General features: G+C 45.5%; 3 protein-coding genes across 6 annotated transcripts; 2 read left to right on the top strand and 1 right to left on the bottom strand.

The window, feature by feature from the left end:
* The first annotated feature begins 54,214 nt into the window (after window positions 1-54,214).
* On the top strand, window positions 54,215-99,061 carry Fbxo10 (F-box protein 10). Its single transcript, XM_051187714.1, has 11 exons — window positions 54,215-54,348; window positions 71,964-72,554; window positions 74,992-75,825; window positions 85,355-85,504; window positions 88,880-89,016; window positions 91,054-91,124; window positions 92,957-93,109; window positions 93,921-94,190; window positions 95,268-95,581; window positions 96,544-96,725; window positions 98,227-99,061. The coding sequence occupies exons 2-11, from the start codon at window positions 71,970-71,972 to the stop codon at window positions 98,399-98,401; spliced, it is 2,871 nt and encodes a 956-aa protein (XP_051043671.1). The 5' UTR covers window positions 54,215-54,348; window positions 71,964-71,969; the 3' UTR covers window positions 98,402-99,061.
* A 1,621-nt stretch (window positions 99,062-100,682) lies between these two features.
* On the bottom strand, window positions 100,683-111,077 carry Polr1e (RNA polymerase I subunit E). Its single transcript, XM_051187713.1, has 12 exons — window positions 110,915-111,077; window positions 110,357-110,460; window positions 108,853-108,929; window positions 107,835-107,920; window positions 106,709-106,767; window positions 105,822-105,966; window positions 105,236-105,343; window positions 104,579-104,675; window positions 103,494-103,627; window positions 102,280-102,361; window positions 101,538-101,669; window positions 100,683-101,011 (listed from the first exon to the last, which is right to left on the bottom strand). Exons 1-12 carry the CDS (start codon window positions 111,033-111,035, stop codon window positions 100,852-100,854), a joined length of 1,305 nt encoding a protein of 434 aa, XP_051043670.1. The 5' UTR covers window positions 111,036-111,077; the 3' UTR covers window positions 100,683-100,851.
* Window positions 111,078-118,968: 7,891 nt separating this feature from the next.
* Zbtb5 (zinc finger and BTB domain containing 5) lies at window positions 118,969-143,486 on the top strand. 4 transcript variants are annotated; one of them, XM_051187710.1, is made up of 4 exons: window positions 119,069-119,106; window positions 120,237-120,288; window positions 139,324-141,920; window positions 142,801-143,486. In XM_051187710.1, exon 3 carries the CDS (start codon window positions 139,328-139,330, stop codon window positions 141,338-141,340), a length of 2,013 nt encoding a protein of 670 aa, XP_051043667.1. In that variant the 5' UTR covers window positions 119,069-119,106; window positions 120,237-120,288; window positions 139,324-139,327; the 3' UTR covers window positions 141,341-141,920; window positions 142,801-143,486. The 4 variants fall into 4 exon arrangements, with proteins under 4 accessions (XP_051043669.1, XP_051043667.1, XP_051043666.1 ...); XM_051187709.1 differs by lacking the exon at window positions 119,069-119,106 and adding an exon at window positions 119,451-119,707; XM_051187708.1 differs by lacking the exon at window positions 119,069-119,106 and having other exon boundaries at window positions 120,125-120,288; window positions 142,801-142,911; window positions 143,090-143,486.
* Window positions 143,487-143,721: the final 235 nt, after the last annotated feature.

Below are 143,721 nucleotides of genomic sequence, written 5' to 3'. Positions count from 1 at the left end.
GGCTAAGGCCATGGAAATAGGAACATTATTCTCTCCATGAGAGAGAGAGCAAGGAAGGTACAGGACTTCCCTCATATGGCTTCCAACAGGGAGATCTCTGCCTGCATCCCACCCAACAAACATCTCCACACCAGAGACACAAAATCACTGGTGTTAGGGACGGAACAGCCTGTCTGCCAGTCCCTGAGGATCAAACCAGGGAAAGAAAGCAATCACAGTTCAAGGGCTACTGAGTCGGTCTGCACATGGCATTTAGAGATTTCAAACTGCAAGGAAAGGCTTGTCATCTCCTCCAAATCAGTGTCTGTCCATGTTGTAGGATCTGATCTGAAGGGAACCAGATGTTTCTGGGTAAGGAATCCGAAATTCAGACCTCGGGTATTTGTCAAAGCTACTAACCAGGTATCACTCCAGAACACGGAGCCCTTTGATGAGTCCGATTAAAGACTTCCCCATTTTGGTCCAGAAGACTGTATTGTTGAAAGGTAGAGAGTTTAAGCATGTAAACCATTCAAAGTGGCAGTGGTGCCAACTGCCTTTATTCCCAGCACTTGGGAGGCAGAGGCAGGTCGATCTCTGTGAGTTTGAGGACAGCCTGATCTACTGAGTGAGTTCTAGGACAGGCTCCAAAGCTACAGAGAACCCTGTTTAAAAAATAATAATAATAAATAAATACCTGAAGTGTATACTGAATAAACAAGATAATGAATACTAAATGGACTGCATAGGATCTGTGTATTTGACAATTTTGCATAACTATTTGACTATTTTACACATTTGCCCTTGGGAAAAAAGCTCTCTTCGGGGGAAAATAGTGCTACATACATAAGCATTTTTAAACTAGATATGCTGAAGCTGAAAAAGGTCTGGAAGGGGTTTCTGAAGGGCGAGTATATTTGTGCAGCTTTGAAACATCCTGTTTCTTTCTCATTTCCTATCAGTTGCTCCCATCCTCTCCTTGCATCCAATTTTGTTTAATGGGGCTACTGCAATGTATTTATTTTTGAGTGATTGAATTTAGAAAGACATTCATCTAACACACAATTGCTGCTGCTAGCTGAATGGCTGAATCATAGCAGGGATGACGACACTAATCTGGGGACAGCTGTTTCTTATCATCTCGCACATAGAGAAAGCTCAGGCCAGGCTGGTGCTCCTACCTTGGGTGCCGGAGAGAGCTGGCAGGCTCTGAAGCAGAAGTTGGATGTGAGGGTGCACATCTGAAATCCTAGCTCTAGCACTTGGGAAGTGGATTTAGGAGGATCGGGAATTCAAGGGCAGCTATGTAGTGAGCTGTAGTGAGATCCAGGAGACCCTGTCAAGACAGGAGCATAAGGAAACAAACTCCGCTGGACAGGAGGCAGCTGACGAAAGTTCCATGAGGGACTACACTTGGATTTTCAGAGTGCTCTGTGATGGGTGAGGGTTGTTAGGGATGAGGATGCTTGAGATAATCTAATTATGTGATCACTTGATAAGGACATCGGAAGCATTTGGGCAGGCCATTAACCTTTTGCTGAGTTCCCACGTCTGCTGTCATTATCTAGCTATTTAAGAACAATGTGGGCAACACTAGTGCACATTTGCATGGCACCTTATGGCTAACCACGGGCTTCCACACATTCCATCTCAAGATAATTAAGCAGCCACCCACATGCCCAGAGCCCACAGCCTGCTATGATTTGCCTCTGTCCCCCGCTTCGCTTCGCGTGTTAAGAGTGTTAGGAGCTGGAGCCGTAAGGAGCAGATGAATGTCCTCATTGTGAGTTTTCCTGAGAGCAGCGCCAAACTGTTATGAATGCGGATCCCCTGTGTGCTTTCCTCTTTCACACATTCCTGCCCACTCCCTGCTGCCACCGTGTGCCGCCTCACACAGTGACACAGCCGCTCGACAGAGGCAAGCCCTCAAGCTTGGATTTCCCAACTTCCAGAATTGTAAGAAAAATTTACTTTCTTTATGAATTGCCAAGTTTATGATGTCTTGTCACAGCAACACAAACAGCTCGAAGACGGTCAAACTGAGTATGGCACCCAAGGAGCTGAGGATTCCCTTCCTAAAACAGCCTTTGCTGTCTTCAAGCAGGAGCTTCCTCCCAGGCTCTAGAAATCCCTACAGCCCACACTCAGCTGATCCTCTACCAGGGTCTGTACTTTCTGTATTTTAGGGCTTGAAGGTGCTGCCCTCGTCAGCCTCCAGCAGGAGCCCAAAACTGCTCTGAATTCTGGGAGTGTCAGCCCATCCCCCTCACTGGCTGGGTTGCAGCCATGCTCTTTCCTGGTAAGTTCAGAGCAGGAGTCAGAGCAGTCCCCTGGGCCTCAGTCCCCTGGGCCTCAGTCGCCAGGTCACACAGCTCAGACTCCCAGTGGCCCTGGGAGTGATGTGGGCTTATGTATGTGCCTTACATGTTGGGATCAGGAGTGGCCCTTGGCACACTAGCTGCTGTCTCCAAGAAATCCTCTTTTGACCTTTGGCATAATCAGGGTACATAGTGAGAGGGCTCAGTGGGTAAAGGCACTTGCTTGGGGAGTCTGGTGACCCGCATCTAATCCCTAGAACCTACATGAAAGTGAAAGGAACAACCAAATCCACAAAGTTGTTCTCTGACCTCCATGACATGTGTGTTCCTGTGTGCGTGGACACATACACACACACAGGCACACACACATGTACAAACACAGACATGGACAGACATGCAGACACACACAGACACATGGACACGAACACAGACACAGACACACACACACACACACAGATGCATGAACATGGGCATAGACAGATACACACACACACGCACACACACACACACACACACACACACACGCACACTTTTTAAAAGTCAGCCCTTATTTAGTGAATGAGGTGAAGGTCTGACCTAATTCAGGCTTTCTCCGTCTCCTACCTCTTTTCATCTTCCTGACACCAAACAGTACACATGTTCCTTCTCTCTCCACTTTTCCTCTGCACGAATTTCTGGCTATCATTTTAGACCTATGTGGGAAAGGGCTTGCAGTTATTTCAAAATAGCAAAATAGATAAAAAGCAAACTGAAAAGAAAAAAATCTACATTGATAACAAATAATGAAAATGTTGGATGTCAGTTTGTCTTAAAAGCATAGGGGTTTTATTTGTTTGTTTCATATGATGCATGGAAACAAGTCCTTTGAGAAACAGTTTCTTCAAAGTGCTGTGGCAAACACACTCTAAAATACTAAAGGAGAGGAAGCGGTGTAGATTGTACTTCCGGTACACAGGCCTGGTGTAGGAAAGAGATGAGGAGAGCAGGGGCTAGTAGCCGGCCGATTTCATTATCACCAAGATCACAGCATTCCTATGCCATACTGCTGCACAGCGGATATGGTTTTTTCTATTTTGAAAAATATTTACTTAGTTTGAATAAATTGATTGGAAATAAAGATGAAGTTCCAAAACATAGCTTAGAAATGGCAGGAACAAACACAACACAGGACTCAGATTTCCTTGCATTAGTCACAAAGCATGTGGCCGGAGAACTTCAAAATCAATTAAACTTCTTTGAAGAAATGGTAATAAGCAGCAGTTATTGATACATCACAGCTAACCTATAATACAAATTTCTTGACATGCATTTCCTGAGTGAACCCAATGATCATTTTCAAAACAAGGAGTTTTGGCAATCAAATGGCTTCTAAGTGACTGCTTTTGTTTTACTTTTAAAAAATTCAAAACATTGATGTAGTAAGACAGAATTGCTTTGAGCAGAATCTCTCACAGAGCCAGAATTCAGTTTCGGCAAGGCTGGCCAGTGAGTGCTTAGGTCTGCCTGCCTCTGCTCTCCAATGCTGGGGTCACAGGCACAAGCAGCCACGTCTGGCTTTTACTTGGGTGCTGGGGATTTAAACTCAGCTCCTCAGGCGTGCACACCAAGTGATCACCCCCCCCCCCACTTCCCCATCAGGGTTTCTCTGTGTAGCTCTGTAGACCAGGCTGGCCTTGACCTCACAGAGGTCCACCTGCCTCTGCCTCCCGAGTGCTGGGAGTAAAGGCGTGCACCTCCACCGCCCAGAAACACAGCAGTGATCTTATCCACTGCCCCTCATCCTGTTTTTATTTTTGAGGCGGTCTTGCTTTGAAGCCCTGATTGGTTTGATACTCACAGCAATCCTCATGCCTCAGCGTCCCACTTGCTGTGATTATAGATACACTCTTGAGAATTTCTGAATTTTCTGTAACATTTAAATTCAATCATACGGAGAGGATGCAATAACACCAGTGATTGAAAGGAATACCAGGTGCTCTGAGAGCTCCACCAGACAACTGGAACATCGAACAGACTTCCTCAAGTATCATGTAACAGTTGCCTACTTACAGAGCCCTTAAATAATTACCTCAGGCTGGGCGTTGGTGGTGCACGCCTTTAGTCCCAGCACTCGGGAGGCAGAGGCAGGCAGATCTCTGTGAGTTCAAGACCAGTCTGGTCTACAGAAAGAGTGCCAGGACAGCCAGAGCTGCTACACAGAGAAACCATATCTCGAAAAAACAAACAACAAAAACTACCTCAGGTATTTTTTTTTTAAATAACCTTGATAACCAATAGCTGTCAATTATGTAGGGGTCATGCCCAGCATTGGATTGAGGTATTTGTGGAATGTGTTACTTAACTCTCACAGCAGTCCCTGTAAAGAGTGTACTGTCTGTTCCCCTTCTACATGTGCGAGCCTCCTTGACAGGACCTCTGCCTTCGCCTGTGCCTGGGACTGCCACACTGATAACATGCTTGGCTCTTGGGGATGCCAGAGCCACTGCTGCTTCCACGGCCTGCATGCTCTGATCTGGAAGCATAGAGGGACTGTCACGCTGCCACTGTGACACTTTGTGCATAAATGGAGGGGAATAGAATTGCAGCCTCATCTGGAAGCCTTTGTGGCCATTTGCCCTGCCGCAAGTGAAAGTCCCCACAATCACAATGGCCCTCTGTTTCCGCTGCCAGCTGTCTCCTGAGGAATGTGTCACAGCACCAATTCTAGATGTGGGGGATGAGAGTGACAAGTGGACCCAGGAGTACCAGACCTTCCCCCTCCTTACTATATAGCAAGCAAACACCTTCAGTCTACCAAGCCAATCCACCGAGGCAACATGGCAGGCCCCACGTGTGAAAACAAGCACTGGCTTGTTTTCAGTTTGTGCTCCTCCATCCATGCAGGAACACATTTCTCCTCTCCCACAAACATGTGCTGAGCACCTACCTGTTCTGCCCCATGGACCAGGTATAGGGATACAACGGGGATGAAGTTTTGGTCCTGCCCTCAAGGATCTTCACTCAGGTAGATAAATCAGAAAAACAAACATGTAATTAGCTTTTCCCAGGAGTTCCAGCTACTCAGACGGCTAAGGCAGGAGAATCAGTTGATCCCAGAAGTTCAAGCCAATCTGGACAACATATAGACACCTTGCTTATAAACACATACATCCATAAGCACTTGATAGCAGTCCTGGGGTATGAGTAACACAATGGAGGCAAGGAAAAGAGGGAACACAAGTTACAGGATGAGTGAGGTACCAGGGAACATTTGCCGGAGAAAAATGAAATCTTCCCAAGTCTTCCCTGTTTGAAATAAATTTTACCCCCACTCCAACCTGAATTGTAATCCACTTTGGATCTCTCCGTAGAACCCTGGGGGCATCGTAGTTTGAATTAGTCACCTTGGGCTAGGTTTATCTCCCATTGCATAGCATACGTAAGTACTGTGCTGGGCCGAGCTATGTGAGAGGAAAATGGCAAAGCCAATCCCAGACCCAGAAATAAAGCTGTTCCACAGGAGGGGTGGATGAATGGTGCAGTGGAGGATGCTGCAGGCACAGACACAGCCTTCAGAGGAGGCAGGCGCATGTGGGATGCTCAGTGGAAGAGAGGCATTGCAGATGAGCTTCGAGCAAGGTTTCTGAGGAGTATGGGGTCCACGGTATGACAGGTCTCAAGGAAAGCCTGCACAGATTTATTTGGGTAGATAATGGGGTTTTTGAAGTTGGTAATACATCTACATTTACTGTGTAGGCCATGGTAGCAGCAAGTGGGAGAAGTATGTGCCCAGCTCTGTTTCTCATGGACTGTGACTGGGAAACACAACAAGGAGAGTAGTAAGGGGTCGTCTCAGTGGTCCGGGTGGAAGGGGATGCCCCTCCCTCACCCTGCTGTGAAAAGCAGCAGTAGGGTTGCTTCTTCTGGGTCTTGCAATATCCAGTCCTCTTTCCTGCCTGGGTTTCATACGTGTTTGTGGAAAATGAAACCACATTAAAGAATCACTTTCACAGGATGAATTTATGCTTTGCAGGTGTTTTATTCTTACTGTTTGACCCTTGTCACCTAAGCCACCCAAGTGCAAGGCACAGGACATCCCTGCCCAAGCCCATCATTATCTGTCATTATGTGACTCCTTAGAATAGTGCTCGATTATCTCATGTGCCATTTTAATTGGTCTGCAGCTGTCTGTACTGACAGACTTGGTTTCCTTCCTGGAGTCGGCTGGGGCTGCCCCACCCTGTCCTGCTGGCTCCGTCATCTGGAGCATCACCCACAGGCTGTGCAGATTCCACAGCATGCTGAGCTCCAAGGTGTGCAAAGAATGGGCCCTCCTGGGAAGCTCTAAAGACGGAGGTCTTCGGGAGCCCACTAGGCACCAACGGCCCAGTGAACTCATGCTCTCTCCAGGCAAGCACTTCTACGTAGAACTGGAAGAAAGCATAAACTATTGGGGCTGCCTAAGTGCAACCAAGAGTCCTGGGTGAGGTCTGATGTTTATATCAGGTGTGTGTGTGTGTGTGTGTGTGTGTGTGTGTGTGTGTGTGTAAGAGGACAACTTCTGGGAGTTGGTTCTCTCTTTCTGCTATGAACTGAACTCAGACAGGCTTGGCAGAAGGTAACCTTACCTATCTATCTTTTAGTTAAGGTGGGGCTGGCAAGATGACTCAGTAGGCAAAAGGGCTTGGTATGCAACCCAAGTTCAATCTTCAGAGTTTACGATGGCAGGAGAGAGCCAACTCCCAAAAGTTACCCTTACACACACACACCTACACACACAATAATAAAAAACATTAAAAAAATAGTCAAGATAATGCATTTGGCAAGTGATCCACCTCAGAAAAGGAGCTTAAAATTAGGGAGTTAAAGAAGATACAATGGCTCCTGAATCCAATCAAGTGCTTAGATTGGATTGAAAAAACACGACTTCAATTTAATCAAGATAATGGCTAATTTTTCTGTGCATTTCCTATGTACAGACAGCACTGCACATTTTCTAAGCACTGTCCTTATATTGGTTAACTGGTCTAATCCTCACAGTAGCCCTGGAAGTCAGGTCCGGTCATTACCCCATGTTACATACAGGTAATCCTTCCTGTATCTCACTGTAGGCTGGTGGTGGTGTCTGCATTTGAACCCAGGTGGTCTGGCTGCCACACTACGAAACACAGCCCTCTCCTACCTTCTGAGTTCAGAGTGCCTTGTGCTGTCCTCACTCCCCATCAGGACTGGACAGTTTGAGTTCTTCCTGTAAGTGACCTGGGGTGACCTGTGAAAATGGTTCACTACTCTCTTGATCCAGAGAACTCTATAAAGTCATAAATGCATGCAAATGAAGAGGTTCACATCTTCATGTTCATTTTAAGGACATGTCTGAAACTGCCCAGGCCATCCAGGCTACCTGAAAAGCCACTGAGTATCTGAACACTGCCACTTTAAAAGTCCACATTGTGCTATTCTTGAAGTCTAATGGTGGAGTTAGAAGGAATTCCCAGGCTGGACAGTGGGACTGACCACAAAAAGTGCCGATCTGGTGAGCATGCGTGAGGATGCAGAGGCTGATGCCGATTCTCCAGCCACTCCACATCTCCAGGTGAGCCAAGCACCCAAGACGCACGCCTGAACTTAAGATGTATAGTCAGGTTAACCCATGCATGTGCTCTCCCACCTTACTGAGACAACCTCACTGAAAACAAACTGCCCCTAAAGGGCAGGGCTGCATGGAAGCAAACCATGTCCCAAGGGAAATGCAGAACAAAAAAATGTTGACACCAGAATAAATCTAGCATAACAAAATGCAAATAAAAAGGAAAAAGTTCAAATTATGACATCTCTTTTTCTTATAGACTGAAGTTATTGGGGTCAGCATAGAACAGTGACATTATCTTCAGTTTTTTTGATTTTATTGTTTTCCAAAACAGAGCTGCCTTGAATAACCCAGTCCCATCACATATCAGTGACCATGTTATACTACTGAACAGCTTAGGATTTCAATTAGAGTAAGAAATCCCTAAGCTTGTTGCAGGCAAAATGAGGTTCCTAGTCCTGCATCTGTGCAGTGTGGGTATTCAGTAACGACCCATGTCTGTGCTGTTTGGGGGAAAGCAACAGAAGATGTTCTGATTTATCCATAAGTGATTAGTGAGCAAGATCTCTGGGTTTGAGAGCCACTCAGCCTTAGCTTCGCCATAACTTACTTTAGGACAATAAAACTCTGTCTGTCTGTCTCTGTCTCTCTGTGTATGTGTCTGTCTCCTCTGTCTCTGCCTCTCTGTTTCTGCTTCTCTCTCTCTCTCTCTCTCTCTCTCTCTCTCTCTCTCTCTCTCTCTCTCTCTCTCTCTCTCTGAAATAGGGTCTCTTTATGTGGCCCAGGCTGGCCTTAAACACCTCCCCTGTGCTGTTATTATGCCGAGTACCTCCTCACATGGCCACCCCACCCCCAGCTGTAGTCTCACAGATGGGACAGATGCTCCAGTCTAGGATTTGGTTCTTGTTCCTACTGTGTCTGGCCTCTGTTGCCCTCTGAATCTGTTTTTTTTTTTTTTGGGGGGGGGAAACAGGAATAGGACTGCACCCTGTTAACTAAACCCTAGTCTCTGTCACAATTTTCATGCCAAGTTTCATCATTTTATGCTTGTGCTTGTCATTCCCATGGCCAAATTCAATGAGTGTCATACTTTCAATTAGAGGAATTAACAAATAGACAAACAGACACACCCCCATCCCCCACCCCAGCTGTGTGTCAGCATATGTCAGTAATCCCAGCACTCAGGACCCTGAAGCACGAAGATCTTGAGTTTGAGGCCAGCCTATACTAGTAAGAACCTGCCTCAAAAGCTAATAAATAACCAGGTGTGGTGGCATGCACCCTTAACACCAGCACTTGGAAGGCAGAGACAGGTGGCTCTCTGAGAGTCTGAGGATAAAATAACTGGCATGAATGCTTTAATTACAAAGGAATGGGTGAATGGAATGGGATGTGATCAGCTAATGTTACCAAAATTCTGACAGTGTTAAGTAAGACTGTCTGCCTAAGCCACCTGGGGCTCAGAGGGGCCTAGAATCTCCAGGCTGTAAAGTGTTAGCATCAATGAGCGATTCTGAAAGAGTTAGAAATGAGATTGTCCTCTGAGAGTTAAACTAGGGCATCAATACAGAATGGATTAGAGCAGAGATCGGCTAAGTCTCCTTAAAGATGCAGTAGTTCTTAGACTGAAAAAACTTGGTGAAGTAGGGAAGCCTCATCAGAAGGTGGCTGATTAGCCATGAGAGCATGAGGTCAGAGAGGCCATGTGTGGCTCAGCAGATCCCACGACAGAGTGGCTGAGTTCTGAAGTTGTGAAGATGGTAGCTGAGTGATTCTGAGATGCGTATCTTCCCATTACAGGGTTGGAAGCCAGGTGCCTCGAAACATTCTTTCAATGTTTTCCCCATTTTAGTCCAAACTTACCAAGCAAAGTAATTATAGTTCTGATTCTCAAACTATGGCTTTAGATCCACCTACAGGACACAAGCACATGAGCCAGTGGATGTGGGTGTCCTTCCCCAGTTGAATTTCTTACTTGGCAAGCTGACAGATGATTAGAGGAGTGTTCGTGTGGCCTGGAATGCCTCATCTCAAGACTGGAACATTTGATATCTTTGGCAATCCAAATTTTCTTTTCCTTTGGGGAGCTGCTGTCTAGGTTATAGACAGTGACATTGGAAACTTAGCCCAAAAGCCAGAGTCTGGTCCTGTGATGTCATTGAAGTCATTGAAGTAATATCCCACAGTGAAGCTTTTGAGGAATCATTCCAACTGATGTTTTCCTGGGGTCATTCAGTCCTTATCATCATCCACACTACTCTTCGGAGTACACAGCGAAAGAAATGAACTTGCCCCCCCCCCATGCAATTCAGGGATTCCTCTCCTAGGAATTCCAGCACACCCTCCCAAATGCGGTCTTCCCATTCTCCTCTACACACACTCTGAATTCTGAACTTGGTTTCTTTGGTATGCTGCTCATCTATGCCCACAATAACTCTCTCCCCTCCCTCCATAGCCTTGCACACCAAATGCCATGTCCAACTCAAAGCTAGGACGGGTGGCCACATATCCATTTCAATAATTGCTGTCCCATCTCACAAGTTTCTCACCTTCTGTCCATCTCCTGTTCACTTGCTGTCGTAGTTTGCTATGACAAACGCCATGGCCAAAAGCATGTTGGGAAGGAAAGGGTTTATTTCAGCGTGGGCCCACACTCCATCACTGAGGGAAGCCAGGGCAGATGTGAGGCAGGAGCTGATGCAGAGGCAATGGAGGGGTGCCACCTCCCACAATGTAATAGCTCCTTCTCCATCAATTAGCAATCAAAACACGCCCCCCACCCACACACAGAGACTTGCCCTACAGGTCAATCTGATGGAGACATTTTTCTCATTTGAGGTTCTACATTCCCAGATAACTCAAGCTTGTATCAGGTTGACAAAACAAAAACAACAACAATAACAAAAAACCCAGCCAGCACTTGCGTTTTCTATCTTGTTTAAGCACTGCTATAAGGACATAGTCCCCAAGAATTGTCAAAAATAAAAGTCCCTGTTCTGTTCTGAACATTCTTCCTTTATAGGAAAATCTTCCTGGAAAGTCAGATTCATCCATTCTTTCATTTATTTATTCAGTCCCTTAACAGTTATTTCCTGAATGCTTGCATGTGCTAAGAAATGAGATCCGACAGCAGAAAGGACTGGCAGAGCCTCTTCCTTCATGCAGCTTGCAGCCTAGTAGGAAGTCAGTCACCAAAGAAACCATAAAGTACAGCTATGAGAGTGTCTGTCACTATGCATAGCACTGTGAGATGATGGAGGAGGCCTTCCCAGGACCAAAACCCAGAGGAGTAAGTCCAGAGAGAGCGGGGAGTTGGTGAACGAGTGTGAGCTTCCAGTGGGCTGTATCACTGAGGTCACTCAGTACAGGGAATACGTTTACAAATCCTTCCTCTGACTGTTTTATAGTCCAGGCAGACCACTCCATATACACTAACAGTTCTCAAAGTAGGATACAGTTTGCTATATTTCAGCTTTCTTAGTCAGAGTTACATTCCTATTAGACCATATAGCCTATTTGTTTCAAGTTAGTGTCCTAATGTCATTCTCAAAGAGAACTTAACATCATGTTTTAGGAATTCTTGCCTACCATATGTGAGACACAAAAATCTTTGTCTTGTTAATTGCTGTATTCCTAGTGCTTCATGGATGCCACATGGTAGATGCTTAGTGTACACTCACCGGATGGATGGATGTAGGATGAAAGCATGTAGGATGGACAGATGTAGAACAGATGGATGGAATTTATCGTCTCAGACAGGAGAACTCAAAAGCATAGAACTAGCCTAGGTCACATTTAGATTCCTCTGTCACTTAGGACAATGCCCTACACACAGTAAATACTCAGTCAGTGCCAGTGGGTTGCATTATCTGCCAGCATCCTTCCTGCGCTTGGGCTAACGACTGCCTCCGCACTGCTTCTGGCTTCTTCCTCAGCATTTTCCGCCCCGATCTAGCCCTCTGACACTAGTAACAGTAGCTAGGTTTTTTGGAGCCACATATACACAGAACAGCATGCTAGCGTGGGCTCAAGCATTTTTAAATACTTTGAAGTACTCCTCACATACTTCAATGGAAGACACACCCCATATAACTTTGTAAGGTATTATAAACTCCCTCTAGGAGTCACTGTACAAGCAGGTTCTCTCTCTCTCAGTCAGGAACCCAGGCTGGAACTGGCAATGATAACAATAATTACTATTTACTTCACAATTAATTACACTTTACCTGTTGATCCACATAACACAACTGGGATGTAGGTGAGGGTTTCCTGGCCTACAAATGGTGGAAGGAAGAACAGAGAAGATCCTAAGGGTCTATGTATGTCTGTCACAAATGCTGTGACCCAAGCTGAGGGGAGAAGTAGTGTCATGAAGTCTCAGTACCCCAAGAGCCAAGGCCCAGGGAGACACATGTGCAGTCACCCTGGCCCTTCTTGGCTGAGTGAATCACTTGGGTCCAACCTCATTAGAACCAGAAACATGAAACACCGCATCTTCTAGGACTGGGTGGGGGGGTCATGGGAGAAGGGGATGCAGCTCAGACACAAGGTGTACAAGGCGTCAACTCTGCACTAAGCACTGTATACTGACTATGTCAAAAACTATTCCCAGGCCAGGTGGTGGTGGTGCATGGATTTAATCCCAGCACTCTCGAGGCAGAGGTAGGAGGACCTCTGTGAGTTCAAGACCAGCCTGGTCTACAAGAGCTAGTTTCAGGACAGCCTCCAACCCACAGAGAAACCCTGTCTTGAAAAAAAAAAAAAAAAACAAAATGACAACAACAAAAAACAAAACAAAACAAACAAACAACCTATTCCCAGGACAGAAACCATGGATTTTACTGTAGTGGTATTTGCCCCCAGTCTCCTTAGAATGGGTGCACTTGACTCATAAAGAGTCTACCAAAGTAAGTGCATGGATTTTTCTCTCATAGGTTTCATTTTTATTGTAAATACACAAGACATTTCCAGTGATTTTTCTTGCAAACCTTTTCTTTACATTGGATTTTCAAGTGTAAGGCTTTCTCCAAACATTGATTTTGGTCTGTGTTCTCTCTCCCTCTCTCCCTCTACCCATCCCCCGTGAGTCTGTGAGTGTGCGTGTGTATGCTTGAGACAATGTTTATGTAGCCCAGGCTAAGCCACCATTTGTTACATAGCCCAGGCTGGCATCATCAGGTGTTCTGTCTACCTCAACCTCCCCAGTGCTGGGATTATAGATGTGAGCCACCAGGCTTGGCCAAGAAGATTCTAGTCACTTGATAACTTGGTGACATTCACATATGGACTTCTCCCAGAAAAAAACACAGGGTCAAGACAGAGAAAGGGTAAAGGTGCTTGCCTGACACCCTGAATTTGGTGTCTGGAATCCGCATAGTGGAAAGAGAATCAACCCCAGCAAGTTGTCCTCTGACCTCCACACACATGAATTTTAAAAGAAAACAAACTCATATATAAGCAAACGATTGCATACGATTTCAGGGTCTGTGAACCTAAAGCTAAAACTTCTAACTTCTCACATACGTTATTGATAGGAATGAAAATTGGTACAAAGGCTACAGAGGAAAAGTTGGTATCGTCGATATTACAAGCACACACATCCTTTGACCTGTACTTTTAGAACATTACCCTCAAATATATTTTCACATTGGCAAATAGGTTTCCCATGAGGACAACTACTGCAACACTATTATAGAAAAGGATGGAGGACTTACTGCCTCTCAATAGAGGACTTGCCAAGTAAATTTTAGTACCCACAGACTGAATTTTTTTAAATAAATTTCTTTTTTAAAATAAAGTTTTAATTTTTTTTTTTTTTTTGTGTGTGTGTGTGTGTGTGTGTGCATCTGTGTCCTGATGTAGGTGCTGGAAGCTGAACCCATGTCCTTTGGAAGAACACAACTTACCCTTAACCTCTGAGTCATCTCTTCAGCTCCAATGAATCTTTTTTAAAAAATTAAAAAAGTAAAGACTAGAGAGGTGGATAAGTGGGTAAGAGAAGTTGCTGCTCTTGTGAAGGACCCAGGTACAATTCCCAACATCCCAAAGGGATCTGATGGCCTCTTCTGTCCTCTGCAGACAGCAGACATGCAAGCAGTCAAAACATTCATACTCATCAAACAAAAATAAACTTTTTTAAAAAAATGAAAAGGTTACACATTTATCGTTATGACATAACATCTAAAATGTAAAATGAACTAAAAAGTGAGAGAGGGCAGTATTAACAGTATGCCACCTTTTATTAGCAGGTGGGTAGGACTGGGGATTCAAATGACGTAGCTGATGTAGAAAGTAGATACATCAAACTGATTTTTTGGGTAACTTCATACACAAGTATACTGTACCTACATCATTTCTACCCCTCCTTCTCCTCCCACCAATCCCTTCCTCCTTTTCCCTTCCTTCCCAGACTCATGGCATCTTCTATAACTATTATCTCTCTCTCTCTCCCTCTCCCTCTTGAGAAAAGCATAATTCTGCCAGGTGGCAAGATGACCGCAGGTGACATTTATCTGTAGGCTTGCTGCCTTCGATCTCTGCTTAACTTGTTCAAAAGAGGCAGCAGCTGTAGAATGCAGAAGCCTAAGGCATAGGAAACCCTCTGCTCAAGGCTGGCTCCTCTTTGGGTTTTAGCCACAGCCAGACACATGCCATACTAAGGAAATTTTTCCTTTATTCCTCTCTAAGTATGCAGAGTGATTTCTCACTGGGAAGGCATGCTAATTCGAGAGCAATACTGGCCATATATGTTAAATCTAAGTTCTGTAATTGAAGCTTCAGGGGTTGTGCCTTGCGTTGCCATTTAGTATTTGTGTAAAATCAAGAGAGTCTCACATCCTTCTTTTATTCAGTCATTCAACAAGGCGAGTGTTCTTATATGCTCACTGCTACGTACTAAATGCTACTCTGGCCACAAGGGATACCATGGTAAGAAATAAAACAAAATCCCTGTCCAGGCAGCTCACCAATTCTACTAGAGGGAAGCAGACAATTAATAAGAAAAATATATGATGTGTCTGGTGGTAATAAGTATCAGGGAACTGGGAACAGCAAACTGGAAACCAAATCAGGCATCTGGGTGGTCCATTCTAGGAAAGTGACATTGGAATTAGGACTTGGGGGTGGGGGTTGGGGAGGACTAGTTCAAACCCTGTGGCTATGGGAGTAGAAACAGAGATCCAAGCAGAGTGACAGAGAGAAAACAGGTGACAATTCTGGGACAGGAGCAGACTTGGCTTTCCCAAGGAAATGTCAGGCCAGAGTTGATGGAGCCGATGGGCGAGACGAGCGAGCTGAAAACTGCGACTTTCCTCTGAGTCAAATAAAAGCCCCAGAAGGTCCGGAACTTTCATTTTAACAAAATTCCCTGCTACCATGATGAGGATGGATGTGGAAGGCACAAGGTAGAAGGGAGTTGCTGCTGCCCATCAGGTAAGGGACAGAGGTTGGCTAGAGGGTAGGAGCTGGGTGGAGGTGGGAGGCGTGGAGAGCTGTCAGAGTGTGGATATAGTTTGACAAGATGTGCTGACCACGTTGGAGATGGAACATAAGGGAAAACGCTGAGTCAAAAATGACTCTGAGGATTTGGACCTCAGTGGCTTGAGGGCAAGAATTGCCATACCTGGCGTGAAGAAGTTTGAAGGGGTGTGGGTTTGTTGGAGGCAGGAGAATGAGAAAAGAAATCATGGGAGTCAAGTTTGGGGTCATTTGGTATTTACATTTACTCCTCCCCCCTCTGTGTGTGTGTGTGTGTGTGTGTGTGTGTGTGTGTGTGTGTGTGTGTGTATACAAGCATCCCACATGCCAGGGCACTCACATAGATCTCAAAGGACAATTAGCAGCCATACATTCTTTCCTTCCACTATGTGGGTCCTAGGGATTGAACTCAGGTCATCATCAACTTGGCAGTAAGTGCCTTTATCTGCTGAGCCATCTCACTGACCCACGTTTGGGGCACTTCAAGCTTGTAATGTCCAAATGAATGTATACAGACATTGCGTAGACAATTGGGTGTTTGGCCAGAAGTTCTGGTGTAAGGTTGAGGTGTAATAATACTCATCTATAATAATACATAATACCCATGTCATAAGAATTATGGGAGAATTAAGAGAATGACTAGAAAGCTGTCAGGGCAGGCAAGGCCTGAAAATAAAGATGCCTAAAGTGGATTTTAGTTGTTTGCTGTCACTACTATAGAGTTATGGATCTACTACTTGCCCTGAGGTTTGGGCTAGATTGGTTTTGTTTTCCTGCTGTCATTTCCAGGGAATGACTTGTAAAAGAAAGCAGGAGCTGGGTCATGGCAGCATCTGCATGACTGGTTTTCAGGTACAAATAACATGTGGAAGGGTTTGCATACAACTGCAGTCTTCACAGTGAAGTTATACCCAGCTTCCTAAACAAACAGTGTGGAAGGAACTTCACTGACCCAGAAACTACCCACATTTTGGTGAGGGGTGGAGATGAAAATTGAGACCATTCATTAAGGAAAAACTGAATACCAACAAGGACCCTGGGGGAAGATATTCCCATTGGCCTTTGTGACACAGGAGGTTGTAAAGAAATAAAGCCTGGGAACCCACTATCCTGTCTAGATTTCAATCACTAGAAATGTTATCGCAGGCCACAGATTTATCTGGCTCCTTCTAAAGCTGATTCACAAAGGCCATGACCTGGGTTGCCCTGAGATGGCAAGCTTCTTGGAGGAACTCGCCTTGAAGATGCATGTTCTTGCTCTCTTATTTTAATTTCTTCACTGCTCTTTAACTGTTCATGTTGGAAAGATAGACAAAAGCTGGGGTTTTTATTATTATTATTATTATTATTATTATATAATTTAAGATCTTTGAAGCCAACAGATGTTTTAACATCACAACCTACAGCACAGGGTTCTTATTTTTATACCTCTTTGAATTCTAACCATAAATCCATGAGCGTGTAATTCTCTTCTATGTCTGCGGCAGGCCTGGTGCTAAATCATTGTCTCCTAATAATCCTGTTGTCTGTATCTATAGCTGAAGGAAAAGGAGCAGAATCGGTACAAACAATGCAAAATGTAACAAGCAGATGACGTTTCAGGTTAGATCCCAGGCCATGACTGGTGAATCAGCACACAGAACAGACTAGTGAGGGGACAGAGAGCGACTAAATCAGACAAGGAAAAGGTTTTCTTCCCAGAATCCTTGTTGTCTTCCACTTTAAAGGATGCTGTGTAAACGGAGCTGAGTTCTGCTAACGAGGAGACCGCTGCTTAACTGAAAACCACAGGAACCAGTCTCAATCCTTTTCCCTGATTCTTGAGTCTAATGAGTTCTACACCACATTCTGATGGTGGCTCCCTGCGAAAAAGCCTTCAGCCTTTCCCCCAGGAGGCAGAAGAGGAGGACACCTGAAGAAGTAGACTTTAGGGCCCAAGAGCCCAGCAGGATATATGAGAGAATTTAGGGTCCCCAAGATCTATGGTTCCCTACGGGACGCCACTCCAGCTTCTTCTGACTGTGTCCCACAACTCCAGTCAAAGAAGGACTAAAAGATTCAAGAACTGAGCATCCTAAATTGAGCCAATAAAGCCAAGCTGATGACAGAAACAATGGTTTGTACCTTATCTCTGTTGAGTTGATTTTAAGTATGTTTTAATTCTGTTTCCATACATGCTGAGGTAGGAAAGGACAGGGCCCCATTTGTATGCAGGCATGGTGGTTGCTGTGGAAGAAACTAGGAAGCACTTAGACCCCTGAATCTCTTTTAAATTTTAGAACCTGCCAGGAAAAGGCAGGTGTTTCTGTCATTCATAGGCAGTATCACAAGTATCCTTGTTCCAGAATGTCCCTCCAATGGACCTGAAGATTCTCCACGCCATCTCTAGGTTTCAATTAGTGGTCAATGAGATAAACATTTAAAAGTTCACTGAATGCAATAATGTGACCTAGAATTAGTCTGCTCATACAAACCAGGGGAGAGGTACTAAGGACATTTGCAGAGTCCTATGGCTAGGTGGCCCTTGTCACATCAGAGTGGGGAGTAGGACACAGGATAGGCTCTATCCAGTTCTGTGCTTGTGCTCAATGCTCAATGCTCAGTGCATGGTCTGCTGTAGAGTGAGCTTCCAGAGTGTGCTGTATAATGACCAAGTTGCTTCCTTGTTCCCTTGGCTCAGGGTTCTTAAGTGCCCATGTTTTCCCTCTCCTTTCTAGTGACCTGAGGGAAATACTGCCCATGACCCTCCATCATACTAGGTTTCTGCTGCCAGCCCTTAGAGGACCTGGATAGCAATCTGTATCTCCCTAGTGTGCTGCAGAGCCCAACAGATCCTACCGTAACTCCAGGTGGTATGTCAGGGTCCAGGTTGAATTCACTGGGTTCTGTTCAGCTTTGGAACATTCAATGAGACCTCTTGCCTTCCAGCCTCAGGCTGTGTGCTAGAGACACAGATTTTGAGTCATACTCAATCTTGAAAGGTTATGACTACATCTAGGTATAGTGATGGGTTATGAGAGGTCTCCAATTGAACCACTTAGCCTATATCCTAGTTCTACAAGGTACCCCTGATTGTCCTCATGTGAACATTTAACCTTTCTATATCTGAGTTTTCCACTTGTGAATACTTCAAGAGTATCATAGTGATCCCTATAGGCAATGATTTTAAAACATAGAATTCTCAATTATAGTAACTATTGGTATTTGCATATTTTGGCTCCTCTTTCTAGAACCTCAAGATTACTCCATTTTCTTTCGCTCTTGGTTCTAGCTGTTTTCTCCCCCTGCTTCCCCCCACCCAGGGACTTTTTATTTTGCTTCTAGCCCATATCAGTGTTGGTCCTCTAAGAAGGACATTTGGTTGCCCCAACATTTGACTGATGCCTTTTCTACTAGAATTCAAATTCAAAACCTTCAAGATAGTAGGCAAGTGACTCACATGAATCATTGTGTAACTGTTTTTCTAAGGAACACCAGATCTGAAAGGAGTCGCCCTAAGCCAGGAAACTTTAGACCTTCGTGTTGCCAGTTCTTTCAAAACTATGGACATTCAGATGCCAGGGAACAGAAAGAATCTTCCCAGAATTGTTAGCCCATGACACTGTATCTATGTTGTCTCAGAGTCTTAACTAACTGGTTATGACACAGTCACACAGTTAAGCAGATCCTCTCTCATTTCTTTGTGAGACAGAATATCACTATGTAACCCAGCCTGGCCTGGGACTTGCTATTACTCCACCTTGGCCTCAAACTCACAATTTTCCTGACACCTTATCAAGTTCCGAGATCATAGTCATATGCCACTATGCTGAGCTATAAATATTTACTTTTCTGTGTACTTCCCAAGAAACCTTTAATGTACTTGTCAAAGTCATTACTACCATCCTTAAAAAACTTAGAACCACAGGCTGAAGCTGCTCCAGTCCTGGATCCAAAGGTGTGAATAGAAATACCTGCACATCCATGTTTATCATGGCTCTATTAACCACAGTCAAGCTATGTGGTCAGCCCACTTACCAGGCAAAGGGTAAAAAGAAGTGTAGCACACACACAGGCACACACACACAGACACACACACACACACACACACACATGCATGTACACAAGTTGGTCTTTTAGGTAACCATGAAAAAGAATGAATGTCTTTGGAAGAAAATGGTCAGAACTGAGAAACATGATGTTAAGTGAAATAAACCATCCTCAGGAAGATACATACTCTGCAACTCTACATTTTCTCTCCTTAGAGTAAAAAAGAAAACACATGGAAGGAGAACATGGACTGTTAGCAAAGGGAAGAAACTCAGCGGGAGGCAGGAGACAGAACTAGAGAGAATGGGGGGATGGATATGATCAAAATAGTGTATAACATAAAAATGAAATCCATTATTTCGCACAGTCAATACACACAAATAAAATAATAATTAAGATCCATTTTTAAAGCCACTTGTAACCAATGATCATGTAAATTTCAAAATAAATGACCTTTTTAAAAAATTCTAAATTTTTTAGAATTCTAAATTTCTATGACTCGGTTGGTCATATCTCAAGCTACAACTAGCCACAGTTGACTATTTCAACAGTTCAACTGAATAACACCCAGCCGTGTTCCAGAAGGTACACTGAATCAACTTCAATATGCAACTGGACAATTTCAGCATTCAAAGTAAATCCTTAAAATCCTCAGCTGATACACATATGAGCCTTCCCACACATGATTGTTACAGTATGTGCCACACACCTGCCCACTCCAGTCCCACTCCAGTGCTTTTCAAACAGATTCCAGTTATATTAAGACACCACGGTGAATGGAGAGCAGCTGTCCCCAGAGCTCCCTACTTCCAGAGTGCCTAGCATTGTTTCTTGTTGCTGAAGACATCTGCCAACCTGGAGCCAATGGTTCAGTTGCCACAGGCTCTCAAGACAAAAGCACTTACTTGCTTGCTCCCACGGCTGTCCACAGACTTCACACCGATCACCAAGTGTAAATCCTGGAAGGAACTTCAGAGACTGCCCAATCCAGCCCTTCATTTTACAGACACAGACACTGGAACCCACAGGAGGTGGACACTTAGCCAAGGTCACTCAGCTCATTGACTCAAGGGCTGAGGATAAAATTGCCCAACTGGAGATTCACCTCTTGTGTGTCATTCTTCTCCCAACCCGTTCTTCTGCTTTCCACCCCCGTTGGCTTTCAAACACTTGACACATTAGTCCACACCCTCCTGGGATGTGCCAGCAGCCTGCCAGTCTCACCTGGAGTGAACAATCCCAGTTGACCTGGGGCTCTTCACCCGCAAAGGGAATGAGTGTGTAAGTGTAAATAGATGTTGTGGTCCATCCATCACTGCGTGTCTGCTTAGTCTGTCTGTCATGTTGACAAGCAAGCAGTGACTACACATTGTTTATGACCCCTGAGACTTTTCAGTTCTTCTCCCCTGTAATTTCCAGCAAGCTTACAAGGAAAACTTCGGTATTGCCCCCCTCCATCATTTTACATAACAGCAAACATTTACTTAGGAGACACTGGGCACTTACCATTTGCTAAGCACTATGCTGGCTTTGGTGACATAACAATGACAGGGTGCTTTCTTATTGAGACAGGATTAGGCATGGGTCTCACAGACATAGAGAAACCATCACAGATAAGCATACTAAGCATACGGGAAGGCAGTCTTCCTTCCCTTCCCCTTCCCCCTCCTCTTCCTCCCCCCATCGCCTCTGCTTCTTGCTTCTGTTTCTTGTGCTTTTCCCTTTTAAGGTATTTCTAAAGACAGGGTCTCATTATGTACCCCTGCATGGCCTTGAACTCATACCTGCTTCTGCCTTCTAAGTACTGCTTCGGTTAAAGGAGTGTGCCACCATGCCAGGCATACATCTTAGACATATATATATGGCAAAGCCATGAAAGCAGGTCAGAGAATCCTGTATATCCTTCAATTTGGTTTCCTCAATTTTCCTTTTTTCCTAATTTTTATAAAATTTTTTAATTTCTCTCTCTCTCTCTCTGTGTGTGTGTGTGTGTGTGTGTGTGTGTGTGTGTGTGCGTGTGTGTGTGTGTGTGTGTGTGTGTGTAAGGAGGTTAGAGGACAATTTCGGGGCTCTATTTCTCCTTCCATCATGAGGGTCCCAGGGATCTAACCCATTAGGTCATTACCTGCTGAGCTATCTTGCCAGCCCTGAAGTATTTTACATAGGACACTGACATTACAAAAACTGTATTTAGAAATACCATGTAGACTCCAGGGTGGGAATGCACTAGCAGGGATAATATAGACAATTGACTGGAGGATAGACTCAGCAAAATCCACAGCAGAAGGAATAGAAAGAATATAATGACTTGTGAACAAACTAAGGAGGTATAATTGATAGGAAACAGAGGTTAGTTAAAGAGCCTAAGGGTAGGGGATGAATCAAAGTTAACCCAGATTCCTGGCTCTAGGACTGAGTAGCAGTGGTAGTTATTAGTCTATATGGCTGTGGTTTGAATGTGCCCTGTCCCCCAAATTCATGTTTGAAAAAAATTTAGTCCCTGGAGCAACAGTGGGATGTGGGGCACAACAGGAACAGGAAGTGTTTGGGGTGTGACAACTTTGCTCTTGTGAATGAATGAATGCCATTAGAAACATGACTTTCAGGAGGAACCTCTCTCTGGCCTCCCTGCCCCTCAGTGTGAGCATGCAGCAAGCCCACCCCGCTAGATGCCAGTGCTTTGATCTTGAGCTTCTGTCCAAGACAGGATAAAGACCTGTTCTTCATAAACCACGCAGTTTCAGACATTCTGGAGTAGCAGCCCTAAGTAGGCTAAGGTGGAAGGGAAGATGATTGTTGGTTCCACATTGAAAAGGTGATGTGTGAAGTACTTGTAGGCCAGCAGACAGGACAGAATAGTCAAGTCATCAGATGAGCCAGGTATGATGATATTCCCATACGTTTCAAACACTCGGGAGGTAGAGGCAGGAGGAACAGGAGTTAAAGATAGCCTGCCTACATGAGATCCTTACCCAAAATAAATCAATTGAAAATATTAGTTGTATATGCAGGTCTGTGTTTCTGGGAAGAAATGAGCTAAAGTCGTGTGGTAAAATCACTACCCTGGGGATGGCTGTTGAAGCCAGACTAGACTGCATACTCGTGCAGAGAGGAGGATCCAAGAAAGGACCTAAAAAAAAAAAGCACTGTCATTGAAGAAATGGCTAGAAGGACCTATGTAGAAAAAGGCTGCAGAGCATGGGGAAGGTTGATAAGATCAGAGAATGTGGCATCCCCATGTAAGCAGAAGAATGCTTTTAGGAAATCGTTGTGTAGCCAGTGGTGCCTAATGCCAAAGACAAGCTGAGGGCTTCAAAAGTCCAAGCCTTTTCTGAGAACGGATGGAACTGCAAATCCAATCTGTCTTTTTGGATCACAGACTGAATAGAAAGCAAAGCCTTGAGGCTATTGGCATCTGTTATTCCTTCAAATTTACTGTGAACTAGAGGACAGTGATATGATACATGGGACTGGAAAAATGATAATAAATATTGTTGTTGTAAAAACAATTCTTGTTCCATTTGGAGTGTGACTGAGCCATGATTTTCCTTACTGAAAAAGTATTTATTGGTAGTAGTATCATTTATTAAGGGTCCACTGTAGTCAAGCACTTTAAAGACATTATTTTATCCACTTTGAGTGGATATCATGGTCCTCTATTACAGATGAAAAAACAAGAGCGTAGGAAGTCTCATATCTGACACAAGCTTTCAGCTTCACAGAGCAACTAGAATGGAAACCCAGCCTTTACTCAAGAGTCTGCCCTTCCACTGAGGTGACACCCTGCCTCTGCATTCATAGATTGAAGATCAAGACTAGAATGGGTGGTCAGAGAATTCCATCTATCATGGGGAGCATCAAGGACTAAAGAGATGGATACCCAGGCACACACTTCTTGTTTCAGGACCATTGCTGGGTAGGAAAGGAGAGTTTCTGGCTTTGAATTCCAGAGTCCCAAGTAAGTCCCTTTGAGTCTGTTTGTGCATGTGCACCAGTGTATGTATGTGAGCGTGTAGATCCAGACAGCTCAGAGTATACGGGTTTATTGTCGTTAGATTGAAAAGTTAAGGTTGTAGACTAGAGGCATGACTCTTCTAGAGGACCTGGGTTTACTTCCCAGTATGGTGGCTTACAACTACCTGGAATGCCATTCCAGGGGATCTGATGGCTTCTTTTGACCTCAAAGAGAATCAGGTACACAGTGAGTACACAGACAGACATGCAAGCAAAACACCAAAATACCTATACAAATGAACAAAAAGTTTAAAAAGGAAAAGCTAAGGTTGTGCATAAGGGAAAATTTTAAAAAATCTACAAGGATTTTTGCAAAATGTAGTTTATCCCGGAGGCAGCATGTTTTAAGGAAGATTCCAGCCATGAGGGAAGATGGGGCAATTTCTGGCAGATGGTTAGGCGGATATAACTGGGGCTACCGGGTGGATAGTGTGGAAAGACATACAGAATGTCCCAGAGAGTTGGGGAGTCCTCAGAACTGGAAGTGCTCACACAGAGGCAGGGGTGCTCAAGTCAGTAGACAAGCACCAAAGCCAGCTTACACTGTGTTCCCGATCTGAACCTGGAAGTGAGGCTTCACATGTTAGGCCTGGCCTTTGTATATGGAGCAACTGAACCCTGACGTGCTGGGGAGGGGGAGCATTTGCACCTTTAGGATGACACGTGTGGTGATATTTTGTTTGGGCTCTAACAAATAATAAAGTTTGCCTGGAGATCAGAGTGCAGAGCTAGCCACACTAGTTAGCCATAGAGGCCAGGCAGTGGCAGCACACACCTTTAATCCCAGCACTTGGGAGACAGAGGAAGACAGATCTCTGTTAGTTCAAGACCAGCCTGGGCTACATGAAATTGATCCAATCCAAAAAAGAAACAGAGCCGAGTGGTGATGGCTCACACTTCAGTCCCACGGAGGTGGAGACAGGAAGGGATATGGCTGGGCAGAGGGAGGAGCATAAGGCTGGCTGAGACAGGAGCTCAGATCATTCAGTCTGAGGATTCAGTAGAGGTAAGAACCAGTGGCTGGCTGCTCTGCTTCTCTGATCTTTCAGCATTCACCCCTATATCTGACTCTGGGTGTTTATTATTAAGACCAATTAGAATTCATGCTACAGGTGTGTCTTTTCTAAGACGAAACAAATGGTGTTTGCCTTTCATAAGATTCATGTGTCATGCTCTAAACAACAGAGGCAGAGTGTGGGAATGGAAATTTGGGGAAACTCTGAAAGGGTTACAACCAATATACCAACAGCGGTTGTAGGATTATGGGATATCACTGTCTTTCTTCCTTAATTCCATATTGTTATAAAACAAAGATGAGGGGCTGGGGAGGCCACTCAGTGGTCAAGAATACTTGCTGTTCTTTTTTCTTCAAGACTGGATCTCACTATGTAGTTCTGGCTGTCCTGGGACCAGGCTGGCCTTAAACTCACAGAGATCCACTTGATTCTGCCTCCTAAATGCTGAGATTAAAGGTGTGCACCACCACACCTGGTGACTTAGTACTCATATAGAGGCCCTAACACCCACGTGTGGCTTGACAACCACCCAAAATTTTCAGTTCCAGCCCTCTTCTAGTGTCTGAGAACACAAGGCATGCATGTGGTACACATACATGCATGCACATTTGCCAAACACTCATACACATAAAATAAGAATAAATATATCTTCAAAATAAATATGTCTTTTTATTTAAAAATGAGTGATAAAAACATCATATGGGTTTTATATAATTATATTGTTATAGATGAATAAAAGCAATGAAATTTAAAGATTGTAGTTTAAATTGTCTTCATTTGATTTTTATGTGTATAGGTGTTTTGCCTGCACCACAAACATGCAGTGTGTATACATACAAGCATGCATACAAAGAGTAGAATCCTCTAAAACTGGAGTTACAGGTGATTACCAGCCATCATGTGGGTTCTGGGAATTGAACCAGGGTTTTCTGGACGAGCAGTCAGTGCTCTTAACCACTTAGTCATCTCTGTGACCTGACCTAAACCACGAGAGGGCCACCTAAACTCACTCCCCCTCAAGTCCGCACCTGTGACCACGCCCGTTTGGTACAAGTGCCTGAGGAGTGGCTATCTCACTACAAAGCCCTGCCCAGATGTTCAGCTGGTCACCTGGCCCCACTCCTCCCATTCCAGGCACCATCCCTCAGAAAGCCCACCAAGGGTCAGCTCCTCCCTTGGAGCTGCTCAAGACCACAAACACCTGCAGGTATTTAAGACCTGGTTGCTAATCCTGCCATGTGCTCTCTCTACTGCCTTCCCAAGAGTCACCTGGGAGTTACTTTGCTCTGTTTATTAAATCGCATCTTATTAATTCTGTTTAATTTGGCTTATTGCATCGGCAGAGGATACCAAATAACCGGGGATCCAATACTTGTCAATAAACACATGCCCTCAATGATCAGAGGACTTGAGAATGACCAAATGCACTCCTTACACTTGAGGTATAAGGCTTCCAGGCTTCTTGGAAGGGGACCATATGCTTATAAATCATTCAGATGGTAAAGGCCTCACTATCAAAACCAGAGCAGAGTATTTATTCTATAAAGAGGACACTGGTGAGGTGAAGTTTATCAAAACTGTCTTCACTCTTTGAGGTCCAAAGGGCCCCTTCCTGGAGGTGTAAACCTCTCACCAGGCAGTAATTCCTGGAAGTATGATGCTTATCTATTGGTGAGGATATGAACATCTATCACAGAGTAATCTTCTAGTTGCTGTTGTTGGATACAGGGTCTCATTGCACAGTGCCAGCTGGCCAGGTACCCACTATACAGAGGAGGCTGTCAGATCCCCCAGCTCTTGCCTGCCTCCTGAGGAGCACCATCACACCTGAGCAGAGAAACCCCTAAACATCCTTTATTATGCTTGCATGCTTGCTTGCTTGTTTGTTGTTGAAGGCACCGTACAGCGGTCTTTCCATCGTGTGGGACCCGGGTCATCAGGCTTGGTGGTAAACACCTTTACCTGCTGAGCCATCTTGCTGACCCCACATGGCACTCTTTGAAAGTCCAAGCCTTCTTCCTTGTCCTGGATTCTGTTGCATGCATTTTGAGACCTGAGTAGACTTCAAAGTCAAGATTATTTTTATGATTTTTATTTTGGTTTTCTTTAGTATGGGGGCCTCATAGCTCAGGATAGCCTTTAATTTATTGTGTAGTAGAGGATGGACTTGAACTCCTAATCTTCTTTCTTCCAGCTTCTAACACTAGGAGTAAAGGAATGCCCCCACCACTCCCAGAAAATGTCCAGGGAGTGCTAGGATGCACTCCTCCCCTGAGGGATGAGGAAGGACGGGAACATAGTGGAATAATAACTCAGTCCAGGTCAGCTGCCATCATGGGTGTGGGAATGTGGAAAGTGCTACCCTCAGCCTGCTGGGGTAAACCCTGTCTCTTCAAAGATGGAAAGAGCCCCCATTCCTTCTGTGCTTATCTCTTGGGGAGAACTGTCGATGAAAGTACTCAAACCAGCAGGAAATGATGGGAGGAAATGCAAAACTAGAGATCAGAGACCCACCTAGCTCTGTCTTTCCTTAACCAGCCCCTCTCTGGACCCCAGTTTCCCTGTATGATACAGAAGTTGAACTGTTCAGTACCCAAAGTCTATAGTTTTCTATAGATCACAAAGCACAGGCTCACTGAGATTTTATATTGTGTTAGTTCTTCAATCAAGAATTATCAGTGACTCTCTGGCCATGCACATATAAATTCCTCCTCAGTGATGGAAATTAAAACACTTAATTTTCTTACAATTTGGTTGTACACTCCAAACACTTACATGAGAGCTGTCTGGGAAATTGAGTCAAAGGAAATGGCTCCTAAATCCCTCCTGGGATCTAAATGGAAAACAAGACAGGCTATGACATCAGCTGCTATTTCCTCTGTGACCAAACTAAAGAACACAAATATCAATATTAAATTATGTATGCATACTTCTTTATTTTTGTGTCTCAGTGCACATCACTGTAAATCCTCTGCTCTTAGCCTTTAGTTCATTATATAGAAAGACCAGGAAATATGGTGAGCTTGGAATTGTAGCATTTTAGAGTTAGCAGTGACTTCAAAGATGAGACTCAAAGCATTCAGCATCCAGGTGAAGAAAAAATAATGAGGAGTCGAAGATATGAAATGACTCCATCCAATACTTGACTTCTGGAGGCATTATATTTTTTTAATTTGCCTCACTTAAACCCACTGTGATTGGATGACACCATCACACCACACACACACACACACACACACACACACACACACACACACACCCTGTTTCTACAAGTGTTCTCCTAGACAATCAGAGGGGCCATACAAAGGGGAAAGACCAAGTTCACCAGGTTGGGCAATCCCCCTAGACCTGATCCAGACTAGTAAATTGGGCTGCAGGAGTCAATTGCTACCTCCTGGTCACTCTATGAATTGCACTGCCCCAGGGCTGAAGAGGTGCCTAAGAAGTCAACAGCACCACCTGGGCTTTTGCAGAGGACCCAAGTTCAATTCCTAGCACCCTCAAGGAGGCCCACAACCATCTGTAACTGCAGTTCCTAAAGAATTGACACCTTCTTCTGACCTCCTTGGGCACCAGGCACACACATGATGCACAGACATCCATGCAAGTAAAACGTTCATAAAATAAAAGTAAATAAATCTAAGGCAGTCATATCTCTATAAGTTCAAGGCCAGCCTGGTCTACAGAGTAAATTCAAAAGACGGCCAGGGTTGCTAACACAGAGAAACCCTGTCTTGAACACCCCCCCCCAACCCAATAAATTACATTGCCTTTTAGCAGGCCAGATATTTACCACATGGACATAAACAGGTGTCTCTTTAATTTAACAATCCAAGAGTTTAAAAAAAAAACTACAATTATTTTTCATTAAGCATAGTTTTTGGCTAATTTAATCCCTTCTGTGATGTTCCCACTCAAAAAGATCTCAGTGTAGGAAAAACAAAGTATTTCCACATCTAAATGCTGTCTAAATTACTAGAATTATGTAATTATTTCCTTCCCAATCTATTTTGCCCCACTTTTCAGATGGATGAGATCAGATTATTGATTTTTGTTTCTTTGTTTTGTTTGTGTTTTTGTTCTTAGAAACAGGGCTTCTCTGTGTAGCCCTGGCTGTCCTGGAACTCACTTTGTAGACCAGGCTGACCTGACATCAGAGATCCACTTGCCTCTGCCTCCCACGTGCTGAGATTAAAGGTGTGAGCCACCATGTGTGGCAAATCTGCTTATTGTTACATTCTTTTCTACTTCAGAGAATATACATCCTGGCTATTTTGTTATCTGTTTTAGTTTGGTTTTATTGATGTGGTAAACACCATGACCAAAAGCAACTTGGGAAAGAAACAATTTATTTCAGTTCACAGCTATAGTCATCACAAAGGGAAGCCAGGGTGGGAATTCAACCCAGGAACCTGGAGGTGGGGACTGAAACAAAGGGCTTGGAAGAATGCTGCTTGCTGGTTCATTCAGCAGGCCTTTTAATATAACCTAGGATCAATTGCTAAGGAATATTCCTGCTCATAGTGGGTTGGGCCCTCCCACATCAATCATTAATCAAGAAAATGCCCCCACGGCCAATTTGATGGAGACATTTTCTCATTCGAAGTTCCTTCTTCCCAGATGACCCAAGCTAGTGTCAACTTGACAAAAATCTAGCCAACACACTATCTGACCACAAGTGATGATATTTCATCATTCATGCACTCCAAACTATTCTGTCCTCAGTGACACAATTAGAATTCAAAATGCAGATTGTCAGAACTGGAGGGAACTTTAGGGCATCTAACCACATGCCTTCCCTTTGCTACCAAAAAAGTGAGGTTGCAACAAAACAGAACTTGTTCCTGATTATGTAGGCAGTGGGAGGCCTTGTTGAACATGATCTTTGAGGGCTTGGCTGGAGTTCTTCCTTGGGAGTAGTCCCTCCCATACCAGAGCTGCTTCTGCTAGTCCACTGTATGAATTATAGATGCAAATGTTCACTAAAACTTGAATAAGCAGATGAGAATCTTTTCTCCCTAAACCCAGGGCCTTACATGCTGTCAATCAGGAAGGTAGATAGTTATGTTAACACTATCAATTACCCTCATAGTAAATGATTGTTCTTATTTAACCCCAAATTTGTTGTTGCTATGCAGTGTGCCTTCAAGAAAAGATAATCTGGCATTGAGTTAAGTGAAAAATCCAGCTGTCTGATTTCAGGTCTGAGAACTCAAACAGTGCACTTGGTTTCCTCTCATCTGAACAATGTTAATCAGATTGAATTTGGTTTACACTTGTGGTATTCCAAGGTCTGCATCAGAATATGTAAGGGTCAGCTGGGCGTTGGTGGTGCACATCTTTAATCCCAGCATTTGGGAGGCAGAGGCAGGTGGATCTCTGTGAGTTCCAGGCCAGCCTGGTCAACCGAGCGAGTTCCAGGATAGGCTCCAAAGCAATACAGAGAAACCCTGTCTGGGGTTGGGGGAGAGAATATGTAAGGGTCAGCTAACTCCAAAAAGGAGGATATGGAAATGATTCAGGAAATGTTAAAACCTCAGTCTAATAGGTATGAAACGCACTAGCTGAGGATGGTGACCTTGAACTCTTTTTTGTTTGTTTGTGGGGGGCTGTTGTTTATCTTGGAGTTTTTTGTTTTTTGGGACAGCCTATTTAGCCCAGATTGTCATTGTAATGACTTTGTAACCCAGGCTGACTGCAAACTTGCAGTTACTCTTCTGCCTGTCTCCTGAGGGCTGGAATTAAAGGCGTGAGACACCTTCCTGAATCTAGACCTTTCCACCACCTGCTTCACAGTTGGTTTTTGTCATCTTGACACAAATTAGAGTTCCCTGGGAAGAGAAAACCTCAATTGAGGAATGACCCCCACCAGATCCGCTTGTTGGTGGGTTTGTGAGGGGCATCGTCATGACTACTAATTGACGGAGGGCTTAGCCCACTGTGGACAGTGCCATCCCGCAGGTGGTCCCCAGTTGTATAAGAAAGCTGGGGAGGCCAGGGCAAGCAAGTCCATAAGAGGAGCATCCCTCCTTGGTCTCTGTTTCTAGGTTCCAGCTTCAGTTCCTGCCTTGGCTTTCCTGGATAATAGACTGTAACAGTTTAGGTGAAATAAACCCTTTCCTCCCCAAGTTGCTTTGATGGTGTTTATTATTACAGAAAACAAACTAACAGCCATCACACGAGGTTTATGCGATATTAGGACTGGAACCCAGGGATTCATGCATGCTAAGTAAATCCTTTGGCAAATGAGCTACATTTGCAACTAAGTTTTTTCAGGCTGCTGTGTTTTAATTCTCAAATCTAGGAAATGAAGATTATAATGTGCAATCGACGAAGTACTGTGTTTGGTACTCCATAAATGCTAGCTATTATTATTTATGGTGGTACATATTCACACGCCTCCCTACTGGACAGCATAAAACAACTTTACAGGTAGCACTCCCAGTTCCAGCCCCGCGGTCCACTACCTAAGAAACAGCCAGGATTCACCAAGGTTCCGAGATTTGAGACTTCGGCCGCCCCCTTCAGGTCTCCTTGCTTCAGAGGCACACCGGCTGGATGAGGATTGGCCCTCGCAGGTTCCCGTCAAACGACGGAAATGAGGGTGGGACAGGAAGTAGAGTCTGGCTGAGTTCGGGTGAAAGGCGGCCACTGAAGGAGATCAGTGTGCAGCTCCTGCAAGCCTTGGAGAAAGAGCTGCAATGTTCCGGATCGAGGGTCTCGCACCGAAGCTAGATCCCGAGGAGATGAAGCGGAAGATGCGCGAGGATGTGATCTCCTCCATTCGGAACTTCCTTATTTACGTGGCCCTGCTGCGAGTCAGTGAGTGTCCTTCGGGTTATGGCCATGAGGCCACGCGTCCACCCCAGCCCTGCTTGCGGTCATGGGGCCTTGACTTGAGCATCCTAGGGAGAGTGGGAGCATGCATGCCCAGGGCGGCCTAACTGCGTGCCCTCTAGGGGTCTGCCGGTCGTAAGAACGTGCCAAGTGCACGTGGTGGCCGGGGAAGCGTGGTTAAGTCACCTTTGCTCGCCCAACGCTTGTGTTTAAGGACCTTCAGGTGTTATCCCGTGAATAATACTCTGGTTCGGCCAACCTAGAAACGGTCCCTGGGAGGTGGCTGACCCAAGGTCATTTGGAGATTCACACATCTCGAATCCCGAGTTCTCAACTCGGTACCGGGCACTTTCCTTCGGTGCTTGCCTTTGAAATCCGAAAAGGTTTTCTTTCGTTGTGTTTATCTGTACAGAGGCTGAAGTAAATAGTTGGTTTTCCTTTTTCTGAAAGATGAGAAGAGAAAGGCGTCTGTAGAGCTACTGAGATTTCAACACTGACAAAAAGTTAATTTCCTTACTTGGTCTTTGTTCCCTTTGCGAATGAGAGCTTGAGTTCAAGGGGCACACCAGGGTCAAAGGCACACTGACAAATCAGAAAGTAGATGGTTAACTGGGTTAAGGCACTTGCCGCCAAGTTGGATCCACATTTGGTGGCAGGAGAGAACCAAGTGATTGTTTTCTGACCTCTACATCTGCACCAAGGTTTGCACGAATGTGTGCACACACCACAGAATACACACAAAATAAATAGCAAAGTGCTTTTGGGGTGGGGGTTCTGACAGGGTTTCTCCCTGTATCCCTGGCTGCCCTGAAACTAGCTCTGTAGACCAGGCTGTCCTTGAACTCACAGAGATCCACCTGTCTCTGCTGGAACTAAAGGCATGCACCACCACCTGGCCTAACTTTTTTTTTTTAAACAATTAGTTCTCTAATATAACAGAATTGACTGACTCTCTCGCTTTCAATACAACAGCCTTCTCATTGTTCTGTGTTTGTTTGCATATAGTTGTCTGATCTGCAGGTAGAGGCAGGAGAGGTTCAAGTAATTGAGAAACATACCATCATTTTAGAGTTGAGCCTGGAATTCCCTGAGGTGGAGGTCTCATTCATTCAGGGCTGTATTCTCTCTGTTGCTGGCCTCTCCAGAAGAGGGCGTCTTGGAGAGCAGAAATACCCATCTGGCAGCCTGTTGACACTGCTTTACCTTTTCCACCCTCTTAAACTTTTCATATAGGAGAGCTGCTGAGAAAATATTAGCTTAGTGATCTTTGCCTTTGATGTGCACCAGTTTATCACTCTTCAGAGATTTTTATTTGTCTGCTGGTCTTGTTTGTGAGCCACATGCCTGCATGCATCTGCACAATCCAGTAGGGGGCATTGGAACCCCTGGAATTAGAGTTAAACAGGCAAATGTAATCTGCCAGGTATGGATGCTGGGATCTGAATTTAGGTCCTCCTGATTGACAGCTGACAGACTTAACTGCTGGGCTATCTTTCCATTCTATTAAAATGTCACTTAGAATCCCAGACATCTCTTTGTACACCATTTATCAAACAGCACAGTAACTGGTATGATCTGAAGGGCATAAGTGACAGGTAGAATCTGAGAAACAGTGGGTGTCGACTCATCCAGGGCTTTCCCTGCCCTGTTCTTTCGATTGTTTACCCAGTATTGAGAATTGAACCAAATACCCATTTGTTTCCTCTAGACTTTTGTTCTGTTTAGGTTAAAATAAATCCCCAGAGCTAGAGATACACCTTGGTGAAGTGCTTGCCTGGCCTGTGCAAGGACCTGGGTTCAACTCCCCGCACTGTAAGATAAGTCAGAGGTCCCCACAGTAAAGGAGTTATTTATAGCATGGAGGAAAGATACCGTAGTGGAAGGGTGTCACTGGAACGGGCTGCTTTGCCTAGCAGTGAATCCCCTTGGTATGTTGTACTGTCAGAGGCTCCATCACCATTTGGGAGTTGTTGCCAAAATCATATTTCATAAGAATATAATTCTGCAGGATAGCCTGTGGACTCAAAACCTAATTTGAGGTTTTTCTTTCAGCTCCATATATCTTAAAGAAGTTGGACAGCATATGAAGATTGGAAATCACAGGGATGCATGGCATGAAGAACCTGGTGACAGTTTCTCCTCCTGTCTGCAGATGAATTGGCTCAGAAAGGTGTAAGACTGATTAAATGGACATAAAAACTCTACTTGTTAAGAACAAGTCTGGCCTTGGGAACTGACCTTCACCTTCATAGCTGAAATATAAAACTATTTGGGAAGTGCGAAAAGATGTCCTGTGGTCTAGTGTGCCCTTGGGCCTGTGATAGCCACCTCTGTGAGTGTTGATGGAATTGTAAAGTTGTCAAACTCTAAGGGGCTTATGTTTGAAATGGTACTGTTTTGGCAGTCATTTCTGTTTACAACTTCTGTTGAAAGTGTATTTGTGAAGAGTCTGTTTGATGGAAGTCAGCATACACCCACAGTGACATTTAAGCACAAGACCGTCAGTCTATATTTTTAATAAACCTTCTGATGAAAAGCTTGGGTTTTTGGGTTTTTTGTTCTACTTTTTGCTGGTGATGGCCATCCCTGGTGAGATTGCTGTAACACTGCAACTATTGCTCCTGTAGCGATTCTTTGCCAAGGTCTTAACTGACTGCAGCTTACTGTGTGATGCTGAAAATACAAGCACCATGAACAGTGGGAAAATGCTTCATTTTAAAATCAAATAGTTCTCTAGGTTTGTTGGCTAAAGGAGGCAATGTTCCAAAGCCCACCTTTTTAACATATGTGTTTTTTTAAGAGTGTTTTTATTTTGTATATGTGTGACTGCCTGCATGTATATACATGTACCTTGTGGGTTCCTGGTGCCCATGAAGGCCAGAAGAGAACACTGGATTCCTTAGAACTGGAGTTACAGGTGGTTATGAACTGCCATGCAGGTGTTGGGCATTAGGCAAGATCAGCAAGACTCTGAACTGCTGAGCCATCTCTACCAGTGTGTCTACTGTGGTTGCTGCCGCCATAATTTGTTTTATTGCCCACTTGCTGTTGCTGGGTATATTGCCAGGACTTGGGTTTTTTCATTCTTTACACCCATTGTGCATGTTTGTCACCAAGTCTCCCTGTGTGCAACCTACTGTGATTTTGGTTAGACTGATGGTTTTCTTTTCCTACACATTTTCCTTTTAACCTCAGGTTTAGTTAGTGAACTTTCACTAAATGAACTAATCTTTCACCAGGTACCAAGACTGTTGGCATCGTTTGGTTTGATTAGGCAATGCGTCCTCTCATCTTCCCCACGGAGTCTTCCGGAGCTTTTGCTTCTCTGACTGTGTGTGGCTGTAACTTGGGAACAACCTTTTCCTCTCCCCTGTTGGGTCTCTTGCTTGCTAATGTCTGCTTTCATGGAGCCGTGACTGATGACATAGGAAGTAAACATTTTTAGACCTTTCTGACTGGATAATTGCTTTTTTTCTAGTCGCATCTTTTATTCTTTCCTGAATGTAGAGTTCTGGCTTGGAACCTTTATACTTCAGGATTTTAAGGCACTGAGACATTGGCTGTGGGTTTGAGTTTGCTAAAGAAATCTGAAGACATTTTGACTCCTGGTCTTTCTTCGAAGCCTAATTTTTCTCTCTGAGAAACAAGGATCTGTTGTCCTAGCCTTTCATTCCACTGTGGCACACTCTAACATGTGTATTTAATTCACTGCTGGGCACTTGATCAGCTGTTAAAACTTGAAACATACCATCCATTAGTTCTCATAAATTTTGTGGTTTGTTGGTTTTTTTGTTTTGTGTTTTTTGAGACAGGGTTTCTCTTTGTAGAATAACATACAACCTTTGTGTTTTCTTTTTGCTTCATAGACTTGTCTAAAGTCTGTTTTTCTTCATGTTAGACACTTCACTTTTGTTTGAGACTGAGTGGGTGGGGCTTGATGACCTTAGGCCCTTCCTAAGGGTGATCTTTTATGGTATGTAATTGGAATGAAGGTCTGTGTCCATACTTTAGGTATTTTATATTAAGCTGGTCATTTCTAAGAGAACATTCTTCTGATCTTGTACGTGAAGAATGAAGGCCTCGCTAGGATTCTGGGAGTCAAGTGACATGGGAGAGCTTCGGTGAGGCCCAGGACAGAGAGAGATGGCCATCTTGTAGAGGTTGCTTAGCCCTGTAGAGATGCAGACCACATCTGAGAGCTTAGACCTTCCCTGGCTAGTTCTCACTTTTGTAACTACTATTTCCCGAGGCTTGGGATTTCTGTACTGTGGGATTCTTTTTGCTTTGCTTCTCCTACTGCTGTCTTTTTGCTTTTCATCTAACAACTTTTTCTACTTTGTCTCATCTTCTATCCTTTAACAGTTTAACCTTAAACTGGGCAAAAACCTTTACTGTTATCTAATGGAATTTCAGGAGAGAGTGGACATATTATAGTCGTGTTCAGCCCACCATCTTTACCCAGACAGCATATATGTTTTTAGCCCTATTATTTGGTGTTGTATGCAGTAACTTACATCCACTCCTTAGTTGCAAGTGTGCAGTTTGTACACCATGGTTGTGAACACTGCCCCAAAGAGAAGTAGATTTGACTTTGGGCCCTGGCCCCAGTGCTTAAGACACATGTCTTTGAGTAGCTGAACCTCTGAATTCATTTTCAATTGTGGAATTGGGGTAATAGAGTGCCTGTCAAGGGGAATAACTGGCACTATTACTTTGCACTTGGTAAATTGATGGTTAGTCTAAGTTTCATTTGCGTTTGCAGATGTGATGAGGTAGCATGCCAATCCTGATGTAGTCAGACTTCAGAATTACCAGGCAAGTGTGATGGCACCTACCTATAAGCCCAGCTGGAAGGATTTTGGTTTGAGGCCAACCCAGGCTGCTTGAAAACAACAAATCACTTAAATTCATTACCAAACATTACCAAAAAAGTAACTTTGACCAGTCAGTATCTTTTAACAAAAAGTTTAGGATCAAGTTTCAGTGTGGTATTTAAACAACTTGCCAAGTCTTAGGGGACTTTTTAATATTTGTGTGCTTTTCCTAAAGAAAAGTATAGTTGCTACTGGAGATTCTAGTGTATGTTCAGGCTAAAATAAAATGTGATGGGGCCAGGTGGTGGTTGTTCACACCTTTAATCCCAGCACTTGGGAGGGTAGGTGGATTTTTGAGTTCAAGGCCAGCCTGGTCTACAGAGCAAGTTCCAGGGCAGTCAGGGAAACCCTGTCTTGAAGAAAAAAAAAACAAAAAAGATGTTAGTTGTTGGTATTTATAAACAGAACCTTGCTACTGCATGGTCCTGAAGTACCTTGATCTTTGAGTTTTGCTACCTGTTATACAATTCTGTGCCCAGCCTGTTAGTAGCTTTTTTAATTCTGGCTATACCTATTAGGAGTATTCAGTGCTTGGAATAGACAGTTCTGAAATAATATATTAAAAAATGTTTAGGGGCTGGAGCAATAGCTCAGCATTGACTGTTCTTACAGGGGACCCAGGCTCAATTCTCAGCCCCACATGGTGGGTGTCTCAACCTTCTGTAACTCCGGTCTAGAAGTTACACTCTAATGGACACAAGGCATACATGTGATGCACTGACAGACATGCAGACAAAACACGAATAAAATAAGTAATTAAAAAATAGACTATGTACATAGTTGGAGTACGGAAAGAATCTCAGCAGATTTACATTGTGTAAACTTGAAGTTGTGGCCATTGGGGGAAATGAGGAACAGAAATTTTAATTCCTTCTAATTAAAAAGGGAACAGGACTTCTGCAGCTAAATTAATGCTCTTAATTGCTAACAGTGCAACATTAAGAAAGCACTTGCAGCTGGGCATTGGTGGCTCACGCCTTTTAATCCCAGCACTCAGGAGGCAGAGGAAGGTGGATCTCTGTGAGTGAATTCGAGGCCAGCCTGGTCTACAGAGCTAGTTCCAAGACAGCCTCCAAGAAAGAAAGAAAGAAAAAGAAAGCACGTGCATTGCCCTTTGTGGATACTGTTGGAACAGCAATAGCTTTGCAGCTGGTACATTCAGTTGTTCTTAAGATGGCAAACTTGAGCTTATGTATGGAGTGAAAGAAAGGTGCAGCTTTTTAAACTATTTGCTTGATTCAGAAACCAGCTGACTTCATGAACTCGGCATACAGCTCAAGCCATCAAAAAGCCCCACACGTCAGGACTGGCTAGCTTGGCTTTGGGTAGAATGGTTTCAGACCTTCGGGTCTGCACGGGCCAAGCCAGCAGCTGTGACATGAAAGCAGTCAGACTGTTCAAATGAGGCAGCATGGCTGTGTCCGAGTCACATTTCACAGATGCAGATAGCTGGCACCCAACTAAAGTAAAAGCATGTCCCTAAGTCACAGAGCTGTGACACTAAAGAGAAGCCATTTAGGAATGGTTAATGGATAAAGACACTCGCTGCCAAGACTGACAGACAGCCTGAGTTCAATCCCTGGAAATGTATGATGGACAAGAGAACCGATTGCCACAGTTGTCCTCTGACCACCACACCTGTGCCATGGTACGCACAAACATACATGCAAATACACAAAGATATGAATAAGTAATTAATGTGAAAAACATTTTAATTGTATGAGCCTGTGCACATGAGTGCAGTGGCCCTAAAGGCTGGAAGTGATGGATCACTTGCAGCTGTAGTTTTTAGACAGCTATAAACTGCTTAATGTGGGTGCTGGTAACTAAACTCAGGTCCTCTGTATATGCTCTCTCCATCCAGCCCCAAGTCTAATGCATTTTTACAAGATGAGCTATTTACTCTCTTGGTGGTTATATAAGGAAAATTATTTGTTTTGGAGCCTGGCCTTTCAAAACTCCAGATGAGCTGGTTCTATATACCAGGCACTGGGCAGGAGATGGGCATGTTGGGCAGAGGCCACCCTTTGAGATCTGTCATCCACCCATAGAAGGGTAGGTATCTTCGACACCTAAGCTTGCTGGAGGCTCTAAATAAGCTTCCCTGATAAAACGGCACCAATACAGCCCTGAAGTTGGTTGGGATTATGTTAGGGGAAAGGTTAGGAAAGGCATGGTCAGTAAAGGTTTGTACAGGCGAAGGTCAGAGTTGCCCACCTCAGGGCAACTGCACGTAAAGTGAGGACTGAAGTTGAAAGAGAACAAAGGGATCCATGAGTAGAACATACCCTGGTTCGGGTGTGCCCCTGGGAAGGAAAGGCACTAAGGAAATCAGGTTGTGGCTTAAGTATCTGGATTGATGCAACTGAAGTAAGTGGAAGATAATGGGTTCATTTTTATGCCAAAATCAGAAGTGTCCATGAGTTGGAGATAACTGTCTTAGGGTTGCTATTGCTGGGATGAAACACCATGACCAAAAACAACTTGGGAGGAAAGGATTTGTCTGGCTTATAGATCCTGAATCACAGATCACTAAGGGAAGCCAGGGCAGGAACTCAAACCAGGTGGGAACTCAGAGGCAGGAGCTGATGATGCAGAGGTCACACCAGAGTACTGCTTACTGGCTTGCTCAACCTGCTTCCTGTAGAACACTGTTTCTCAACCTGTGGGTCACAGCCCCCTTGGGGGACAAATAACCCTTTCACAGGAATTGCCTAAGACCATCGGAAAACAGACATTTACAGCAGTAAAATTACAGTTATGAAGTAGCAATGAAAATAATTTTATAGTTGGAGTCACCACAACATGAGGAATTGCATTAGGAAGGTCAAGAAACGCTGCTTTAGAACATTCCCATGCCTGTGAAATCTTTAATCCTGTCACTCGGGAGGCAGAGGCAGGTTGATCTCTGTGAGTTCAAGACCAGCCTGGTCTACAAGAGCTAGTTTCAGGACAGCCTCCAAAGCCACAAGAGAAACCCTCTCTCAAAAAACAAAACAAAACATCCCCATTCACAGGTTAATTTAAGTTATAAGAGCTAGTTGGGAATAAACCTAAGCTAAGGCCAAGCTTTCATAATTAATAAGAAGGCTCCATGTCATTATTCGGGGCATGCAACAGATGATAAAGATAGTGAAGCAAAGGTTTTGGAACTGTGGTAGAATCTCAAAATTATCATTTTTATTGGCTCTTTCCAAATTGGCTCAAATCCAAATAACATTTTATTTTACATGCATTTAATTGTTTTTTGAGGCTGGTCTTATGTATCCTAGGTTGGTCCCAAACCCACTCTATAATCAAGGAAGATGATCTTGAACTTCAGATACCCCTGTTTCTTCTACCTCTCAAGTGCTAGGATTACTGGCATATGCTACTATACCTTGATTTTGCAGTGCAGCAGCTAGAACCTAGGACTTCACAAATCCTAAGCAAGCACTTTACAAACTGAGCTACAGCCCCAGTCCTAGTATATTTTAAACATTCATGTTTCTTTGTTGAAAAAGACCTCTATTACAAATGTACCTTTGCCGTGCCCTACATAGCAGATCTTTTGATCGTGTCCTATGAATAGGAAATAGGCATCAGAAGCCATACATCTGCAAATCAAAGAATACATACTCAGAGGGAGCTGGAAGGATGATTATATCCTGGTACACTGGGTGGTAAGCTCTGTGAGCTTAATAAGGAAAACAGCACCTGTACTGTTACATAAGTTTCAGACGTCATGTGCTGAGGTGCCTTCCAGAACAAACCACACACTAACGTCACCTGGGAAGCTTTTAACAAAGGCCTATCAAGGCAGAATCAATTGTGGTGGAGACCAGAAATCTGTTTCTCATAAGCATTCAGGTGATCTGGTTGGCTCAGGATCTGCTCTGGATAACTGATAATTTTATATTAACTTAAGATCTTTTCCAGTTATAAAATTACACAACTGTTTGGATATAAGCAAAAGGAAGAACTGAGTAGTTGTAGATTTCATTAGTAAAATTGTAGCATGAAGGACTACTGGGTAGGGCTGTACACACCTCTAATCCCAGTGTAAGGTGGGCAGAGGGAGGCTGCTGGAGGGTTCTGTATGTTTGAGGTCAGCCTGGGCTGCCTAGCAAAACAAAATAAAAGGGTCCTCTGCCCTGCAGAGGCTTCAGGATTAGCCATCTGGCCACAGATGTGTGGGGTGATTAGTACTGGAGGACTGGAAACCAGGCTTCTAGAGAGAAGACTGAGGGATTGATTGCAAGTGCTCAGCTCACAGACCTATCTCAGGTGCTCGAGAAGTTGGGATTTTGTTGTTTTTCTGTTCAGGCAGGGTCTTTCTACCTAGTCCTGTCTGTCCTGAAATTCACCATGTTTGAGGCTGACCTCAAACTCACAAAGATCCACCTACCACTGCCTCCTGAATGCTGGGATTAAAGGGGACCGGCGGCCATGCTTGGCTGAGAAGCTGTTTGTTTTTAATTACATCTCTTTATCGTGTATGTGGGCACACTGAGTGCAAACACTTGTGGAGGTGAGAGGACCATTTTATGGAGCTGAACTCAGAACCTCGGGATGTCAGCAAGCTGGCTTGCAGGCTCCCAAGAGCTGTTTTGGATGGGGTGTTCTTTTCAAAGAATAATTATCCCAGAAGGCAGAGTAGGAACACCTCACTGAAGATGAGAAGGAGGATGCCTTCTTGAATCCACAGCTGTGACCAAGACAGATTGGGTTAGGGTGGGAGCCTTTCACTTGAAATTATGTGGATACTCTTTGGGAGATAGCTAAATAGCAGTAAAAACATTTGCTGCTATTGTATAAAGAAACTGCTTTATACAAGTTCTGTTCCACATTTCTCTGTTTCAGTCCCTTAACAAAGGGACTGAATTAAAGGGGGAAAATACTGACTTTGTGTTTGCATCAAAAGGTAGGAGGATGCCCGAGAACTCAGCCATTGTCTTAGTTAGGGTTTCTATTGCTATGAAGAGACACCATAACCACAACTCTTATGAAGGAAAATATTTAACTGGGGCTGGCTTACAGTTTCAGAGGTTCATTATCCTCATGGCAGGAAGCAGGGCAGCATGAAGGCACACGTAGTGCTGGGGAAGGAGCCAAGAATTCTGATCAGAATCTGGATCAGCAGGCAGCAGGAAGAGAGAGGGAGACAGTGAGTCTGGCTTGAGCACCTGAAACCTCAGAGCCCACTCCCAGTGACACACTTCCTCCAACAAGGCCACACCTCCTAAAGTGCCCCTCCCTATGAGCTCTTGGGGGCCATATTCATTCAAACCACTACAGCCAAGGTCTCTGACCTTAAGAGGCTTACAGGACTGGAGAGATGGCTCAGTGGTCAGCAGCACTTACTGTTCTTGCAGAGGACCCACGTGTGGTTCCCAGATCTTACTTAGTTGCTCACAAACCAATTACTTCAGTCCAGGGGATGACATTCTCTTCTGGCTACAGGCGCCTGTATGCGTGGGTTGCACATCAATTCACATGGGCATATACACAGATAACTTTTTAAAAATGAGAAAGACATGCCAAGCTTTTAATCCTAGCACTTGGGAGGCAGAGGCATGTAGGTGTATCTCTGTGAGTTCAAGGCTACATAGGAAGACACTGTCTCAGAAAACATAGAAAAAAGAGGGGGGGAGAGAAAGAAATGTTTTATGGAATCCAGCAGACATTATATCATGGCCCCATCATTTAGTTTCTGATTACCTCATTATGTAAATCCCTGTGAGAACCAAGTGTGAGTAGTTGGGAGAAGACAGAACCTCTTTGGTTGGGGAAGCAGAGAAGGCTCTGTTCAGAACACACAGCAAGTGGGGACCATTAGCACTTTGCCAGAGAGAGACTGGAGAGTGTCTGAGAAAGCCCAGGTGGAGGTGTCTGAGGAGGGCAGCGTAGCTGAGAACTGTTGAGCAGAAGAGCAAGAAGCCCTCAAGGCCTTCAAAATGTGCTGATCTCTGTTTTCATGCTTCACGCTCAAATGGATTCCGTGTTGACATCTGCTGGCCTGTGTGTGCACTGCAATTCTAGATCCCACCGTCCAAGAATCCACAGTAAACCACCACCAAGCTGGCACCACCAGATCCGCCGCCTCTGCCTCCTGAGTGCTGGTGTTATAGGCGTGCGCCACCACTGCCTGACTCACCCACCATTCTATTAAAGACTGATGATAAATTTGAAAGGAAACAGTCCTTCAGGCCAGTGAGATGGCTCGGGAGTGAAGGCACTTGCCGCCAGCCTGATGGCCGGGACTGAACTTCCAGGGCGTAATGGTGCAAGGAGAGAACTGACTTCCAGTAGCTGTCTCTGACTGCTACACACACATCATAGCGCGCACACACACCCACACATACAAACACACGAACAAACATGAAAAGGGAAACAAAGTGAAAAACAACACACTTTTCTCCCACCCTGCTTTGTGGCCCTCCTGGAGTCTAAGCAGTTGCTGCATCCATGTTTCAGGATTCTAAGTATGCGTGTACGGTGCCAGTTGTCTACATTAGTACTAATCCACAAAAAGCACAGAAGCCACATGTAAATGGTGCATACTTGCTACTGAAGCATTAGAACATTACAAATGCATTCACACACTTAGTCTTTTTTCTAAGAATGTATGTGCAGAGGCTGGAGATATGGCTCCGTGGTCAATAGTACTTTCTGCTCTTGCAATGGACCAGAGTTCAGATCCTAGCACCCACATTGGATGGCCCACAACCATTTTGACAACTACTTCTGGCCTCCAGAACACCTACATACACAGACACATAAATAAAATCTTTTATTTTTTTTTTTTAATAGATGTTTCCCTGGGCATTGTTGGCACACACCTTTATTCCCAGCACTTGGGAGGCAGAGGCAGGTGGATCTCTGTGAGTTTGAGGCTAGCCTGGTCTACAGAGCTAGTTCCAGGACAGGCTCCAAAGCAATACAGAGAAACCCTGTGTCAAAAATCAAAAACAAAACAAATGTTTTTACCACATGCATGTGTGTTTGTGCACGTGTGAATACAGGCTTGAAGTTAAAGTCAGATGCCTTCTTCAGTTGCTGTCTACCTCATATGCTGAGGTAGAGTCTCACTCCACCTGGCACTAGTGTTCAGTTCTGCTAGCCAGCTTGCTCAGGAGAATCTGCACTTGTGGGCAGCAAGTGCTTCACCCTCCAGATACATGCTCCTAACCCATCTTTTATTTTGACATAATATTCTTAAAATTGTCTCTTGAGAAATAAAACATGAACTAGAGAGATGGCTCAGTGGTTAACAGTGCTTACTGCTCTTGCAGAGGACCCCGGTTTGTTTCCACACACCCATTCACAACCAATCTAACTCCAGTTCCAGGGAACCAGTGCCCTCTTCTGGTCTCCACAGGCAACTGCATATGTGCACATACCCACATACAGACGCATTCACACACCCATAATTAAAACAATAAACCTTTAGAAATAAAACATGCAAGTCCTGGCAAGGTTGCACACACATTTAATCCCAGCACTCAGGAGGCAGACACAGGTAGATCTCTGTGATTCAAGATGAGCCCTGTCGGTATAACAAGTTCCAGGCCACTCAGGGCTACTTGATGAAACCCTGTCTCAAACAAACTAAATAAATCAAGCAGACTCCTGAGCCGGGTTGTAGCTCAGTAGCTGAGAGTTTGTCTGGTGTGCCCAGTCCCTGTTTGAACCTCGGCACCACAGAAAGGAAACGCAGCTATTTCATTCTGCTAAGGCTGAAGACAGGCCTTAAGATGCCTGCTAGTTCACCTTTTCTCAGTTGGATTAGTAATTTTCATTTCCATTCATGTCTTTAAAGACCAAATGAAATAAGAGGTTTACATAGAAGAGGGCTGAGGAGATGAGTTTCTGCTGGACTAGAGAACCTGAGCTCAGATCTCCTGCATGAGTGGTGGCTGAGAGTCTATAATATAGTATTGGAAAGACTGAGACAGGAGGATGCCAAGAGTTCAATGGCCAGCTACTCTAACATGAACAGTGAGCTCCAGGCACAGCCTTGCCATGTCTCAGACAATAAAGGGGGAGGGCACGTTGGCCAGGGAGGCAGGTGCAGACTTTCACCTCTGTCTCCTCTCCTCCAAAACTAATCCCCAGTCTCAACCCCCAGCTCTGCAGCGGACTACCTGCCGTGGCCTCCCCTCACTCTCTGCCCCCAGTCCCAGGGAGCTAAGCAGATCCTGGTGGAACACCCTGCTTTTCCTCAGTCCTGTGGACCCCTGAATCCCTACCCCAGCCCAGCACTATTCCTGTGTCAGCTTTCAATACACAGACACACATTTTATTTGGAATTCCAGTGACCACACCTATCAGGACCCCAGAAAGATTTCCCACTAGGCAGCACACAACCACCACACTCTCCTAAGAACCAGAGAGGACAACAGAAACCAAGGAACAACACATGGACCCAACAAAGACCAGACCAGATATCAGCACTCAGAACTACAGTCTTCCCTACCCCAGATGCCAGACATCATTGTAAAACACAATAACAGCCAGGGCATTGTGTTTCCACTAGAGCCCAGCAGCCCTGCCACAGCAGGCCCGGGGTATCTCAGCATAGCCAAAGCACAAGACAAAGACCATAAAACAGTCTCTATGACTATGACAGAGCTCCTTAAAGAGGAAATGAGTGAATCCCTTAAAACACAGACAAACGTTGGAAGAAAATAAGTAAAACCATCCAAGACCTGAAAGTGGAAACAGAATCAATAAAGAAAGTCAGACTGAGGGAAATCTGGAAATGAAAAATTTAGGAACTTGAGTAGGAACCTGAGGCAAGCCTCGCCAACAAAATATAAGAGATAGAAAAGAGAACTCAGCCACTAAAGACAGGACAGAAGAAATGGATACATTAGTCAAAGAAAAGTTAAATCTAAAATCCTGACACAAAGCATCCAGGAAATCTGGGATGCTATAAGAATACCAATTCTAAAATAATAGGAATAGAGGAAGGAATAGAAACCCAGGTTTAAAGACACAGAAAATACTGTCAAAAAAATTATAGGAGAAAATTTCCCAAAATAAAGGAGATGCCTATCAAGCTACAAGAAACATATAGAACACCAAATAGATTGGACCAGAAAAGAAAATCCCCTTGGCATATAATAATCAAAACACCATTGAACAAAGAATATTAACAGCATAACAGTAACATATAAAGGTAGAGCTATTAGAATTACATTAGACTTTTCAATGGAAACTCTAAGAGACCAGAGATGCCAGCCTAGACTACTATACTCAGCAATAAAAAACAAATTTAAGAACTATCTATCTACAAATCCAGCCCTACAAAAGATGCTAGAAGGAAAGCTCAAACCTAAAGAGGTTAACTACATTCAAGAAAACACAGGGATAAATAATCCCAGACCTAACCAGCAAATCAAAAGGGGGAAGACACACCCACATACATTCACAGTCACAAATCAACAAAATAGTAACAGGAATCAACAACCATTGTTCATAGGTATCTCTCAACATCAATGGCCTCAATTCCCCAATAAAAAGAATGAAAATTAGATGGGTGATGGTGGCACACACCTTTAATCATAGCACTCAGAGGCAGAGGTGGGTGGACCTCTGAGTTTGAGGCCAACCTGGTCTACACAGCAAGTCCCAAGACAGCCAGGGCTACACAGAGAAACCCTGTCTCAGAAAAACAAAATCAAAAGACAAGAAAACAAAGACAGAGACTAACAGAATAGATGAAAAAAACAGGATCAATCCTTCTGCTGCATTCAAGAGACACACCTTAACATCAAGGATAGACATCACCTCAGGATAAAAGTATGGAAAAAGATATTCCAAGTAAATAAACATAAGGTATTGGTTGCTTATAACCATTTTGATATCTGACAAAGTAGACTTCAAACCAAAATTAATCAGAAGAGGTAGGGAAGGACACTACATATTCATTAAAGGAAAAATCCAAGAGGACAGTGCGATTCTTAACATCTGCACACCAAACACAAATGCCCCCAAGTTCATAAAAGAAACACTACTACAGCTTGTATCACATATTGACCCTTAAACACTGATATCCTACTATCATCAGTAGACAGGTCATCCAGACAAAAACAGAAATGCTGGAGCTAACTGACGTTACAAATCAAATGAACCTAATAGATATTTACAGAACATCTTACCCAAACATGAAAGAATAGACCTTCTTCTCAGCACCTCATGGAACTTTCTCCAAAACTGACTACATATTCAGACACAAAGCAAATACGATAAAATCAAAATAACACCCTGCTTTCTATCTGATCCCATGGTTTAAAGCTGGATATCATCAACAGCAGAAACAACAGAAAGTGTGCAAACTCATGGAAACTGAACAACTCACTTCTGGATGAAAAATGGACCAAGACAGAAATTAAGGAAGAAATTAATGTGCTGGGTAGTTTTATATAAACCTGACACAAGTAAAGTTACCTGAAAGGAGAGAACTTCAATTGAGGAAATGCCTCCATAAAATCTGGTTGTAAGACATTTTCTTAATTAGAGATTGATGGGCCCAGCCCATTGTGGGTAGGGCCATCCATGGGCTAGTGGTTCTGGGTTCTACAAGAAAGCAGGCTGAGCAAGCCAGTAAGCAGCACCCCTCTGTGGCCTCTGCATCAGCTTCTGCCTCCAGGTTCCTGCCCTGTTTGAGTTCCTCCCCTGACTTCCTTCAATGATGAACAGCAATGTGGACTTGTAAGCCAAATGAAACCCTTCCTCGCCCAAGTTGGGTTAAGGTACTTAATCACAGCAATAGTAACCATAACTAAGACAATTAAAGACTTCCTAGAAGTGAATGAAAATGAATATACAACATACCCAAAACTAGGGGACACAATGAAGGCAGTTCTAAGAGGCATTAAGTGCCTACACAAAAAATAAATAAAATAAAATAAAATATTGGAGAGATCTCCTACTAACAACTTAACAACCATGCTTGAAAACTCTAGAACAAGAAGAAACTACACCTAAGAGGAGAAGACATCAAGAAATAATCAAGTTCAGGGTTTAAATCAATAAAATAGAAACAAACAACATAAATAATCAATGATACAAAGAGCTGGTTCTTTGAGAAAAAACAGTATTATTGACACACCCTTATCCAGAGTAGCTAAAAGGCAGACAGAGAAGATATGGCTTAACAGAATCAGAAATGAAAAGGGTGACATAATAACGACACTGAGGAAATCCAGAGAATCATAAGGACACACATTAAAATCCATACTCCACCAAATTGGAAAATCTAAAAGAAATGGATAACTTTCTCAATAACATTCCACTTGCCAAAGTTAAATCCAGATGAGATAAGCAATATAAAAAGACCTATAACCCCTAGAGAAATAGAAATAGTCATTAAAAGTCTCCTAACCAAAAAAGCCCATGGCCAGACAGTTTTAGTGCAGAATTCTACAAGACTTTCAAAGAAAAGTTAATGTCAATACTCCTCAAATTATTCCACCAAATAGAAAAAAGAGTATTACCCAATTAATTTCCCAAGACCACAGTTACCCTGATACCAACACCACATAAAAACCCAACAAAGAAAAAGAATTACAGACCAATTTCCCTTATGAACATAGATGCAAAAACACTCAATAAAATACTTGCAAACCAAATCCAAGACTACATAAAAAAGATCATCCACCATGATCAAGTTAGGCCTCATCCCAGAGATGGTGGGATGGTTGGACATACATAAATTGGTAAATGTGATCCACCATATAACCAAACTGAAAGACAAAACCACACAATCATTTCATGAGATGTAGAAAAGACCTTTGATGAAATCCAACACACCCAGATGATAAAAGTCCTGGGGAGATTTGGGATACTAAAGACATGCATCAACAAAGGCAGTTTACAGCAAGCCCATAGCCAATATCAACTTGAATGGAGAGAAACTTAAAGCAACTCTACCAAAATCAGTAGCATGACAAGATTATCTACTCTCTTCATATCTTCAATATCATACTTTAAGTCTTAGCAAAAGCAATAAGACAACTGAAGATGATCAGTAAGGGTACAAATTGGGAAAGAAGAAGTCAGACTATCTTTATTTGTATATGATATAATAGTATGCATAAGTGACCCTAAAATTTCCACTGGGAAGCTCCCACAGCTGATAAACACTTTCAGCAAAGTAGCTGGATGTAAAATTAACTCAGAAAACTCAGTAGCCCTCTGTTATACAATTGATAAATGAACTGAGAAAGGAATCAGGGAAACAACACCTTTCACAATAGCTTCAAATAATACAAAATATCTTGGGATAACTCTAAACAGCAAGTGAAAGACTTGTATGATAAAAATTTCTAGTCATGGGGCTGGAGAGATGGTTCAGAGGTTAAGAACACTGACTGTTCTTGCAGAGATCTTGTGTTCAATTCCGAGCAACCATCTATATTGAGATCTGGTGCCACCTTCTAGCCTGTAGGCATACATAATAATAAATATTTATTTTAAATTCTAGTCATTAAAGAAAGACAATGAAGAAAATATCAGAAGATGGAACGATCTCCTATGCTCATGGGTAGGTAGGACTAATACAGTAATAATGGCAATCTTACCAAAAGCAATCTACAGATTCAATGCAATCTTCATCAAAATTCCAACACAATTCTTTGTGTATTTTGAAAGAAGAATTTTCAGCTTAATATAGGAACACAAAAAACTCAGGATAGCTAAAAACAATCCTGAATAATAAAAGAATTGCTGGAGGTATCACTATCCCTGATTTCAAGTTGTACTACAGAGTTGAAGGCCCAAATCCACACATCTATGGACACCTGATGTTTGATAAAGAAGCCAAAAAAAAAAAAAAAAAAAAAAAAAGACACACTGGCAAAAAGACAGTATCTTCAACAAATGGTGCTGGTCAAATTGGATGGCTGCATGTAGAAACCTCCAAATAAATCTGTACTTATCACCCTGTACAAAACTCAACTCCAAGTAGATCAAAGACCAGCCAGGCACTGGTAGTGTACCCCTTTATTTCCAGCACTTGGGAGGCAGAGGCAGACCGATCTCTGTGAATTCAAGGCCAGCCTGGTCTACAGAGTGAGTTCCAGGACAGGCTCTAAAGCAATACACAAAAACCCTGTCTCGAAAAACAAACCAAAAGAGAGGGGAGGGGAAGATGGAGAGGGAGAGGGAGAGAGAGAAAGGAAGAAAGACCTCAACATAAAATCAGATACACTGAAGCTGATAGAGAAAGGGGTGGCTGTGCACACCTTTAATCCCAGCACCTGGGAGGCAGAGGCAGGTGGATTTCAATCTACCTCAAGTTCCTGCTACACCATTCTTGGGTATATGCCCAAAGGACACTTTATCATGTCACAAGGACACTTGTTCAACCATGTTCATTGATATTCTATTCATAACAGCCAGAAATTAGAAACAGCCATGGAAACACAGAGGGTAGGTATACAGTAAGGGATGAAATGTGATAGATCTCCCTAGGCAAGGGAAATGGAATAGATATCTATGAACAGTGTGGGGGGGGTGGCTGGAATGGGAGGATCGAGTGGTGATGGGAAGAGAAGGGAAATAAGGGGAGAGACAGCTAAAATCAAGGCCCATTTGAGTGGCAATATGAAAACCCAATACAGTAGAAGTGACCTAAAATATATGCATATATGAAGGCAATATAAATGAAATTGTCAAATAATGGGGAGACAGAGTCCCAGCTGGCCAACTCTTGCCACCAATGAAGCTTTGAGTATTAAGTTTGGATTACATCTAATTGAATTGTTGGTCAAAGGGGCTCATGGGAATCTCCAAACAACCCAGGATGTTGCCAAGACTATAGGTTGCTCATTATAAACTGGCAGAAAGGCCCCATGGCTGAAGACAACACCTACACAACTCATTGAACATGGAAAACTACTTTGCATGCTACCAAAAGAGAAATGTAAACACCAAGCCAACTACAGACCCTTTATCTACAATGGTGTTCTGCCTGCAAGATACGCTAGGGCAATAGTGGCACAAAGCTTGTGGGAGAAACTAACCAATAGCTGGCTTGACTTAAGACCCACTTTACAGATGGAGGTCACACCTGACATTGCTTGACCAAGAACCAGAGACCAGATAGCCCAGGGACCTTAGGTAAAACCAAATACTACTGGTGTTTTTAAAAAATGTAGTGATAAAATGACTCCTAATGATATTCTGCTGTACTTATAGATCAGTGCCAGTGCCTTGCTCAGCTACCAGAGAAGCTTCCATCGGCAGCAGAAGGGAACAGATACAGAGACCCACACACAGACATTATTCAAGTGTGAGAAACCTTAGAACACTCAGCCTAAATAGGATGTGTACACTAAATCCCTCCCCTCGGGCTCAGGGAATCCTTAGAAGATGTGGAGAGAGTGTAAAAGCCAGAGGGTATGCACCAAGAAAACAAGGCCCTTTAAACATACATGATCAAAGCTGGTATGAACTCAGAGACGAGGCAGCATGCACAGAGCCTGCACAGGTCCACACCGCGTCCTCTGTGTATATACTACGGCCTCCAGTTCAGTGTTTTTATGGGATCCCTGAGTGTGAGAACAAGAGGGTCTCTGATTCTTTTTTCTTTTTGTTTGTTTGTCCAAGTCTGATGTGCTAGCTTTTGTTTCATCTTATATTTTATTTTGTTATATTTTATTATTACCCCTTAGGGGAAAAGGCCTGCTTTTTTTTTTCCCTAATGAGAGACAAAAGGGAGTAGGTCTGGATGGCATGGGAAATGGGGAGGAACTGGGAGGAACAGGGAGAGGGGAAACTGTAATCGGGATATATTGCATAACGATGTATTTTCAACAAAAGGGGGGAAAGGTGGAGAGCAATAGAGAAAGATGCTCAGTGGTGACCTCTGCCCCCACCCATGCACAAGCAAAAACATGCACATATACCACATGGAGAGAAAGAAAAAAAGAAGAAAATCATACAGCAGATGCATAATATTTCTGCCTTTGAAATTGGATGTTCTACTGACAACCGCCTCCTCATGCAGCTACTCAAAATGTTTATTTTCAGCTTCCATAAAAATTCAGTTAAGAAACTGATACAGAGACACCAATACATAATGTAAATATTGTGGATTGTTGGAACATGGAGATATGAATGTGGTGAGAACACTAGAATCTGGAGTTCACAGCCCTGGGTAACAGCTTCAGCGCTTTAATATAAATTATGTGAGCATGAATTTTTAGTTGCAAACATCAAAATCCAATTTGGCAGTCGTAAGGAAAATATTTCATTAAAAAGATAAAAGGAGTTTCAGGATCACTAGAGGATGGTCTGCTGGGAGACCAGGCAACTGGAACATCTCTTGTTTGTCTGTTGACCATTAGGTGTCACCACTTACCCTGAGGGATGCAAGTTCACAGCTTTCACCTGATGATGCTCTACTTGAAGTTGCTGACAATGTTCCAGAGATGTTGTTATATAGCATGTAGGTCTCAATTCTGTAGGGGAAATATTTATTTGTAAAATTAGAATCACATAGAAAGACAGAGAAAGCATCTAGAGCCTTCACTTCCGTAACAAAGCACACGGTTTGCTTCTCAACAAGCCCATCAGTGATGATCCCCAAATGTAGGAAGAAAGTTGAGATCTGCAGGCAGCCAAGAAAGATGGCAGCTGCTGTGTTTTTGGAAAAATGACTCTGCCTGAATCTAATCTTTCTGTAAAGAAAAGGTTCACGTGGCTGAGGACCATTTGCCATCGATAGGAATTATGTGCCAGGCTGCTAAGATGAGCAAGCCCACTGTAGTCAAATGAAGGAGAGAAGTCAACCGACAGTAGGGAAAACATTGCACACATAGTGGGATGGAAGCCTGGACCAGACAGAGCAGGGCAGGAAAACAGGAGCAACCAACTGCTGACAAATGCTGTTCTGCACCAACATACATGCAGCCAAAGCACCCATACACCTAAAATGAAAATGAATGCATCTTTTTGATTCACCACTATTTTGACATAAAAATCCCTCACGTGGCATGTGACACCTGTAGCACTAATGAACAGGACAGACAGCATGCTGTGGTAGGCAGCCACCACCATTCTCCTTTGCAAGTCCCAACTCCTTTACAGAAATGCCAAAACAAACAGTAATGTTTGATGTCACAAATCCAGGAACTCGGGATTTTAATTGCTTATTGAAATTCATATCCAGCCTGCTGGTTTCATACAATGGAGTACTTCTCAAAGGGTTAGACATGTGACTGGTTTACCAGTCATCAAAAGCAAGCAACATCACCAAGTTTTTTGTAGTATGTGCTCATCCTGTTTTTCTCTGGACTTGACCCAACCGTGGCCTTTCCACTAGATCTGTGGGCTTGGTGTACATTTCAGTCTTTCCATCTTTTTAGGCCTAGGTGTTTGGTTTGGGTTTTAAACAAAGGAGCAGTGGAGGGCTGAGGTACAGGAGAAGGGGAGAACACTTGCCCAGCATGTGCATGACCCTGAATTTGTTCCAACCACTACATAAAACAAAAACAAATAAAAACCCCTACAGTTACACGGGTAATGTGGGCCTCACCCCTTCATGCCTAATTCATCATATAGTAGTAATAGATGGAATGTATTTTAACACTTTTTTTTTTTTTTTTGGTAGAACCACAGGGGTCTGGTGTAGAAACTTCTCAACATTCTTGGTGAGTCAGGTTTCTGCACTTACAGTCTCTTCTATAATTCAGAGGTCTGAGTCCAGGTGCTTAAAAAAAAAATCTTAAAATTATTTTATGTGTATGTGTGCTTTCTCCATGTATGTTTGTGTATCAAGTGTGCCTGGTACCCCAGGAGACCAGCAGAGGATGCCAGATCCCCTGGAACTCGAGTTGTAGTGAGCAGCCAGCCGTATGAGTGCTGAGAATCAAACCTGGGTCTTCTGCAAAAGCAGCCAGTGCTGTCAACAGCTGGATCATCTCTCCTGCCCTCACCCCTGCCCCACATCCATTCTTGAAAATCAATGACCTTGATGCTAATAGGCATCACAAACTTAAGAAGTTCACAAATGAGTTATTGTTCCCGTTTCTACAAATAGCACCTCCTGGACTTGTGGTAGATGGCTAAGTAGATGATTGAATTCCCCCTAGTTTTTCCACAACAACCCAAATCTGACTCTACTACAAAACCGTCTCAAATCTGTGTGTCCCCATATCCACTACAGTACTTCAGCCCAACAATCTCTTCTCTTTTCACTAGAATAGCAGTGTCCAAACACCCACATTCTCCACCCCTTCAATGGCCTCCGCGTACATACAGGGAAACCTTATAGAATACTGCTGACCTCTAATACCCTTTGATCTAAGACTGGCCTGGGGTGGGGTGGGTGCACGTGGCTGGAGAGGCAGCTTGTGGTTAGGAGGTGAATTCCTCTTGCAAAGGATCCATTTGGTGGCTCACAACTATCTGTATTCCAGTTCCAGCGGATCCAACTCTCCTGGTTTCCAGTGGCCCCCGTAAGCACAGGGTGCGCATGAATTCAGGTGCACACTCATACACATAAAAGTTTTTTTTTTTTTAAAGAAAATCTTTTTTTTTGTTGTTTAAAAAAAAAAAACCCACAACACTTTGTTTCTCTAAGGAGTGATCTTGCCTCCCTTGGCTCATGAGCTTTCTCACACAGGCTTTCCCTGCCCCTTTTCCGTATGAATTCTCTCATCAAGTCCCTCAGGTCCTGGTTTTAAACCAGTGCCCCTTTCAGGTACTGCACATACTTTTAAATACATATGGACTTAAATAGCGGTCTGTGTTTACCATTTCTACCATAGAATGGATTTCAGAACAGGGGCCATCACAGCTTTGTTCTCTTGGATCCATAACTAGTAGTGGAGCAACAACATCGTGCATTGCTCTACCAAGAGCTTTCCAAACAACCAAGCCAGGGTCAGTCTGCTCAGCCGCTTAACCTATGTGCTCATCCGCACAGAGTCCATGGGACTGTTAGGCTAATGGTGCAGAAAGGATCCGCGTTGACCCCTGGGATCCTCCTGCAGTTATCGCCCACGGATGCTATTCCTGCCCCTTCAGAGGCCACGCTCGCCCTTCGCGGAGCCCCGCTGGCTCCGCCTCGCCTCCAGTCTCGGGGCAGCGCGCTCACAGCCGAGCGCCACCCCCGCGTCACGTGACAGCCGTCGGGGGCGGAGCTCGCGGCGAAGTCGGTCCTCCTGACTGCGCGCCGCAGTCCTCGGGCAGCCCTGCGGCTTCCAGGGTGTCGCGGCCGCGGCCCCGCAGCGCGGCTCCCAGAGGTAAGAGCGCGGCTTCCTCCACGCGCCCCGGAGGCCTCCCGGGAACCCGCCGATGCTCCAGGCCACCGGCCTCTCGGGCCAAACCTGTGGCTGTGGCGCGGGGACCCGGCCTGAGGCAGTGCGGGGGATGTGGGGGTGGGCTTGGCCGCCGGAGCTCCGGGAGAGCCTTGCCTTGATCCCCTCCATCCTTCCCCGGGACCACCGCGGTCGCCTTCAGCCAGGGTTTTGAGAGAAAATGAATTCTCCTTGCGGTTTGCAGTCTTCACCTGGGATGCCGGAGCGAGTGTGCAGTCGGGCACCCAGTAGGTCTGGTTTTAGCAAATCGCGGAGACTCGGTTTCTAAAATCTTTGAAGGAAGAGGGATAACCGCTGCGCGGCCTCCCTCCTGCACCGAAGAACTGATGGCAAAGCCATCTGATGAGCCAGAACTCTGGAGTTGGTTTTTAGTTCCACCACTAGCCAGGCAACCTTGAGCCACGTCGATGGCGCTTCCGTTAAAAGTAGAAATGAATACTTCGGCCATAGGTTGCTGTGAGGATTAAGCGTGAAGAGATGAACACAGTGTGGGCCAGAGGGCTCCTTAGAGAGTGCTCTCGGCATGAGCATTATTAAAATAGCAAGCTAGCAAGGACTCCAAGAGAGACGTTTTTCGTTCAGTAAGCGTACCGTCCACTGTGTATGGGATCCTGAAAACAGTGCCGGTTTTGGCTGTCGAACCCTCTCCCCTTACCCAGGCCCCCTTTGCCTTCTGTTTCATATTGGCATGTGAACCTGTTGTTCCTACCGAATGAGTCAAGCAGGATGGGAACGCTAATTTACTTGAGCAGATGGGTATCAGATTCCCTCTGAGGGGAAAGCAAACTGCCAGGCATGTGCTCCCACCAAAAAAAAAAAAAAAAAAAAAAAAAAAAAAGCACAGTAGAGTGATTGACTGTCTACTGGAAGATGCCTAGGAACCCATGTAATCCAGCTGTCTCCTGCACATAAAGAAATGAGCCAGAATGAGGCCAGGACTTTGATTTTGTTCACACTTCAACACTGTTGGCACTGGGTAGTAGAAAGAATGCTTGTGTTTTCCCATGTTCGTTTATTCTGGCTACATGTTTGTACATTGACAAGGAGCTGGATGGAGATAAAGCTATGAACCAGACAATGGTGTCTGGTCCGTGAAGCTGTTTCTATAGCTGACTATGTTAGTTTGAGGTTATATAAAAGTCTATCTTTTTCACTGTGTGTGTGTGTGTGTGTGTGTGTGTGTGTGTGTGTGTGTGTGTGTGTGTGTGTGTTCGTGTCCCTCTGCTGGGTCTCAGTCTGCTTTAGGATAACAATAAGTTCCTGCTCCCAGGGAGCTTGCCTCACAGCCGCTGGCCCCAGGGGACCTGCACTCAAGAGAGGCTTGAATTGTTTCATGAACCTTGTCAGGTCTCCAGGCCTGGTGGAAGCTTGGTGAGATTTAGAAACTGGAGAAAATGGTACTTTGTTGAAGCTTTTAGGGAAGGATTTCCTCAGGCCTAGAGTCCCTGCATTTCTTTGTTTCTGTGGTTGCTGGCCTCTTATTGTTTTTAGCTATCTAAAGAGAGCAGCCTTTGGCGTAGTGCCTTCATTTGGTTTCCATGGTTATCAGGGGAATTACATTTTCATGATAGCACCAGTAGCTACTGAGCTGTGTGGCCCAACCACCAGTCACACACCCACCAGGCCTGCTTTCTGGTTTTGTTTTTCAGTTAGTGCAGACATCGTCTCCCTTTTCTTTTTCTCCCTCCTTTCATCCTTCCCTTCAGTGGTGGCAGTGTGAAAAGGGATGGCAGACCTTGGGCTGGGAGATCGTAGAACCCTTTTCTGGCCCACGCCATTGATGATGATGCAATGCTGTGGCATAGGCCTGCATTGGCAGGTGTAAGGGGCAGGTCCATGGCCCTCTGGAAAGGTGTAAATGGCGAACCAGCTTGAGCTCTCATAGACAGTGCCCTGGGCAACAAAGAACACCTCACTTGCTTTTCAAAAGAGATGAGAAAGAAACATGTTCCTTTAATGGGCCCCAGTCACAGAGGAGCATTAGGTAGCACAGCATTTTGTTGCTTGAGTTTGCCTTAATGGATGAGCCTTCTCCTCTTGAGTCACTTATCATGTGCTTTGTGTGAACAGGCTTCTGCCTTTCCCTGTTAGCTTGATTTGTTTCCCCACTCACCTGACATGATGGGATTGTAAACATAAAGAGGCTAGAGAAACACTTGTTTGGGATCCATCTATTTCAGCTTAGATGTTTGACCTGTGTGTGTCATCTCTCAAGTTGGGCACTAATGCCCAACATTATTTTTCCAAGTACCCTCCCAAGTCTTCCAGAACCCTCATTAGTAAGGATTCTGAGCTGTATAGAGGCTTCTGTAGCCCAAAGAGGTCCTCTCAGAGGAGAGAGAACAGTGAGTGGTGCACCCAGATTGTTATCTGACAGCTACGTGGTGTCACTCTGGAAGACTTGCCCTGCACAGTTCAGGGATTGGTGACTGCTGCTCAGTGCCCTTTAGGGACCAGCTCCATGCCAGCAAGATCCCCTGCTTGGATCTGAGGTTGCAGCTTTTTTTTTAGTTCACACTCATGTGCTTAGTTAGCATTGTCTTCCCCGAAGCTCCACTTGTTGGGCCTTGCCTTAAGCCTGCTGCTTTGCTGGCTTCTAGCCTGGAGTCACCGTAGATCACTGAGAGTCTCCTCATTTCAAGCCTTTTATCCGAATTTAAGGGCTGTGTCTTCCTTCCTCCCCTACTTTCCTTCCTTCCTTCTTCCTTCCCCTGAGCTTAACCCAAGTCCCTTTGGTAAACTGGTTCCACCTTGTCAACCGGGTCTTACTTAAGCAAGTTCTTCCCTAAGATTCTCAGGGACAGATTTCAAGAAGATGCCACTGTATGACTTTGGGTACCTCTTCAGCCTTGTTTTCCCAAGTATAAGAGGGGTGGGCCCTTGGCAAAGCATACATTTGTTCCAAGGTGACTGAAGTCCTAAGAGATTAGGCAATTGCAAATATCCCTTAATAAGCTGGGGGTGATGCATGCTTGCAGTCCCAACACTCTGTAAGTATAGGTGTAAGTATAGGCAGGAAGATCAAGAGTTTAGGTCCACCTAGGCTACATGAGACTTTATTAAAGGAAAATAGGCTCTACTGAGATCACATTGTCTGCATCTTTTGCTTTGCTTCTTTTGCTCTGTGTATCACTTGGCATGCATCCATGTGGTAGCCTCATGTCTGTCGCTAACAGTATGCACTGGTGTGAATAGGTCACAGTAAGTTCAGTCAGCACTGGGTGGACAGTGGATTGCCAAAAACATTCTCAGACATATTCTCTATCTTTTAGATTGTATTTACTCATTTGTTTCTTTAGTGGCGGGAGGCATGTGCAAGTTGGTTTCATTGTGTGGGTTCCCAAAATGGAACTCAGATCATCAGTCATGCCTCCTGAGCTTTCTCTCTGGCCCTCCTCAGGCATATTCTGTTGTGCATCTGAACAAACTTCTTTAGGTTACATTCATCTAAATAGAATTGCTGTGTTAATTGTGGTAGCATGTCCTCCCCTGTCCCACATTACACACCTTGATTGGTTTGCTTTTTGATACAAGATCTTCCTGTGTAGTTCAAACTATCCTGGAACTCAATATGTAACCAAGACTGCAATTCTCATGCCTTGTACCTGTAGCCAGAATCTACAAGTATGAGCTACTATGCCCAGCTTCTGAATTTCTGTCTTAGTAGCATTTTGTGAGTTCTACTTCAAGTTCTTGGAGAATCTTGCCTCGGTCAACTTATTTAACTATTTTTGTATGTATACTATCTCTTGAGGCTTTAACTTGCTTTCCTTGGTTATTGCTGATATTGAGCACTTCTTTCCCCAGTTACTAGGATAGCATCTTTGTGAAATACTCAAGTCATAAGTCTTGTTTTTTTAGTGTGGCTCCAGGTCAGCAGGATTGGCAGGTACTTTATAAGTTAGACACACACTAGATTCACATACAGATGAAAGCGTGCAGTGCTTGTCTTTCTAGGTCTGGGTTGCCTCACTTAGTATAATTTTTCCAGGCTCATCCATATACTATAGGTACCATGTTTTTGTTATTGATGGACATCAAGATAGGACATTCCATGTCCTATCTATTGTCGACAGAATAGCAGTGAACATGGATGAGCAGATATTTCTGTAGTAGGGTATAGAGTTCTTTGGGCATGTCTGGGAACGGTATAGCTGGGTCATGTGGTAGGTATAGTTCTAGCTCTTTGAGGAACTCCACATTGATTTTCATAGTGGCTGTACCACTTTACTTCCCCAACAACAGTGAATGAGGGTTTCTCTCCCCATACATCCTTGCTAATACCCTGGGTTCTACTGTGTACCCCTAAGATGACCGAGAATTTGCTATGTAGGCCAGGCTGGTCTTGAAATAACAGAGGTCTACCTGCCTCTGCCTCTCAAATGCTCAGATTAAAGGCAAAAGCCACCATGTGTGCTCAGTTGTCATTGTCATCACCACCATCTTCTCTTTTCTTTCTATTACATTCAGTGTGTGAGTGTGTGCATGTGCGTGGTGTGTGTGTGTGTGTGTGTGTGTGCGCGCGCGCGTGTAGGTCAGAAGACAATTTTCAGGAGAGGGTTCTCGCCTTCCACCTGTGGGTTCTGAGGATAGAATTCAGGTTGTCAGATTTAATGGCAACTTCCCTCACCTTCTCAGCCATTTTGCTGACCCTTGTATTTCTTCTTTTGAGAAATCTTTATTTAGTTTTTTTTTTTAATTGGGTAGTGTTTTCTTAATGTCTAATTTTTCTGAGTTCATTGTATAATCTAGATACCAATTCAGTGTCTGATGTGTATGACAGAGATTTTCTTCCCACATTCTGTAGGCTGCCTCTCAGTTGATTAACAATTTCCTCTACAGTGTAGAAAGAAGCCTTTTAATTTCATGAGGTCCCTCATGTTGATTGTTGGCCACTGGGGCCCCATTTAGACAACCTTTACCTAAGAAGCATATCGTCAAGTAGACTCCCTACTCTCCTTGTGAATTTTCAGAGTTTCAGGTCTAACATTGAGATTTTGACCCATTCAGACTTTTGTGCAGGGTGACAGATAAGAACCAACTTTCTCCACAAGACTCAAAGAACATCTCAGAAGAGTTTGGAGAGGACCAGGGTGAAACAGTGTATTCTGGATATGACAGGGCTGATGTATACATGGACCCACAACAGCTCTGTTACCTGAAAAGATCAGTCTAGTCAATATTGCAGCATTGCTTGGGAAGGGCTCCAATCCCACACCTTTAGCTGTGGAGCTAGTCACAGTTGATGGCTTCTAGGGGAGGGTAAGTCAGTTTTCTTTTAAAAAGTAGCCTTGAAGCCAGGCTGTTGTGGCAGGCACCTTTTATCCCAGCACTGGGGAGACAGAGGCAGATGGATTTCTGAGTTCAGGGCCAGCCTAGTTTACAGAGCAAGTTCCAAGATAGCCAGGGCTACACAGAGAAACCCTGTCTTGTAAAACTGAAGAAGGAGGAGGAGGAAGCCGCCACCTCTGATAGTTTAACCAGTGAACTGTTCCACACCCATGCATGTATGGAAAACACTAATATCAGACTCCCAAGTGCTGGGACTTGGCGTTTTTGAAAAGAGGACACGGAGTTAGGTGGATGTTAGAAGACTTATCTGGAAGGAGTGGGGTATGAACACGGTCAAATACATTTGTCTTAGTTACTGTTTTGTTGCTATGAAGAGACATCATGACCCAGACAAATTACAGAAGAGAGACTTTAGTTGAGGCATTACCTGTCAGAGGGTCATGATCATCACGGTGAATACATAGTGGTAGGCAGACATGGTGCTGGAGAGGCAGCTGAGAACTCAAATCTCATCTGCAATGCAGCAGAAGGAGAAACAGACACAGGGAAAATGACACACTGGGCCTGGTGTGGCTGGCATGGGCTTTTGAAACCTCAAGCCCATCCCCAGTGGCACACTTCTTCCAACATGAGTCTTTGGGGGCCATTCCCATTCACACCACCACAACACTATATACATGTATTAAATTCTCAAAGAACTAATAAAAATATTAAAAGAAAAAATCTCAGGCTAGTGAGATGGGTGAGCAGGTAAAGGAGCTCGCTACCAAGCCAGCCTAACACCCAGTCCAATCCCTAGGATGTACGTGGTGGAAGGAAAGATCTGACTCCCACAAATTGCTCTCCAGCCCCCACATATATGCTATGACAGATGCCTTCCTCCAAAGTAAAGCAAATAAACGTGTTTTAAAAAGGAAGATCTCTTTGTCTCTCTGAATCCCTGTCTTGCTTGTTCTGCTTTAGCTACATTCTTCAGTCCCTCGGGTGATCTCTCCTGAGTTTCTCCCCTTCCTGAGGGGCATGGATATTTTGTCTACTTTGGGTCAAATCTCTATTCCATGTGGTACCTTGCCCTGGCTAAGTCTCCATGAGTGACAGCCCATCAGGCTAAATGGCCTGAACACAGATCTAAGAATGAGAACATGCTAGGCCTGTAATCTCAGCTGCTCGAGAGGCTAAAGGAGAGGCCCACAAGTTCAAGGCCTGCCTGGGCAGCAGAGTGAGCTCAAGAGCAGTCTTGGCAATTTAGTAAGACCTTGTCTCAAAAGAAAGGGGGCTGGGGAGATAGCCTAGCATACACAAGGTCATTGCCAGTACCAAAAAATAAATGTATAAAAATGAGGGACATACATTCATGTATAGTAGAAAGTTTGAGGCCAGCCTAGGCAAGACAGCAGGGTCCTTTGTAGAGAAACAAAAGTAAAAGGCTTAGTAATGTATGTAACTCAGCAGTAGCAAGCTTCCTTAGTGTGCACAAGGCTGTGGGTTCAATCCCTAATGCCACCAAAAAAAAAAAAAAAAAAAAAAAAAAAAAATGTACATAGAGTAAAAGAAGAGTGTGGAGCAAGTCTGGCTACTTGTGGCTTCTGTGAATCCAAACTCTCCACCGTGTTCTGGAAAGCCCCAGCATAAGGTCCTTAAGTTCTTACTATTCACTCCCTTAGTTGTACTTGCAAAAGAAAAAACAGTTTGATATGCAGTACTTGGGGGCCATACCTCTCCCCCCCACCAGTGAATTTCTGCTGCTGAGGCTGTTATAACTATCCTTTTGTGAATAAGAGAACTTACTCTCTTTGCCATTTGATGACCAGGACCCAGGAACCTCTTTACCTCAGAATAAAGAATTATTGGTGCTGGAGAAATGACTCAGTATTGAGAGCTCTTACTGCTCCGAGGACCTGAGTTCTGTTGCTCCAAAGGATCCAGCGCCCTCTTCTGACCTCTTCAGGCATCTTCTCTCAAGTGCACATACTTAACAGAGAGACAGACAATTAAAATAAAATTCTGAAAGAAAAAGACCCTTGGCATCTTCTCTCAAGTGCACATACTTAACAGAGAGACAGACATGTAATTAAAATAAAATTCTAAAAAAAAACAAAAACAAAAACAAAAATAAACCAAAAACCCTTGGCAACCATTGCTAGTGAGCAGCTGATTGTAGGCCAGGGAGGTAGATAATCAATGCTATTTCCTCTGCACTTCAGACATTTTAATTTCTTCCTAAGATGCTGAGAAAGTGGCTCAAAACGCAGTGAAGAAATAGAAGGGATGTGATTTTGGAAAACATCACAGGAAAGGAAATCCATGTGTCAGGCTCAATGTCACTACTTCCCAGACATCTTTCATCCACCTAACAAGTCCCTGAGGTCATATTACCTCAGTTTTATATCCGAGGAAGGACAGCCGGAGACCAGTCTGACTCCATTGAATGTTTACTGCCACCAGTAAAGTAGCAATCACTTAGTGTGGAAATCGCCTCAAGCTGAGAGTGATTACAGAGAAGTGGCTGGAGCAGTTTGTGGCTGGTTGGGAGGCAGAAGGTGACTATCTGACCATGTGTAAGTGGTTGGACCCTACTTGCCCTGCAGGTAAGGTGCCCTGGGTTTTTGGAGAGTTTTGATTTGAAATTCTAAGTCTTTAGGCTTCCTAGCAAAATGCTCTCAGTCCAAACTAGACATTTTGTGATGCTCAATAATAATTTCAGGACCACTGCCTCAACGAGATGATGGGACAGACTTAGTAGACTTCCTAGGGGAGGCCTTATCCTCTCCAAGGAGCAGTTGGGAGGGGGGGTTGGAGGGAAATGGGGGAAACAGGAGGAGAGGAGGGAGGGGGAACTGGGACTGGAATGTAAAATATTATTAATAAAAGTGAAAAAATAATTGCAGGGCCAACTTCACCTTTTTTGTGGTCTGTGGGTATATGTATACATCTGTGATGCATGGTCAAGGGTTCTGTGCCATTACTAGCCATGACACCCAACATTGTAAGCAGGGACCTTGGGCAGATGGCTGTACTCCAGAGACTTTGAACTTAGTCCAGGTTAGGAATCCATCCAGATATATGACTGCCAGAGACTGGGGATGAGATTTGCCGTGCAGTTTGTGTTGTGAGTGACGCAGTACCTGAATAAAGCAAGCCCTCAAAATGTCTTCCTGGTGGGTGTGGTTATCCACACCCAGCACTCAGGGAGGCAGAGGCAGCTGGATCTCTTGAATTAGAGGCTAGCCTGGTCTGTATATTGACTTTTCAGGCCAAGCAAGGGGGGACTGTCCCTTAAAAACAAAACAAGAATAAACAAAAACCCCAAACACATGCTTCCTTGTCCTTTCAGGTTTGTTTATTATGTTTGTGAGAATCAGGATTGAGGACCAGTTGAAAGGATGCCCTGATGCATCTTCCTTCCTACATGAACCTCAGTGAACAGGTCCTGGGCTGACAGAGAAGGGTAAAGGGAGTCCCTGTGTGGCCTGAAGCACTCAGAGCTCCTGACTTTAGTGAGTGCAGTGTTCTGAAATACAGCATCTGATTTCAGTGCTGAAAATACCATCCGTTAGACTGAAGAGAACTGAGGCTTGAAGAAACGATGGAGTGCCCAGCTGAGACATTTGCTGCCCTCGGAATTTTAAGGTTTTTTTTTTTTTTTTTTTTTTTCTTATTTCCAAAGTCTGTGGATGTGAGTGAGACAGGCCTGTGTGCGGGCTTTTTTGTGGCTCATATTTTATTTTGTATTTCTTTAGAACAGATTTGAACTAAAATCCACAAAGGTGGGGACATCTCCTTTGATTTGGGGCTTTAAATCATTAACCTATTACAGTTGTTGCATTGCACAGTTTGTTCTTATTTAAACTGGTGCTTTGTATGCCTCACAGTGTGGGTGGAAAGATCTTGTTTTCCCTCCACATGGACACTAAAGGCTTGAATTGCCTAGATCCTTTGTCCTTACTGATTTTTAAAACCAAATCTAATCTCCCACCACTTGGAAACTAAGATGCCCTTCTGTAAGTAGGCAGCAATTGTTTTTTTTTTTTTTTTTGTTTGTTTGTTTTTTTTTTTTTTTTTTTTTTTTTTTGAGACACTAAGTCTTGTCTATAGTCCAGACTGGCTTCAGACTCACTGTCCTCCTGTTTGCTACCACCCAAATGCTGGTATCGCAAGTGTATGCACCCTGATGGGCCATTTTTGTCATTATCTGATCATAGGACATGAAAGCAGAGTTCAATCACTGGCCTGAAGGTCAGCCAATGAGGGGGAGGAAGAGCCCAAGCTAGAATGTGAAGGAGTCATAGAACCTTCTGTGCAGGACTCAAGGCAGCTCCCCAAATTAACTAATAGCTCTGGTTGAGGTATCCTGGGAACCAGCTGGCTTTTCTGGCTGACTCTGGAACTATATCAGTCTAACAACGGCTTCCCCTACAGGCTTTTACTGACACCTAGTTTCTCTACAAATGTTCTTCCAATTCTCAACAGGTTGCCTTACTCCTGTTCACATTTCAGGTACTCAGCTTGCTTGCCACCCTGATCCTCTCTCTAGCAGTGACTTGGGCAAGTACCTTGTCATTTGAGTTCTCTCAGGCTGAGTTCCTTCATAGATCTCTACAATGAAGACAGTACTCCCTCAGTCAGTGTTTCTCAAGCTTACAGTCCACACAGGTCCCTTGGTGGCCTTGTTAAAAAGATGGCTCAGCAGTTATGAGTACTTGCTGCTCTTGGTTGGGAGTGGTGGGGCATGCCTATGGTGGGGCCAGGACTCAGGAGGCTGAGGCATGTGGGTCTCTGAATTTAAGGTCAGCCTGAACTGTAGAGTGAGTGCCAGTTTGGAGACAGAAAAGCCCTGTCTTGAAAAATAAAAACTTAAATAATAAAGTCCTTGCTGCTCTTGCAGAGTCTGAGAGTTGGTTCCCCGAACTACACTCCAGGAGATCTGACACCCTCTTCTGGCCTCTGCAGACACCTTCAGTCATGAGACATATTTTTATACAAACACATACACACATACATAGATAAATACAAATCTTTTTTTAAAAAGCCACATCTGACCGAGTACATATATGGTGACATCAGAGACAAACCTCTAGATCCTGAGAATGCTGTTTTGAATTGTATCACTTCGAAGAGGTATGAAGAGAAAAAGATGAAATAATGCATTGGGAAAAATAACATTCTTTTTGAGACAGGTTGTTGCTTGGACATATCTTAGGTTGGCCTGGACCCACTGATCCCAGTCAGCCTTCTCCTGATGGGATTTCAGGTGTGTCTGTCATTCCAGCAGGTTTTTATTCTCTCAAAAAGGGTTTTCCTTCTCTCAAGACACCGAGTGCTCTTCCATTCATTCTGTGTTTTGGTTTGGTTTTGTGATGGATGGATTGTTTTGGTTAGAAGGTATAGTAGGGTTTCTTGTTATTTTATTTTGGGGGAGAGATTGGTAGATGAATCTTTATCTTCTGTGTGGTAGAGGAGCGCCTCTTATCTCTTCCCTACTGAATCATGCAGCCTACCACAGGCTTAGGTTTTATTTCCCTGTTAGACAGGTATCTATGTGGAGTATTTGAAGTCTCAGCAATGTCAGTTCAGTAACTATTTATTCATTCAGTGTTAAGTATCCACCGTGGGCAGAGTTCCAGACAGATCACACACAGTAATACAGGGTCCCTGCCCTTCAGGAGCTTACAGTTCACTCAGGAGAGATAAGAGTCTGTCAGTCTAGGTGGGCACTCTGAGGTAAGGAACTGAAATATCCCAGATTCTGAGGCCCAGATTGACAAGAAGCCATGGGAAGACAGACAGCAAAACCAAAGAGCGAGCCTTCTGTCGAGCACTTTGCATGGGGAGAGTACTACAGTGCTCAATGTCCACTTTCTCCTCTAGAGTCCTGTTGCATGTCCTGTATCTGCTGTACTGGCTGAGGTCACCAGACTTTCCTCTGCCTTTATTCTGTCACTAGAATGTCATCTCACACCAGGCCTCTATTCAAGGACTTCCCAGAGACCATCCCAGACAGCCTGTCTAAAATAGCCCCTAGCAGTTCACGTGAACACACACAACTCCTGCTCCATTTCTCTGTAGTGTTTGTGTTAACATTTGCTTAATTTCTTGCCTATCTTTGAGGATAGGGACTTTGTCTTCTTTGTTGCTTTTCAGTACTTGGAACAGTGCCTGGCTCACAGTGGATAATCAAGCATTTGTTAACCAAACATCACTTTTTTTTTTTTTTAGAAGTTGTCAAAATCTGTACTCTGTGGCAGAAAACAGAAAAGCCATCTGGTGAGAGGTATTTTTCTTGGTTCAGAGGTGAGGAAGTGTGCTCAGAGAGGTTCAAGGACCTGCTCAGAGCCACAGTCCTGGGAAGCAGAAGTGTATACTTGCTGAGAGCCAAGTCTTGTGGGCTTTATCTCCTAGGAGGAGGCCTCTGCCCCTCTTCCTGAGGCTGGGTATTCCAAGTGGCTGGAGGCATGTGGCTGTCTCCAGTGGGAAGGTGGAAGAGACCACAGAAACCCTGAACTCACCTCTTAGGAACATGTTAGATATAGAGGTATTGGGAGCCTGCCTCGGGTCTCCTTTCCCTGGACATTGTTTTTCCAGTTCTTACAGACGTCACGCTACAAGTACACAGGCCCTAGGGACTGTTGTTGCTGTTTAATTCCATGCTCAGAGGCCCCAGTGGCAAAAAGGAAAGGCAGAACTTGTAGAACACACTTTTTAAAAAGTGTTACCTAGTTAGAGAAATCCCTCTGCTGCCTGGCTCCCTGTGGACTAATGTGAAGACGGCATACATAAAGCCAAATAGAACATCAGGGAAGTGACAGTGGATGCAAGGAGATCTCTGTGGGAGCTTCAAAGGGTTTCTGAAGGAAGAAGTGTTGGCCTTGGCCTCATTCTAGACTCAGACCCCTGGACCTGGGGACACAAGTGAATCTGAAGGAAGGATAGAAAGTGGCTGCCTCTTGAGAGAGCAGCAGCTGGACTGTTGCCTCAAACCCAAAACCCTGGAGGGTTCTGTGTGAGATGTGGTCTTTGTTTTCCATTGCTATAACACAATATTTGAGCACAGCTGATTTAAAGGAAAAAAAGCAAGATGTTTATTTAGCTTCTGTCCAAGAGCATGGACACATGGGATGTGCCTGTTCCTAGGTACTTGAGAGGCTGAAACAAGAGGATCAGTTGAGCCCAATAGCTATTCTTGTATAACATAGCAAGACTCTACCTTAAAAAATGAAACCTAACAGCACAGTTCCAGCATCTGCTCTAGGAAAGGTCTCTTTTTCCACATTAAAATGACAGAGGCCATTGCATGCCAAGATGGCTAGTGAATTGTCGCTAATGCCATCATGGGCATCCTACTCTAAGAACCTCATCTAATGGTAATTGGCTCCCAAAGGCACCACTGACATGACTTTGGAGATTAAGTTTCTAGCACATAGATTGTATTGAGACATACTCAAATCATTACAGATGCCTTTGCCCAAAATTTCCCAGATAAGCCCACAATCTGAGGGGAAGACATTACCATTTAATATTTGCAAAGTTGTGAGTTCCTGCCTTCATTATTGCAATTACCTCTTCTTGATCTCCTTAAACTACAACTCCACTCAGGTCATGCCCCTCCTGAGAAACCTGTGCTAGAGTTGCAGATGCTGAGTCTGTCACTCAAGGTCTCTGCCGATGTGGACTGTGTAAGAGTGTAGAACCTGAGTGGCTCCAGGGGGACAGAAGTAAGACCAGCTGAGGAAGGAACTAAGAGCTAGACACCTGCTCAGCTTTGAGAAGGTCTCTGAGGTCCCTGTGGAGCATCCATGGAATGGGCAATCTCAGGGTTTCCAGAGGCTTTGCCATGTGCCTTCAGAGCAGCCATTGTCAACCCATGGGTCTCCACACTTTGGCAGTCCTCTGTCTCCAAAGACATTTGCATTTTGATTCATAGCAGTAGCAAAATTACAGTTCTGAAGCAGCAATGAAAGATTTTATAGTTAGAGGTCACCACAGCATGAGGAACTGTAGTAAAGTGTCACAGCGTTAGGAAGGCTGAGAACCACTAATCTACAGCTTCACCTGCTCTGGAACTGGAAAGGACTGGGTTTTCCTATAGCAACAGACTGACCCCCATGGTCTTAGCACCTCCACTCAAAGAGAGGCAGAGTCCCACGTGTAGACCAGGACCAGGACTGAGAGCCGCCCCCTCCTACTCCTGAGTTGGAGAGTAAAGTCACATGCCACCACTTCAGGGTTTTTCCGCTCTGATTCCTTATTCACATTATCAATGGAAGAATTTCTGTGTAGAAATTTCTAGATCCATCTCATTATGCATGGAAGGGGGTCCTCAAAGCTTCGTTTATATGGTAAATTTATATCTGGTTGAGGAAACAATTATTCACCTGAAAATTAGGGTGGAGACTTGACGGAGATTCACCTCTACCTATTGACTTAGTTATAACTAGTGTAGTAAGCTTGTGTTTTGTGCTCAGTTTTAGATGGGTTTTGCTGTAACTGAATCTTTGAGTCTTTGTAACTGAATTGGGGTCTAGGGCGACCTTTCTTAACAGGCTGCTATCATAATGATGAGAAACCCACAAGGTACAGAAATTGGCATGCTGGGTGCTATAGTGTATCACATGGGCCACATGATGAGTTGTCTGGGTCACACACTTTTATAGTAAACTAGGTTGAAGCTGTACTTAGCATGAGCAGTGGCTGTAATCTGGGCAGTTGTGATGTGGATGTTTTTTAACATCTCTCATAGGAATGGGATGTTAGCGATAGATCCCAGAAGGACCTTCCTGGACAGATGTGGCAGGCTATCTAAATTAGGATTAAGCTCTCACTCTGGAGCACCTGCCGGTTTTCTTTTGTAGAAGTAAAGGACTCAGTGGATAAGGCATCTTGGGAAGTGCACTCCTAACATGCAGTGCCCCCTGAAAGAACAGTACGTGGTTAACTCAGGAGAACCAGTAAGAGAAAGTGGGGCACCGAGACAAGGAAGACAGAGGTGTACAAAGTAGGCCAAGGCCCCAAGGGATTATCGAAAGATACTCTCTAGATACAGCAACTGGTCCTGATTCAGATGATCCCAGGCTCTTGGAGATGTTTAGATGATGAATAATTGCATATTTCCAACAAGAAATTTATGGAGATGTGATAGTTCTGATGCTTTCAAATTGAAGTCACAAATAACAAAGAAAAGTGAAGTGAGAAGCAGCTAGTAGAGTCTTGAAATGAGCATTTCTTTATAGGGAGAGAGAAAACAAAGACACAAAGACAAATGGCATGGCAGGGGACCTGTTAAGTGGGAGGAGACTGAGTCTGAGCTAGGAAGCAAAATTGTGCTGTGTGGGTGTCAGAGCTAGGCAGGAGAAATGAAAAAGTGTGATCCCAGGGATCGAGGCAAGAGTCCTGCCTGGGCAGTTTAATGAGACCCTCTCTCAAAATGAAAAACAGAAAGGATGAGGATTAAAGCTCAATGGTAGAGCACTCGCCTGGCATGTGTGAGGCCCTGAGCTTGATCCCTGACATCAGAGAGAAAGAGAGAGAGCAAAGTGTACTAGCTTTTGGTATTAATAACAGAAATTGGATGTGGTCAGCTTATGTCAAAAGGAAAATATTTACTCAGAACTGTGTAGACTATGGAAGTCCAGCCCAATATTAGCAACTAGGCTAATAATAACTTTTCTGTGATACTTTGGCAAAGAACATGGCTGTACTACTAGGATGGCCCAATAAGCTCCTCTTATATGTTTAATGGCTTTTCTGATCCCAAGTTCTGAAGTCTTCCACATTCCTCCAAAAACCAACATGGTCAGGTCTGTCACAACAGTAGTACCAACTTCTGTATCAGCTGCTTTTCTCTTGCTGTAGTAAGGCACCATGGCCAAGGCAACTGATAGAAGAAAGGGTTTATTTGAGCTGTGTTGCAGAGGTTAGAGTCTGTCACTACCATGGTGTGTAATCAGGCAGGCAACGGGGCATGGACAGCTGACAAATGGCAGCTTGGAGTACATGCAGGATACAGAAAGGGTGAACTCAAAGGGACATGAATCTGTAAACTCTCAAGCTCACCTCTAGTGACACACCTTTAAATCTTCCCTAAACAGTGCTACCAATGCAAGACCAAGCATTTAAACATCTGAGCCTTTGGGGCCCTTTCTTATTCAGACTACCAGATTCTACTCCCTGGCCCCCATAGGATTAAAACCATATCAAAATACAAAGTACATTCAGTCCAGCTTCAAACATTCCGTAGCCTTTCAGTCTCAACACCTTTTAAAAAGTCTAAAGTCTCTTCTGAGACTCAGGGCAATCTCTTAACTGTAACTCCCTGTAGGATCAAATTACATACTTCGGGCATACAATGGCACCTAATATAAGTGACCATTCCAAAAGGGAGGAAAGGGAGTAAGCACAGTGAGGAAATACTGGCCCAAAGCAAGACTGATGCCCAGCAGGATAAACTCTGAATCCTATAGCTGCGTGTCTGATGTCAAAGGGCTTAGATGGCTCCAGCCCTCCTGCTTTGCTGCCTGCAACAGTACCACAAGTTTTTTTCACAAGGCGGGGGGGGGGGGGGGGGGGGGGGGGACGACGACTCTGGTTTCCAGAAGTTCTGGGATCATAGCGTGCCTGACCAAAGCCAGTAGATACTAACCTCATGGCAGGATAAATGAAAACAGTCTATAATAGTAACTTTTCTTATCATTCTGACCAAATACCTGACAAAAACAATCTAAAAGAATTACTTATTTTGGCTCATGGTTTCAGAGTTAACAGTTGCTTTTAACTATATGTTGTTGGGGGCTGGAGAAATCGCTCATTGGTTAAGAGTACTGGCTGCTCTTCTAGAGGTCCGGAGTTCAATTCCCAGCAACCACATGGTGTGACACAACCATCTGTACCCATCATATCAGTCCCTCTTTTGGTATACATGAAGTCAGCTCACTCATATACATAAAATAAATTAATAAATATTTTTAAAATCTATATGTGGTTAGGCAGAATATCAAAACAGAGTAAGTGGTAGAACAGGGGTTTATTTCTTTGTTTGTTTTGAGATAGAGTCTCATTATGTAGCTCTGTTTGTCCTAGAACTCTCTGTAGACCAGACTGACCTCAGAGATCCACCTGCCTCTGCTTCCAAGTGCTGGAATTAAAGACATGTGCCACTATACCTGGCTTATTGAATGGGGTTGTTTGTTTGCTTTGTTTTGTTTTGTTTTGAGTTTTTGTTGTTGTTGTTTTGGTTTGGTTTGGTTTTTGGTTCTTCAAGACAGGGTTTCTCTGTCTATCAATCCTGGCTGTCCTGGAACTCACTTTGTAGACCACGCTAGCCTTGAACTCAGTGAGATCCACCTGCCTCTGCCTCTCATGTGCTGGGATTAAAGACATATGCCACCACCACTTGGCTTAGACCAGGTTTTTAAGAAGATATTTATTTTTATGTGTAAGTCTGTATGTGTACATGTTCTTTTTGTTTTTAAGATTTATTTATTATGTATACAGTGTTCTGCCTGCATGTATGCCTGTGGGCCAGAAAAGGATACCAGATGTCATTATGGATGGTTTTGAGCCACCATGTGGTTGTTGGATATTGAACTCAGAACCTCTGGAAGAGCAGCCAATGCTCTTAACCACTGAGGCATCTCTCCAGCTCCTATATATGTTCTTGTATGCTATGTGAGTGCAGGTACCTGTGGGAGCCAGAAGAAGGTGTAGAATCCCCCTGGGGCTGGGATAACAGTGGTTGTCAGCCATTTGATGTGGATTTTGGAATCTGAACTCAGATCCTCTGCAAGATCAGTAAGTGCTTTTAACCACCAAGCCATCTCTCCAGCCTAGAGACATATGGAAGCAGAGAAAAGAGTATTACAGGAAGAGATCAGGGCAAGATACAGCTCCAAGGACATGCTGCCAGGTCCGGCTTCCTGTGGCTTGGCCCTGCCTTTCACTGCTTCTGATATGCCATCATAGAATGAATCTGTCAAGGCTGACATGTTGATTAGGCCAGAGTCCTCCTGGCCTTATCTCTGGAGCTGCATCAGACTCACCCAGACATGTGCTTCACTAATCACTTAGTTGTTTCTTCATCTAACCAAATTAACAATCAAACTTAGCCATTACAGATGCTTCTTGAGGAAATGGACCTTTCTGATTGGCTGTTCCTTGTTCACTTGTTCACCCCTGGGGTCAGGAGGTGTTATTTTTTGAAAAAGGAAACAGTAAAAGGGGAGTAGATAAAATCCTCTTTTGTGTCTTTCTCCCAGGTGACCATGGAAACGGGTGGCCTCCCCCTGGAGCTGTGGCGTGTGATCTTAGCCTACCTGCATCTGCCTGACCTGGGCCGCTGCAGCCTGGTTTGCAGGGCCTGGTATGAGCTGATCCTCAGCCTTGACAGTACCCGCTGGCGGCAGCTGTGTCTGGGCTGCACCGAGTGCCGCCACCCCAACTGGCCCAACCAGCCGGATGTGGAGCCTGAGTCCTGGAGGGAGGCCTTCAAGCAGCACTACCTTGCCTCCAAGACCTGGACCAAGAATGCGCTGGACTTGGAGTCCTCCATCTGCTTCTCTCTGTTCCGCAGGAAGAGGGAGCGCCGTACCTTGAGTGTTGGGCCAGGCCGTGAGTTTGACAGCTTGGGCAGTGCCTTAGCCATGGCCAGCCTCTATGATCGAATCGTGCTATTCCCAGGTGTGTACGAGGAGCAAGGTGAAATCATCCTGAAGGTGCCAGTGGAGATCGTGGGCCAAGGGAAGTTGGGTGAGGTGGCCCTGCTTGCCAGCATTGACCAGCACTGCTCAACCACACGCGTGTGCAATCTTGTCTTCATGCCAGCCTGGTTCTCACCAATCATGTATAAGGTGGGTGCACATTGGATGCCATCCAGTCCCGTCCCCACAACCTTGGCCTCATTAGTGCATTTCCCTTTTGGGTTAGGGTTGAGAGTTTAGTGGTTAATTCCTAAGCACATAGTCATGAGAATTGAACTAGTTGAAAAGTAGGCACATGGGTCAGTATAGTACAGGATTATACTTTGTACCTTACTTCCTTCAAAGCCACGTCAGGAATGAGAGGTGGGCTAAGGACAAAAATATTATGCTCCTTCTATTCCTAACCAGATCAGCTAGAGCACCAGGTTGAGCAGTGAGGTGGCAAAGTGTGTAGCAGCATGGTGACAGGACATTGGCTGCTGACAGCAGCATGTCCAGAGAAGGGCAGTGTCTCTCAGCACCTGCACCCTCATCCTCGCTGGAGAGGCTGCTTCCCAAGGGCCCCTGGAGGGAAAGTTGGGAAATACTGTGCCTTTCATTAGCACAGAACAGTCATGTTCTAAACACAGCACATGCACAGGAGATGGTGGTCCTGCGGAAAAGCAGGGAGCCTGTGCATTGGCTAGAAAGGGGCCTGTCACGGCCAGGTTTGTCTCAGTTGTAATGATCAGCACCTCACTGGTCATTTGTGATGCTCAGTATGCACCAGGCATGTGCTTTACAGACAGACCTCACTTCCTCCTCCCCACAGCCCTGGCTTTATAGATGAGAGAAACTGGGGCCCAACAACAGCAGCACAACCACAGTTTCAGGCGTATAGGCAGAGCTTGGATCAAAGCCTTATTAATAGTCAAGACTACCTCCCATCTAACCAGACATCTGTGGTGATCTGTAGTTGTGGAATAAGCTGTGGTTTCCTTGGGCCGGTGACGGGTGTTAACAAAAGTCAGATGCTAGTAAGTTTTCCAGGAGGGTAATTAGCTATAGCTCCTCGGGAGACAGGCTCCTTGCAGGCTTCTTACAGCCTTCTGGTTAGTGCTGGGTCCCAGATTGTCTTTCAACTGAAAAGGCAGGGGGCTGAGATGTCTGTGGCACTGACCACGCCCATTGGGGGGTGGAGCCATGGAGCCTTCCACAGGAGTGACCTGTGGAAGGAGGTCAGAGGGGGCCAGGAAAGGCGCTCTCTTTCTGGCGTGACTCGGACAGGAGAGGATCGGGTTGAATTTCCTGGTGTTCATCTGTCTAGGTTGTAAGTTATTTCTCCCTGAATAAACATCTATTCGGCCTATTTGTTTATCCTGATCCTTATTTAACCGCGTTATCTGGTGTCAGAAGTGCGGATTTACCTGGGTTTCACCCAGGTGGGCAGAAGCCGCTCCCCCACCTTCCCCAACGGGCAGGGTTTAACCAGGTGGACTCACCACAGCTTTGGGACATTTGCCTCTTCCTTGCCGCAAAGGAGATCTTTGCCGCTAAAGCAGACCTGAGAAGGCACTCACCGTTGCCTGAAAACTGAAAAGGCTAGGACAATTTCACAGAAGTGTTCAGTGATTTCTTAAGAGACCTCCAACACTGACTGCATTTCCAGGAAACTGAGAGGACCAAGTAGGGAAGAAGGCTTCAGTGGCAGCAGGGACAGCCATGGAGCCTATGGAAGCCCCAAGAACACCTGGGGTCAGGGAAGTTACCTCCTCCAAAAACTCTCAAGGCTGTCATTGATAGAGGATGTTTTTAATTGCTTAAGGGGTAGGTCTGCTTGGGTTGTTGGTTAGACTCATGGGACACTCCTTTGTTTTATGGTTGTGATGTATCTGGTGGAGTTTATGTGAATCCAGAAAAGAGTACAATGCAGTTTGACCTCACCAAGCTTATCTGTCACTCAGGCCCAGGGTCCCAATTGAATTAACAGGTTCTGTGCGTTCCCATCCTACCCCCAGACTCCTGAGGTCCTTGTGTCTTTGACCTCAGATCATAATAGCTATCTGTCACTGAGTGCTAGCTTTGTGACTTATAAACTAGCAAGCCCCTTGCTACAGACAGGGAAACTGAGACTTAGAAAGATGAGGCCATCTCTGGGTCTCACACTTAGAAGAGGCGGAGCATACTCCACCCCTGGCAGCAGTCCCTGTCTTTCCTCTTCGAAGGTAAGACCTGCCACTTGCTTTGCTCCATCACACACCAGTAGCTGCACAGATTGTTCTCTCCCAGTGCCTGTGGCTGGGCCAACCCCATAGCCTGTCCCAGTCAAGGCAGTGCTCAGTCCCTTCTTGCCTGTCCTTTACTGTGCCCATTAGAAGGATAATGGATTTAGAAGGATGTAATGATTGGCAGTTTTTCTTGTGCTTCTTTGATGTGGACCTACTCTCCAGTTCCTTTGAGTGACAGCTGACATCCCAGCCTTTTACAGAAGGGTAGGACATGAAACCAAGGGCCTTTCTGTCTCTGCCCTCATTGAAGAGTAGTTTGGGTGATGACCATCAAAACAAAGTTTGGCTTCTTACCATGTCTTCTCCTTCTTGTCCCCCAGACCACATCAGGTCACATCCAGTTTGACAACTGCAACTTTGAGAATGGACACATCCAGGTCCATGGCCCGGGTACCTGCCAAGTGAAATTTTGTACCTTCAAAAACACCCATGTCTTTTTGCACAACGTGCCCTTGTGTATGTTGGAAAACTGTGAGTTTGTGGGTAGCGAAAACAACTCTGTAACTGTTGAGGGTCACCCGTCAGCAGATAAGAACTGGGCCTACAAGTACCTGCTGGGCCTAATCAAGTCCTCTCCAATCTTGCTCCCTGCAGAACACCATGATTTTTTAATGTCCTTGGACCTAGAGAGCCGGGACCAGGCCTGGAGTCCAAGGACCTGTGACATTGTCATCGAGGGCAGCCAGAGTCCTACCAGCCCAGCCTCCAGCTCTCCAAAGCCAGGCTCCAAGACTGGTTCCCAGGAGGCAGAAGTGGGCAGCGATGGGGAGAGGGTGGCCCAGACTCCAGAGAGCAGTGATGGTGGCCTGAGCCCCAGCGGTGAGGACGAGGATGATGAGCAGCTCACGTACAGACTGTCCTACCAGGTACAGGGCCCACGCCCTGTCCTGGGCGGCTCCTTTCTGGGCCCTCCACTGCCAGGAGCATCCATTCAGCTGCCCAGCTGTCTAGTGCTCAACTCACTGCATCAGGAGCTACAAAAGGACAAGGAAGCCATGGCCCTAGCCAGCTCTGTGCAGGGCTGCCTCATCCGCAAGTGCCTCTTCCGGGATGGGAAGGGTGGTGTCTTCGTTTGCTCTTACGGCCGAGCCAAGATGGAAGGAAACATCTTCCGGAACCTAACTTATGCAGTGAGGTGTATACACAATAGCAAGGTGCTGTCCCAAGGGCGGGCACTGTAGACTGAGGCCTCGATGGGTGACCATTGCCGAGAGCATGAGCCATGCTTTTTTGAGAGGGCTCCTGTGGCTGTGTGGAAAGGGTGTGATGAGCTATTTGCATTTTTTAAATGATTTTGAAGCTTTTAGATGTACCCGACTTCCTGTCCATCATCTAAGTTGGAGAAGGCAAACTTCTTCCCATTTCCCAGAAAAGAAAACAGAGGCCCAGAGAGTAAGACCCTGAGTCTTACTCAGGGTCATTGAGCAAGTCTGAGACAGAGCCCAGGTCTTATACCTCCACTTACGTGTTATTCTGCTTCTCAGACATGTTCCCTTGATTGTTTGTAGAAGAAATAAGTTTGCCTGTTTGGCATGGTCACTGCCTTCATTTTAGAATCCAGCGGGATGGTTGAAAAGGGTCTCTGCAGGAGTAGGATGACTAGAGCAGAGGGTGCAGGGCAAGGGGAGCATATGTGGTGGTCAAAAGGGAGTGCATTCTAGAAGCAAGCACATCCTGTTCTGGGCCTGTTTGTGAGGTTGATTTGCCCATGCAACTGGAACACATTGAGAGGTTGGGGGCTGGAGAGATGGTTTAGCACTTGTTGCTCTTCCGGAAGATCCAGATTTGGTTTCTAGCACCCAAATGGTGGCTCACAACCATCTGTAATTCCTGTTTCAGCGGACCCAAAGCCCTCTTCTGAACCCCATGGGCACCAGGCAAGCATATACGTACATACAGGGAAAATACCCATACGTATAAAATAAAATAAATCTAAAAAAAAAAAATTAAGACAAACTGTAGGAAGCAAGCAGGAGCTACCTTGCCCAGAGTGCTGAAAGATGGGCATCACACTAAGAGCAGCCCGCCAGCCACTGATGGGATTAGTGTCTTGAAGCTGAAGTCACGCTGAGTGCTGTGGAACAACTTCTGTGCCTGTTAATGGTTGGTGCCACGAGGGTTTTGAAGGGTGGACAGAAGGCCATGCAGAAGCAAGCGTAGCTACGCAGCTGGGCTGTGGTCCCAGCTCTCCACCATTGCACTGGGAATTACCTGCACCACTATACTGTGGAAAAGAGTGTTCCAGTGTGGCTTCTCTCCGAGGTCTGAGGGCCTGGTGCTGTAACATTAGCAGAGGTGCTCATAAACCGATAAGCATTGTACAGAGTCCAATATGGGGCTTAAAGGCATCTAGAATGGTTAATTACAAGTGTATTGTAAGTGGATATTACCAGGCCCACTTCTAAGGAAATCGTTAGATGGTGTTACTGTGAAAACACAAAACTATACTATGGTATAAGCAGAAAATTGATTTTGTTTTTAAGGGAAGAGGACCAAGCCTGTTGTGTATATCTGGCATATATACATGAGAGGCTGAAGCAGGAGGTTGGCCAGCCTGTTACATGGTGAGACCTTGTCTTGAAAGGCCACAGTCATGGAAGGAGGCTAGTTTACTTCCACAGGTGCCATGACGAAAGGTGGGGATTGGGCCTCAGGGAGGACTTTTCTTATCACATAGTTATTGATGGCATGGCTGCTGAGTGGAATGCTGGCCCTGCTGCCCGTGCTTCCCTCAGGTGTGGTGAAGATGATAGCAGGCTACATATAGAAAGTACGAGGTTGGTCATGGAGGGGCACGCCTGCAAGTTCAGCACCCAGGAGGTTAAAGCAGATTCACGGGCAGTCTCGGCTACGGATCTAGGCCCTAATGTTAAAAAAGAGAGAGAGAGAGAGAGAGAGCAGTGCCCCGGTACTCAGCAAGCCATTATTTAAAGGTGATAGCAGTCTAGTTGAGAGGTCCTCTGATGGAAGCTCCAGCGGTGTGCCATAGAAACCTGGAAGTTCGGGTGCTTCCAGGAGCCAGGACAGGCCCTAAAGTAATGCCACTGGCTCACACTGCAGGGAGAGTAGGAGGTGAGGGAGAGAGCCTGGAGCAGGGACACAGCACCACAGGGAGTTGAGTTCCTCAGCAGCTGTGGTGGGAGGGGAAGCGCCAGGAGGAGTCTAGGCAGGGAGTCTGGCAGAGCTGCAGAGGTTGGAACCCTGGGGTGGGGTGGCTGAGAACCACGGAGAGGCCTTGTGGTCAGATCTGCCATACAAAACTCACTCTGTGGGGCTCCTAAAGATGGAAGGGAGGGGAACAAGGCTGGAGGTAGCTATGTTCCAGAGCTGGAGAGCACAGGCGACCTGGGAAAGGGGGGGCAGGGAAGGATAATTGAGAATTGAAGCCTGAATTTCTGGCACCAGGCAGTTATGGAAGGAAACATGGAAGTTAGGTGTGAACAGAGATGAGCTTAACTCTGGGCATTCTGAGTTGGGGCCGGTGACACCTGGCAGAGGTGCCATCTTCTCAGCCTGGAGTGTGGAGAGGTGTGTGCTGATGTGCTGGAAACACAAGGGAGCTGTGATTTGTGCAGGTCAAGGTTGGAAGCATCAACAAGGACAAATGAGAACTTACATCGCCTTCACTGTAGCTGTCTTAAGCAATTGACCCAGGAGACATTTGGCCGGAGTCATGTGGCCAGGAATTCCTGGTTAGTTTCTAGCAAAGAACCTAGAAACTGATTTTCAGGGATTGTCACTAAAAAGGAAAAAAAGTCAACATGTGTTTGGAAGTCACCATTATGAGTGCTGAGTGGCAGGGGACACAAGCCAAAAGTTACAGGTGGGAGTGTAGGGCTTGCTGGGCAAGTTCCTGAATTGGGAGTCAAGGTCTTGATCAATGGCCAGAGGGCTACCACTTCCCTAGTCCTAAAATATCCCGGCAGGGTGACAGCTGGCAGAAGCAGCCAGGTTGCTTGGGGCTCCAAGAAGCCCAGTGATTTTTGTGTAGGCTGTAATTCCTTGGAAGTCAGGCGTCTTGTATAAGACACTAGTAACTAGTATTGCATTTGGAAATGGGCATGCTCCTGTGGTCTTCCTGGGTGGGGTCAGGCTTGGCACAAATTGAACTACTTTGAATGGTGGTGGCATTCACTTCGGTTTCCTTTGTCTTTGGCTTCTGCTGCTTTTCTCGGGATATTTCCTTTGCACCTGGCCCCTCTTTCACCCTCCCAGTACTGTATGACTGGTGTTTGTCAGCCTGCACAGGAGAGACTGGCAGTGAGAGAGCTACCCAGTGTTGTGTTTCATCCTTGGTCTGGGTAGGTATCTCGTCCATGGATCTTGGGAAAGACCCTGTCAGCAATCCTTTCTCATCTCTAGCACTAGGGATTTCCTAGTGATCTGGGACCAAGCTGACTTTCCTCCCATTGCCCAGAAGTTATAGACAAGACCTGGGTCCTGGGCCACATGTCACAAAAATATCCCAGGGGCATCTGTTAAAGTATTCAAGTTCTTGTGTCCCAAAACAAAGAATGGAACCAGGAACGCATGGTTGGAAATAAAAAGTGTATGCTCCAAAAGTGCTGGGCCATGGCCACACGAGCCCTTATAGGTCATTTGCATAGCACGGTCTCTCCCATACCTGTGTGTGGTGGAACTTTTCCTGAAAGTTCTATTGTGTGAAACCCAGGTGGGGAAGAGCCTCCATTCTTTCTGTCAACCAGCTGCCACACCCAGGGGTAATACTAGCTTTTGTTTTCCCATAAAGGTCCTGGGGTGTGTGGCCTTTACCCCCCACTTAAGGCAAGTTGTGTGGAGATGAGTCCAGGTCAGGTGTAACTAGTTTTCTATAAACATAAGCTAGAGTCATCAGAGAGAAGGGAACCTCAAGTGAGAGATTAAAAAATATCTCTATTTGGTTGGGCTATAAGCAAACCTGTAGGGTATTTTCTTAACTAGAAACACCCACGTTGGGCTGGTGGTCCTCAGTTCTATAATAAGAAAGCAGGCTGAGTGAGCGATGGGGAGCGAGCCAGTAAGCAGCACCCCTCCATGCCCTCTGCATCAACTCTGCTTCCAGGTTCCTGCCCCGTTTGAGTTCCTGTACTGACTTCCTTTGATATGAACTGTGATGTGGAAGTGTAAGCCAAATACACCCTCCCCCCCCCCAACTTGCTTTTGGACACAGTATTTCATAACAGCAATAGAAACCCTAACTTAAGACAATGGCCATGGCACCTTACTCAGAGTGTCGGCCCTGCTTGCCCACAAGCCTATCCTGTTCTATTATACTTTGGCAGAGCTTTTGTTTTTGAGACACAGTCTCACTGTGTAGACACAGCTGGCCTCCAGTTCACAGAGATCCTCCTGCCTCTACCTCTGCCTCCCAAGTGCTGGGATCACTAGGGTATTCATTTCTCCACACCCACCTCAGGTAGAATTTTACTATAATGAAATAGTTTGTTTATTAGTAGAATAGTTTATCTTAATATAAAATTATCTAAAACAATATGAGTGTGTTTATACTTATTATGTACAAGAAATTGTAATAGGGAACACATCCCTTTATGTAGGAGCTCTGTTGTGTTACCTTGTTTAAACACCCAAATTTCTGACACTCTAGTTTGGTGTAGGAGGGCTTTCTGTTGGGTCACCACTCCCCAATAATGGCAGGGAGTCATATTATTAATTATGAAAGCTTGACCTTAGCTTAGGCTTGTTCCTAACTAGCTCTTATAATTTAAATTAACCAGTTTTAATAATCTACATTCTGCTATGTGGCTTTTTTACCTCTCTTTCATTTTATATGTCTGGCTTTCTCTGTGGCTTGCTGGCATCTCCCTCATGTATCTAGACTGATCCTGAGTTCCTCTCTCGGCCAGGAAGTCCTGCCTAATTTCTCCTGCATAGCTATTGGCCATTCAGCTCTTTATTAAATCAATCTGCCTTTGGCAGAGACATAACTTTACAACATACAAAAAAAAATATCCTGCAACATTTCCCCTTTTTCTAATTAAAAGGAAAGGTTTTAATTCTAATACAGTAAAATTATATTCAATAAGAACAGTTTGGATTGGAGAGATGACTCAATGGTTAAGAGCACTGACTGCTCTTCCAGAGAACCTGGGTTCAATTCCAAGCAACCACATGTGGCTCACAACTGTTTGTAACTCCATTCTAGGGGACCCAACACTCTCACATAAACGTACATGTAGGGAAAACACCAATGCACATTAAAAAAAAAAAAAGAATGATTATTAGGCAAGAGTTACATTTACAATGTTCAGTCCATTTCTATTTGGCAAATGTGCAGAAATTACTCTATTATCTATCCTATCTTGATGAATCCAAAGTTTTAATACCTAAACCACTTTCTATCATACCTTATATTACCATCCTAAAAATATCTTTTTAGACCTTAAAACATTTTACAACTTAAATTTTTATGTCTCTCAATCTTACAAACTTTACATTGTAAGTTTCTTTTTTTGAATATGGTAACAAGGAAAACTGTAAAACTATAACTATCTCATCTTCAACCCTATCAGAGACCTGAGAAGGATATAATTTTATCTGAGTAAACAGCAGAGCAAACAACTTCCAAAACTGTAGAAACATCAGAGACATCTGGCTGTCTGGACAGTCACCCAAGGTTCCTCTGCAACACTGGGGCATCCATCTTTGGCCTAAAGGCCTAGGATATCCGACAGACTTTTCTGTGAAGCAGGAATTTTGAAGGGCTGGCCTCCTTGTCTTGGCAAAGTTTGGCAGTTGCCTTCCTTTGTGTCCTACTTGTCTGATTTGGACAGCACACTGCCAGCAGTTGAGGCAAGGGCAATTTCTTGCCCAGTAGCTAACTTGATCACAATGAAAGAAAATTGATGCTGCCAGTAGCAGACGAGTCTCACTATCATGAAAAGTCTCATGTTATTAAAAACATCTTAAATGTCATAGTCTGTGGATCTCTGAAGTATTTGAAGATCATCTATCTACCTAAAATATATCTCTCACCTTGTAAACATACCTAATGTGACAAAGTTTGATTGTTATAGATGACTACTAATCTCTATTTTTTTAGTTACTTTAAATAGTTGATAGTAATAGCTTTCAAGGACAAGAACTTTACATTTTTAAATGATCTTCATAGGTGCAATAGCTTAAGCAAAAGTAGAAACATATACAGTATGTTGTAACAAAAATAGCCTTAAATTTCTGTCACTTTACACATATCCATACCAGTGTAAAATATTTTCCATTCATTCCTATATTCCCCACCCCCATTTTCTTTTCAGAAAGAGGTCCCTGAATCCAGTATCATTTGTTTAGCTTTTTTTGTGACCATTACCAATAACAGCTTGTAACTAACCCCCCTAAATCATTATAAACATCCATAACCCACTGAAAGACCAAAACTTACCCACCCCATCTCTTGGGAATGTGGGCATAATATTCTCTAGACTGTTTCTTGTTGTCTTGGTGTGATGGTATCTTTAGGGCACCCTAAGAAAATTGGAATAATTGTCAAATCCTAGGAGAGCTAGCTTTATCATTTGTTGTCCAGTTTCTGTGTAATGGGAAAGTGCAGGGCTTATCTGAAGTCCTGGCGAGCCTAGTATGTGAGGCTGGACCATCTTGGTGAGCAGGGTTGAAGTTGTCCTGGATGTAGATTTGAGGAAACTGTGACAGAGGCATTCTGAGGGGGATGGATCACCTGGGCTACTTGTCTTCACTGGTGTCTGCTTTTTTGTTTTTGTTTCCTTCTGAAAACACACAAACTTTTAAAGATAACATACATATCTGCACTAACACAAGTATGAAATGTGCAGTATGCTAAATATGATTTTCTGTTTTATGTTTGAACAGGTTAAAGGTATCTGTCAACTTTATAAGTCCGTTTGGACTGCATAGCCAAATTGTAATATAAGTCTCCATCCATGCCATATAAAAAGGTGGAATGTAATGATAAGTCATGGGGTGTCATCCAGTCCCCACCCACTTTGGGTCCACCTAACCATCTCAGCTCTGGGAAGCTGCTGTGTCCACACAGCAGCACGCAGTTTCTCCTGCTGGTAGTGTGTCAGTCAAGTGCTCTGCTGCATAGCAGGGCCTGTTAAAAGAGCTGCACCTCTCTATGCTGCCAATACTGAGCTACTGGAGAGACAGACAGCAGATGCCTAGAAGCCACTTCTGACTCTGTGTTCAGATCTTTTTTTTTTTTTTTTTTTTCCCAGCTTTCTCAGGCCCTATGTGGATTTACATGCCTCACCTTGGGCTTCAAATGTAGGAGGTCTTTATGTCAGGCTGCCAGCTTCCCAATAATGACATGGAGACTTATTATTGATTTTGAAAGCTTGGCCTTAAACTTAGGCTTGTTCTTAATTAGCTGTTATAATTTAAATTAATCAGTTTTTATTAATCTACATTCTACCATGGGGCTTTTTGCCTCTGTTACATTTTGTATGTCCAACTTCCTCCATGTCTCACTGGCATCTCCTCTCACCTTGATTTGTCCTGAGTTCCTCTTTCTGCCTGTAAGTCCCGCCTAACCTCTCCTCCATAGCTATTGGCCATTCAGCTCTTTATTAAGCCAACCAGGTGCCTTAGGCGGAGACACACATCTTCACAATGTGCAAAAAGATTATCCCACAACTATTTGGAGTTTCAGTACTTTTTTGCATACCCGTGACAACACCAAGGAAGATGCATAGTTAACAAGAACAAGCATTTTTCTTATAAAAACGAATTTGTGTGTGTGCGTGAACATGTATGCATGTGTGCAGGTATGGGTTGAACTCAGGTCCTTTTATCCATGCAGCAAGCACTTTACTGACTACGCCATTTCCCCATCACTTATCTACAGTTTTTGGTTTTAAATCTTTTTCCTTAGCTACTTTCTTTTTCCTGTTTTTCTTTTGTTTGAGACAGAGTCTCACTACATAGCTCAGGCTGATCTCGATGTCAACATCCTTTTCTACTTCCCCAGTGGTGGAATTAAAGGCATGCATCAGCATACTCAGCTTTAAATAATATTTTTTAAATTAAGAATTGGCCATCAGCCAGAAGGGATGGCACATGGCTGTGATTCCTGGCACATGACAGGCAGATAAGCCCGTGCATTCCAGATGAGGCTGGGCAATACAGTGAGACACTGCCTCACAACACTGTGGACTGAGGTGTATCTCAGTGATAGAGGACTTGCCTAGTAGGTATAAGGTTGTGAGGTTTGAGCCCTAGCACTGCAAGAAAAATAATGGGTCTTGGTTTCATAAAGGGAGGAATCTGGGGAGGAGAACCCTTTAGCACTGTATTTAGCACTGGCTGGGTAATCAGCACTTACTTGGGCAGGGGGATTTTGATGACGGATCAGTTGGAGAAACAGATCTGGAATTGATTGCCTTAAAAGCTGCTGTGGGTTAGGGATGTGGCTCATCTGGTAGATCTCTTCCCTGGTATGTGTGAAGTGCCAGGTTCAATGTCTAGTACTACATAAAATAGTGTGTGGTAGTGCAACCCTGTGATTCAAAGATCTGTGAGTCCCTGGGGCTGGAGTGCAAGGTCATTGTTGGCTACAGAGTGAGTCAGCCTGAGATACATTAACACTTCTTTGAATGCAAGATCAAGAGCATGAAGTTGGAAGAAGAATTAAAAAAAGAAAAAAAGAAAGAAAGAGAAAGGACATGGGCATGACTGCTCCTAGGTGTGGTAGAGGAAGTTTATTGTAGATAAAAGGGAAATTGTAGCCAGAGACAGAGACATCTGGGAGAGCCCAGAGTGAACATGACCCTGAGTTGGATCATGTAAGGAGACAGGGGTGAGCCAGGAGACCAAGAGGCCAGGAGGGTAAAAGGTAGACAAAAATGGAAAAAGGGCTGGGTAACCAAACTGTCTGAATTATAAAGGGCAGGGCAACTGGGGGAAGGGCAGCCCAGCCCGTGGACTGGAGAGGTTTAGGGTAGAGGGCAGGGTATGCCAGCCAAAAGGATCCTGTAATCGTTGGGGACTGAGGGATGCTGGGAGAGCCTGGTGACAGGTCTACTCGCTGGGTAAATAGGCACCTCGAGTAGCCCATTGCCCTGGTTTGAGACCTAACAAAGGCCATGTGCTCTGTAAGCATCTCTCCATCCCAGGACCAGGCTTCTGAGTTTTAGGAAAGCTCTGGCATGAAGTAAAGAGCAGTGTCCCACTGCACAGGGAGATTGTGTCCTCCGAAACAAGAGTGGAAAGGTGGGGTGCACAGAGAGGTAACCCTTCTTATCAACTGTGAACTGCTGGGACCTTGTGGGAAGGCAAAGGCTTGCACATTCTTGAAAGGTTTATTATTATTACTATACAGTGGTGTGTGTGTGTGTGTGTGTGTGTGTGTGTGTGTGTCTGTCTGTCTGTCTGTCTGTGTGACTGTGTGTGGTGTGTGTAGGGTATGTATGTCTGTGTGGTGTGTGTGTGTGTGTGGTGTGTGTGTGTGTGTGGTGTGTGTGTGATATGTGTATGTGTCCCTGTATGTGTGTACACGCACATGGGTGTGGAGGTCAGAGTCTCTGGGGAATTGGTTCTGTCCTCCCACTATCCTGGGAATTGAATTTAGGTTGTCAGGCTCATCACTAAGCACATTTACCCACTAAACCATCTCCTCTGGTAGACTTTGACCATCCTTTGACAAACCCCCCAAAGGAAAAAAATTTTTTTTTCTTCTCTTCTGCTTAGATCGTCATGCTCAGGAATGACATTTACCGGTGCCGGGCGTCAGGCATCTTTCTTCGATTGGAGGGTGGAGGCTTGATTGCTGGCAACAACATTTACCACAACGCAGAGGCTGGTGTGGACATTCGGAAGAAATCCAACCCACTCATCCTGGTACTTTTCTCCATGATTTTGCCCTTCAGCCTGGGTCTCACTTTTTAGAAACTTTGTCTGAGGATGTTCCTCAGACATCCTGCCCATTTTTGTGTATTCTCATGACTGTCTTTCTGGATGTATTAGTGATGACTTTGGGTAAGTCACTTCCTGAAATCATCACACCAATAGGAAAGACAGGCTGGACAGGAAAATTTCTCAGAACCTCCTCAGAACTCATCTGTCTGGCTTTGAAGAGGTGTTGTCTGTGATGTGTGACTCTAAAAGCACAACCGATCTGCTCAGTGCATTCTTTGGAGAGAAGGATAGGGTACTTTACCCTCAGGGTGGCTTTGTAGAATGAGAGCATATAGAGTTTGGTTTTGTGGGTTGGTAGGAGGATACAGACAGGTTCTCTTGCAATTCAAGCTGGCCTCAAACTTAGCTGAAGTTGGCATGAACTCTTAATCCTCCTGCTTTTGCCTCCGAGCTCTGGGGATTATAAGCATGGTTTGCAGTTAGGGTTTTCCAGCATAAAAACTACATAAAACCCTTGATTATGGGGCTGGGGAGATGGCTCAATTGACAGCATGCTTACTCGGCAGGCATGAAGTCCTGAGTTCAGGTTTCTAGCATCTAGACAAAAACATAGGCATGGGGGCCTGGAAATATGGCTCAGTGGTTAAGACCTCTTATTGCTCTTCCAGAAGATGGGTTCAGTCCCTAACAGCCACATCAGGCAACCCACAACTTCTATAACTCCAGCTTCAAAGAATTGGATACACCTTCATGCATATGGCACACATACACACATGCACAAACTTAAAAGAAGAGACATGGTACTACACCCCTGTAATCCTCATTTTGGGGAGATGGAGACTGGAAGATCCCTGGGGTTTACTGGACATCAGGTCTAGTCCAGTTGGTAAGGTCCAGGTTACATGAGAGGCCACATCTCAAGGAAGAAGGTACAGAGTAATGGAAGACAACATTCAGCCTCAGTCTCTGTACATGCACATGTACACATTTATACATGTACACATGCACAAGCTCATGTGTATCATATATACAAAATCCTTGCTTATGTGACCAGTATATGTGACACTAGTTCCCTTTCTGTTCTGGCTTTTCCAGAGATTTCCAGAAACTGGAGAATTGTGAGTGTAGAAAGGTGGTAACAATTGTGAAATATGATGTGCATCTATGTACCAGATGCCTCTAAAGAAAGCTCTCTGTACGTGTTAGTCATCCCATGAAATAGAATGATTTTCTAGGTGAAGGCAAAGGGTGCAAGCGGCAGTGGGATTTGAGTCAGGCAGTCTAACTCAGGATCAATGCTCTTAGCTCTTCAAACCAAACTGGCCACGAATATTCAGAGAATGGAGTTCATAACTCTATTTAAAAAGACACACCCAACCAGTGACTCCTGCCCATCCCTCCCCTTCTTGGGGCCTCTGCTGTGCAGCTGGTGGGTGATGGATGCACTGCCTCCACACACGAAGTTCCTGACACTGTTGCCGGAAAGGCAAAAGGAGTGTGCTGGCTGTGGGGTGGGCTGCCTCAGCAGGCAGAGGGGGTCCTGGCTTAGTGAAGTGAGGCAGGGAGGTCCTGTTACATATACCTGCCCCTCTAAGCTTTTCAGTCTTCTGAGGGACATCTCAGGCAGGGACTGCCTGTGAGCTAGCCAACCCTTCAGAGACCTCACAGGTCTCTGAAGAGCAAGTTAAGGGAGCCTGTAGCCCTGTAACCTGCTGTGGTGGTTACCTCTTAGTGTACAAAGTCAAAACAAGGACAGCCAGGGCACGTGGGTAGAGAAAGGTTAGCTGAGCAGGTATGGAGTGAGTACGAGGCATTTCTAAGATGGCATCCTCCCTGAGCAAAGGAAGCTTGAGGACTTTATTCCAGGGACTTCATACACATTCATGTAGAAAAAACAAAACACCCTAGAGGTGGGCACACTCCCAGGCATGCTCCCCTAAGGGCATACTTTAGTTTAAGGTTGTAATTTAAGAAGAAAAGATGGTGGGCACACTTTGGACACACTTAGCTCATGGCTGTGGAGCACATGCTCAAAAGGTTAAAATGATGGACAGACACACCTAGACATGCTTAGATTTTGTCCCAGCCTTTGCTGAAGATAAAGGAAAGAGTACTCTGAAGGTGCATCAACATGGGACTTCCTGCCTTAATTGATGACTAATAACAAGATATGTTTTTAAGGCTGTTTGGTTTTTTTTGTTTGTTTGTTTTTTGGGGGTGTTTGTTTGTTTGTTGTTTTTGGTCTGGTTGGTTTGGGTTTTAGTTTTGTTTTGTTTTTTAAACAGGGGCATATTAATCAACTCAAACTAGCCTTGGACTGAGATCCTCCTGCCTCAGGGCTGGGATTACTGCTGTGCCCAAGCTGGGCAACCTGGATTGTTCAGAAGAGTTTGTAACCTCATCACTGGGGAGGCAGAAATAGGCAGATCCCTGGGGCTCACTAGCCAGATAGCCAGCCTAGCCTACTTGTAGAGTTTCAGTCCAATGAGAGATCAAAAAAACAGGATGGGTAGCTACTGATGCTTGATACCCAAGGTTGACCTCTAGCATCCCCACTCACTCTCACACACGTACACATAGACATATGCACACACATATACTTCCACACACATAATTAGAATGAGAAAATTTTACCAAAATTTTGTGATCTCAAATTATTAAGTCTCTACCCTAAGAGACAGGAAAACTAGGGTTCAGATCAGCTCTGTCACAGACATTTTGTACCGGCTCGTGCCTGTTCCCCATTTGTACAAAGAGGAGCAGAAGTGAGTCTCCTCAGCATCCTCCACTGACAGACCTCCTCTGGTCTTTCTCCTTGAGGCAGGGAGCCCCTCAGTCCTGCATCCTCCCACAGGCCTCCCTTGAAAGAGGACCAGAAGGTGAGTGGTCCCTGTGCCTCTGTGGGGGTAGTCTCCACAGGATTGCCATGGGCCACACTCTCTTGTACTGAATTGATGCCCTTCCCTGAGGGGTGGACACATGTTCAGGCTGGTGTGGTCTGGCTGGATGATTTTGTATTGGGAGTGGGGAGCTCTGAAGAGCCTCAGATACTTTCCATAGCCTCCTGCCTTAGGGGAAAAAAAGCACAGAACCCCCCAACAGCAAAGACCACATAGCCATGTTCTAAGACTGCAGGGAGCACTCATTCATCTTCACGCCCTGCCTACTGTTTGCATGCACACACCTGTGCAAAGGAGGCAGCCACGTAGCTTAGTCCCTTTGCTGTGTGCTAGGGAGCTTCTGACAATGCTCTTGTCATGGTTGTGTCCATCTTGGAGCAGCTGTGAGGTGCTACTCAAGCACTCTCTGCACTCTGACATGTTGAATCTGCCTGCCACGTCTCACTTTCACTTGCAGTGTAACCAGATCCACCATGGTCTTCGATCTGGCATTGTTGTCCTTGGCAATGGGAAAGGCGTCATCAGGAACAACCAAATCTTTTCAAATAAGGAGGCTGGCATTTATATCCTATACCACGGAAATCCAATTGTGAGGTAGGCACTGCTCTGCCCAGACTATCTGGCCCTTCCATTTGAAAGCCTGTTTGTTTACGACAGCTGTGATGTGAAATATGAGTCTCCATCCATAATCCCCCCGGCAACACAGCTGCCCTGGTGCTTCTGCCTTCCCTTCCAGCTAGCTGTGTGCAGGCATTCTGTTTGGCAGACACTACGGTGCACTTCTCACAGAGATAACAAAGGCAGACACACGCCAACTGCTCCTTGGGAGCTGACTCTATACAGAATGAGTAATGGCACTTGCCAGTGAGCCTGACAAACTGAATTTGACCCCAGGGACTCACGTGGTAGAAAGAGAGAACCAACTATGGCAGGTTGTTCTCTGAACTCTGTAGGTGTGCTGTGTGTAGCCACACAATGAATGAATGAATGAATGAATGAATGAATGAATGAATGAATATGTAAAAGAAGACAACCCTGGCCTCCACATGATGCGTACCATGGCCTTTATGTGCTGTAGGTCATCAGTTGAAAGGGAAGGGCAGTATTGTGTGTCTGCCATCCTAGCGGTAGCGTGGGGCTGTCAAGAGGAACGTGTAGGGAAGGCCTTACCCTGGAAGTGCCTTTCGAGTTGATGTCAGTGGCTGGTGGCTCATGGAAGAAAACTTAACCAGCATGCACCAGGCCCTAGGAGGCTCAGTCTTCCACACTAAAAAAGAAGAGGAGGAAGAAGAGGAAATATCTGAGTTTTTAAATCTGGGTCGGACTTGAACTCTCCTGAAGCTGTAGCAGCCATTCCTAGGAACACAAACAGCAAGGTGGGCGGGCGGTGACAGAGCAGCACAGGGCCAGGGGCCCTCTGCAAGAGCAGTAAGCGCTCAGCCACCTCTCCTGTCCCAATTGATGTTTTAAAATTGAGGCTGTGCCAGTGAATCGGTGTCCTGCCGGCACTGGAGCATGACCTCTGTCCCCAGGGGTATGTATGCCTTCTGTGTCCGCCATGCAGCATGAGAGTGGGAAGGCGTGGCAGAAAGCCCTGTGCTGATGGAGACGGGGGGTAGGGGTGGGGGTGGGGGGTGAACTAAGCTTTTGAGCAGAAGCCTCAGTCTTGTCGGGGCTGAGGGAAAGCTGGTGTCAGTCAGTACACAGCACACAGCAGATGTGCTCTGCGGTGCATCTGCTTTACCTCGCCCTTTTCCATATGAGTTTGTCTAAATGTTGTTGCATAGGTAGGTACCTATGTCACTTGGGGAAATTCCAGGGCATAGCCATATCATTGTTCTCCATGTCTTACCTAGTCCTGCTTTTAGGCAGGTAGTAAGTATCCCATTGCTGAAGACAGTTTACATAAACATTTGCTTGTGCTGGGGAACCATTAAAGAGTCTCAAATGAAGATTCACAAGTCAGTGTTGCTGTATTTTTTTTTTTTTAACACAGTCATCCTGAGAGGATAGACTGTGCTTGGGAGGGGATATAGCAAGAGTCTGAGATCGAGGTACCAAAGCACCAAGAACTGTAATGCTCTGAACCTTCTAAGAAAGCTTGGTAGAGCATCCTAGGAATTCTTCATGCTGCCAAGACTTGCCCTGTGACACATGCACTGTGGTGAAATCTGTGAAAATGGTTTGTGTGTTGACTGATGCAGTGCAGAAAAGCCATAAAGAGTTGGCTATCATTGTGCTTAAGTCCAGAGTTGTGATAGTTTTGGGTCAAGCTATCCCAGGGCAGAAAAGGATTTCCAAATGCTTAGGTGGCTGTCCCCTGTGAACATGGGCCATTGGGAAGACTACTAAGGAAGGCAATGGACCGGTGTGATGGATCTATGGGTAAAAGCATTTACTATGTAAGCATGACCTGAACTTGATCCCATGGTGGGAGGACAGAACCAACTCCCAAAAGTTGTGCTCTGACCTCCATATGCTTGCTGTAGCACTTGTGCAAGGTGCACGCACGAGTGCACACACATGCACGCGCACACTTGAACAAGTAAGTTTTGAATGTTTTAAAGAAAGGCACCTTGAAGCGTGACAGAGGTGCCCTGGTCTCACATCCTTCCCTGTCTCCTATTCTAGCGGAAACCACATCTTCAAGGGGCGTGCAGCAGGCATCGCAGTGAACGAGAATGGCAAGGGCCTCATCACAGGTACATGAGAGGAGCTGCTATAGCTGCAGCCAGCCAGTGCAGGTGGCAGCCAAGCCCCCACCCCCTGGCATCACCCCACAGCTTCAGGCCCTCACACCTCACCTTTGCTAACCGCAGACCCCTTTCTGTGATTAGCAGGTGGGCGTTCTGTGGGCATTCATAGGAGGTCCCCTCATAGCACAGAGGGGGTACCATCTGTGCCAGCTGCTGGACAGGTGTCTGAGTTCCCCATACTTTGTGTGAGCTTCTGCCTGCTCTGCAAATCTGTCTGCCCAACGCTTACATGTCTGTTATGTCTCAACTCATGCCACTTCGTGTGGGAACCTGCTCTATCTCCCCTCATCCATAGATAATGCCCACTGTGCCCAGGACGCCTCCTCTGCTGAACATTTTACAGACCTTATTAGTACTCTGTTTTGTCTGTCTCCTCTGGGTCCAGGCAAGGATCACATCTGCCTGGTATGCCATTGGAACCTGAGATTTTTTTTTCCTTGGTTTTTTTTTTTTTTTTTTTTTTTTTTTTGAGACAGGCTTTCTCTGTGTGGTCTTCGCTATCCTGGAACTCACTTTGTAGACCAGTCTGGCTTCAAATGCAGAGAGTTACTCTGCCTGCCTCTGGGATTTGAGGCATGTACTACCACTGCCCGGCATGGAGCCTGGGATCTTGACCGCATGTGACCATCATTTCCCAAATACTCATAACTCAGTTATAGACCACTTGTCTAGCATGTGTGTGGCCTTAGATTAGATCCTAACATTGAGAAAAGGGGGGAAACAAACAAACAAACAAAACCACTTGCTGAGCACCGGCTATGAGCAGCCCTTGTCTCAGGAGCTGGATATGGAGTGAAAAAGGAAACAGCGGCTCTGCTCTCAGGAATTGACAGTTTGGAGGAGAAAGCATACAAATATGTAAAAGCCTATGTAGACAAGACTACCCAACTGAGAGTGATACAGCCATTTGCATAAGGTGATAGAAAGACTGTGTGAGCACTTGAAAGCATATGGTCCTGATAGACTTCTCTTCAAGGATGACACGTAATTCACAACCTGAGCGGTAGGAATCCCGTGAAATAGCTTTGTGCAGGGCCCCCTGTGGAAACAGACTTCCACACCTAAGCAGGACTGCTTGTAGGATGGAGCACGAGCAAAGGGCGAAAGGTATGACACAGGGCCGCAGAGGCAGAAAGGGCCCATCACTTACCACAGCCAGGCAGTGATGGCACACACCTTTAATCCCAGCACTCAGGAGGCAGAGGCAGGTGGGTCTCTGTGAGTCCAAGGCCAGCCTGGTCTATAGAACAAGTTCCCAGACAGCCCAGGCTACACAGAGGAAAAACTGTCTTCAAAAAACAAGAAAGAAAAAAAAAGAAAGAAAGAAAAAAAAAAGGTGGGGGGGGACCCCAGTCCCTGGAACCAAGTCTGCCTTGTCTCTGCTGAGGCAGCATGTCCAGCACTAACCCTTCTGATGTGAGGCTCTTCCACCAAGTCCTCAGAGAGGAGGGGTGGGGCAGGGCGGGGAATGCAGGCCTAGGCCGAGGACAAGCATATGGGATGGGGGAGTTCTTCCTCCTCAGTCTCAAGGCTGCTGGGTGGCGTGGGTATGGAGACACAGGAGTATACAAGACAAACACAGCCTTAGACCTTGGAAGAGTGGAAGAGTCCCTGAAACAGTCCTGGGTAAGCTGAGCGCTGGCAGAACAGATGTGGGTACAGATGTGGGTGTCCTGCTGTGGGTGAAGGCTGGGGAGTGCTTTCTTTTAGCTGTCCTTGTCATCATGGCCTGCACTGAAGGTGGCTCTTGGTACTGATCTGTCCACATCTCCCCATAGAAAATGTCATCCGTGAAAATCAATGGGGAGGGGTAGACATCCGCCGTGGTGGCGTCCCGGTCCTCAGGAGCAACCTCATCTGCTTTGGCTACTCAGATGGTGTGGTCGTGGGTGATGAAGGCAAAGGACTGATAGAGGGAAACACCATCTATGGTGAGGAGCATGTTCCCGGGCAATGGTCTGCAGTCCGCCCACCTGAGAGACAGAAAGCCCAGGTTTCGGCTCCAACTAGTGGCTTCTGAGAAGGCTGTCAATTCTGCCAGGCCTCAGACACCTCCCTTGTAGAACAGATGTACATGGTCTTGGGCCTCTTAGCAGGAGGGGCTCCTTTTACATCTTCTGACCCACTTTGAGCCCAGAGGTCAGCAAGCAGTGTTTTAGCCCCATGTGAGACAGTAAAAGGTGTGGTGTTATCTGCTATAGAGGCCCGTGTGAGCTCCAACTCTTGGGCATGGAACTCCTCCCATCTCTTTGGCGCAAACAATGGAAAATTTAACAGAAAAACAGGGTCACTATAAAAAAATACTGTTCTCACCATGTGACATTGAGCAAATAATATCTGTAGCTGGTGTTACTCGAGCCCAGCTGTGTGCATTGTCACAGTTATCAACCCCAACTTACAGATGAAGTCAGAGGCACAGGAGTTCGGTAGCTCACTCAGGGTCCCAACCAGGGAATGGTAGGGCTGGGGCTCACACTGAGCCTACTACCTTGCAGAGGCCTTGGTGACCTCTTTGCACTGCCCCTTGGGACTTGGCAGCTCTCAGAGCACTTCGCACCCTAAGGAATGGTCCTAGATAGTGAGGTGAATTGGTCATTGTCCCTTGTATATGAAGGAGAAGGCCATAGGCAGGACTATACGGTGACTTGTCTCAGTACCTTTAGTTTCCCCCTTTCGGGTAAAACTGGGTGCTGCTCCGCCCATCCTCGAGTGTCAGTGACAGGCTCTTTTTCACTGTCCCAGCTAACAAAGGCTGTGGTGTGTGGATGATGTCCTCCAGCCTGCCCCATGTCACCAGCAACCATGTGAGCTACAATGGCCTGTATGGAGTGGCAGTGTTCAGCCAGAAAGATGGCTCTGGCGAGTTCCCTGGAGGTCATGGGGCCCAAGAGAACTTCAGTGAGGATGGAGATGCCATCCTCTGGGAGACAGAGCTGGAGAAGGAGGATGACCCACTGCGCCGCCCTGTCACTGTAGCTCTTGTGGAGTCTAACAGTATCAATCACAATGGAGGTGAGTGTACCCCACCCCTGTGGTTCCCTTCCATGGCTCCCACTGCCCTGGGCTCTCTGTCCTACATTCAGTAACTGCATAATGAATAGCTCAGCCCCTGGCCTTTCCCCAAGCTCAAATCCATTTCTTCTGACCGCTGCCTCACTGACTTCACTACTGTGTTGCTTTTGCCTGAAATTCCCACACCGACAAAGACTTCCTAATCGCACACACCCCCTATCCTTTCTTCCTTAAATCTGTGCCCTAACCCAGACCCAGTGGCAGGGGATCATAAAGGCCTTAGTTGGCTTCGTTTCTGAATAGTTTTTAGATTTATTTATGGTATTTTACGTGTATGAGTGTTTTATCTGCATGTGTATCTGTATACCTCATTCATGCCCAATGCTCATGGAGGTCAGAAGAGGGCATTGGATCCCTCTGGAACTGGGGTTTCAGATGGTTGTGAGCCACCATGTGGGTGCTGGGACCTGAACCTGGGTCATCTATAAGAGCCGCAAGTGCTTTTGACCACTGAGCCATCTATCTCTTCAGCCCCATCCAATGGCACGTTTTGTGAGGTAAGACTCTCAAGTGCTGATGGAGTAAAAGAATAGATTCGTGGGCCCTGGAAGCCTCTTTCCTCTGGAGTGACTTCAAGCAGTGAGATCAGTAACAGCCCCAGGGGAAGGAGTTCTGCCAGCGCAACCCCAGTAGTGGACTCCTTTCATGAAGCTCTGCTACCTGGTAGCCCAGGCTAAGCCATGTCAGGTGACTCTTCCAAGCTAGGGAAAACAGCCCGGGTGCTACCAAAGAGGCTGGCTCCGACTGCTCTTGAGCCAGCCTGGGGCCTTGTCTTCTACCCTGCCCTCTCCTGGTGCCGTCCCAGGCCCCCTACTCCTACTGCAACCCTGTGGGAGACCTGGGGTGGGGAACTGGGCCAGAGGACTGTTGAATCTCAGGAGTCTTCTTACAGCCTGTGTCCCTGGCCACCTTAGCAGGGACTCCATGCCTCTTCCCTACCATCCTATTCCTCCTGACTGGCGTTGCCAGGGTTGACCCTGGGATCACCCCTGCTCTTCCCACTCCCACACTCTGTAGCATCAGGACTCTTTGTCCAGAGCAGTGAGGCCCTGCAGGTCATCACCAATGTGATCCATGCCAATGGGGACAGAGGCATCACCATTGTTCAGAGCAGCCAGCTCACGCGGGTGGCCAACAACAGCATCTCCTGCAACCGGCAGAGCGGGGTCAAGGTTGAAGCCCAGTGCAAGGTGGAGCTCCGGGGCAACGGGATCTATGACAATAGAGGCCACGGCATCATTACCAAAGGCGACAGTACTTCTGTTGTGGAAAATGACATCATTGGCAACCGGGGCAGCGGACTGCAGTTGCTGCCCAGGTCTGACACTAAGGTAAGTGAACTATGCAAGGTGCCAGCGAGGCTCAGGCCTGGCCTGCACACTTTGCTGAGAAAAAGAACCCTTAGCACTCAGCTGTAAGGAAAAATGCTGTGCACAGAGGTTGAGTTTCACAGAGAGGGAGCTCCACAGAGGGGGAGCATACGAACTGGGCTCCAGAGGATGGACAGGAGAGTCATGGTGCTGGGAGCCTTCTAACTATCTTCTTGGTCTCTATGTCAAAGTCCCGCCTATCTCAGCTCTTTGGCTGACAGAATAAGCTTGCACTGGACCTTTGTTGTCGTGCAGGGGGTACTTGCCAGGAGAGAGCCTGAGGGCCTTCGCACATGCTGTGGTCTGTGTGGGGAGTCCTCTTAGCCATTCATACACCTGACTGCCACATTTTAAAGACTTGCTGAGTTGCCCGGGCTATTTGATATGTTCTCTCTTGGACTTTGGGGGCACCTTGACTGGCCTGGCACATGACACTGAGCTCTGAGCACCTTTTAGGGAAAGCACTGCATGGTGCTATGGCTTCATGGTACAACCAAACAGATAAGCCAGTGCCCTGTGGATTATCCAGAGGTTCTCAGCTCTGTAGCTTCACAAATCAGCAATGTGGGCAAGATGTAAATAACTAGACTCTTCTGAAGCCTTAGTAACAGGAGCGAGAGAGGCACACTGCAGGCTCAGTCAGGCTGCAAGTAGGCATGGCTTCTGGGACAGTGCCCTTCTCTGGTAGGCCTTTACATACTGTCCCTTCTTCTGGGAAGAACTGTCCCCAGCTCGGCCCTCCTACAGCCCATCCATCAGCTCTAGGACACAGGGGCTCCACCAGGCTGCCCTCTGTGTCCCACCCAGAGCTGCTCCTGCTCCATGCTGACCTCTCCAACACACTTAGACTCCATGGTTTTATAAGTCTCTCAGCTTCTACCAGTCCGTGAGTTTCTGTGACAAGCCCTGGCCGCTTCTCCCAGGTACTAAAGAACCGGATCCACTCCTTCCGTGCATATGGCATTGCCGTGCGGGGCCGCGCTAAGGCCCTGGTACAGGAGAACATCATCTTCCAGGGCAAGACCAACAAGACCATCTTCCAGCAGGTCACTAACAACCGAGAGTGCATCATGCAAAACAACAAGTTCCTGGTCTTCAAGAAGAAGTAAGTGGGCCATGGAGATGGCACCTGTTAAAACGCTTGCTGTGTGAGCGTGGGGACCTGAGTTTGGATCCCAGCACCCACTCAGATGCTGGTTATGTTATCTTGACCCTGCTCCTTCATTTAGCAGAGTGTGGTGTAGTTGGCCTGGTGCATTGCTCGTGAATAGCCTGCTCTCTCCTCTCTCCTTTTAGGTTAGCACACAAAGGAGAGGGTTTTACTATGGTGTTTGCACAGTGTGTCTGTCATTAATACAGTATTCTCCCTTATTATTCCTGCACTCCTTTTCTGGCCATCCTTGTTTTCCTAAAATAGTCCCCCATTCCTTTTTTTTTTTTTTTTTTTTTTTTTTTTTCCTGTTCTGGATAATTTATATAGTCACCTTACCCTCTAAGATAAGAAATACAAACCAAACTCTGGCATATGGAGATTAGCTATCATAGTCTCTTTTCTACTTTTATGATACCATCCCCCATGCATTTAGGCACTTAGAAATCCGAATCTAGATTCTGCACAAAATGCCATATTTTTCTGAGCTGATTTCTTGCACATAATGTAATTATCTCCAGTTCCATCCATTTTGTGCAAATGTCATAGTTTCTGTCGTCTATTGGTGGGTGTCTCAGCCGGTTTTCTTGCTGGCTAGTATCCATAGTGCAGCGGTGAACATGGGTGTGTGAGTGTCCCTGTGGTGGTTCTACCATTATTAGTTGTTGGCTTTTTGTTTGTTTGTTTGGTTTTGTTTTTTCCAGACAGGGTTTCTCTGTGTAGTCCTGGCTGCCCTGGAACTCAGTTTGTAGACCAGGCTGGCCTTGAACTCACAGAGATCCGTCTGCCCTTGCCTCCCAAGTGCTGGGAATAAAGGTGTGAGCCACCACCCCCTGGCCATTGTTGTTTTTATGTGTATACGTGAGTGCCACAGGTACTGCATGAATGTCTGGTGTCTGCAGAGACCAGAAGAACGTTGGATCCCCTGGATGTCATTCTGTTTTTTTGAGGGTCTCTGTATAGCCCTGGCTGTCCTGGAACCCTGTAAGCCAGGTTAGCTAGAGATCTGGGATAAAAAGTGTGTGCCGCCCTGTCTTCCTGCGTTCGTTCCTTTCATTGTCTAGTGGTTTCTATGTACTGATGCAGCAGCTTGTTTGCCTGCTCACCTGAAGGGCCTTTGGTAGTTTCTAGTTTTTGGTAATGATAAATAGGCTTTTATACCATTCGTACCCACAAAGCTGCTGCTGGTGGGGGGGGGGGGGAGAGCTAAAATCCACTGATTCACATCCAGATCCAGGAAGATGGGGAAGTTAAGGGTCACAGAGGAATGTGACCAAGGTTCCATGCAGAAATGCAGCAGAGAGCTGTCCCTTAGTTTCTCACTCCACCTCGCTGGGCAGTCACTGGCTTAGAGTTTAAACTCTGAGATCCAGAGAACTGAAGCCAGTGGTGAGTCACAGGCGTTCGCTGGTTCTCTCGGCCTCGGGGTTCACTGGCTGTCATTCTGCATCTCCAGGTCTGACACTTGGCGCCTGGTGAATCCACCAGCACGACCTCACCTTGAAAACTCACTCAGGGGCTCCTCTGCAGCCCACAGTGGGCACAAGGTGACAGCCATGGCAACCAGGATCACAGCCCGTGTGGAAGGTGGTTACCACAGCAACCGCAGCATCTTTTGTACCATCCTGTGAGCAAGAAGACCTGCCTCTGGTCCAGGCCCCAGCGGGTGCTCAGGAGAGCGAGAGGCTAAGCCTTGGGATGGAAGTTATCCCAGGAGGACTCCCAGCCCCAGCCCCATCCTACACACCACCACTCCTGAAGAGGGCTGTAGGCTTCCTGGGGACTAAGATCAAGGTACCTCTAAAACCCTTTAGCTCCACAGCCTTCAGCAGGAAGGACCTTGGAATCATTGTCCTAGGAGAAAAAGGCATGTTTTTAGTCGCTTTAGCACTTAGAGGTTATGGAGAGCTGGGAAAGCTCAAACAGCACGTGCAGTTTGTAGGTCGATTTTCCCGAGCTACAGAGAGCCTTGCTCTATCTACACAGACCAAACCTAGCCACCTCTCAGGGAAGAGTACTTCTGATCAAGGGAAGTAAATGAGGTGAGGTGGAGACAGCTGCCCCTTTCTTGGACCTGCCCTTCTCAGTCCCTCCGGGGACTATAACAGCCTCCCAGCTGCCTCTGGGGGCTGCAGTGTTTTTACTACAGACAGTTCTTAGACTGGCACATGGCCCTGTGAGCAAGGAACAGGCTTGGAGCAAGGAGTTCCTTCTGAAAAGCTGCCCCAGGAATGATAAGGGGACGTGCTATAAATAAGGGGACAGGTGGCTGCCTTCAGGAGTGCAGGCAGTTGCTGGGCTGGGCTGTGTGGGAATGAACAAAGCTCTGCCCTCCTCAAGGAGTCCCCAGGTTCCACGCATTAGCTCAGTGCCTGCCACAGGATTCAGATTGTGTGGACACACATTCCAGCTGCCCCTGCAAGCTCCAGCCTGTCTGATGGAGGTGTCCTCCGACGTGTCCATATCCTCACGGATGATGATCAGCCGCCTTGACCAGCCCTGCCGTATTCCCCACTCTGTGCCTTGGCTTGCGAGTCTTCTTCCTGGCATGCCCTTCCCAGCTGTGTCCTTATGTGCAGACCTCACCTTTTACTCGAGGGTTAGCTCAGACACTGCCGTCTTGCTCCATGTGATAGTTACCCCCACCCAAGCCTCACCCCTGCTCCCTCAGGGCACTGAGCACTTTCTGCCTTGCTTTGGAATTCTCTGGGTCCATGCCCCGCCCTGACCTGTGAACTCTGTGTCCTTCAGTCCCAGCCCAGAGCCAGAGTTGAGTTAGTGGCCTAAGTGATGAGAAGGCCAGCTCCCAAAGGGTGTCACTAGACTGTACTGTGAACGTGGCGAGCTTTGAGAGCCAGGTAGGCTTGGACCCCACTGTGGAAGGGGACTGCATGCAGGGCCAGCTCTGCCTTGGTGACCCCTTTCCCACCTGGCCTTTACTGCAGGGCCCTCACCAGCCTTTGGGGCCACTGTCCTACACTGGCCCAGATCCCACGCTGGTTCTGTGGAGCCTAGGTGCTGCTCTGTTGGGTGGGTGGGAGGGAGAGCTCTGACTTCTCCCTAAGCACCGTGGGGACAAGAACACTGGCCTTTCCCATCTGCAGTACTGTCCATTGCACTTGTTTGGTGGCCCCAATGTGAGTCGCTGGATAAAAGGCTGCCTTCGTTATTTTGTAAGAAATGACTTTTCTGTGAACCAAGTACTTACCAAAATCTCAATAACCAAAATAAAGTTCTATATATTTTAAAGGAGGCGCTTCGGGGGTCTTAACTGAGTCCGCACATTTGCTGGAGTTTCCAGTGACCAGCAGGCCTCCCCACACGTGCCACAGGCTCCACTGAGACTGCAGAACTTGGGACTCTTGTTATAGCAGCTTGTTCCCAGCACGGCTCAGTTCCAAGCTGTATTCCAGAGCCTCCATATCATTCAAAAGTTGTAACTCCAGCCCTGCACAGGGGCCTTTCTGAAGACAAACGGTGACACTGCCTCCATGTGGGTCACCTGGTTAGCAAAGGGTCTTCAGAGGAAGTTGTGGCTATCACTTCCTGATTTGGCTCTGCTGTATTGTAGTAGGCTGTAAATTTAGATCCCACTGCCAACCTCAGAAGAGCTGGGAGCCTCCTGAGCCCTGCTTTGCTTGGTCGTCCCCCAGCTACTGCAGGCCTTCTAGGTCCTCTTCATAAGCCTTCATCCTTTCTTTAAGCTCAGACTTCAGCCTCATGTGATCCTTTGACCCAAACTTCCCCAGACCCTCCCAAACCCTGCACAGGACCCAGCAGGAGAAACACCTGCCGTTTCTAACCACAGCAACACCAAAGGAAGGAGATGAAGTCAAACAGGGCCACTGCTTTAATTTCTGCATGAGGCACAACAAGCCTGACCACCATGTTAAAGTAAGGCCTGGGACGGGGTGGGGCGGGGCGTGGGGAGCACAGCAGTCCCAGGCTGGCCCAGGATCCACAGTCCCCTGCCTCAGTCTCCTGAGTACTTGAGTTATAGGTAACCAAACATCCAGTCTGCCTCCCTTTTCAAAAAGTACAAGTGGGAGTGCACAGGAGTGGCTGTGATTCTGGAAAACATCTAGGTCATCTTCTTCCGCTTAGACTGTCGATCTGAGGTCTGGGCCGGAGGCAGGGGGACACACAGAGTGCCCAGTCTGTGATCCTCTTCCCTGCCGTCTGCCAGGGTCACCTTTCTTTTGGAGATCTTCAGCCTCATGGCTTTTGCTATCTCAATCATCCTAAGGAACAAACAGCACAGATGGAGAGTAGCCCTGGGTGTGCGGTGTAGGTCTTACAGGCAGGCGCAAAGAGCATGTTGTTCTCCGGAGACCGTGAAGCGAGGGTCTCTGCTCCCACCCTCCCTCCACCCCTAGATCCACCACGGAGGCCCCGCCCTAGTCACAGCAATTCAAAGCACACAGGATTATTCAGAACAGAAAGCCGTGGGAGGCTCGGTCCTGATGCCCAGGCACACTTTTTGGGAGTGAGAGCTTGAGAAAGTCATTACTTCTCCAGATCTTAGATGCTTGTTATTTTTTTTTTTTAGAAATCAATGAGGGATTGTGAATGAGTTCAGTGTCACACCTTGCAAAGAAAAGGCACACAGCAATCAACCAGGTTTCTCACCAGTCAACCATTCATTCATTGGAAATTATCTTCTGGTCACAACATTATTCTACGAGACACTGAATGCCTCATGCTCTGGACAGGAGTAGGAATCCACCTAGGCAGTTGCAGGGCCCAGCATTACACTACTGTGCTCACCTTTTCTCACTGAGTTTCAAGTCTCCCTGCAACAGCGTCAGGTCGATCTGGAAGTTATTTATGTGCAAGGCAAGTATGATCGCATACGCAGTGATCTTGGCCTTCATAGAATTTGAAATTACGTTCCGTAGACTGCAGAGTCAGTGTCAATAAAGGAGAAATGAAGTTATATTCCAGGTGCTAAATAAGAACACCAGCGCCTTATCCTCTGTAGTCATATTCCCAGTTTGCGGAGCAGGGAGCATCAAGCTGCACAACCTGTTCCTTCCAAGCTGCCCAAGTCACAGTGAACAGTGAGTCAACCCACATTTCCCCTAAGAGACAGAGAAAGCCCTGCCCACACTTTCCCTAGGTGGTGTGGTAGCACTGTACTCATGAAGGATGAGTCTGTTACTGTCTGCTCAGAGGCCTGCAGGAAACACAACCCCAAACTCGGCGCTGTCCCTGTTGTTTCCAACGGCAGTCGGGCAGGAAGCACAGCCCCGTCAAACACTGCAAGCAGGCCAGGATGGGCTGGCTGCACTTTTCTATAGCACTATAGTCATCAGGAAGCGCTTCACCACAGCCAAACACAAATGAACACTTCCAAGGGGGACGGTGTATGATGTATATGTGCTGTCCCCGGAAGCCCACCAAATGGCGGTGAGCTATTTGGCACTGGATCTCTGGACATGGAACTGTACCCGAGCCCCCACCCTTCCCTGCCACACCCGCTAGTTCTTCGTAGAACTAGCCCCCTGACCTGCCATTGTTGTAAGTCAAGCAGGTGAAATGCTTCAGCAGCTTGCTGTTGATGATATGGGGGATTCCAGGTCCTAGGGCACCTACAACACACAAACGTTGCATTGAGTCATCTTTCTGGAAAGTCCATAGGCCTTTGGGGCTGTAATGGCCAGACCCAAAGCAGCTGCTTTGAGGTGTTTTGTGAAGCGGGCATGAAAAGATAGAAAAACACCAGACTGATGAGGACTAAGAACAGACGATAAGATACTGGGAAATAAAACAGATTGCAGTTGGAGCCAGTGAGATTTTCAGTGGGTAAAGATGTGCCCCAACTTCCATCCTCCAGATTCACATGGATATATAGAAAGCACTGATTCCAAAATTACCGCCTAACCCTAGATACGCTAGGTATACACCCCACACAGCTAAGTAAATCGAGGGTGGAAGGCGAGAGACTGGAATATGAAACCTGAGCTAAGCAGGAAGGCACACATCCATCCTTGGTGCCTTTCACAGTAGCAGACACATCTTGTGCTGAAAGTACATTGTCTCCTGCTGGCTTCCAACTTGGGGTGGGTCTGAATGTGTGACCACCACATACGGTTCTAGAAACAAGTGGAACTGGAATTTTAAACATTATAAACTGACTCTCTTAGTGTGAAATAAACTGTCACAACTGTCCTCCTCCCCTCCCCTCCCCGAAAAAAAGAAGAAAGAAAATGCCAAGCATAGTGGTGCACACCTCCCACATGCTAGCACTCAGGAGGCAGGGGCAACTGAATCTCTTTGAGTCCCAGGCTAGTCTGAACTGTACAGTGAGTTCCAGGCCAACCACAGCTGCATAGTGAGACTGCCTTAAAAAAAAAACAAAACAACTGCCCCAAGCTTCCTCACAGGCAAGCCCTGACTTCTCCTCCTCCTGTAACTGACGTCTGTTCTAACAGCCTCCCTTAAATTATTCATCTCATTTGACCTGGACACTGTGTTTTACCTAATAAAACAGAAGCAGTGAGTGTGCTCCTTGAAAGCCCCATCCAACCCTGTCCCCATTTCCAGAACAGATGAAAGAAATACTAAAGAGAGGAACCCTGCAAGGCTCAGGCAGGCGGCGGGACCAGGAGGGAGGGCAGGCTACACGGAGAGGGCCTGGACACACATCCATGGAGGCAATGTGAGAGCCACAGACAAGTAACCACTGGAAATAAGTAGGACAAAATGCCTGTGGGGGCTTACTTTTTCCCTTTATCACTTTCTGAGCTCGAAATCTGATGAGGGCATCTAGAAAGCAGATGCTCCGGGCTTGCCGGTCTCGACTCTCCTCATTTGATGGTAAAGACTTCAGCATTTCTATGATGAAGGAACAGTGTCTGAAACAAGGAAGGGAAACGGCAGCACGTGAGGGAAAAGCAGGCTGTGAGGCGGTGCACCAGCACACTGTCCCCATGCCCTCCACACACGCTGGAGCAAGCTAGCGAGGGAGACTAGCCCTAGCAAGGTGCACAGGGTTTGACTGACAGACTCCACTTCATTGAACAAGGTAGAACACAGGAGAGGACAATTCCTAAGATCAACCCCAGACCTCCACATGTACACGCAGCCCCCCCCATATACACACAAAAAAACCTTTTAAAAGTTAAACAGAGTAGGAGAGTGGCTCAGCAGTTAAGAGCACTTGCTACTCTTGCAGAGGACACTGGTTTGTTTCCTAGCATTCACACTGGGCCACTCACAAATGACTATAACTACAGATCTAGAAGAGGCAATGACATCTTCTCCTGGCACCGACACCCATGTCATATACACATATAAACAGACATAATCTTATAAAAAAGAAAGGAATAATTAGAAGGCTCAGAACTAAGAAATAATCTAACCATCATCATTAAAAAAAATGTTTTAAGAGGGCTAATCTGTTATTTAAACTAAATATAAAATATTTGAAAAATGCATATTTAATTATAGAAACGTTTTCGAGCATGCTGTCACAGCTGTCACTCTGGTTAGCACCTATGCCGATGCCAGCCTTTGGGCATTGCCAGGGACAATGAGCATCGGGGTCTGGGGCTAGCTTTGGTGCCAGGCCCCAAATCACAGGACCCTGCCATCATCTCTCCAGCTATATGCTCTACACACATGAGCCAATCCTCTTCCTTGAATCTGCCCACAGCCTGAAAGCCTAGTGTCAAAGCTCACTCCTCCATCCCACGGCTGAGCAGATGCCTCCCCAATGACTCCGAGTGTTATCAGCAAGGTCTTGCTTTGTGTCTGACTCCCGTTTCCCATCCTGACTCACAGATGCCCCCTCCACCCATGAATACCTGTTCTCTTCGATCATCTTCAGTATGTCTTCTGATGTGACCTTTCTGAAAGCTTCTGATGGGCTCTCAAGAGCATCATACTCAGCCTGGGACAGAACTGGTTACAGGTTAAGAACATGACTGACCAAAAGGGAAACCCACTGAGCTAAGTCATCTCACGGGGCCTCATTTCTCAGGCAGGAAAGCTAAGGTCCATAGAGGAAGCAAGGTGGAGTGCAGAGACCATATTCTTAGACCCCAGCCTAGGGGTCACTTCCTACCTGGACTGCCCTTCTCACTTCATTACCAGAGTCTCTGTTAGCATTCTCCAATTAGTCAGACCCACTGAGCCGTGGAGTTCTATGTTCCAACCCTTCTTTCAGTGTGTCTGCTCTAGACTTGGGTACAAGCCAACTCTAGACCCCCACAGGGCTAAGCTGTGCCTGTTTGTCTTGTTACTGAACAATGGGTTTGATTCCCAGGAGTGGGTCCCTCCACTGATGAGGAAACTGAACTGACCAACCAACCTCTTGTCAACAGCACTGGGACATGGTGAAAGGTTTGGATGCTGCATTTATTGATGTCACAGGACCATGACCACCCTTACACAGCCTGGTTCTGCCAATGGACACAAACATCATAGCCTGAAAATTAGGCACCTTTCCAATGCAAGGATACTGTCTTCAAATCTGTACACGTCTTCGGGCTTGGTTGCATCAGCATAGCAAGGAGGAAGGTAGAGGGAGTCATCCTGCAAGTCATCCTGCATGGCATCGCTAACCAGAGCTTTAAATGGAGGGAAATTAATATGAGTGTTACCCTGTCTGGCTGCAGGCTCCCCAACACTCCATGCACCCTATGCAGTGGAGACCACATGGTCCAAAACTCAAATCTGAACACCTGCTGAGATCTAAACTGCCCACCAGGCTGATGCTCCAGGAGCCCCAGCGTGTTTACGCTCTAACTTAGAACTGAGTTAAAGAGATGCCTGGTAATAATAATCACTACACAACATCAGAGAAGCTACGGCCAGGCACTAAGAGCAAGGCTTGCACATGTTCCCTCCCATGCCTGTCTCCTTTCCTTGAATGAGGACAGGACAGTGCCACATGTTTCTCATGCTTCCAGAGTCATCCCTGAGCAGGTTGTCAGCAAGCAACAGGAAGGAATCCAGCCTTAAAGCCCATTGCTTGCATATGTGAGGTGAGTGACAGATCTCAAGTCACTGCAGGCACATTCCTTACCCCAAGCTCCAGCTACTTACCTTGCACACCCTTTGTATCAATAATGTTCTCTGCAGCTTTAGTTACTGTGAGATTCAAAGATTCGCTGCCAACTTTATTCATTCTTCTGGAGTTCAGGGACCGTTTCTGCTTGGTGCTTCCAAAGGCTTCAATGCAAGAATCCAACTGTGTAATAAACAAACCTGATCAGTAAGGACAGGCTGGACAGCACAACTGTTGCCAGGTATGTAAGCACAAGCATGCTTTGGGCTCCCTGAGCCAAGATTACCTCACCTGTCAATCAGGCTGTCCACCTCAGAAGACTGTTCCACATCAGAACTAGGGTTTGCTCTACTGACTCCCAGTTACAAATCTATAGTTAGTTTTCCATCAGTACAAAAAGAAGACTTGACTGGAATTAGGGTTGGTAAATCTGTGGCACACAGCCTGCCAATGTGCCTTCTGCTCCAGTAACGGACATTGTTAATAAACCACTCACTCTCCCTGAACCACAGAGGAGTCTTCTCTTTGCAGCGGTCCAGCAGTACTGAAAGTTCAGTCTGCCACCCTGGGGCAAAATGACTTCCCAAAGAATCCTTCCTCTACCCTGAGAAGCTCAAAGAACTTACTTGGTTCATGTGAGTCCCCAGGTACAACCATTTTCTACAGTGCGGACCAAAACCTAAGACATTTTCTGCTACACCTCCATCAGCCCAGAGAACAGCGCAGATGCCAACATTAGCTGTGTTCACCTGGCCAAGGCAGCAGCAGGCCTGCTCCCTGGGAGACCCGAAGGCCTCTGCAGGCAGCAACCAGGTAGAGAGCCACAGACCAATTGAGCTGGAGCAGCCAGAGATCCCACATTCAAGGGGGCTGTGACATTGATGGGGACACCAGGCCCGAAGGAGCTTCCTTAACTGCTACTCACCTTCTCCCTGAAAGTCTTGGTCTGGTTCTCTGGAGGAGGCTCCTGCTCAATAGCATCTTCTACAGAAACACAGAACAGGAAGAGAGCACACTGTGAGGCTCACAAGTGAGTGTTTTACTGGTTTTTTTTTTTTTTTTTTTTTTGTCTTTTTGTTTTGTTCATTTGTTTGCTTTTTAAATGGGGTCTCACTATGTTGCCTAAGATGGCCATAAACTTGTGAGCTCAGCTGATACCCTGGTCTCAACCCAGAAGCAAGGGGGACTGTAGCCAACTGTGCTCAGCTCTGCAAGGCCTTAAAAAATATTAATAGCTCTTGATATTTATTTAACCTTAATCTAAGAAAAACAGATTTTCTTATTCCGAGATTTCTCTGACATGAAAGTACACTGTGAATACTAACTGTATACCTCAGTGCATACGTAAGAGAACTGGGGGAGGGGTGTCCTCTGACCCAACCTCTTAGTTCATAAACAAGGACAAATGAGGCCGCAGACACAGTGATGGGCTCTTACTTGTCATACAGTCCTTAGCTTAGTCCTTGAAGCATATTAAGGAATCAATAAATGATTCATTTAAAAATTATATGCAGGGCAGTGGTGGTGCACGCCTTTAATCCCAGCACTTGGGAAGCAGAGGGAGGTGGATCTTTGTGAGTTCAAGGCCAGCCTGGTCTATTGAGTGAGTTCCAGGACAGGCTCCAAAGCTACACAGAGAAACCCTGTCTTGGAAAACCATTATATATAAAATACATATTTCAAATTACAAACAAAACAAAAACACTTGTCAAGAAGGCATCCTATTACGGCTGAGGATAAGCTGTGTTTGCCAAGTAGATACCAAGTTTTGAGTTCCACCCCTTCACCATATAAGCTTGCATGGTGACACACATCTGTAAGGTCGGCACTCAGGAGTTGATGGTAGGAGGACCAGAAATCCAATGTCACCTTCAGCTACCCAGCAAATTCAAGGGCAGCCTGGACTGCATGAGACCCTCTCAAAAAGGTATATGTGGGGGAAGCCATTTAGAAAAAATTACAAACGGCCTTTTAGAAAACAAATTGAGCTAATCCAACACACCCAAACAAACTGTGTTGCCTTTAACCGAGCATTCATTTCTGGAACCTACCAGCAAACAGTGGCTGCATATTGAACAACTCAGCATCATATACTTCCATCTGGCCAGAGGTCTTATTCAGAATTCCCACAAAGTGTCTGAGTAAAAGAGGAATAATACAATAGTAGCTTAATTAAAAGGTTATTATTCACACAACCCTCTCCTTTTCCTGTTTACACATCCCTAGCTCCTTTCTGCCAGAGAAAGGCATCCACTGCTCACATGTAACAATAACCCCTGCACTGAGAGGGAACAGTGGGTGATAAAGAGGGAGGAGACATAAAATGGCCGTGGACTGAAAAAGTCACCAGATGGTTCCGATAACCAATCACATCTAAAGCCACTGCTGTTAATGGGAACCCTCCTGAGGTAATAAGACTTTAAACAGAATTTTGGCATGTCTAAATTTTATGGAGACAAATACAAGTAAAACCTTGTCCCTAGGGGGAGAGCATCTCTGTAAGGGGGATGCAATGTTAAGATTCAGCACACTGCGTGACTGAAGGCTGTGTCCCAGCAGGGACTCTGAAAGGCCTTCACTGTGGTGCCATCATGAGATTCCATCCACACTGTGTGAGCCTGTGATTATAGACTCTTCAGGCTGGATGGTGCTGTCGCACATAAGACACCAGAGCTGAGTGAAGGGCAAAGTTGCTAAAGTCATTCACTTCCTCAGTGACATTGCTGGTGGGCTGCTTTGTTCCAAGCCAGAAGCCTTGAAGATACCAACTCCTCTTGTCCCAAGGCAAACTTGAGGCAAGCTTTGACCTGATGATCACACATTCTAAATCAGCAGACATAGCTATCTTTTGGGATAGAAGAGTCACAAATAATGTCATAATAAACGAGGTCTTTAGGAACTTGCCAAACGCAAGCCATCTTTTCCTTTCTAAGGGTGTCTACACCCCAAGTATATGGAACTTGTGAGTCTTGAAACATGAGGTCTTAGCAGATCTGCAGATGTCCCCAACTATGAAGATAGTGGTGTCTGTCACCACTACAACCCTCCTGGAGCCTTTGTGTCCATTACCTGCAAAGAGTGTTGCATTTGAGGGCACCAGTCCCAAAATTGTTTCCAACATAGGAAAGCCTGTCTGTTTCAGCTGCCTGAAAAACAAGGGAGTGTTACAATCATCATTGGAGGGTCCTGAGCGTGGACTCCTTTTGACATGTGCAGAAGCCTTAGAATCCAGGACCAAAATGACTGGCCATACATATCCTCCAGGAGGTGATCCAGCTCCATCTTATCTTCAGGAATCTAGGGAGGCTCGGGGGGACCCCAAATACCATATGGAAGCTTCAAAATGATAGGTAAAGTTCTGGGATTGCATGAAATTTAAAAGCTTCAGGCTGGGCATTGGTGGTGCACACCTTTAGTCCCAGCATTTGGGAGGCAGGGGCAGGTGGATATCTGTGAGTTTGAGTCCAGCCTGGTCTACAGAGCAAGGGCCAGGATGGACTCCAAGGCTACACAGAGGAACCATGTCTCCAAAAACCAATAAATAAATAAATAAATAAATAAATCTTTCCTGCCAAGTATAACAATATTCATCCAACAAGGGATTGATTCTTAGAATATAAGAACAGTAAAAATTAAATATAAAAACCCTCAAATAATTTAGTCAATAGTGAGCTGATGAGCCAAATAGACAGTTCTCAAAAGAAGTGACACTGGTGCCCAAAATATCTATAATTGCTCAAGACCCTTAACCGTCAGATACAAATTACAACTGCTGTGATGCCTGCTGGGTCGGCTCTGTGGATAGAACATTTGTGGTTTGGATGATAATGTGACTTAGAGCCCCAGAACTACATGGTAGAGAGCAGAGCCAATCCTCTAAGTTGCCCTCCGACTTTCCACATGCATACATGTACATACAACACACATGCTTTCTCACACAAAATAAACTTTAAAAATACAAAAACAAGCCGGGGGGTGGTGGCACAAGCCTTTGATCCCAGCACTTGGGAGGCAGAGGCAGGCAGATCTCTGAGACCAGTCTGGTCTGTTACAAGATCGAGTTCCAGGACAGCCTTCAAAGCCTCAGAGAAACCCTGTCTCAAAAAAACCAAAAAGCCTGCTTTGAGGGCTGGCAAGGTGGTTCAGTGAGTAAAACTGGTTACTCCTAATTCTGATGACCTGAGCTCAATCCCCAGGACCCCCGTGTTATAAAGAACCGTCTGCCCCAAGTTCTCCTCTGACCTCCAAATGTGCATCATCCTTTCCTCCCTCCACAAACTCACACAAATAAATAAATGTTTTTTAAAAACTGCTTAGAGAGCCAGGCGATGGAGGTGCAAGCCTTTAATCCCAATACTTAGGAGGCAGAGGCAGGCAGATCTCTGAGTTGGAGGTCAGCCAGCTATGTTTACACAGTGAGTTCCAGTATAGCCAGAGCTGCACGGAGAAATCCTGTCTCCCAATGTGAAAAGTCATCGTTTCACCCAAAATCTTGCACCTCGGTGCAGCAACAGTCCCATTTGCTGCTACTCCTTTTCTCCCCTCAGGCCCTCCCGTATCTGCCCACACTTACCAGGATCCGCTGATTCCTCAGCCTGGGGTTTACCAAGTCGTTGCTGTTGTACAAGGTGAAGCGCATGTTGCCTGGATTCTGAAGCTTCCCATTGGAGAACTGGACTGTAAATGTAGCCCAAGAATGAGATGAGAGCAGGGCCAGGAGAGTGTGGTGGCTAAGAACTGCACTGTGGCTGAGAACCCATGGCGAAGGCAAGAGAGCGCATGTCCCACTTTTAGGGGGACTGAAGGAAGTACTGGTCCACTACTAAAGAGGGAGATGGGAAGGGGGTAGCCTCTGGGCAGAAAATTGACTGAGGGGATGTCATTAACTGGAGGAAGAGAGGGAACTCTGCTCCGTGAAGAGGAAAATGGGCGAATGAGAAACCTGGTGTAATCGCCAAGTCCTTGGCACTGCCCTGAGAAGTGTCCTCGTATGTGAAGTCACGACAGAAGGACGGGAGGATGGCGGGGACTCTGTCCCAGCTCCAGGCAGTGAGCAGGAGGGCTACATGGTGCCCCAGACAGAAGGGGATTAGGGTTATGCGGTACTCCGCGCCGGTCCCGCAGTCTTTACCCAGCACAGCTCTCTGCCTGTCGTCGGGCTCTCCACAGTACAGCCACCTTGCACTCTGTAGCCCGTCTGTCTCCGTGTCTCCACTCTGGCTGTCCAGCCTGGAAGACTCCAGGGTAGCCATGAGCTCGCCGCTTCTCACGCGGACGCATACACCGGAAGTGACACTCTGATCCCGTTCAGAGCACGCCAGCCGCGGAACCACACCCCCTCGCGTGGAGGAGCTCTTTCCGCGATGGCCACGCCCCCTGGTAGGAGGGCCTCTGCGAGATGCGGCACCTGATTGGCATAGTGCTCGCGCTTGCGCCCTAAGGGTTAGTAGCTCCGCTCGCCAAACGCCGAAACACAACGTCGTCATCCCACGTCTCGTGTGGACCTTCCTCCGATTTAACATCATCTAGGTAGAGGACTGTCTTTCTTCCCACCTTCCCAAAACCTGAAGACGCCAAGCTGAAATTTAGAACACTCAGACATGAAGTTCTAGAGCACCAAGCAGATGTGGCAGTGGGGCAGCTGCTGCTCGGTAGAGCTACCGGTCCACAGAGCTGGAGAGCAAGCTTTATACATCTCCCACCTCTGGCGGAGGATAGAGCATAAGGAGAGACGCAGAACTCAGGTCATTTGGACAGAGGCTCCTGAAAGTGGAACAGGAGAGAGAGTCTTGGCTGATGGGCAGATTGAATAACCCTTTTTCCTCGTGGGGAGCTATCATAGCTAGGGGAAGGAGAAGCATAGGCCCAGGCCGGTGCCCTTTTGCCCAGTACAGGTCATGGCTGATTCATCTCTGATCTCCAAAATACTGTCTATTGAGAACCCCACGCCCACCTCAACACCCAGACAATTACAATGACACTAATGTCTGCATGAGTCTTTGGTACGCTTTCCTATGACTCCATTATAGGAACTACACACACACACACACACACACACACACACACACACACACACACACACACACACAGTGAGCCCAGGATGGTGGCTCACACCTTTAATCCCAGCACTCAGGAGCCATAGGCAGGCAGATCTCTATGTTCAAGGCCAGCCTGGTCTACAGAGCAAGTTCCAGGACAGGCAGGGCTATACAGAGAAATTGTGTCTTGGGGAAAAAATAATAATAATAATAATCGCAAGTACATTACAAAGAACTATTCCCCCATAGCATTTAAATTGTCAATCTGATAACCCACTCACCACTGAAGACTGACATTCCTATGGACAAAGGATTTGGTATAGTTTGAGTGTGGAGTGTCTCCCAAATACCTATATATTAAAGGCTTGTTCCATGAGGCTGGAGAGATGGCTCAGCAGTTAAGAGCCCTTCCTCAGGTTTAGTTCCCAACTGTCTTGGCAGGCAGGACAGCTCCAGCTGCAGGTAACTCCTGTTCAGGGGATCCTGTGGCCTCCTTGCCACCTGAATACATATGATCTGCACAAGCATACACACCACACACATACAGTAAATCTTTTTTTTTCTTTAATCTTTTAAAAGCTTGCTCAATACCCCCAAGAAACTGTTGGGAGAATGGTGGAAATTTGGAAGCCTTGGAGTCTCTTTAAGACATGGAAGGAGTGTGACCTCAGAGGATAGTGGAAGACCCCAGGCCTTCCTCTTCCTTTCTTTTTTTAAAAAATAATCTTTTTAATTTTTTAAAATTTATTATGTATGCGCGCGTGCGTGCGTGCGTGCGTGCGTGCGTGCGTGCGTGTGTGTGTGTGTGTGTGAGATCCTGGCTGGTCTGGAACTCAATCTGTAAACCAGACTGGTCTCAAACTCACAGAGATCTGCCACCCAACTTTGTCTCATATATTTCATTACAATAACAGAAAGGAAAAAAAAAAGTTGACTAAAGTAGGGCCTCTCTTTAAGTAATTTCAATATAGCTACCAGAATAAGAAAATTAACATTGATGCAACTATATAATACTCCCATTATTCAAAGTCACCTACCACCTCAATGCTGTCTTTACAGCTAAAAGAGCTGGTCAAAACCCTGTTGCAACCTGACGTCGTGCCTTGTACTTGTGAATCCAGCATTTGAGGGGCTAAGATAAGAAGATTGCTGTGAAATTGAGACCAGCTTGGGCTCAAGTGAGAACAAACTCACTCCTCTCTCTCTCTCTCTCTCTCTCTCTCTCTCTCTCTGCTTTTATCTGTCACAACTCTGACTGGAAGGTTACTTTCTTTGATCCTACCCAATTGTTTTCAATTGATTGTTTCCAGAAAGGAAAAGTAAAGAGATGAAAAGGGCGTCATTGTCTAATTATTCACCTGCTTTTTCTGTCAATCTTTTCCATACTAAGCTTATTTGAACTTAATAACTAATTTGGAGCTAATTAGAAACACATTTCATTTTTAGATTATTTTATTTATTTAAACTAGTTTCTTTTCTTTTGGTTCATAGGTTTGGACATTTTGGTCAATGACTGATTGGTCCCATAGCTTCAAGCCGTGGTGAGTTGTACATCACAACAGCAAAGCTGTTCACCTGGCAGTCAAGTATGAAAGAGGAGAAGGGGGAGGATGGAGAGATGGCTCAGTGGCTAAGAAGTAATGTGTGGTAAAACAAAACTGCTCATTTGGTGGTCAAGTATGAAGGGGTTGAGGTCCCCTGTTCTCTTTAGGCTCAGGTTGTCGCCAAACTCCACCTACTATGTACCTGAGGGTGACTATGAATTCCTCATCCTTCTGCCCAGGGCTGAGTTATAGACATGTACCATGCCAGCCAGTAAATCTACTTCTTTTCTTTAACTTCTGCACCTCCAACTCCTGGGAGGTTCTGTACAAATGGAGATTCTCAATAAATGTTGAATGAGAAAGCTGGCAAGATAGCTCAGTGGATAAAGGCACTTGCCATCAAGCTTGATGGTTTTCCTAGGACTCACCTAGTGGGAAAAGAGAGCTTCCACAGTAACGTACACCTGTACACACTGACAGTAAGTAAGTAAATGTAAAACAAATGACTATTGAACAAATGAGTGAAAAGCTAGGTAATAGGTCAGAATATTGAGGAATCCTTGGAGTTAGGGCAGGGAGTGAATCTCAAAGATACTTAGTAATGTTCTTGGAACCAGTTAGCATAGATACTATGCTTATGTTCACTGGTTAAGTGAAAATGAGCAGGTATATGGAAGTTAAGAGGTGTCAAAGAAAACAGTAATATAAGGAATCAAATACAGCTCTCAAAGGAAGTGCCCTGACCTTTGTATAGTATAGAGATACTGTGGCTGTGCTACTCAAAGTGCCATGGTCTGTAGAAACAGCAACATCACTACCCAGAGCCCATCAGATCTTCTGACTGGAAATCAGAATGTGGGAAGCTCTGTCACACTAAAGTCCTCTGCATTGGCTGCTGTCTTACTGGTGGGAAAGTGAAGATAGATGGTCTGGTCAGGAAAGGAAGTTTTACAGATGGGGAGCTGGGTCAGAATTGCAGTCTACCTCAATGTTGTTCAACTAGTTAACAGTGACTCAGAATACACAGACAACATATACATATGCATACATTAAATAATAACTGAAATGGAACAGGATGCTGGAAGCCTTGTTCAAGTAACGATGTAAAGTCAAAAATTTACAGTGGTTTCGTTTGGATTAAAAACATGCATTACTAAAAGTACACAAAAATTACCATAAGAATCTTTACTTCCTAAAAGTAGTCTGGAAACCCAGAGATATCTGGAATTCTCTGGGTTTTTTTTTTTTTGTTGTTGTTGTTGTTTTGTTTGTTTGTTTTTCCAAAGGAAAATTTGAATGGGGCTGGGAGGAAGGGCACAGGGAGCTGCAAATTTCTCCTTTTTTAGGGCAATATCGCCATCTGCTGGTGTTTCAGGGTATCGCTAATGAAGGTGGAAATGCAAGGGAGATCCTGGTTTGTGGTGGTTTATCCAGAACTCCAAAAGTAACTTTTTCTCCCGCTCCCCCATCTTATTTCTCATCTCATCTTCCTTCCTTGTACCTCTATCTCTGCTTTTCCTCCATCCTCCTCTTCTGTGTCACTCACTCTGTATTCTCCTCTCTCCTCTTCGGTGTCACTTGATGCAGGCTGCAGGAGCACCTATAGACGTGGCTCTGTAAGGCTGACTTTATAGTGGGCAGGGTTTTCTTTTGTTTCGTTTTGTTTTTCTTTGCATGGCTAAATCTACTGCAGCTTCAATCTACAGCTCCAGTTCTGATCTCTAGGGCCATGGAGAAACCAACCAATTCATCTGCTGGAGCCTTGCAAAAGCTTCCCTCCTCCTCCTCTTTGTCTCCCTCCTCTTCCATTTTCCGTGCCTCCCATTCACCTGCCTTAGCAACTGCTTCCAACTTCTCTGCTGTGCCTTACACACCAACATTTGAAATTCTTTTTCTATCCTGGTTACCTCTGTGAGCCATATGCCAATATACCTAGATCTGATGCCCCACATGCATCAGTACCCATCCCTGGGCTAGACAACATGGAACAGAGAGTTCATCCTCTGCATGCCAATGTGTGCATTGTTTATTTACTCCTTTGCTTGTTTGTTTACAGACAAGATCTTGGTATATGCCCCTGGCTGGCCTGGAACGAACCACAAAGACCAAGCTGGCCTCTAATTTGGGGTAATAATACCTCCCCACCTTCTAATATTTGGCTGGTTGTGTTCATTTCTAAGTATTTCTACTTCTTGATGAACTTTGGGATAGCAGTAAGCAAAGCAGCAACTTTTCTTTGATAGGTTCTTACTTTAGGGATGCCCTTACATGCACTAAGTAGTAACTCAGAACTTGAGATCACTTTGCCTCTTCTGCAGGTAATCAAGATCATAGGTGTGTATCAAAACACTCAACTAACAAGTGACTTCACTTAAGTCACGACATTCTTGTTACATTTTAAATTAATTATTATTATTATTATCATTTTTTGGAGACAGCGTTTCTCTGTGTAGTCCTGGCTATTCTGGAACTTGTTCTTTTAGATCAGGCTGGCCTCGAACTCACAAAGATCCACTTACCTCTGCCTTCCAAGTGCTGGGATTAAACACCTGGAATTTTATTTTTTGGTTTTGCAATATTTTTAAATAAAAATAAAGATTCACGAACAGTGAGGTAGCTCGGTGGGAAAAGGCACTTTGCTGTGAAACTTGGCACCTGGGTTCAATGCCCAGATCCCTCAGAGTATAGGGAGAGAATAAACTCCAGCACGTTTTTCTGCATGTGTGCTGAGGCACGTGAATGCACACACATGCACAATAAAATAATAGTAATAAATAAATAAAAGACGACAAAATGTAAAACAAATGAAAACAAAGAATCAGACCTCTATATTAAAGCTTGTTAAACACTGAAGTATCCTTGTTTTTCCTGACACCACATTATCAAAACAATTATTAAAGCAACAATATGTAATGTAGAATAATAGAAAATACAGAAAGGATAATAAGAGTGTAATAACCCATGATCCCACATACCTTTTAAGACAGCCACTGTTAACTTTCCATTTCATTCCTTGGGTTTACCTCTGTGCTATGTACTTTTTTTTCTTTTTATTTTTGAGCAGGGTCTTACTATATAACCCTGATCAGTCTGAAACTCACCACATAGACCAGGCTGACCTCAAACTTGAACTCACAGAGATCCATCTGCTTCTACCTCTAAGTGCTGGGATTAAATGTGGGAGCTACCATACCTGGTTGTATTTTTATATAATTGATATTCCATTGTATTCAGCTCTATACAGAGCTCTCTTTAAAAACATATTGTACTGGGGTGGGGGATAGTAGAACATATGTGACTTGAAAGAACAGGGAGAGAATATTGGGAGGTAAAGGTTCAGTCTGGGATGGGGACTGGGATGAGGGAAAGGAGAGATCGAGCCTCAGAGGTTAAGCAAAACTAAGGATGTATGAAGAAGTCTTAGGAAACCCTATTAGCTTGTGAACCAACCGAACATTAATTTTTAAAAATTTATTTTTATTCATGTGTACATGTGTGTGTGTGTCTTTGCCTCTTGTGTGAAGGTGCCGGGTGAGGCCAGAAGAGGGTGTAAGAACCCCTGGAGCTGGAGGTAAGGCAGTTGTGATCCTCTTGGTATGGCTGCTGAGAACCAAACTTGGGTCCTCTGCAACAGCAGCAAGTGCTTTTAATCACTGGCCCATCTCTCCAGCCTACCAAGCTTTCCTTTTCCTTTTCTTTAATCTTCTTCTCCTCCTCCTTCTCCTCCTTCTTCGTTTTAAGAGATTGAACAGAAAGGTCCCCACTAGGGAACAATGCTGCTCCGAGAAGATGGGTTATTAGATAAAAATCTCAGTGCCTGGCAAGGTAGGTATTGGTCAGCCTGGTCTACATAGAAAGCTTCAAGCCATCTAAGCTACATAATTAGACCCTGTAATTAAAAAAAAAAATCCATCCCTGAGTGGGGAAGGGCCCCCCAGGGCTGAGGAGCTATTCACAGTTGATTGGCTGCTGCAGTACGGGGTAGGGGGAGGGGAGAGTCACCTTCCTTTAGGATTATGGCCACTAGTAGCCCCATGGATGATCCCACAGCCCAGGGCATATTGGACCTAGTAGCATAAATGACAAAGAAAGCAATTATAAAAGGAGGACCCGCCTCCTGAAGTCACCCTGCTCACAGCCCAGCTAGTACTAGCCAGCCTGTCTTTGTCTCTAGCACAGAGCTGCTGGACAGAGACCCAGAAAGAACAGCTACCAGGAGGTCAGGAGACCCTGATGGGCGCTGGGCCTTCGCCTTCCCCTCCCCACCAGATCCTGTAGACTCTTTTGCATCATTGCTAGAAGGGTTGAGCTGAGCCCTGCAGTTCTAAGGTGGTGGCGACTGCAAACTTGGTTCTGGAGCCAACACTGTGATGGGCAAGAGTTGGACTTGGATTTGGGACCTGCCCGTGGCTATGTCTGGACAACAGGGCAACCCAGTTGAGACTCGGGAGACGACCAGCCCAATGGCCACTAGGCATCACTTCCTGCTCATTGTGAGGCTTGCATTTGGGTTCCATCCTATTCAAAAGGCTTCTTGTTTGATATTTTGTTTGTACTCTGACAAAGTTTGTCTAAAGATCAGAGGGCAGAGGTAGCCACTAGTTATCAGTAGAGGCCAGGCAGTGGTGGCCTCTTAATCCCAGCACTTTTAATCCCAGCATTTGGGTTGAAACAGGAAGATCAGGAGTTCAAGGCCACTCTGGGCTACACAAAATTGAACCAGTCTAAAAGAGAAACAAAGACAGGCGATGGCGGCTCACACCTTTGATCCCAGCACTTGGGAGGCTCATTCCTTTGATGGCAGCACATGGGAGGCTGACGCCTTAATCCTGGCACTAGGGAGGTGGAGACAGGGATATAAAGTGGATAGAGACAGGGTGCCCCCTCCCCCATTCAGTTTGAGGATTCCTAGAGGTAAGAAGTGACTGTGGCTTCTCCTATCTTTCAGCGTTTTCCTCGATATCTGACTCCGGAATTTTTATTGTTAAGACTAATTAGGATCCCACTTCAGCTTCTTGGAATTTCGTTTTTTCTCTTTTCCCAAATCTACAAGTTGGGAACTTCCTCCAGGGCGCTGCATGAGGGAACCCCAGTGGGGACCAGCATCAGACACCAGGGTAGCTGCCGGACCAGGGTGGGAAAGCTGTCAGCACCAGCCAATGGAGGGACACAGGGGTGGCAGTCTTTATTGCGATTGGCTCAACCAGACGGAAAACCCTAGCTTTCCTATCCATGGTGGATTTTGATTGGGTGTGACGCAAAGTCACTTCGCTACAGTTCAAACCTGGTGTTGCTTAGTGATAGATCCCGCCTTCAGAGGCCTCTGAGAACAACTTTACATGTTGTAAAGCAAACTGTGATTGGTCACAGCGCTCACGGATGCTTTGGTAGTAAACACTGTCCCGTTCTTGGGCCCGCGGATTGGTCAGGTTTTTCAGACGCCACTCCTTGCCGTGGCACCGCCCTCCCTCCTGCTGATTGGCCGTGGGCGGTTTATGAGGGCGGGGATATGTACACCTCACATCCGTTTACTGTTGGCCGCCGCCGGGTTCGCAAAGAACCGCGCGAACCGGCAGACGGAGCCGGGAGCGAGAGGCGGGGCGGGCTCGGGGGCGGGGCGGGCGGAAGTCCCAGCCGGGAAGCCAGTCTGGACCTTCCCGCCTCCTTCCGCAGGGTCGGTCCGAGCGGAGGAGGGTCACCGCCTCCTCCAGCGCGGAGAAGGGGGGCGGAGCCCGGCTCAGGTGAGGCGACCCTATCAGCTGGAGTGGCCTTAGCCGGCGCGCCCGCGCACGGCGCGCTCACGTGCAGGCGGCTGAGCGCCGGGAGCGCGCCGAGGCTTGGGGAGCGCGCAGACACGTACCGGTGCCGCTGGTCCACCCTGTCTTGCAGCTGAGGGGTATTGTTACCCTTCGCCTCGGTGGGGCCAGGCGGGTGGGAGCCGGGTTCTTGTGCGCAGGCGTCCCCTGTGTCCCGACGCCCGGCTGTCTGCGCGGGTGGGGCAGGGGCTGGTGCCCTGCAGATCTCCCACTGGAGATGGAGCCTCCCGGGATGCTGTGGGGACGGGCTCCCGATCTGCATCCTGGCGGGATGAGCCGAGGCGCGGCTGCCCAGTGGGATGGAGGCGAGGGCTCTCTTGCCCCTGTCCTGGGTCCTTCTGAATGATGAGGTTTCGTTTCATCAGAGCAAGGCCACAAGCGGTCTGGATTCGGGAGCCAGCGGCCGACTACAGGGGTGGAGCCAGCGTTAGGGAATGCCCCAACTTGTTAGACAAAAGTGTTTAGTAGGCATTTATTGAATGCCCACTTCATACAGGCTTCGTGCGAAGAGCTGTGGGATGCGGTGGTAAGAGACAGCGGTCCGTCTTCTCCCCCTGGGGGCCGACTGCTCTGCACGTAAACAACAGTAGAAATAAGGCAGTGGGTTAAGGGGACTTGGAGGTTAGGGTTTTTGTTTTGTTTTTTTTTTTTTTTTAAGTGCCACTCACTATGGCCAATCTCTGCCCTAGCATAGTGGAGGATACTGTCGGAGCCACATTTTGGTTATTTAATTTAAGTTCATAAAACAAACTCGTCACTTTCAAGGCTTGAAACAAAAACATTTCCAAAATGTGTTCTTGTACTGTTGAGTTGCAGTGAGACATTAAGTCTTTGTATGAGATGATGTGCTTAACGTGATTTTAAAAGGTGGACCGGGCAATTCATTGTTTTACTAGAGGTTTTTGTTTTCATGTGCCAAAACGTTTTGGGGTTGGCAGTAAGCTAAAGTTGTGTGGAGAGGAGAGGACAGATGGGCAAAGGATAGTTTTAGAAGGAAGTGCCTAAGCTAAAGGAGGGCTTTCCACTGATGGCTGTAACCCCTCTGGAAATCTCAGCAAGCTTGGGAAGACAGATCTGGCCACTGCTGCAGACTTGGTGACCTGCCAGGTAAAGTTAACAGATTAAGGTCTCATCCTGGCCTCTTGGGTTTTGCTAGATAAATGAATCAAGACTTTTTGAATAGTTTGTTTCGTGGAGAATTGATTTTTTTTTTCTTCCTCCCTAAAAGTTGTGTGAAAATAACACTTTGTGTCTTGTCTGGCCACTTTTATTCTGGGTAATTAATGTGTCTCCAGCATAACTTTGCTGAATTGGTAAGTAGAGAGGTTTTGGGGGAAAGCATTTTATAGATGGGACATTTTCTTAATTTTAGGGGTCAGTGTGTTCAGAAGGGACTATTCGAGACTATCCAAGTGGAAGGATTAAAATAATTGGACATGGAAATGCATGCATTTCAGTATTTAAAGCAGCATTAATTCTGTTGGACACATAACAATGCCCTGTGTTCAGTGAGAGTGACGGAAGGTCTGGTGCTGCAGAGCCTTGAGTCTGCCTCCAGCTTTCCTAAGAAAGGGGAAAAAGAATCCAAAATACAGAGTACACATCAACTTTCAACTCAACTAATTTTTCCAAATGTAAATTACCTGTAAGTGTGTTTTACCTCTGTGGTTTTGATCACATGACTGTTCTGCCGTACTTGCCCTTTATTAAGTAGGGATGTTGGCTGCTGGAGGCCGAGTTCCTCAGCGTAGCAGGTGAGATGGAACGTAACACTATACTGCATCTTTTGTCTGGCTGAGGTGAACTTCTCATATGCTCAAGACCAGATGTTTCCAAGAAAATCCCTGGTCTTTACATTTTCCCGGGGATGCCTCTGGTTTCACTTATTATCATTCTGTTTTCTAAAAAGTTTTTATTGTGGGAACTGGAAGGATGGCTTAGCAGTTAAGAGCACTGCCTGCTCTTCCAGACAACCAGGGTTTGATCTCAGCACCTACTGGCGGCTCACCTTTGTCTGTAACTGCAGTCCAAGGGATCCAGTGCCCTTATCTGGCCTCATGCACAGGGTGCACAGACATACTTGCAGACAAACACCCATATGTGTAAAATAAAAATAAATGTTTCAAAAGCTTTTGTTATTGGCCTGAACAGGTTAGAAAGTATGTTGGCACACTGACTTGATTGTAACACAGAAGAGATGATAGGTTCTTAGTAGTTAAGCTTATTTTATCTGTAGATAATTTCCCTTTTGACCTAATAGATTTGAACATGTTATGGTTCCAGGAATTCTTTGATTTTAAGACTATTTTTAAAAATATTTAATTTTATTTTATGTGCATTGGTCTTTTGCCTACGAGTATGTCTGTGTGAAGGTGTTGGATCCCCTGACGTTGGAGTTACAGGCAATTCTGAGCCTCCATGTGGGTGCTAGGAACTGAACTTGGTCCTCTGGAAGAGCAGCCAATGCTCTTAACAGCTGAACCATCTCTCCAACCCTAAAACTAGTTTTACTTTCTTTGAAGATGGGATGGCATAAGTAAGTCTGTTCCAGCTTAATTGATATTGTTTATTCAGGTGTGGTAGCTCACGCCTTCAATTCAAGCACTCTGGATACTAGGGCAGGAGACTCTGTCTCTAAGAAGGAAATCATCAGCATTCTTCTTTTCTTGTGTTACACAAAATAATTCAGTTTATAGACATTGACATTTTAGACTTAATAAAATGGGGCAATTAAAAGACCTGTCCTCAGTTCATTGTAATTGCAATCAGTGAATTTCACAAATTTGCCTTTGTGCTCTTGAGAAGTTTGTTACTAAAAAGAGCTTATTAGGAGTGGGGTTCTTCCTTATATAAATGGAAATTAACAGACTGTTTGTTTTACAAACTTTAATGAATGAGTAAATGGTGGTGTGATTTTTGGAAATTACACATGATAATCTGTTGCTTTTTTTTTTTTTATACAAATCCTTTATAGTCAACTTCTTAAATTTATAATGAGTAGAGCGAATTGCTTCCTGGTTTTCCTGTATATGATGTTGTTAACATGGTATAATTGATTTTTCAGTACATCTTAATTATTCAGTCATAATTTATAATCAAGTCAACCATTATCTTTCTCTGAAACTGTAAGACGCTCACCTCTTGTAGTCCTGTTTTAGTCTATACCATGGGGAGGTGGAGGAACAATGACTAGGAAAACAATAGCTGCTCTTTCATCCACGCAGAAAGACCCCCCACACACACACACACCCTAAACACATCTAGTACAGCAACATACATTGTATTCTGTATTGAATAGATGGGCAGAAGCAGCTCAGCATGGTCAAGTACTGAACACTGTAACTTTTATAACTGGCTCATACTGAAACTGAACTCAGTAATAAGAAATTAATTCCTCTTTCTCCTGTTTTTCCTACTGGTAAGGGACTATAACCAGAGCATTAGGGCAGAAGTCCTCTAGGAGTCCCAGTAGGCTTGTCCCAGCCACCTGGCCCGACATGCCAATCAGAGTCAGCATTGGTGAAGGGTGGAAAAGCAGCTTTAACCAGTATGATCACACCAGGGAGGGCACACAGGTTCAGTAATCTCAGGTCTGTCTTGTATCTGCTGACAAGAGCTTGAGATTTTGTAGGAAGGGAAACAGGCTGAGACTGAAAGTTTGCAAAGCCTATGGAGCAGGTCATCTTGTCAGGCCTGTGGCCCCATTCCTATCTTGGGGTAATTTGCCCCCATGTGGGACTGATCTCATCATGGGGAAATCTTTTTCTGCCAGGTTAGCATTGATGGGGTTAGTTCCACTTCCCTGTCCTAAAGATGATTTTTGTTTTGTCATATTATTCCTAGAATCCAATGTAACTGCAGTACAAAAACTTAGAACAAAACTTAAGAGAGGAACAGAATGGAATCAGTTTGTCCCCAATGCTTAGGTATTGCTGTCTCCTTAGAACCCCACCCCCTTAAGAAATAAAATTCCAGACAGGTGTAGTGGTGCACACCCTTAATCCCAGCTCTAGGGAAGCAGAGGCAGGTAGATGTCTGAGTTCAAGTCCAGCCTGGTCTACAGAGTGAGTTCCAGGACAGCTAGGGCACATAGAGCAATCCCATCTGAAAAAACAAAATTCATTCCTTTACTTTCTCTTTTCTTATTTTGAGACAAGGTCTTCTTCTGTAGCTCTGAGTAGCCTGAACTTGCTGTGTAGATCAGGTTGGTCTTAATCTTGTTGCCAGCCTCATGCCTCTCTGCCTCGTAAGAACTAGAATTATAGGTGTGTGCCATGGTGTCCAGCCAAACTAATTCTGTTAGGAGTAAAATGCAGTGAAAGCTGTATGTGTGTGCATGCACACACTGTTGTGCAGGTGTGGAGGTCAGACGATTACTTTCAGGAGCCTGTGCTCTCCCTCCACTCGGGTTCCAGGAATTGAACTCTGATCATCCTGCTTGCACATCAAGTCCATCCTGCCTCCTCCTACCCCTCCTTAAGGCAGTATATATGCAGTCCAGGTTGGCCTCATGTATTTGAGAATAACCTTAAGTTTTTATCTTTCTGCCTCCATCTCCTGTATACTGTGATTATAAGTGTTCACCAGTGCATCCACTTCACTATTAATTGATGATTTTCAACCTTTATTTGTATTTTACATGTATGGTGTTTTTGCCTGCTTGTTTGTCTGTGCCCTGTATTCGAGCAGTGCCTAAGGGGGGAAGAAGTTGGAATTCCTGGGATTGAATTTACAGGTGGTCGTGAGCTACCATGTGGGTGCTGGGAATCGAACCCAGATCCTCTGGTACAGCAGCCAGTGCTGGTTAGCCACTGAGCCATTTCTCTACCTCCTACTTCTTAGTAGTTGTATTTCAAAATTATTTTTATTTTATACATGTGGTTATTTTTGCCTATACTTTTGTCTATGCACCACATGTGTGAGGAGGCCAGAAGGAGGTATTAGGTCCCCTAGAATTTGAGTGTCAATTTTGAGCCTCCATGTGGGTGCTGGGAATGGAACCTTTATTCTTACTTTTAAAGGTAGCACACTGTGTCTGACACTATACAAATTCATACCAAGACCTAGCTTCACTGTCAGTGAGACATTGGAGGTAACATTTGTGCTTCACATTTCACCTGCTATACATACTGCTTCCCACTTTGTTAAAGGCTCATTTCTGTGCATCTCCTTTTCACTAATCACCTGTGACACTTAGCACTCTTATCACCTAAGTCTCTGTTGGGCAGCATCTCACCTTGAACAAGTTAAGCACAAAAACAGACGGTTCTAGGGAGACAGCTCCGTCTGTAAAGTGCTCACCAACTCCCAGAACTACTCACATTAAACAGCTTGTGTAGTAGCGCATGGCTATAACCCAGTGCAGGGAGCTGGGGACAGTTGGGTCACTGGCTAGCCAGCCTAGCCTGATTCTTGCTCCAGACCAAGTGAGAGATGGTCTCATAAAACAAGGTGACCGGCTTCTGAAGAATGAAACCCAAGGTTGACCTCTGGCCTCCACACACATGAACTCACTTGAACATGCAAACACACACAGAACATTAGGTAGGAGGGTTTATATTCTAGATGTACATGTGTCTCCATGTGCTGTTGAGATCCCTGGGCGGTGTCACACTCCACAGCATGGCTCTGAGCTCCTCTTTCTTCCTTGTCTCTTGGTGCAGCCACCCTTGCCCTCGTTCTAGAGTTGCCATTGCCCATCTTAGTCAGGGAATGAGGAACACCCACATTTTATTTAAAACAAAAGACTGGGGGCTCGAGGGACCTTGCTGTGTGGAAATCTCTCACACATAGGCTTTGGTCTTTATTTGGCATGTTTTATTTCTCTATTTTGGCTGGTTTTAGAGTTAGTTGTTAATCTCAGAAAGCTGATTATTGAGTAGTTATGCTGTTTTGTCTCATTTAGATGTAACCAGAGTTTGTTCAAAATTAATTTGTCATTATATTACTTATCAGTCATTATGGAATTGCAGGGAACAGTCCATGTTCTCAGTAAGTTGTTTTAGAAGAAAAAAATTGAACTTGGCTAGGATTGTATGACATTTTTTTTTCACTCAAACTCACTTAAAGTTTCAGGTTGGTTTACCCCAAGGAATTTGGAAAACAAGGTGGCAAAGTGATGATAAAGGTTTTGGCATGAGCTGCCTTCTCAGCTGGACTCACCCTTAGTTGGTGATGGGCTGTGTCTAGTTTCTAAGACATCCCTGGGAAGAGCTGGAAAGGTGACGTCAAGTCAGTCGTGCTGGCAGGTCTAGGTCCGGGTGCACCAGCCAGCCTTCCCTGCCTCTGCTTTGTTGTCCAGTCGGTCGGAGAGTGGCTGGGTGATCCACGGCTCTCCTGGATCTGATGTCTGATGTCCAGCGGCTGCCCAGTGGTTTGGGACAAAAGTGCTTACTGTGCAAACCCAGGGAACTGAATTCTGTCACTTGGAAGGAGAGTGCTGACCCCAGAAGTTGTCCTCTCTGTCCCACACAGGCTCATGCAGGAGGGATGACTGTCTCACACAGTGAAACTAATAAGTTTAAAAAAAGAAAGACTTGTCTGCTCAAGTGGAACATTTGATTTTCTTCTCTGAAATCAATTTTTAACTATATCTTCTCTATAAAAATGGAAGGAAGGTGCTCTTTAGTTCTTTTCCTGACAGGATTTTTTTCCTCCTCTCTTTCTTTCCTTTTTTTTTTTTTTGGCCCAGCTCTACGGTAAATGTTAAGAATTCCTTAGAAGTTTAAGATGCCTCCTGTACACAATCTCACCTGGCAGACAGACAAGCAGAAAATCACCTGATAGGGTAGTAGATAGTATTTGAATGTGGGCGTGCTGTTCTTTATGGATTAGGTATGTTATTGAAAAGCTTGGGTAAATGTATTACTAGCTGGCTTGTTCTCCTAAGATATAAGCAGGTGTTTTATTGGACTAAGTAGAACATTAAAGAAGCCACTCTATAGAGAAAATGGCCCATTTTTGAGTATTCACACTAATGTACTGAGCAGAGGTGTTAATGCATTTTCTTCATTATACTTGTTTTGGAATTACTAAAAATGTATTTCTGCAGATAACAAGTGTACTGTACACCCACTGTGGGTTGGAGGCACCAAGTGATAGATTGTGTACTGTATCTCCAGCCGTATTGATCCAGAGTGAATCCTATTTTGAAGTCTAATTAACAAACACGAGCCTTTCCCCCTTCATTTGGAAGTCTTAGTCTACTTAGGAGTAAAACTTTATGTTTTCGGGGCGAGCTCTCACTTTATTTTTATTTATGTATATGCATGTGTGTTCCTGCTGAGGATCAAAGAAGGCATTGGATCCTTTGGAGCTGCCCAGTGTGCTAGGATTGAAATTAATGTCCTCTGTAAGAATAACATCTTTTCAGCCCCTTATAGCTTTTGGACTGGACTTTAGATGTTAGAGTAGCTTAAGCAACAAAGATCTGAGTCCCATTGTTCTTCTGTCAGAACATAGAACAACAAATTTTATATCTTACAAACCAAGGGGATTTTAAGAATATCTCTTTTATCCAAAAAGTTTTGGTCATTATTGAGCCAGTATGTGGCTTAGGCCTTGCTATGGAGGCTGGGATGGTCTGAAACTCACTTTGTAGCCTACACTGCATCAACTTTGCAGTCCGTCTGTCTGGACTTCTTGAGTATTGAGATTACAGATGTGCTCCATTGTGCTTGTTTCCAAAAAGGGATTTTTTTGAAAATATTTATTTATTTATTTTTTTATATGTATGGGTGTTTTGCCTGCATGTATATCTGTACACCACATGTGTGCCTTGTTTGTGTGCCTTGTTTCCAGGGAGGTCAGGACATTGGATCCCTGGAACTGGAGTTGTGGATGATTGTTAGCTACCATGTGGGTGCTGTGAATCAAATTGGAGTCTTTAATTGCTGAACCATTTCTGCAGCCCCCCCCAAAAAAAAACTGTTTTAAACATTAATTTGATTATTCTGGGAAATGTAATTTGAACCTTATCTTTGACTTCATGGCAGAGATCCAACATCAGCCAGGTGCTGTGGTTTGGCTGTGGCTTAAAATGTGTTGCCTAGAGGGTCACTGTTGGGAGCTGGGTCCCCAGAGCAGTGATGGTAAGATGCAGGATTCCCTGGCGTTCTATGATCTCTTCCTCTTGCCTTCCTCATACAGATTGTGATGCCATCTGTCCTGAGTGAGATAACTGGCAGAGCTCACATACTTCATTATAATAATGGATTAGCTTTAGTCACGATTGGGTCTTGGGGTCTTGGTGTCTTTAGGGTGCCTTCTTTGAGGACTGTTTGCTCTTGCATTGATTTTGGCTTGGTAAACATGGCCACTCTCAATGATAGACTTAAATCTCCCTCACAGATTCACATTCTCTCTCCCTCCTTCTCCCTCACCTTAGAGTTATCTGAGTACAAACTATCTCTTTGATAGCATCAATTAAAAGTTCATAGAGCAGACTCTAACTAGCATGGCTTGGGTCATATAACTTTCCTATAAAACAATGTTGGTGATTAATGCAGTGAGTACCAAGTTGGTCAGGATAGCCTACGTCATCTTTTAGAGCTTGGGCAGTATGACCTTTACTGTCAGAAGGGGCTGGGATGTGGCTCACCCAAAGCCCTGGCTTTGATTCCTAACACTGTAGACCTTAATCCCAGCTTTCTGGGGGTAGAAGCAGGAGTATCAGAAGTTTGGGGTCATTCTTGGCGTAAGGAGATATAGTTTAGCAGGTTAAGAGTGCTTTTTATGCAAGCATAGGAACCTGAGTTCAAATCCCCAGAACCATGACCTGAGTTCAAACCACAGTGAATCCTCATAAAAGGCCAGGTGTAGTCATGGTAAACATAGCATTGTGGTGAAGGGAGACAGGCCCATTGGGGCTTGGTAAGAGCCTAGCTCCAAATTCAGTCAGCTCCCTGTCACAAAAGGAATTAGGCAGAAATCAGCAGATCGGGACATCCTTCTTTGGCTCCCAGAGAGCACTCAGCACAGGCACACTGACCACACATACACATGTACCTATAACACACACACACACACACACACACACACACACAGGCACGCACACCAGGGGATGGATAATTTTTGGTTGCATAGTGAGTTTTAACCCAGCTACATTAGACTGTTTCTCAAGAAAGAAAGAAACAAAAACAAAAACAAAAAAAAAAAAAAAATGGGGTAGAAAGCAATTTCCTCCAAAGACTTAGTAGACAGACAGACCAAAAGAGCCCCTTAGAGATACTATTTGAATACTAACTTGTGAGGAAATGTTAACAGGTTTCCTACCACTGGGGACACCCACCTCAGAACTTCATTTAGTAATATCTTACAGTTTTGGAGGGTGAGCAGGCTCAAGATGATCCTTGGGGTTTGTGATTGTCAGAGTCAACCTGGGGCTGAAGTCATCTTGAAGTCAAACTTACGTGTCTGGAGGATTCTGTTGTCTGATTCTGTAGCCTTCCTTGAGGCTTGGTGACTGGATTCCAGAAATAAGCAAAAAAAGGAGAGACAAGAGCTACCTTTTTTTGTTGCTGTTGTTGTTTTTCAAGACAGGTTTTCTCTGTGTAGCCCTAAATATGCTGGAACTCACTCTGTAGACCAGGCTGGCCTTGAACTCACAGAGATCTGCCTGTTTCCTGAGTGCTGGGATTAAAGACATACACTACCACTGCCCAGCTAAGAGCCCTTTTATGGCCTACCTTTAAGTCACATAGTGTAACTTTTCCCATAGAGACTCGCCTGGCTTCAAAGGGAGGTGGGTAGGTGTTAAATGACATTGTAAGAAAGCTTGTGGGGTTGGAGATCTTAGTGTTGCCAGCCATTGCGACACAGAACCCTCTGCGTGCATTGCCTTGCTTCAGGTAACTCATTTTGTGAAGAACATGAAATATGAATTAAGCTAGGTATGCTATTCTTGGGTTGACCTTATTTTTGTCTAAATGATTTTGTGGCCTTGCTCCCTTTCCAGCTTCAGGCACTCTTCCTTCCTCATACACTTTTGGGTTCTTGCTCACTAGCAGTAATCTCAACCCTGTTGATGCATGATTTATTAAAGGGACAAATCAGGGCCATCCTTATGTGACAGAAAGGCCATTTCTCCTTGCTCACCCAGAACAATGGGATGGGGTGGATGCACTTGCAAGTTCAGCGTGGAGTTGCTCTTCCCTGGAACCTTACCCTTGAGCTGGTGTCAGCACTGGAAAGGGAAAAAAAAAAAAAAAAAAAAAAAAAAAAAAAAAAAACCTGTGGAAGCCATTGCTTACAGGGAGCACCTCGAGGAGATTTCTCCCCTGGAGCTATGTTGACTGGCTTTGTTCAGTCCTTCAGAGGCCCTGCCATTGTTCTTCATTTCAAAGCCCTGAGTGCTCCACCTCCTAAGTCTCCGAGCCCTCCTAGAGCTTTCTAATTGTTTTCTCATGTCTGGGGTAGGGTTCTGTCTGTTGTACACATGCCTTAACTGATGGATGGTTGTAACTTCAGGCAGCTATATTTTAAAACCTAAATTAATTGATCAGATTAGCAAGCCTGTCATCAAAAAGCAGAGGCTGGAGAGTTGCTCATTGGTTAAGAGCTTTTTTGTTTGTTTGGTTTTCTTTTTCCAGAAAGGTTACTCTAACAGCTCTGGATGTCCTGGAACTCGATCTGTAGACCAGGCTGGCCTTGAACTCACAGAGATCCGCCTGCCTCTACCTCCCCCGAGTGCTACGCCACCACCTGCCTGGCTCAGATGTAGTTTTTTAAAGAACTTTGTGTTGCTGTTATTGTGGAAGGGTATTGAGACTGGAGAGAGCCCTGCCGCTTGAAGAAATTAGGAAATGGATTTATATAGTTGGGGCAAACCAGGGAAAGAATCCTACCTTCACCTTCCCTTGGCAGCGCTGTACATAAGTTCACAGGAAGACGCACACTTAGGTTAATGTAAGTTGTCAGCGCTGTGTGGTCTTCCTGGAAGATGGGTGCTTGCTTCCTCAAGCTGGCACCACAGCTTTGGCCCTTCCTTTTTCCCATCATGGTGCTCTTGAAGACATTTTACTTATTTTGGGTCTGTTTAATTAATGGCAGTTGGTAGCCAAATGTAGGCATACAAGTATCTCGTTAAAATTGTATCCACATACACACATTTAAGGATTTATTCTTATTTTATATGTATGGGTGTTTTGCTTGCATGTGTGTTTATGTAACATGTACATGCCTGATAGCCTCAGAGACTAGAAAAGGGCATCAGCTCTCCTGAAAAACGAGTTACATGTTGGTGCTGGGAATTGAACCTGGATCTTCTTGAAGGGCAGCAAATGTTCTTAGCCATTGAGTTATCTCTTTAGCACCAGTGTGTGTGTGTGTGTGTGTGTGTGTGTGTGTGCAACACACACATACACATTTTCACAGGGTCTCACTGTGTATTTCTGACTGGTCTGGAACTCAGTTGTGTAGATCAGTCTGGCCTTGAATTCAGGGAAATCTGCCTGCCTCTGTCTCCCAACTGCTGAGATTAAAGGAATATGCCACTGGGCCTGACTCCTAAATATGTATTTAATTAAAACATAATCATATCACCTCCACCCTGTCCCTTTGCTCCTTCCACACAATCTCTCAAATTGATGACCTATTTTCCCTTTATTATACAGACAGACAGACAGACAGACAGACACAAGAATATAATACAACCTGCTGTGTCTGTTGTTTGTATGTGTATGATTTTAGGTCTGGCAGTTTGTATTGGATGGCCAGTTAGGAGACTCATCCCTGGGAGAGGCTAATTCTCTCTCTCTCTCTCTCTCTCAGCAGTCATTAATTGCCTGTAGTTCCTTGTGTAGGGGTGAGACACTGAAATTTCCAGTCTTGACAGGTTGGAGTGATATGCTGGATTTGGTGTGAAAGTTCCTGGTGGCCTGAGACAGATCATAAACAATACAAGTGGGAGCCATTAGAGGCTGTTCAGTTAGTGTCAGGGAACAGTGCTTAAGAACTATCTCTCTATGAGCTCTGGGCTTACTTGCTTTGGAAGTGCTGGGACACATGACAGTCTCCATGTGAGGCACTGGCTGGCTTCAAGTCCACAGTTGTCCTGCTGTGCTGGGATTGCTGGCAAGCAGCGCCATGCCCAGAGTGAGTTCATTTTATTCTTGCCATTTCCGCTCTTGCCTCAGAGTTTTCTCTGAAGACATCACTGATTAGCCATCTGGTGGCTTGGTGTCACCTGTCCCTGGGTGGTCTCACTCATGACTGGGATGAGATGTACTCTGATTACTCTCATCTGATCTCCCCTTGGGAGTGAGTGAAATGACAAATGTCAGGGAGTTGGTGCTTAGAAAAACCCTTTGTGACCAGATTTAACCAACAAAAATGTATAAAAGTAGCTCTTGGGCCAAGCCTACACACACACACACACACACACACACACACACACACGCGCGCGCGCGCACACACACACACGCACACGCGCACACACACTGCAGGTTTCATTCTGTCTCACTGGCCTGAGACAGGCCTCTGGCTGAACTGGAATCTTGATGTTCAGCTGGGCTGTCTGGCAAGTGAACTCCTGGGATCCTCCTGTCTCTGCTCCTTGATGCCGGGGTTACAGACAGGAGCAGCCATGCCTTTTACATAGTGCTAGCGATGCAAACCCAGGTTCTCAAGCTTACACAGCAAAGCACTGTTATCAGTCACGTAGTCACCACCCAGTTTCTGGAGTCTTAAAGAAATTTTACATTTTTGTATGTGCATGTATATATGGTGTACATGGCACAGCACATATGTGGAGGTCAGAGGACAATGTTCACTGTCACTTTTCTCCTACTACCTGGGTACTAGGACTCATTCTAGGTTGTTAGGTTTGACAACCTGCACTTTACCCACTGAGCTGTCTCACCAGCCCTGCAGTCTGTCCTTGAGTGTTACTTTGTCTGGCCTGTGGGTGATGTCTGAAAAAAATAATAATATTTAGTTGTTGTTGTTCTTGTTAAGTTGTATTTGTGTAGGATATTGCTAGAAAACAGTTGCAGAGCTTTACAGGGAAAATGCAAACCTCAACCAATATGGACACCTATTTTAATTTTTAAATTGTATTTTACTTATTTATTCTCTCTGTCTCTCTCTCTCACCCTCTCTCTCTCTCTCTCTCTCTCTCTCTGTGTGTGTGTGTGTGTGTGTGTGTGTGTGTGTGTGTGTGTCTTGAATAAGTGCTGTGATAAAAAACCATGACCAAAAACAGCTTGGGGAAGGAAAGGGTTACTCAGCTTACCCATTATACTTCATCAAGGGAAACAGGGCAGGGACTGAAACAGAGGCCTTGAAGGAACACTGCTTCCTAGCTTACTCTCCAAGGCTTGTTCCGCTTGGTTTCTTACACAACTCAAGATCATCAGTATGGAGGTGGCACCACCCACAGTGGGCTGGACCCTCCTACACCAATCATTAATCTAGAATTGCCAGGACAGAAAGATTGTTAGAGCCAGAGGAACAGGAAGCCTGCAGCGAGATTGTGCCTCCTAGAAATGTCAGAAGCTGTGCTCATAAATCCTCACTAACATGACTGCCTAAACATGAACTGAACAAAGACAACAACAGTAGACATGCTAAGTGTGTGGGGAAAAGCCCAGAAGGCCTCAGCCCTACACAAAGGACTACAGGCAACTAAGGAATTCGGAGAGTGGAGAAAGTGTCTTCCCCAGGAAAGAGCACACCGAACTGGTTGTCCAGTACCAAGTGGTCAGCTCTGGAAACATACATACAAGTAACATTATATAGATTGAGCATGTTGTATTTACGCATGCACACACACAACTATATATACACATATACATATATGTGTGTATGTATGTATATACACATATATATACATACATATGTGTGTGTAAAAACAATGAAGAAAGACACCATGAATTAGAGAGAGAGGGAGGGAGAGAGAGAGAAGAGAGAGGAGGGACATATGGAAGGGTTTGGAGGGGGGAAATTATCTAATTATATTGTAATCTCAAAAAGTAAATACATTTTTAAAATGCCCCACAGATATACTCATGGTCCAGTTGGGTGGAGGCAAGTCCTGGTGAGGTTCCTTCTTCAGGTGACTCTCATTTGGGTCAGGTTGAGGGCCTAACCAGCACAGGTGTGCAAATAAGCGCTCTGCTGCTCAGCCACCTGGCAAGATGGCAGTATCCAGGTTTTAGTTCCTTTGCCTGTCTATGTTGTGATCCCCCTCTCCCCCTATCAACTGTCCTGGTGCTGGGGACTGAGAATGAAGCTGGAATCTTGAGCTTGAAGTATTCTACCATTGACTAAATTCCCAACTCATCTACACTTTAGTTAGGTCATGTAATTTTTTTAGAGAGGGATGGGGTGGGGAGGGGGGAGACAGCAGTTGAAGCCTGTCTGGGCTGTGTAGGGAGATGAAAGATCATTTCTTACTTTCTTTTCTTTTTTTCCTCTTCTTCTTTTTTTTCTCCAAATCTCTATGGCCCCGTCTCTTGCTTGACTCTACCTCCAAGTGCTAGAATTAAAGGTATGCTACCAAACTTGGCCCTGTTCCTTTAAAAAAAAAAAAAAAAAAAAAAAAGATGCACTGGTTTCAGCTGCCCCAGTAGGTGCTTGTTAAAGGTCTGCGGATCATGGGAAATTCTCTTAAAAAGAGTGCTCTTGGAGTCAGTTTCCATTTGTGTGTTCTCTGTAGAGAGCAGGGTTGGCATTAGACCTTGACATTTTAGTCAATGACCTCTTATAGAAAAGTGGTGGTTTCTTCTCAAGGTCCTGCTGACATTTTAAAAAGTAAGCAAATGTTCCCACAACTGCTGCTTGTTGAAAGGGGCACTGACTAGAATCCTTTTGTTAGTCTGAGTTGAAGCTGGGCACAGTGGTTCACACTTTTGATCCTAGCACTCCTGAGGCAGAGGCAGGCAGATCTCTGTGAGTTTGAGGCCAGTCTGGTCTTCAGGGGGAGTTCTAGGATCAGCCAACGCTGTTATATAGAGAAACCCTGTCTCAAAACAGACAAACAGAAAGTCTGGGTTGAAATATAGTTTAGTGAGAAGTAGTAATTACTTACTGTTGGGTTGCTGAAGATTAGGAATAACCTGATAAAAAGTACTTAGGGCTGGGGAGATGGCTCCTTGGGTAAAGTGCTTACTGTGCAAGCCTGAGGACCGGAGTTCAGATCCTCAGGACCATCCAAGGCTGGAGGCAGTAGTGTGTGTGTGTACACACCCAGCACTCCTGTGGCGAGGTGGGATGTGAGGTAGAGACAGGAATCCCAGCTGGTCTGGCACGTGATTGGGGAACAAGAGACCCCATGACAGAAGGTGGGGACCAGTACTTAAAGTTGCTGTCTGACCTACATGTGTGTGCTGTGGTGTGTGCCCTCGAATGCAGGAACATAGATGGAGATTAAAAAAAAAAAGTATTTAGCACAGTGATTGGCAAGAATGCAAGCACAGGGCTTGAGAGTAACTAATACCACCTGTCCCTCTGTTACAGTCATTCTGGACACTGTCACAATGCCACTAGCTCATTCTCTCCAGTACGAGAGAATGCTACTTGCTTTTCTCTAACAGGGTCCAGGTGTACCTCTTTTATTCTCTTAGTTCCTAATGCAACTCTGAGCTTGTATCAGCTTACTGTGGAAGGCAGCTCCCTACTGGTGCTCAGTAATTACACTGTTAGTTTTGTTTTGGTTTTGATATTTTAAGAGAGGGTCTTGGCTAGCCTGAAACTATGTAGACTAGGCTGGCCTGGAACTCATAGAGATCTGCCTGCCTTTGTCTCTTAAGTGCTGGAGCTAAAGGGTGTGTCACCACATCTGGTTCAGTAACATTGAGCCACATCAGAGAGAGAGCTATCTGTTCTGTCTTACCCCCTTGGAAAGAATACTTCAGCTTAACTGCTCAGACTGAACAACAGAGAACAAACAGGTTCTCTGTTTTCTGACTTCTCTTTGTCTGCTGTTGTGTTTGTTACCCAAATTTGTAAGGTCAGGGCCTGGGACCTGGCAGTCCCAACAAGCTAGGCTCTGTCACTTGTCCCCAGTAAGCCAATTAAAGAGAATAGTAATATCGATAAGCAGAGAAAGGAGATGTATTTGCCGTGGCCCCCTTGGGGAGAGGAACAAATAAAGAGGCCCAGTCACCTTCCAAGTTCATGTTAGGGATATTGACACAAGGTTAGGTTTAAACAGAGCTTGAGTGGAATCCATACTTACACAATCCTGGGTCTAACTATAGTTGTGTTCATCATTGACCCATCCTTCTTCCTTCCCCAAGCATGAGTGTCCTGGGGAAATTTAATTCTTGGGGTCTATTGCCAGTAGTCTGGCACAAGTACCTTGAAAATATCTTCTGTCAGGATGTTACAGTGGCTCTAATGTATATTGTTCCTTTGTTGTTTGTTGTTTTCCTGGCTTGCTTAAGTACATCCCTTAGTAATTTCCTGAGACAGAAAATGTAAGAGATACCCTTTAGGTTCTTGCTTCTCTGAAAATGCCTTAGTTTACCATCATAATTGATTAGTGGTCTAGGAATGGAATTCTCTGTTGGAAATAATTTTACTGGAGAATTTTGAAGGAATTACCTGTTAACTTTCAGTATTGCTTTGAAAGTCTGATGTTCATTTTATTCCTAATCATTTGTAAACCTGTCACTACTGTCCTACACTGGCTCCAAACTCACTCTTTTTTTTTTTTTTTTTTTTTTTTTTTAATTTTAGATTTTACCACATCGTTTGATTACTTGGGTGTTTGTGCATGCATAGTTCAGAGGAGAACTTGAAGTTACCATTTCTCTCCTGGGATGGAACTCAGGACCTCGGGCTTGTCAGGAGGTGCCTTTAACCCACTGAACCATCTCAGCTGTCCCTAGATTATTCTGTCTTTGATTTTCTGAAATCCAAGTTAGGCTTCATGAACTAATCTCTTTGTTGTTCAGTTCTGTTTCTCCTTTGTTTTATTGTGAGATTTGCTCAATCATTTTCTTGCAATTCTATTAACTTTACATGTTTTGCCATTTTTAATTTCCACCTCCCTCCCCTTTCTTTCCTCCCCTTTCCTTCCTCTTTTCTTCCCCCTCACCCACAGACTGGCTTTGAACTCTCAGTATTCCTGAGTCAGCCTCCCCAGTGCTGAGATTACAATTATATGCTGTCATAGGCATATGCTTTCCTGTTCCCAGAACAGTCCTCCTCATGTGTGTATATAAAGGGTGGGTTGAGGGTGGGCAGAAGCTGGAGAGCAAGTTGCTCTTCTGGAGGATCAGATTCAGTTCTCAGCACCCACACAGCAGCTCACAACCACGTGCACTCCAGTTCCAGGCCATCCACTACCTTCTTCTGGCCTCCACCTGTACCAGGTGTGCACGAGTCACTCAGACATACATGCAGCAAAACCAATAGTCCTTTTAAAAAGAGCTGGAAGTGGTGGCACACACCTGTAACACCAGCACTCGAGGACAGAGGCTGTTGAATCTCTTGAGTTCAAGGCCACCCTGGTCCACAGAGCAAGTTTCAGGATGGCAAGGACTACATAGAGAAACCCATCTCAAAAACCAAGGAAGGCAGGGAGGGAAGGAACGAGGGAGGGAGGGAGGGAGGACTTTTATCTCATGGATGTGCTATCTCATCTGAGGATGTTAATAGCTGTTGTTTTTACCTTAGTGTTTCCTCCTCTATCACCTGTTTGCTCCGAATGTTCCCTTGTTCTCTTTTCTTTGTTACTTGGTCATCAGCATCATTACTATTCCATGAGTATTTTGCCTGATGTATGTCTGTGAACTACATGTGTGCCTATTATCAGTGGAATCCAGGAACAGAAGCAGATCCCTGCAGCTGGAGCTACAGACAGTTGTGGGCTGCCTCTTGGGCATCAACGCTGTGTCCCCTGAAGAGCAGCCGCTCTGAACCAGTGAGCCATCTTCCAGCCCTGGGGCTTTGCCTTCGTGCTAGAGTTTTGCTTTCAATGTGTGCCATTCCCTCAGTCATTAGAGTGAAGCCTGGAGTGATGGGAAGCTGAGTGGATGGGTTGGCCTTGAAGATGAATGTAGTTTGCTGGGACCCAAGTTGGGCTTTTCAGCTAACTCCAGTCTTCTTAGGAACTGTGAGCCTGACTGCTATCTCCTAGCCTCTGAGCAGGTAGAGGGGGAGTGGTGGAGGTGAAGGGGGGAATGGAGGTGATGGGAGGGAGTGGGGGAGTGGGGGAGGTGGTGGGGGAAGGGGGAGGTGAGGGACTGTGTAGACTTGAGCTCCCTGTGAAGTGATTCACCACTCAGCAGGTGCTCCCCAGCCTCTCAGAACTCTTCCCCAGCAAGCCTTGAGCACTCCCTTCCTGTGCCTGCCCCTGTTGCAGCTCCTTCCTCATAGCAATACCTAGAGTTGTCTGTTATTAGTCTGTTGTACATGAGGGTTAGTTTGGCTTATTGGTTCTTTTATCTCTAGTACTGACATACTGGGTGTTCTGTGTACGTGTCTTGTCCTGGGCTTAGCGATTAATTCATTCAAACACCCATCCTAGAAGCAGAAGTTTCCCCTGAGAGGAAAAATAGCCTGCTCTGTTCCGCCATAGAGCCACAGGAGGGGCACAGAAGTGTCTCACTGGCGGTATTGACTTGTTTGTCAGCCACTAGGGAGGGCAGGTCCCATGTTCAAGTCAGAGGTAGAGACTTGGAATGGATGGGCAGCTACACAGTTCCTAGGAAATGTAGTAATTTCTTAAATGAAAATAAGCAAGTTTTTATTTCAAATAATTTCAGGAAGTATGCAGATGTTTACTGGGTCCAGACTCAGCATTAAAAGGCCCTGAGCCCTTCTTTTCCTCTTTTAACTTGTTTTCTTGAAAACTTTCAAATATATAGTTTTGAAGCAAATTTACTGTTTTAGCTGTAAATATTTCCATCTCTTAGAATTCGTAACACATGATACCCACAGGAAAAATTACTTGATTTTTATTGAGCACAGTTGATACTACTGTAAGCAGTCATTTTGCTTACTTTTGTAGGTGCCTTATAGTTCTTGAAAACATTTGGATCAAGCTTATTTATTTTTTAAAGGTAAAATCTATTAGGCCTTCTTGCATTATATAATGTGTCACTGTAAGACATCTTATTAAGCATGTAATCCATGCTCTTGTAGCGAATGTGTGAGTTATGGCCACTGTGACCACAGTTGAACTTGGTAGCATTCTGTCACACACACACTGGGATCCAAGTCCCAGTCCCACGTTAGTGTGAGTCACCATATATTTACTTTTGCTGTGCTCTGATTTCTTCTCTCTCTCTCTCTCTCTCATCTTCATGTGTATGAGTCTTTTCCTCCATGTTTGTCTACCGCATATGCAATACCCACAGAGGCCAGAAGAGGTCATCAGATCCCCTGGAACTAGGGTCATAGTGGCTGTGAGCCACCATGTGGTGCTGCGAATTGAACTGGGGTCCTCTGGAAGAGCAGCCAGTGCTCTTAACTGCTGAGCCACCTCTCCAGTATTGGCTTTATATTTTTAAAACAACCACCCCTCTAAAAGTCACTATCTTTGGTGCTGGTGTCAGGGCTGCAGAAAGGAGTGTGGGAGGGGAGTGCCTGTGTATTTTCGGCTTCCATCTCTCTCTAGCTAGAATTCTCTGCTATTGATTTGCCCTTTTCACCAAGGTTGCTAAGACTTCTGGAACTTCTTGGCATTCACTGCTCTAGGAAATGCTGAATGCTAACAGATTCCAGTGGGGCAAATGAACCTCCTCCCACATCCTGGGTTTTTCTAACTAGACCCTCAGTGTCCTAAACAAGTTAGGTCAAGGGCTAAGGGATCTCACGGGTATACATGGGTCTTCAGCTTAAACTGAACTGACTTTTGCAAGTTCTTACATGTAGGCCCATTATTAGACATCACAAGCTTTAAACGCTCCAGATGTGGCCAGCTATGCTTTAAAGTTGTCTTAAATCACGTTTTGATTTGTTTTGTGTGCGTATACATGTGCGTGCCGCCTGATTTGTGTTTAGCAGCCAGATGACAGCTCTTAGGAGTTGGTTTTCTGGGACCCAGGGGTGGAACTCATTTTGTCAGTAAGGACATTAACTGGCTGAGCCACCCTGCCAGCCCACACCTATCTTACTGCATTCTGTGTGTTGGTTCTGAGTTAAGTAAGCTTTGTTAGGTCCTAACACTTTTTTCCTTTGTGTTTTCTACAGGACAATGGATTTTCCTGGTCACTTTGAGCAGATCTTTCAACAGCTGAACTACCAGAGACTTCATGGCCAGCTCTGTGACTGTGTCATTGTAGTGGGGAACAGGCATTTTAAAGCCCACCGCTCCGTGCTGGCAGCATGCAGCACGCATTTCCGAGCTCTGTTCTCTGTGGCCGAGGGAGATCAAACCATGAACATGATCCAGCTAGATAGTGAGGTGGTGACAGCAGAAGCCTTTGCTGCACTGATTGACATGATGTATACCTCCACACTCATGCTGGGGGAGAGCAACGTTATGGATGTCTTATTGGCAGCCTCTCACCTGCATCTGAACTCCGTCGTTAAGGCATGTAAACATTACCTGACAACAAGGACGCTGCCCATGTCTCCCCCCAGTGAGCGTGTTCAGGAGCAGAGTGCTCGCATGCAGCGCTCTTTCATGCTGCAGCAGCTGGGACTCAGCATTGTGAGCTCTGCCCTCAGCTCCAGCCAGAGTGGCGAGGAGCCGCCTGCCCCCATGAGCTCATCCATGCGCAACAACCTGGACCAGCGGACACCCTTCCCCATGAGACGCCTTCACAAGCGCAAGCAGTCTGTAGAGGAGCGGGCCCGGCAGCGCCTCCGGTCCTCCATGGATGAATCAGCCATTTCAGATGTTACCCCAGAGAGCGGGCCTTCGGGAGTTCATTCTCGGGAGGAGTTCTTTTCACCAGATTCTCTGAAAATTGTGGATAATCCTAAACCCGATGGGATGGCTGACAACCAGGAAGACGGTGCTATGATGTTTGACCGGCCTTTTGGTGCCCAAGAGGATGCCCAGGTGCCCAGCCAGTCAGATGGCAGTGCTGGCAACATGGCCTCTCGTGCAACTCAGGTCGAGACTAGTTTTGAACAAGAAGCTGTGGCCGAGAAAGGCAGTTTCCAGTGTGAAAACCCTGAGGTTGGCCTTGGGGAAAAGGACCACATGAGAGTGGTGGTGAAGTCGGAGCCCCTGAGCTCTCCTGAGCCGCAGGATGAAGTGAGCGACGTGACCTCCCAGGCAGAGGGCAGTGAGTCTGTGGAAGTGGAGGGGGTGGTGGTGAGCGCCGAGAAGATAGATCTCAGCCCTGAAAGCAGCGACCGGAGCTTCTCAGACCCCCAGTCCAGTACGGACAGGGTCGGGGACATCCACATTTTGGAAGTCACAAATAATCTAGAACATAAGACCTCTTTTAGTATTTCAAATTTTCTCAACAAGAGCAGGGGAAATAACTTCAGCACAAGTCAGAGCACCGATGACAACATCCCAAACACCACCAGCGACTGCCGGCTGGAGGGTGAGGCCCCTTACCTGTTGAGTCCAGAGGCTGGGCCTGCAGGTGGGCCTTCCTCTGCTCCTGGTTCCCATGTAGAGAACCCATTCAGTGAGCCTGCAGACTCCCACTTTGTCCGGCCTATGCAGGAGGTGATGGGCCTGCCCTGTGTGCAGACCTCAGGCTACCAAGGAGAACAATTTGGGATGGACTTTTCCAGGTCTGGCTTGGGCCTCCACTCCTCCTTCTCCAGGGCAATGATGGGCTCTCCAAGAGGAGGCGCCAGTAACTTTCCATACTACCGACGCATAGCTCCCAAAATGCCAGTGGTAACTTCGGTCAGGAGCTCCCAGATCCCTGAAAATTCCTCTAGTTCCCAGCTGATGATGAACGGGGCTGCCTCGTTTGAAAACAGCCACCCTTCCCAGCCTGGCCCTCCGCAGTTGACCAGGGCATCTGCCGATGTCTTGTCAAAGTGCAAGAAGGCCTTATCAGAGCACAATGTCTTAGTTGTGGAGGGCGCTCGCAAGTACGCCTGCAAAATCTGCTGTAAAACCTTTCTGACTTTGACAGACTGCAAGAAGCACATCCGAGTCCACACAGGCGAGAAGCCGTACGCCTGCCTCAAGTGTGGCAAGAGGTTCAGCCAGTCCAGCCACCTGTACAAACACTCGAAGACCACCTGCCTGCGCTGGCAGAGCAGCAACCTCCCCAGCACTTTGCTCTGACCCTCTCTCCTCATGACACAGTACACAGGCCAGTTCTGCACCCAAATTGAAATCACTGTTGGCAGGCAGCTAATGGCACTGGACGTGAGGCCTCAGCTGGCCAGTGGCTCTGCATTTCAGCCAGTGGTTAGCAGAGAACTGTTACATGTAGTACTGACACTGAGAACTAATTCTCAGTACTGACACTACAGCATTTCTGAGCGAGGGATGCAACAACTCCTTCCTTGAGGAGTGCAGTCATAAAGTAGCTTGTCATTGATGTCAAGAGTGTCACATTTAAGTATGGAAGCGCTGAAAACATTTTAACACTATTTTAAAGCCCTGTGAAGCATTTAATTAAATTTCCTACATCATTTGGTGGGAATATGCCATCCCTGTACAGCAATGCAAAAGCAGGTGGTTTGGTGCTGTCTGAACAAAGGCCCTGGAGGACAAGCCTGTCTGTCTCAAATGCTTTAAAGTGTATCCAAGGCCACAGAAAGTACTGTGTCTTCTTTTTTTAGTCTGAGTTGCAGTCATTGACACTGCCCTCTGATGGTGCTGGCACTGGGCCCAGGTGAACACACCCTTGGACTAACAGGTGTATATATATACTTTTGAATCATCTCTGTGGAATAGGTGTTTTTAATAATTTTGTTCTGGTTTTAAAAATAAAGTTGTAAGTGGAGTGTGTACTTGTAGAGAGTAACAGTGAGGTGTTTCTGTACGTGCTGTGTTAGCAGGGTTTTAACCAATGTATTTCCCACGATGTAGTTCTGTTTGAAGTCAGCAGGAAGCTAGTGTCCATCTTTGTTCTGGTGATTTGGAATCCTGTTTTGTGGGTTTTTATGTGCATTTGCCTTTTACTCCATCCAGATGTCCAAGCCAGTCCAGTCTGGCTGGCCTGGCCACCCGCCATCAGCTGCTCTGCTTTGTTATTTCTCACTCCCAAGACCCATAGAACATCTCTCCCAGGCATAACCAGCGGAAGCAACCACAGCATCCATGGTTTTATTACGGTCTGTGCTAGCTTTCCCAAACTATACCTCAGCTGTCAGTGGCATCACTCCTTTAACCAGTACTCAGCATTCAGGCATCTGAAACCTAAACGCGGTAGTGTTCATGGCTCTTGTTTTCCAGGCTTTGAAAGAGTTAGGCAGCCCCCACACAGCATAGAACTTACCAGAAACATCCAAGGCTCTTGGAGAGGCATTAGGTTCTGTGTCCAGGACCTGTGTCCTCCTCCCTCTGCCTTGCTGTCTTGGCTGCTGTCCCTGGTGTGCACCTGGGGGACAGCACAGGTCCACACATGTCTGTAGGCTTATTTATTTCATTCATGGACAAGAACTCTTTTTTTTTTTTTCTCACATACATCTTTTCTTCATTGTGCACAATTCAGAGAAATCCAGTTCTTAAGTGTACAAAACTACATGTTTCTGTATTTCCTAAACAAAATGACTGTGTGTCTTCTCCTAAGCTAGTGTGACCATGAATCTGTGGATAGACCTGTAATGTTCTGAGAGGGCATGGCACCTGAACTGATTCCCAGGGAGGACAGCCCAGATGGAACCCCGGGCCCTCTTCCTGAGCAGGTGTGTGGGAAGCGGGGTCACTTGTGAAATTGTGGTGAGGCTTGTCAGCAGTCTGTTGAGATAGGATGTAGGGACCAGTGGGAGTCGGGGTCAGCATGTAGAACCAGAGATGCCCTGCTGGGTGAGGAGCCAGTGTCACCGGCAGAAAGTAGCAGTCATTCTTCCTTCCTGCCTTAAGGATGTGGTGCTTGGAGTCTGCCCCTCACCTCAGCGTGGATATATACGGACTTTGCTTTTGCGCCCACCTCCCCACTGCTGGATGGACCTGGAATCTCATCTACCTCGCAGTCAGTCTCTACGTGTGAGAAGCAAGCTTGCAGGCCAGCGTCCTCCAACATGCTGTAGCTCTTAAAGATTTCCAAGGCTCCCTGGGAAACTAGACCCAGGGTTGCTGTGAACCTGGAGTTCTACTGGGATTCTAACTGGTACTGGGGACCCGACTTTTGATTTTTAGCCTTAATTATAGCCCGGCATAATCATGTACAATCTTCTGGAGATGGCATCAAGTATAGGGGCACCCTGTCGGTGCTAATGCTGGTCAAAACAGATTTTGAAATAAAAAAAAAATTGTCATATTCATGCCTCTAAATATGTGTTCACCTCTATTCAGGTTGAGGCCGAAACAAAACGGGGAAGTGCTTCTCTGCTGGGTGATCTTCAAATCACGGAGCTCCAATAGGAATGCTCCCGTCCAGCAGTTCCACTGCTTTCCCCGTACCTGCCTGTCTGTGCCTCTGTGAGAGGGCTTGCAGTGCAGTGCTTGTGGCCTGGCCTTGCGGAGGAGTGAAGGGTGGTGTAAAAGGAGCATCT

Source organism: Phodopus roborovskii, unplaced genomic scaffold (genome assembly GCF_943737965.1).
Source record: "Phodopus roborovskii unplaced genomic scaffold, PHOROB, whole genome shotgun sequence".
Classification (NCBI taxonomy): Eukaryota; Metazoa; Chordata; class Mammalia; order Rodentia; family Cricetidae; genus Phodopus; species Phodopus roborovskii.
Note: the sequence above shows the minus strand (reverse complement) of the source record. Positions and strands in the feature narration are given on the sequence as shown.

Bases quoted from the DNA above. Each gene is read 5' to 3' on its own strand.
- Fbxo10 (XM_051187714.1), top strand. From the start codon at position 71,970: ATGGAAACGGGTGGCCTCCCCCTGGAGCTGTGGCGTGTGATCTTAGCC. The intron at 72,555-74,991 runs GTGGGTGCACAT...CTTGTCCCCCAG, and splicing joins TCTCACCAATCATGTATAAG to ACCACATCAGGTCACATCCA. The intron at 93,110-93,920 runs GTGAGGAGCATG...TCACTGTCCCAG, and splicing joins AGAGGGAAACACCATCTATG to CTAACAAAGGCTGTGGTGTG.
- Polr1e (XM_051187713.1), bottom strand. From the start codon at position 111,035: ATGGCTACCCTGGAGTCTTCCAGGCTGGACAGCCAGAGTGGAGACACG. The intron at 110,461-110,914 runs GTAAAGACTGCG...CTACATTTACAG, and splicing joins CAGGCAGAGAGCTGTGCTGG to TCCAGTTCTCCAATGGGAAG. The intron at 103,628-104,578 runs GTATTCATGGGT...TCCTTGTTTCAG, and splicing joins AAGATGATCGAAGAGAACAG to ACACTGTTCCTTCATCATAG.
- Zbtb5 (XM_051187712.1), top strand. From the start codon at position 139,328: ATGGATTTTCCTGGTCACTTTGAGCAGATCTTTCAACAGCTGAACTAC.